The 130175-nt window shown below is 39.4% G+C and overlaps 2 protein-coding genes and 2 long non-coding RNA genes across 12 annotated transcripts; all 4 read left to right on the top strand.

The window, feature by feature from the left end:
* The first annotated feature begins 15451 nt into the window (after positions 1–15451).
* Positions 15452–29750, top strand: LOC134158843 (dipeptidase 2-like). Of its 2 annotated transcripts, XM_062609179.1 has the most exons (12): positions 15452–16108; positions 16250–16389; positions 20479–20620; positions 21957–22083; positions 22551–22680; positions 23012–23153; positions 23999–24068; positions 24549–24725; positions 25317–25404; positions 26042–26117; positions 27857–27992; positions 29185–29750. In XM_062609179.1, the coding sequence occupies exons 3-12, from the start codon at positions 20496–20498 to the stop codon at positions 29374–29376; spliced, it is 1263 nt and encodes a 420-aa protein (XP_062465163.1). In that variant the 5' UTR covers positions 15452–16108; positions 16250–16389; positions 20479–20495; the 3' UTR covers positions 29377–29750. The 2 variants fall into 2 exon arrangements, with proteins under 2 accessions (XP_062465163.1, XP_062465162.1); XM_062609178.1 differs by having other exon boundaries at positions 15452–16389.
* A 7678-nt stretch (positions 29751–37428) lies between these two features.
* Positions 37429–39847, top strand: LOC134158829 (uncharacterized). Its single transcript, XR_009962931.1, has 3 exons — positions 37429–37516; positions 38940–39040; positions 39700–39847. It is a non-coding gene; the product is annotated as an uncharacterized LOC134158829 (long non-coding RNA).
* Positions 39848–41439: 1592 nt separating this feature from the next.
* Positions 41440–93616, top strand: SLC12A4 (solute carrier family 12 member 4). 8 transcript variants are annotated; one of them, XM_062609167.1, is made up of 26 exons: positions 41602–41728; positions 58256–58533; positions 62463–62557; positions 64776–64907; positions 71451–71597; positions 72147–72201; positions 72503–72633; positions 73076–73317; positions 75183–75397; positions 76347–76511; positions 76593–76691; positions 78742–78799; positions 79256–79430; positions 79823–79941; positions 81310–81408; positions 81769–81888; positions 82573–82677; positions 84013–84181; positions 85243–85438; positions 86140–86309; positions 86479–86610; positions 86708–86815; positions 87549–87733; positions 88467–88481; positions 90369–90502; positions 91602–93616. In XM_062609167.1, the coding sequence occupies exons 2-26, from the start codon at positions 58362–58364 to the stop codon at positions 91691–91693; spliced, it is 3330 nt and encodes a 1109-aa protein (XP_062465151.1). In that variant the 5' UTR covers positions 41602–41728; positions 58256–58361; the 3' UTR covers positions 91694–93616. The 8 variants fall into 8 exon arrangements, with proteins under 8 accessions (XP_062465148.1, XP_062465154.1, XP_062465149.1 ...); XM_062609166.1 differs by lacking the exon at positions 41602–41728 and adding an exon at positions 53492–53582; XM_062609168.1 differs by lacking the exon at positions 41602–41728 and adding an exon at positions 56275–56291.
* LOC134158847 (uncharacterized) lies at positions 64914–66117 on the top strand. Its single transcript, XR_009962935.1, has 2 exons — positions 64914–65959; positions 66071–66117. It is a non-coding gene; the product is annotated as an uncharacterized LOC134158847 (long non-coding RNA).
* Positions 93617–130175: the final 36559 nt, after the last annotated feature.

Genomic DNA, 130175 nt, shown 5'->3' with positions numbered 1-130175 from the left:
TAGTTTCTGATGCAAGGGATCTGAGACAGTGCATGCAGAAGTTTGAAAAACGTATGTTTCACCTGCAGAACAAACACAGCTTTGCAGATTGAAAAGACTGCATTACACACTAAATGGAAAATGGGCAGAGGACAGCACATTTCTAGCAGTAAGGGAAGAAAGATCATAGGATTATTTAGATTTGTAAAAAAAAGTTTCAAAGATACCCTAAATTCTTACAGAAGGGATATTACCAGATTTCTTCTCCAGCTTCAGAATCTTGGTGAAATTTTTAATAAAACTTGACTGCTTTAGTTTTATTTTAGGTTTGTTTTGTTTTGTTTTCAGATTTCAATAAGAGTGTTACAACTGGCGCAGTGGGAAGAAAAGTGAATATTCTGGATGGCAAGTGGCAGTGACCAGCTGAATCAAACATCCAGTAAACTAGGCAAAAACTCATCTTGCTTTCACTAGGGAACTCTGATGCTTCAAATGTGACTTCAAATGGAAGGTAGCTGGTGTGGGATTATTGCTGGCTCATCTTACTTGGAGAAAATAATTTCCAGTGGTAATGTACATGCTTTGCTGAAAGCTTACCTGAAACTGTTCTTACTGTGGCATTCAAGAGTAAAAAAAAGAAAAAAAAAGAGGTAATGATTCCTTCTGTTTCCCTCTTTCTACAACTTCTCAACTGCTTTAAATGGCATGGTTTTGACATGAGAAATTTTCTGTCCTTGAGAATTCACAGCTAAAATGCATTTGGAAGGGAACTGACCCTGCCAAGACAAAGTACTTGCCACAAGACACATTAATTACTCCAACCAGGAGGTGAAGATCAAATCACCTTACTGAGTGCAGGAGCACAAATAGCAGGTGAACCTGTAATATGTGATTTGCTGTGAGCATCCACATTATGTGTGGTACTTAAAATTTGTGACATTTCACCTGAAAGCCAGAAGCAATTAATGCACTGTGGATAGAGCAACATGAAATATCTCAGCTTTACAATTTCTGCTTCTTAGATGAAGACAACAAACATTTCCACGTAAATAAGAGGATGTAGGGAAAAGAAAGATTCAATTTCTTTCCAACCCCACATAATGCATTTCTCAAAGGAACTGAAAACTTCATCCCCTAGATACTAAGTTACTTGTCCACCATGCCATAAACCAAGCTGTACACGGTAGTCTTGATTGCGTAGGAGCTATGATGAAGTGCTGCAGTAAGTACAAACATCACAAGGTCAGAAGAAAAAGTAATTGGACTGTTCAAGCTAGGCACTTGCAGGAGGAAACAAGAGGCTCTGAAGTGTGACTTCATTGCTTCAAGAATTTTAGGGTTAAAAAGTAAATATAATGAATAAGTAAATCCTTTTAACATTTGTGAGCTGTAATGTTTGAATTTCTTGGGTAGAGGATTGGAACTGAACCTGTGTATCTCACTCTGGCCATGAAAATGTCAAACATTTTGTGATACAAAAAGATAAAAGCATCTTTTAGGAGGAGTCTGAAATTGTGCTGTACGGGAACTAAACTGGGGTCATAAGGAGCTGATCCCTCTCAGTATGGATCTTGGAGGCCTGGACAGGAATTCGGTAAACAGCTGCCCACTTGGCACAAGTGTGTGTGCACAAGGGAAAGCCTTCAAAGCACAGAAGGAGCTGGGTTAATCAAACAGCTGGCCAAAAGGATACTCTTGCTGCATAGTGATAACTAAAGTCACAATTACATCAGTCATTTGGTCTCTTCTGAAGAGTTTCAACCTGATCTGAAGCAGTTTATTAGGCTGTAAAACACTTTCCTGATGAAAGGGGTTTAAATCGAACATACCTGAGGGAGTCATTTTAATTAATGACAACCTCAAGCATAGTTGCTCTGAGCCCTGTGATGTTGCCATTGAGATGGTACAGACAGGATTTAAAATAGATATAGGTTTATTGATTGATTCTTAATCTATTAGATCACTTTGTCTTATGAAAGATAAAAAAAGTACAATCACAGAACTGTTTGGGTGGGCTATTGGCTGGCTTAATGAACTTCTTTGTGTTGCTGAAGTGTTGACTGAGGTATGAGCTTGTTGAGTATAGTATATAAAGTAATTTTATATGTAACAATGGCAAACCAAAGTATATTCTTAAATGTAAATACAGTCTAAATACTGAAATAGTGACAAACTGAGAAAAAGTGTTTTGTGCATTCCAAGCCCAGGAAGGACAAAGGACAGGAAATTTCAGTAAGTGCACTTCTGAACTGAGAGTGCTAATTATCCCTGATTCTTGGGGCTTGTACCACAGTCACTTTTCAAATTGGCTTCTATTGGCCTGCAGTACTTCCTTGCAAACACATAACCTAAAATACGATAAGCTAAACTCTGGAAATGTACTGGTCTGACAGAACATTATATTTCACTTAAAAATTTGCATGGAACTGATCCAAAGTTAATATTCTTCACTTAAATGATTAGACTGTTAACCTGTTTCCATAGGTTAAATCATTATAGGTAAAATTCTAACTTATTTGTTGACTGTTAAGCAAAGAAATGGCTGACTTAGTAGAAGGTATGTTGAACTAAGAGAAGTCCTTTAGGTTCCAAGTCCTTCAGTGCTATATCTGCATGGCTTTCAGGAGCACACTTCTTTCCAGGAGTGTCAGCTCTTGCAAATTCTAGCTTTTATCCATTTTAATGCGTTGAGAGGGGGAGCTGGCATACACTATCAGTTTATCTTAACATAGATTTATAGAACAGTCTCAGTTTTTTCAAAGAAACTATTTTGGTTTGCTCAGTAACAGAGTGAAGGTATTGCTGAATTATTTTCTATTCTGTATGTTGAAACATCTTCAGATTATTCTCTAGGAATGACCTATGTAGTTGACGTATTTTGCAGGTGTCTTAGCACATAAATTATGCTAAGAATCAGTCTTCATTCCCTGATGGAATGCCATTAAAATAAGAAATATTTATAAAAATCTCTTACGAGGCCTTATAGGAGTTTCAGGCCATGGGGCTGAATATATAGTCTGTGAGCTGACAGCCTGTCTTGCTTTTATGCAATCATAAAAGGTGCAGGCAGTGTATTTCAGAAGAGGAAAACAACTCATTTCCTGAATAATGTGTGCTGTGTGAAAACAGTTAAAAAACCCAAACCCAAACTAAATAAAAAACAACTTCTAATGAATTACTACTTCACTGTATACATCATTTTGCATCACCTAAACCATAGACATATGTGGCTCATTCAAACAGTTGTCTTTAAGAGTGTGTCTGTAGAGGGCTCCAAAGCAAATCAGAGATTTGCCTTTCAGATCCTTGAAGAGCTGTTTTATAATGACTTGTAAAGCCAGTTTCTAAGGTAGAAAATAATGTTGGTAACAAACAAGATGACATTCAATCTGATGCAGATCAAGGGAGCAGAAACATTTTGATCAATCTTTCTCTGAGCAGCCTGCCATATAGTCACCAAAGCAACTGATAATAATATATTTGCCAAGGTCTTTTATCTCCTGAGCTGTTATTTCATATTATATGGTAAGATAAAGTCTTTCTTTCTCATGTCAGAACGTACTGTCTGCTAACAAAGGAAACTTAAATGTATGTTCTGGTAAATGTCCTAAGGCCCTCAATAACTCTCATACACTTCCTTTGCTTTGCTAAAATAGTTTATCTGATACTTAAAAAAAAAAAAAATTATTTTCTGGCTCGGACTATTTTTTGAAAAAAAAACCCAAACCCAAAAACCAAACCAACAAACAAACCCCAACCCCCCCCAAGCTAACCCAAAAAATCCCTATACCAGAATGTCTTTTGCTCCCTGTCTCCTGTGACTTGACTATTCAGTGTTCAAAATGCATTTTTGCCATTTAATTTCGTGCTGTTTTCACCTTATTGCAATTTAACTTCTTCACTAGGACTACGAAGTCAGTTGTGTGAAACTTGCACTGGTGTGTACTGTCGGGTTTAGATTTGGTATGTAGCATATTATCTAGGTTAGGGAAGGTTGTAATACGCCTTAGATGATTCAGACTTCTGTGATCAGATACTCAGTGAAGTTGCATGGAAGAGTGGTTTTAGTTAAGCTCCATATTGTTATATACAAACAAAAATTGAAAACTATTGGTGAATAATATAAATAACCTGCATCCTTCCCTCTACATTGCTGTAGGTAATATAAAGGGTAATTCATCAAAATCCGTTTTAACTTAACATATTTGAAATCTTCCAAGTCCCACAGTGTATGACCCAATAATCCAAGATCTGATTCTTTCATTTAACTGTCTTTGAGTTTATCTATGTTAATTGTACATACATAGACTCATAGAATAAAATAGTTAGGGTTGGAAAGGACCTTAAGATCATCTAGTTCCAACCCCCCTGCCATGGGCAGGGACACCTCCCACAGGCAGGGATACCTCCCACTAAACCATACATGAATGGAACTTCTGAGTACATTTTGCTGTGAGCTCCAGTGAGAATCTTCAAAGAGCACTACTGGCAGAAATATATTCGGTCTGAATAACTAACTAGGAAGACTGAAGTAGAGCTGTTCAGCTATCTTTGATTTGTTACTCTTAAAACTTTTAGTGAAACCTTTTTGTGAAACCTTTTCCTTTTGTTAAAGAATCAGTAACAATACTTCCCAGTTACTGGAGAATATGTTCAAAATATCCACAGAAATCTTTTCCATGTGACAAATTAGACTAAGAAATAAAATTTCACTTCACTGACAGCTTTTTCAGCCTTAGCTAGATGCTTGGTCTACAGTCTGAGTCCCAAGAGCTCCTTTCTTGAAGCAATGGCAATTTGAGAACTGTGAGAATTCAAAGTACAGACAGAAACTTTACTCTGTGTAATAGGTGTCACAGTTGCACATGTGAATAAAAGCAGCAGAAGAAAGTCTGCAAACAAACTTTGGATACAATGGTTTTGGCTGTTCAAATGGAGTTGGGTTACTTTCATTATAAATTCTAGGAAAGGCAAAAGTAATTTATAGGGTATATATAACTGGCAATAGCTACCATGCATCTACCTTTCCAGTAAGGAGGACATGTTGTTTAACAAAATTTGTTATCAATTTATGACCAAGTAACAAATTATGATTGTGGGTCTAATAAGAATTATATTGGAATAAAGCTCAGAAAGAGAAGACTGTTGGGCATAAAGTAGTGGCAGGTATATACAAAACTAGGACAAGAAGATGCCAAAATCATAACAAACTTCAAACCAGGATGCTTGTTGATATTTGCTGATTAGAGAATAAGGAACATGTCCTGGCTTGTGTTCTAAGATTCAAGACAACACATATTCCTGTGTACTGCTGTAGTTTTGTGCACAGCTCTTTTATGAACTGAGTGTGGTCAAATGAGTAATGTCTCACATTTTGGTCTTTCTTACCCAAAAGAACAAGATGTCTTGATCTGGGTCTTCATATGTGATACATGTGTAAACACACTGTCGTGGTTTAAACCCAGCCAGACAGCTTGTTCACTCACTCCCAGTGAGTGGTGCTGGGCTGAGAGCAATCGAGGCCCCCCCCCGCCCCCCCCACACCGGGGCTCTCCCCTTCCCCACTCCCGGAGGAACGGGGAGGAGGATTGAGAGAGTGCAACTCCCACGGGTTGAGACAAGAACAGTCCAGCAACCAATGTACACAAATCACCACCGCTACCACCAACGACAACAACAATAAGAGAAAATAACAAGGGAAGAGAATACGATACCACCGGCCAAGAAAACGAGTTCCACCCGAAAGACCCTGTCCTTCCGGGTAACTCCCAGTCACCCCCCACCCCGGGCATGACGTGCTGTGGTATGGAATACCTCCTTGGCTAGCCTGGGTCAGGCGTCCTGTCTCTGCTTCCTCCCGGCTTCCCCTCCTCCCTGGCAGAGCATGAGCCTCACAAAGTCCTTGGTCAGGGTAAACATCACTTAGCAACAACTGGGAACATCGGTATCACCAGCACTGTTCCCAGGCTGGAAGTTAAAACAGAGCCCTGCACCATCTACCACAAAGGAGAAACATGACTGCTACTGCTGAACCCAGGACACACATATATAACTCTGTGCAAAGGGTAATCAAAACCCAGTGCAGAGTTTGAAGAGACCTACTTGTGTTGCGAAAGCCAGAAGTAGAACGTCACTAGAGAGGTGCTGCTGCCCTTGTTAAATGCCAGGCTTGCTGGTGAAGAAAGGTGAGAAGTTACTACATCTTCTCTGTAGTTTATGAGCTTAGTCCATACTGATTTGAAAAACTGATCATTCAATGGCCGCATGAAGTTCACAAACCTAATTTTCCTCTGAGTTTATCAATTAGACTTTACCTAGCTGTTTAGGTAAGATCACTTGTGTGATCCATCTCCTAATACTACTCTTTCTGTAACAACATACACTGCCAACTGGCCATCTCTGAGGCATAACAAAATTCTGCAGTAATTCTCCTGAATAAGTCCTCATCTCTTGCTGTGCAAATAGCCTTTTTAGTCATTTCAGACTGTATCACAAAATGCTGCTTATTACAAAAGGACAGACGTAAGTGTATATGCTGCACTTCAATATCATCTTAGCAAAAGGTTTCCATGGTAATTTTTCTCTCAGAGCTACATGGGAGCTATCTTTCCAACAGAACCGCAGCAATTTTCTACCTACTGCCTTATACAGATTACTGCCTAATCCCTCAATTAAAGAAACCTGTTCTTAAGCAACACAATATACTATATAGATGCTAAAGTGCCTCAGAAACAATGGAACCTAAGATGGTAAATTTTCTGGTCTAACAAAGATATCCCAAGACAAAGGTAATTGGAAGGCTTTTAACCACACTTCTGTAAGAAAAACCCCCAAAACCACATAATTTATTTGCCCACAGCTCTGGATGTTTAAGAGCACATGCTTCACGTCATATTCTGGGGCAGCTAACTTAAAATACTTGCATTATATTTTTGATTTTTTTGATTTGATTTAATAATTTCTCTGAAAGCCTCTGACAGGCTTTGACCAATTTTACGTAGTTTCCAGTTTGTTCAGTGCAGTTTGGACAAGAGGCACAATTAGTCAATTTCTTTCTATGCTACCTTTAGGTTCATAATACTTCTGAGGTATGAAAGTAACCTCTGCTTGTATGTGTGCTCAGTAGAGTTGGTTGCAGATACATAGCAAGGTCATTTCATAAGCCTTTAGGAAATGCTAACAAAGTGACAAATAGACAACTGATTATTTAGCAACTTAGTATAAGAGCATGAACGTATTTCAGTGTAAATACAGTAGCAGTCTACCATATAATACATGTCTGCTGTATTTATAGCTATGTTGCGGTATAGGAAAGTATAATAGTCAATATTAGACCTTCTGTAACCCTACTCATACTTAGTTCATTGTTCTTGCGTTTAGGCACTGGGGCCACTTCAACAAGCTTGGATTAGTAAAAATCCCTGGGCCATTGCAGAGGCTTGAAACAGGCCCTGTGCAGGAGAGGAGGAAGTGAAACACATCTGCTTTCACCATCTGTAAGAGCTGAAAAACAGGCATGAGATTAAGAATATTGGTAAGGAGTCACCTCCTAAAAATATAAACAATGGCTTATTACCTTTTTTTTTTTTTCCCTACTGATATTTTTCTTGCATTGACCCTGAGTCTTGTCAAGAAAGATGTATATGAGAACTCTTCAATGGCTCTCCAAAGTCTGAGCTCCTTCTGGTAAATCCTTGCCTTAACAGACCCCAAATCATTTGAGGGCAGTTCTTGCTTTTCCAATTCATATGTGTGATCACAGACTGGGAGACAGCATGTGAGATGTGGGAGGAAGAAGAGAGAAGCAGGCAGGGCAGGAGGGCTGATGCTTGAACTTACACATTCTCACTGACTACCAGAAAGGTAAGTTGGAGCTGACTTGGAGTGGTTTGCTTTGGTGTGGGTGGGATGGAGAGAAGAAGCAGTGGGACAGAGTATGCTTCCTCCCAAGAAGTGTGGGCAAGTGGAGGTGGATTCTCTTAATGAGAATCTTCCTCCAAATGGTTAGTTCTAGTTTTTACTCTGAGTAGGTGTGTGTATAAATGCAAAAGCTATTGTTTCATTTGGAATATTAACTACAGGATTGGCACTTGGAAAGATTTTTATAAAACTTAGGCTACTTCAATATATTTTGTTAAACTGAAACAAAACCCCAACCCAACCCCAAGTTTCTTGATTTACTGTCCTGCTCACCAACATATTCCAGAATAACTGACTTGGCTTCCCCATGGAATTGAATTTTACATTGACGTAAAAAACCAAATGTGTGGTGTGTGCTTAAATGTTAAATAGAGAACAGAACACTAAAATTAAAATCAATCTTAGAATCTTCCAATATCTTTGAGTGTGCTAACAAGCTTGCTGTTAAAGGTGCTGGGATCTTCTGCTCACAATGGTTTTCTGGTGGAAATGCCTGTTTCTCAAAATGGAAAGATTTTGCTGGAAATAGCTGGCTAGCTGCTTAGAACAAAAGGGGAGGGAGAAGGGCAATATCCTCAGCTGTAACTAAACATGGAATTTGTCAGAAACTAAATATAATTAATCTTGTTAAAAAGAAGAGTTATAATCTATAAATAACACTATGTACAATTTCAATGACGTTTATGGAGTAGTATCTTTGGGATTTTATTACTTCTTGAGCACAGTTTATAATAATCAGAATTTACCAGTACAAACAATAAGAGCTCTAAAGCAAAGTTATGCAGGAAGAAAGTCTAAAGTCAGTGGAAGACAGAATACTTGAAACTTTTCTCATAAAATTCCATGTTAAAAAAATAAGTAAAATCCAAAAGCTACCATCATCTCTGCCACCATAATCTGGCTGTTATGTGACAATAGATTTGAGGCATTCTGTGGAGACAGTGTTAAGCACCAGTGAACACTATAACCCGAAGGTCATACTTAGTAACCTGGTACCTTTCTTGCTGCTGATAGCATAGTGTGAGTGATTTCAGTGCATGAAACACTCCCTCCTGATATATATGATCTCCCATTTCACCAAAATAATCCTGAGAGTAAACACAAGTTTAAATATATTAAAAATAAAGTCAGTAAAAATGCAGATATTACATAGGCCAAGGCATAGAAATGTAATTTGCAATGCTGCATTCATGAATGTTGGCCATTCAAGATTCACGGTACATTTGTTATACCAGTGGAGCTGTCTGCTGTGAGCACAGGGGTAAAACATCTCTCAAAACAGTGTAGCTGCTATGCTTTAGGGCATGAGCTCCATTGAAGGAAGAAAAACAAGGAATAAGGAGGCCTCAGGAATCGATCATGGATTATCTGGGTATCACCTGCAGATCAGAGACAATGATGACTTTCAGGCACCCCCTAAAACTCAAAGCAAAGTCTTTCAAATGCAAGTAAAAAAAACTCTGTTATTAGGTGGAAGAAATGAAGATGACTAAATAGACTTACTCTAAATTAGGTTCTCTCATCGATGCCAAAAGGATTGGCTCTTCTCAGAAGCCTGTGCCAAGCAGAAAACATATTTAGTGGAGTTTGGTGTCCTGCATGGCCGTGGGTACCTAATGTAGCATGGGCAGCTGCTGCCTTAAATAGGTATTAATTGCTTTGCTCTTGCTGAAAAACTGAAGTGGGAAGCGGTGGAAATAAAGCTTTGAGAATTCTGGAAATTAGTGCTTATATAGCAATTAATCCAGGGTAGGAAAACAATTTTGCTAAGTACTTCTTTTATTTCTGGAAGCCTTTTTAGTTAAAATCCCCAAACTGAGTAGGCAAAAACTTCTTTTCCTGTCCACAAGGCTTTTGTGAGCTTTTCTATTGCTTTTTAAAAAATATTTTTCTTTTTATTTCCTTATTATGGGGAAAACAAACAAACCCACCAAAAAAAAAAGACCCAAACCCAAAACCAAACTTCAACCAAAAAAGAAAGCAAATCCCAAACCAACCAACCAATCAAAACCCAAACAAACAAACAAAACCCCTCCCATCTGAAGCAAGCTACTTTGCATCCTGGCTCACAGAAATGGTTGATAGTCCTGACAATTAGCAATGTGTCATTAGAGTATGGATTAGATAGGATTTTAATTGTGAAGCTCCTGCCCCCTTGTGTCAAGGACTTTGACTTTTCTTGAATTAAAAGAATTAAACTGGATACCTAATACCTTTGTAGAACAAATGTATGGCTAAACAAACAGAAAACAGGGAGACCAAATGATTTGTTTGGTTTGCTTCATTATTTGGGCATTATAACTTGTAAATAGTACTAGTATTTTAAAATAAGCATAATTTAAATGAATAGATAAGCTTGTTGCAACTCTTCTTTCTGCAGCTGCTTCCTCTCTCTTTCTTTCCAGCTATTACAGAAACTAATTCTGTGGAAGTAGAGTATTGAGCCAGGAGAAACCACAACTTCGGTATTTGTATAAAAAGCTGTTGAAAAAAGTCATTGATGGTGTCACTGTAGTACTCATTTGTGTTCCTGCTGGAGGGTATCTGTTCTCATTATGGCACTATTTGTTTTCAACTGTAGGAAACACTCAGCTGTATCTTCCTTCTCAGTGACTACAAAGCTTTTGTGACATCTTGATGTGCTTTGTGAAATGTTTTCTCTGTTTAGAGAATGGGAAAATAAAAACAGCCTCTGTGAAGACTAACATGTATCTTTGTACTCTGATTTCTTTTGCGTTTGGTAATTGGTGTCAACTGATGTGGTTATGTGTACATATCCTGAAAACATATGGCATCATCTGAACTGTTTTCATGGATTCTGGTCAAATAAGGGTTGTGAACCCGGCAGCTTCAGCCACCCAGAAGACATGTGAAAAAGAAAGTTTTGCTGATTTGGTTTGTGATCTCTTTGATTTTTCAAGCTTAGATTAGTTTTTCTCACAAAGACTTATCTGAGAAATATTTTGCAACCATGCTGATTTAAACAGATAAAAACAATTAACAAACCTCCCATCTCCCCCCCCCCCCCCCCCCCCCCGAAAGTGTGAACTCACTCCATTTTAGGACCTAAAACTAATACTGAGGTAAGTAGAAGAAACAGATAAAATTTAATTTGCAATAGTTAAATAGCCTGTATTGCTATTTTTGTGCAAACAGAAATCTTGATACATGGGATTTTCTCTACCTAACATGTAAGAGTTTCTAATTAAAGTACTGATAGCTGAACCCAAGAAATGACAAACTGACAACCGTGGTGCTGCAGTTTTTATGTGGAAGATAGCAAGTTTGGATACCTCATATGCAGCATTTATAATACTGTGCCAATGTGGTTTGTCCCTAAGCCATTTCACTCTATGTGGTTTTAAAGCTGATTCTCACACAAAACACACAAAACTACATCCATGCCAAATGCTGGAGTGCTAGTAGGTAGGGTAAATGAGGTGTGTAGTAGGTAGAGGTGTATATGAAGTAGAGGTATATCTGAGGGGTATATAAGGTAGAGTGTATTTGTTTCTCCATGAATTTAAGGAGAAACCAAATTGCAGTTAGAAAAGGCTGCCACAGTAAGCATCTGCATTTATAAAGCCCTACTTTTCCAGCTGTAAAATCCACAATTTAGTCTTTGCTGGTAGTAAAAACACTAGAGCTTTGAATGTGTAAGTATTGAAATTAGTGAGGCTGCTCTGTGGCTGAAACAAGCCTTCCTATTGGAAAAATATTTCCAACATATAATATTAGCCTTCTATGTTGTGACAGCAGCTGGTGCTGCAGTTATTTTATAGCTTCTCAGCTTGCTCCAAAATACATCTGAGGTGAATATAGCATGATACAAAAATAGGGATAGCTATTATCGGGGAGAGAACTGTGTAGCATCATTTTGGACAACTAAGATAGCTCTTGGGATATTTATTTAGAGAACAGTCCTACCAGATGGACTCTGCAGGAAGGGCCTACATCACAAATGACACATTATAAGAATTATTATAAACAAGCAGCTGCTAAGACTCATCCAGGGCTATTGGAATAAAAAAGATAGAAGAAACCAGATTGTGAACCAAAGGAGGAATTTGTCTTATAGGAGCTTTAAAAAAAATCAGTTACATTCCGAATCTGCAAAGAGGTGAGCTGTTAAAAATACAAACAGGAGCTTAGTGGCTTAGCAAAACCTGTTCTTGAGCAAGGATTTGATCAGCTCATTTTCCTGGAGGAATGTGGAAACACAGAGTTTTAGGTAGAAATGAGATCAGAGATAAAACTTAACTTTGCAAAGGAAAAAAATAAATAGGAAAAATAAATTGCAAGTGGTGATGGTTATGCAATGGTTACTTACTTTGGAAGAAGGGGATGAGAATTTGGAAACTTGAAAATCAACAAGGAAGCATGAGCTAGAACTAGATCACAAGTGGGAAAATTAATCTGAGCTATTATTTGGTGGTTTAAATTAAATTTGGGAGATAGTTTCCTGTCATAGGCATAAATATGGACCTAGCTTGGATAAGCTTCAGATTAGGTAGAAGAGATTTTCTAAAGAAAATACCTTCTCTTGATATTAAATTTGTGATACTAAATTTGTATTATTTATGGATCTTTAGTCACTTGAGTTGATAGTTGTAAGTGAAGGTTACTAACTTAGTGATGTGCAGCACAATTAAAAGTGGTATGGGGTCTGCTGTTTAAGTTTTCCAGATAGTGGGAACTAGATGATTGATGACAAGCTTATGTTCCTGTTAAGATACAACTCATGCAATGTGCCTGTGGAGTTCTGATTGTGAGGCTAGATTATTTCTCCGCAATGGAATCATAAATAAAACATGATGCCCTTTTGATTTTCTGTAGATAAGCAAACCTTATTTCTTGTGAGACTGCAGGATCATGTTTATGTATGGATTTCTTTGTTTCCAAACCGTCAGCTCCCACAAAGTGTGTGAAAAGTCCCAGCAGGTTCAGAGGCATAAGGGTATTTGAAAGGGTCACCTGTACTTACTGAGCATCTTGTCCTTTACAAATATCATACAATGAACTATAAACCCTGATTAAAATCCACCAGATGTGGTAAGAAGGAGTAGATATTTATTGGTTTAGGTATGGTTGATGTGGTAAAAATGAGGTCAGCAGTAAGTTGCATACCTGTATCTGTGCCTGTAAGAACAAATCTAAGAGACTTCTCAGAGCAGGTCAGCAAGAGTATGACAGGCAACCATCACAGATTGCAGTGAGGGAGACTGCAGTTGAATATAAGGGTAGTGGTGGGGGAAATCACCATGTCAATAAGCAAGCAGTGGAACAGAAGCCTGGAGAGGTTAGATAGTCTGTTTTCCTTGAAGACATCAAAAGCTGCACTGAGCAAGAGCCTGAGCAAAATGATCTAACTTTGATGTTGCCTTAGCTGGGATTAGGTGGCTGGACTAGATGACATTCCACCAGAAATACCTGCCCCCACCCCCGGAAATTATTCTGTGGTGAGTGGCACCTATTTCTAAACAACATCCTCAGAACAGTGTTTAACATCCCATATGTCAGTGAGCGGATGCACAATGGATTGCACAAACAGCCTGCCGCAAGAGGGAGGAAGTGCTGGGTTCGAGCACACAAGTCTGTGGTTCCCTGTGTGGGCTGAGCCAAAACTTTCTCAGACTTTGTATCTCTGAAAGGGGCACTCTCCAAATGCCTGTTGAGTGTAGAAGCCTGTAACATGTGAACTAGACAACTAGAGGATGTTTCTTGGTTGCCACTCTGATGCGAGGAGGCCCTGGTGCCAAGCTTAGCTGTTGCATCCAACGCAGTGGAATGTGGATTTTGACTGCAGCACTTTCCTAAGAAGGTAACCTGCTCCAAGGAGCCTTTAGATAAACAAGAAAAAGCTATAAATGTCACGTCAACTTTACTTTTCAACTCTGCTCATCAGTCATCATGGAAAAAGCTGTGTGGGTTTTGTATTTTAAATGGTGTTTAAATAGGGGTGCCTAATATGCCGTGTTCTTTATTTTGTGTGGTTTGCAATATTCCAGTCTTCAAGAATTGATTTCTGAATGATGATACACTTAAGAGTCTTTTTTTACCTAAACACTTTTACCTAAGTTTCAAAGGCAAATGAGTCTAACTGTCAAACTATAAAGAATATTTTGCATGAAACTTTTAAAGTACTTTTATATAACAAATCTATAGGGAACTCTTGTAGCTACCAGGAATAGAATTTTGTAAAAATCTTCCCAAAAATCACTATAGACTTCATATTGATAGAAAAATAATAAATATTTGGACCAAAATTTATAATGTGCAGCAGTTTTTATACCATCAGAACAGTGTTATTTTGTTACTTTCTTATTAAGTATTTTGAACTGACAAATGATGTGGATTTCTGGAATAGTAGTTATACTGCACAATGCCACAATCTTAGTGTTCCCTTTAAAGTGAGTTTATCAGAGTCTGGCAGAGTTCTGCAGGTACAGGTTGCACATCTAATCTGTATTTTTGGTTTGAGGAATTTGAAACCTGCAGAAACTAGTCTGTGTTGCCAGCTTGCAAGAATTCTGCTGCTTGGGCGATTTTTTGGCTTTTCGTTTTTGACATTTTGCATGCTGAGCAGCCATGACCAAATTTGGCATTTTCTAGATTGGAGATACAAGGATTTTTTTCACTGTGGTAACAAAGTCTATGGTAAGAAGGGAAGTTTGTATTTCTGCTTCCACATTTGAAAGAAATCTCTACAGTTGCATGAAGTAGAAAAATCCCCAACTTCTGGTTGATGTCTGTCCTTTACAGTTCTGTAGAAGTGCTGTTTCACTGAAGTTTTGGGATCGTAAATGCACATATGTTTCTGATGCATGTTTATAAAAGCAAAACTTATTCTCCAAGACTGCATTCCCATCTGAGGAAGGATTTCAAGGATCACTGTGTTTCCAGGAATTGCTGTTCCTTGGAATCTTTCATGTGCATGCCATGACCAGAAGAAAACAAAGTGCTCTCTTTCAGATTGGAAAAACATGGTCAGCACAAAGAAGGAAAAGGGGAAAAAAAAAAAAAGGCAGGCTATGGTGTGTTTTGAAAATAATCTCTTTTTAGAACTGCTCATGACCATCTCTACTGAGCGTTCTTAGTTGAGTATGCTGCTCAACACAGCTCTGAGGGAGAGGCAAGTAAACTCCTCTGTGGCACAAGTAGTTAAGTAGGCCTTCTTTTGCTGAAGTGAAGTTTGTTACCTCCTGTAACAGCAACTTCCTGTAAGAGCAGTATTTCCACAGGCTGCATGCATTTTGGTAAAACTTGGCTGTTAATACTCAGAATCAAGACATTTCCAGAATAATAGGAGTATTTTGAAACCAGGCAAAACCCTGCCAAAATGAATGAGTTTGTCAGGGGTAGGTGCTGGAGGGGGCACAGCTTGCACTGACCCTGGCATGCAGAAAAGCACATGTTAAACAAGGGACAGGACCTTGGGGCGGCGGGCTCAAATGGGGTGGCTGGGAGGAAAAGCATTCCTTTCATATAATCTGCTGTCTACAGCTTTGAAACCTGTTGTGGTCCATATAGTAGAGAGTATATTTGCAGAAGCCAGCTGACTCCCTGCATCAAACACTCCTGGCCAGCCCTTTGCTGAGGTCAGCACTCTTAAGCTTGACACAGTTCTGTCTGATAAAATATGATCTGCTACAGTGCTATAGAAGTAGCGGTCAGGCTGTTCTGGTTTGTTCTCCTTTTGTGAAATTATGCCATAAAGTGTATCTATCTTGAAGTTAAAAGACTTTTGATAAGTTTTCTAAGAAAATAGTCCTCATCATTAGCAATTAGATTAAAAAAAAAAAAAAATGTGTAGCATTAGCAGATCCTGTTTACTTCAAACTTCCCAGATTCAGCAATTTGAATTTGTCAGAAACTCTAAAAATATGTGGACAGGAAAAACCATGGTGAAGTAAAGGATGAGAACCAACAGAAAAAAAGATCAGTAGTTGTTCTTTTCTTAAGGGAAGTTCTGAGAAATATTTCTGAAGTTAAAACGTAATTTTTATGTGTTATAATAGCATTTGTTATGGAATTGTTTTAAAGGAGAAACAATGAATCTCCTATACAAAGAAGTTGCAAGAAATCTTCCTCACTGAGGTTATCCTGCATCTGAAAAACTTGCAGTCTACATGCATGGTGGATAGCATATGGAATATCCAAGGATGCATCAAAACTCAAGGCTGAAAGCTAAGAATGACTTTATATAAAAGTACTGTAATTGCCTTTACTGAGTTCCCCTTTCCCAGGGAGTTTGAGACAAGCTATCCTACTTGTTGCTTTCTCTTTCCTAGAGATCCTGAAATGTCTTCCCACCATTACTGTGTTTATTCCTTTTTAGTCCTGTTTTAAGCTATAAATTTAACAGGAGGTTTCTAAGCAGAGGAAAATAAACCTGGCATGATTCAGGGCTGGTGATGGTGGAAGGAATTTCAAGCAAGATTTGAGACAGATTTGAAAGACTATTTCGTTGACAAGATGACTTTCAAAGGGGTCGGTATCTTTTCTGAAAAACATACTTCATAGTACGATGCATGTGTTCTGCTCCTAAAATATACTTAATATTTATGTGTTACTAACTATGCTTATTACTTAAGGACTAGGTCAGCAAGGAAAACTTTACTTAGGGTCCTGGTCACCTTGTGTTGTCGATGCTATGGCAATTAAGCTATGATGTGCGGTAGTTAATTCAGAGCTACACGAGGAATATCTGCATGAGATCTCAGCATAACTGGACTGTGTGAGGGAGTGAACCTTCTTAGCTTTTCAGGATATGTTGCTAACATGAGCTGTGAGCTCTGATTTATTGCACTTTATGTGTTTGATTTGGCACAATAATTCAACAAATTTGAGTATGCCATGAAGTGTTTTAATAAAGAATAAGAAGGAAGATAAGGACTTCAGATGAGATGAAAGGAATGCCATTCCTAACTGAGATTTGCTGCACTTGAATAACAGCAGTTTACTGGACCTTCTGCACTGAGGTCTGGCCTGCATGCTGGAAAGGAGAAGAGGGGCCAGGAAGCTTGCCCATACTTCCGAAGATGGTAAATGACAGAAGCATGCAGAAAAGCTTTTTTTTACTGTAAAAGTTTCCATTAAAATGTGTCTATTTTAAAACAGCAAACTGTTGCATCCTTATATGGCACATATGACCATTCCGTTTCATTATAGCTCTGTCCTTCCTGATGTGGGAACACTCAATGTAGTATACACAGCATTTATGTTTTATTGGTAGCAACTTCCTGCTGTTAAGATCTTGAAGAACATAAACCAATGGTAGAAGCTAGCTAGTGTGAATTAAAGCTTTCTTTCTGTAGTGTGTGTCTGCAAAGACTCACTCTGTGCCCATTTAGCTTTCCAGGGACTGTCATTTTTTATTTTGGGCTGTGGGCTCATGGCTTTTCTAAGCTTGATGCCCTAAAATTGCGGTGTGTGCAGGGGTATGATGGGGATGAAAAGCAGTTATGCTCTCAATAAGAGAGGTAGATATGAAGGTAGATACGTAAAAGATATTTTGGCTCTGAAGTGTAAAGTGAAAAATACGATTGACTTCACTCTTTATCTCTTCCATGCTGTGTGTCTGAATGTTGCAACCCTGTGTTGTGTAGCTGGAACAGAGCTGAAAGGAAGAAGTGGGACTAATGGTGTGCTTTGCTTTACGTACCCCAGGGCAGGGAGTGAGGAGTTTCACAAGAGAAATAACAGGCCTTTGGGCCTGGTTTACTTTATATTCCCACTGCATAGTGTCTTCCAGTTCTCTGCATGAGGTTAATTGAAATAAATCAACAGTAAGCAAACTGCTGCAGATTTAAATGCATGTAGATTCCAATAGGATTCTGATTATCTTTTCCTTTTGGAATGTGCCCTCTTGCATAAAAGAATTTTATTGAGAACAAGTAACAGAAGGAAATAAAATACCAGGTCATTGTAGCACACAGGGCTCATATTTCGAACATGGATGTTGCTGTACCTAATTATAATGTTTAAGCCGACATATCTGCGACCTGCCTTATTTTCTTCCCCAAATACATAATCTATAAATATTCAGTTTCTTTGAGTTAAAGTAATAGCAGAGGTCAATTTGCTCAGCATTGGCACATCTCTGTTGTTTCCAGTGATCATTCAAGTATTTTTCTGTTAAAGGTAGCATTACAAACAAACTGATAGAAAATGACCCTGAAAATAAATTTTTCCTTGTATACAAGTATAAAGCTGTGGCAATGGACACAAGCAGAAAAATTTCCCTGGCAATCAGTCAAAAAGGTTCTCTTGATTATTGTGCAGATATGAGAGGAATAAGACCTTCTGTTAGCTATGGTACAAACCCTATACAAATTAGTGCCACAAGGGAGTCAGCTGTGCTCTGGTGAAGGACAATCTGAGAGTATCATCCCAGTCTTGGGAAGTCTTGTCCTTATTCCAAGGTCAGGGGAAGTGGGTGGGTCTGGAGGAAACCCTTCCCATGAGAAAACTCAGATGCATAGACTTCTGATGTAAATAGATTCCCAAGGGAATTGTCCTAAGGGCTGAGCCAAAAATCCTTAAGTTTTGTACACATGAGAAGAAACTTTCAGTCAGTCATTTCTGTTATGTTTATTCATGAATGAGAACACAGACTGCCAACCATCCTTGAAGGACAAATCTATTTCTAGAGTACTTTATGTCGGATTAGATCTCTCTACTTCACAAATACTCTCTATGCTATTGCTTACATTATGTTTTCCTTGTAGGAAACATTAAGGGGTGAGGCTTATTAATTTTCCTTTGGTAGTGTCACAGCTCCCCTGGTATCATATTTATATTGGATCTCCATCTGTGCCTGCATACTACTGTGTTTATGCAGCTCTCCTAGAGCTTCTTTCTGAGACCATTTCTGGGCTGATTTTAAGCCTGCTTCTCCATCTACGCTGCCTTTTGTATAAGCTTGTCTGTTCCCACTGTTCAAAATTACTTCCTGCCAGATGGTCCCACAATTTAATGCATTCCCAAATCTTGCAAAACAGAAAAGGCCTGAGCCAGTTTCTCAAAAGACAGACCTTAGGAATTTTTGTCCAAGTTAAAGGATTTTGTTGGAATAGCAGTTTGCACCTTTCTAAACCCAAGTTGGGAGGTAATTTCTTAAGGAAAAAACCAAACAAAAAAAACCAAAAACTCAAAAAAACCCTTCACCCAACTTTTACTTTATTTTGGTTTAGAGATAAAATGCATGCAAAATGGATTAATTTTTATTTTAAAACATCTTAATTGAACAGCTTAATTAAACTCATACTGGTGCATTAAATAGTCCTTTACAAACTCATTTACATTTTATCAGGCATCTGCAGGGCAAATAAGCCACTTAACTTTTCCTTTGATTTACACCCTGCATATTGCAGGTGATAAGAAAATGATTTAATATATAGGCTGGAAATACAAGAATTTTAATAATATGGTTTTCACTTTGTTGCTTTCCAATATCCTGATTACAGGCCTACTCTTATTTTGGCTTTGGTTATTCTAATAAAAATGTTCTTGTAAGGGGCAGAAAGAACTGTGTTTAGAACAGGGTGCCATCAATAGGCAATCTGCTCAGCGTGACTTGAATTTGCTTCCAATACCATTACCCATGGATCTCCCCTGAGGTATCTCTCACTTCATAAATGAATATGTGGCTTTATATCAGGAAACCATTTCCTGGGTTTATGTATACCTGCTGCTGTTTTAGAAAATCAGCTTAAAGACAAGAGAAGGCAAGCGTGCAGACAAGGTGAATTTGCCTTGTAATTTTACAACATTTTGGCTATTTGCTATTTGTTTTTACCTCTGAAGAGAATGATTACATAAACCCAACTTCCTTTATTAGTAAAAACAAACTTTTGTGTTGCCAGAAGAAAGTTTATGTTTATAAACCTTACTGACTGAATTTACAAAAGAGCAGGGGCTGCTTGCCTTACTCTCCAAGTCTGTCGTGCCCATTTCCTCATGGAAATAAAGTGACCCTTTCAAGTCTGGCACACACCGTCCTTCCTAAGGTGTGAAAAAGTGTTGGATTTCAATAGCTTTCCTCTGAAAATACTCTGACATGCAGTGTGTTTTAACAATACAATTTACTCAGAAGCAGCTGATTTTTGGAATTTCTCAAAAACGGTTTCAAAGTTCATTTCAGTGTGAGGTTTCCCACATAATGAGAATAAAATGGCTAATGAGAAAACTATCGTGTTACCCTGTTTTGGGAGCTGCTTTTTGGGAGGTGTGAATCCGTGGTCTGCCTGGCTCACTCACCCTGCCAGGTCTGACTGAGGAGTTAGTTCCCTTCAGCAGTCAGCTGGTGGCAGCAGCAGAATTTAAAGGGCGTTCACATGTGCAAAATCACAATAGCCAGAGACCTTAAAATCTTTGGGAGAAGGTAGCTGATTTACGGTTTCTGCTGCTACCTTCCCTTCTGTGTACTATTCTCCTTTTTTTCTTTCTTTCTTTCCTCCTGCCAAATTCACCTGAGCCTTACCAGAAGGAGAGGCATTAAGCCTACAGCCTCCACAGACTGGAAATTTTCCTGTTTCATTTTCCTTAGAGAATAATGGTGTTATCTCTTCGCTTTAGCAAACTGGAAAACGGAAATGAAGAGAAATACAACAAAGCTGCTGTGGCTCTTGATGTTCTTGGATATTGTGCTATTCAGCTACGAGAAATCACTGCGAGAGAAAACTATTGAGCTGATGCAAGATGCACGTTTGATCGATGGGTATATAAAATACATTAAATTAAACCCTCTGTGAATCTGACAAGTGAGAAGGGAATGTGAGCATGTGTTTGCAACAGTAGAGACATAGGCTGTTACTAGCACCTATAGAGCAGTCAGTTACTGTTGCAGTGATTTATCAGGAAGGAATATTGGTTCAGATGGTACTTACTTATAGGATCAGGTTGTGCTAAATGCATTTGTGATGTTCTGATCAGGTGTTGTGGTTTAACCCCAGCCAGCAACTGAGCCCTCCACAGCCACTTGCTCACTCCCCCATGGCGGGATGGGGGAGAGAATCAGAAGGGTGTAGGTGAAAAAATGTGTTGGTTGAGATAAAAACAATTTCATAGGTAAAGCAAAAGCCATATGCACAAGCAAAGTGAAAAAAGGAATTCATTCACCATTTGTCATGGTCAGGCAGGTTTTCAGCCATCTCCAGGAAAGAAAGGCTCCATCACGCAGAACAGTTACTTGGGAAGAAAAATGCCATCATGTACCCCCTTCCTCCTCCTTTCCCAGATTTGTATGCTGAACATGACATCATATGGTAGGAATATCCTTTGGGTCAGCTGAGGTCAGCTGTCCTGGCTGTGTCCCCTCCCAGGCTGTTTTGCACCCCCAGCCTAATCTCTGGTGGAGGAGGGTAAGGAGCAGAAAAGGCATTGACTCTGTGTAAGCACTGCTTGGCAATTCCGAAACATTCCTCAATTATCAGTGTTGTGTTTTCAGCAGAAATCAAAAATATAGCCCCATATCAATCACTATGAAGAAAATTAGCTCTATCCTAGAACATCCTGTTTCACCACTTAGTTATTATTTCCCTTTAACGGAATGTCCTTGTCTCCTTCCCGTAATTTAATGGCGCCTTTCAGTAGCAACCATTTCTGTACAAAGCTAGAAAGCAGGCATTATACTTTAAGAGGGTACTCTTAAAACCTGAAAGAGTGATGTCTGTGGTAACTGTATTTTGACCTGGGAACACAAATGCTCATTCTTCTGACAAAGGCAGCACTGATTATTCTGCCACAGGTACTTATTTCCAAGAAGCATGGTGGCTGATTTAAATTCTTCCACTCCTTCAGCAATGATAGGGAGAAAAGTAGGTACAGAAACACAATAGCTATGAAAATGGAAGAAGCGAAATAAAATTACTAGCTGTCCTAATTAAGAAATAAAGCTTGTTTGCAAAAGAAAGGAGACTTTTAAGCATATATTACTGCAAGGATTATTGCAAATGGATGGTCTAAGGGACTATGAAGAGTGGAAGAAATTACATTTGTATTAGAAAGGGGAACAAGTTATTTCTATTGCAAGCCCTGTTTGTTTTCAATTCTAGCCACAATGACTTGGTACTGCGGCTGAGAATATTTTACCAAAACAGACTCAGTACAGTCAACCTAAGAGAACTCAACAAGACCCACACAAACCTTGCAAAACTTCAAGCTGGTTTTGTGGGAGCTCAGGTATGTACTGCCATGGTTGTGAATTTGAGAACATATTTTTACATTTACCTCCTTCTCAATCACAAACATACTCTGGGCCTTGGGTTTTACCTGTTTCTATTGAAAAAGAGAGAATTACGAAAATGAAAAGCCACAGACAGTTTTCCACAATATCTGTGTTTCAGAAGTTTGTGTTTTATAATCTGGGTACCCTTACCCAAAACAGTGGTCTTTGTTTAGTGATAAGCAAATTAAACTTGTGTGTGTACTGTGGAGCAGCTGAGTATGTCAGGAGGCTTTAATCATGTCTGGAGCAGATGCTCTTGCCTTATATCCTAACTTCTTTTGGGGGAAAAATTGTAGTGGCAACTCCCTTGTAAACTGTAGGAAATTATTCTGGTCTGTGCTCATGAGCTGCACTATTAGCAATTGAAATCTTCCAAGTTGAAACACAAGTTATCTTGTTTATTTGTCAATGTCTCTTTCAGTTTTGGTCAGTGTATGTTCTTTGCAGCGCTCAGAACAAGGATGCTGTGCGTCTGACCTTAGAGCAAATTGATGTTGTCAAGAGGATGTGTAATAGCTACGAAGAGCTTGAACTTGTGACAACTTCCCAAGGTTACACTCTTTCTTATACCAGAAATGTTTTAAATGGGGTTGTAGGAGTTACGTGCAAAACACACAGCTGCATGCAGGCAAGTTATCCTGCATTAAAGAGTAACTTTACCTTTGTTTTTTTCCATTGAACCACAATAACTGACTGTGCACAGCTGTAGCCCACTGCAGTTGTAAGAAAATCTGACATATAAACATGCAGTAGTATAAGCTCCTGTTCTATGCAATGTCGATATTAGTGCTTGCAATTTACAATATCAACTGTCACTTGGTGCTGCTTGTTTCTTATCTGTTACGAAATTACTTTTGAATTATCTTCTTTTGTTGTTTCCAGGTATCTCTGACAGTAGAAGGATTGCGTGTTTGATTGGAATAGAAGGTGGTCACTCCATTGACAGCAGTCTGGCAACACTGAGGATGTATTATGACCTTGGTGTCCGTTACATGTCTTTAACACATTCCTGCAATACACCTTGGTAACTATTGTCATGTTTTTGTGTGCACATCTAATGCAAAGTGGTGGCATTTTTCAAGGTGCGGAAAAGGTGTATACAGACACAGAGTTCACCTGTGAAAGACTCTGAACCAAATCAAGGATGATAGGGCTTGGGGTAAATTACTTGCCATTCGTCAAGTGGGAGATTGAAGGATCCGTTATGTAGTGCTTGTTATGCTGATAATTTGGGAACTTTTAACCCTTGTTAACGGCACAAAGATGGTAAATGTGCTATCTCCTTTGCTTTATTAGGAAAGCTACCTAGGGCAAAAAAAAAGGAAAAAAAAGTACTAAAAATGCATAAGATATAGGTAAGAGGTCAGCAGCCTTCAACACTGTCCTCTCTGGCCAGCTCAAAAGTGCAGGTCCCATGTGCAACATCAGGGATGGGTACTTAGTTCTGTATCAGAATATTAGCACCTACTCCTTGCTGGATTGGCAAAATTTATTCTTGTACTGACTCAGAGAAAGGAGAATTATGTGCAGAGAGGGCTGAAAAGCAGGTTTTCTGGCTGGCAGGTCAGTGACATTTCAGTTTATCTTTGCTCCCTGATGCTTGTTTAATCAGAAAAATTTTTACAAGCATCTCTTTGCTTGTCTTGCATTGCTTCACAAACGTGCAACAGTTCTGAACATAAAGGCATGATGTCCAGAAAACAAAACCAGTTGTGAACAAGACAGCTATTATGTAGCTCATTATCCCTACATATGGCTATGGGACATGGTAATGATTTTTATTGTGTGTATCATAAGAATTTTCAGTTGCTGATATTGAGGTCTCCAGAATAATACGATATTTCTCTTTCCTCACTCCCACCTTCCAAGGTCTGAATCATCATCTAAAGGAATGCACAACTTTTACCCCAATGTTAACGGTCTGACTGCATTTGGCCAAGTAAGGATCTCTTTCAAAAATGTTAATCTAAGCAATCTCTCATGCAGCTATGAACTTCTGGCCTTATTTTTTTTAAAGTAACTTCTTAATTACTGGAAGTTTTTGATAGTTAGGGGTTGCTCAGGGTTCAGTCAAACCAAATTCCCTAGATGTTCTTTAGGGTAAAAGAAGTGCTATATTTAAATTTAACATTTTTTTAAATACAGATCAGATGTATGAATATGTGGAAGTAGTGGGGTATGAATAACAGTTGAAATGACTTACAGATTGACTGAGTTTTCTAAATTTTGAGCGGTGGTTGTGTGCTAGTTAATTGTGAGTGAATAAACTACTGTTCAATTCATAGGTAAACAGAAATCCATACAGGCACAGAGTATTTATGACTAGCTGACAGCTCCAGTATTTATTTATCTGTTTATATATATCAGCTAAACTGTTTCCTTTAAGGAAATTTAATACTGACACTCTTGTCTGTTTTAGGAAGTGGTAAAGGAGATGAATCGTCTGGGTATGCTGGTAGATTTATCTCATACTTCAGATATGACAGCTAAAGCTGCACTGAGTATCTCAAAAGCACCAGTAATTTTTAGCCATTCCTCAGCATTTTCTGTTTGTAATCACTCAAGAAATGTTCCTGATGATATCCTCCAGAAAGTGGTAAGCAGTATGGTGGGGGTTTTTTGGTTGGTTGGGTTGGGTTTGTGTGTGTGTGTGTAGTGTAGTTTTTGTTTTGTTTTGGGAAAGTGTTTGGATTTGTTGATTTGGGGATTTATTTACTTTGTTTGTTTTAGTGGTCTGAGGCAAACTTGCACATTCAAGTCATGGTGCTTACTTTTCACTTTCTTGTATCTGAATTGGATTTACAAGCAAAAACCTAAGCAGCAAATTACATGTTTGCTTCTTGAGACATTTTATTTGGGTTGTGTATTTTCTTTGGCTACAAAAAATGAAGTGTTTACAAATACTTTGAGTTCCTGGTTGAGTTTGTTTGACATGGTCTGGACTTCTGCTGATTCAGACTACATGCGAATATAATGAATCCAGGGTAAAGGACAGAGAGCAAAGCCTTGTGTTGCCATCTGAGCTTTGATTTTTACAGAGTGTTATTTTGCTTACGGATGGATGGATGGATGGATGGATGGATGGATGGATGGATGGATGGGTGGGTGGGTGGATGGAGAAGTCTCTACATGAGATTTGCAGGAAACACAAGTTTCCATTCACTACCTGTCTCTTCGTATCTTTCAGAAAAGGAACAAGGGAATTATCATGGTGACTTTCAATGCAGATGTACTGGCCTGTGGCAGAAAAGCTGTTAATGTTTCTATCCTTGCAGGTTTGAAGTTAATATACTGAAGTTTTTGTGGGTGGCTTCTATGAATTTCCTGGTGTCTGTGTCATTTTTGAGACAGCGTAAATTTTAGTGCCTGTTTATTCCCTTCCACACCTTACCCCAGCTCTAGGTAATTTTGAAGCTAATATTCATTAAACAGTAACAAGAGGTACAAAGTGTGTAGCTGGAGGACATGATGCTCCCAAATGGAGCCAAGAACCATTAACCCCAAAGAAGCTGTTGTCTTCTTAGGTCTGAAACCTTTGTAATTAGGAGTGGAAAACATAGGTATGTCACGGGTAATGAAAAATCTGTTTGTATATGTGGGTTGTTGGAAAATAATGTGCTGTGATGATCATGTCTTTTTCCTCATTTGTATCTATCTCATCAGTGTAGCTTTTATTTTTGAAGATTGCTACTTGATGTCCATAATAGCAGATAACATCTAGTTAAGCAATAGTAAAATACATCAACTGCATTATTAAATTTTAGTTTGTGTTATCAGGATGTCTTTTGGCTTTTTATTAACATGATTTGGTTAAGAACCCATGATTCAGGAGAAAAGTCATCTAGTGCCAATATGTCTGAACTACTTCTTGCTGGATGCTTAGATATTGTTGTCTTTGACGTTTTGTTTCAGATCATTTTGACCACATAAAGAAAATTGCAGGTTCAGAATCGATAGGAATTGGTGGTGACTATGATGGAGTAGAACGGTTAGTAAAATTGCACATATATTGATATCTGCTCCTTAAATTAGGAAGGTTTTAAGTCCTTTTAGGGAAAAAAGAAGGTACACTAAGAGATCATAGAATAGTTTGGGTTGGAAGAGACCTTAAAGATCATCTAGGTCCAACCCTCTGACATAGACAGGGACAGCATGCTCAAAGGCCCGTCCAGCCTGGCCTTGAAGAGTTACAGCAAGTTGTCTTATGAGGAGCACTAAACCAACTTTTATGAAAACAAGGCACAACAATTGAATTGTAGAACTGTATGAAGCAGTGCTACAAATGTGGAAACAGATTCCAATACTCTCTGAACTCTGCAATTGTGAGTTCTAGGCAGTGGTTTACACATACAAAAACAGCAAGAGAGTGATTTCCTCTGGGAAGCCAAAGATTATTAACAGAATGCCTCAAGCTTTACATGGTTGATAGGTTAGCCTAAGAAGATGATGCACCACTCTTCCCTCCACTATTACTTTCTAGTGGGGAAAGCCCAACATGTGAATTGATTCCTGCTTTTGAGGCTTGAAAAGTGTTTGAGACAAGCAGAGCACGGTGGACAGCTTACAACATAACCTCTCCTACTTGCTCTTGAGCTAGTGTTGTTACAGCACAGGAAATAAATGCAGATTAGGTGGCATTTGCTGGCCTATTTTTGCCTTTTATCTTTCTGTTGAATCTTCTTTCCCCTGCCCCCTCCCTGAGGTCAGACACACTTTGGTATGAAATTCACAATCAGACTCACATCTGTAAAGCAGGATCACAAAAACTGTGTCAGCTCACATGAGTCTTAGCTAATCATAACTCTGAAATTATAATCTCCAAAATAAAGCCACAGTTTGCAACGAAAAGACACATTTTATTGCATGCATTTTTGCAGAGACAGACCATCACTTTGATTGGTCCTAGGTCCTGGTAGAAAGTAATGGCACAGATTTCTTGAGATATGCTTATCACCACGTCTCCACAGAAAAGAAAAATAACAGAAAATGTTAGTTATCTCAAAACAAAGTCAAAGATTCATGGAAATACAATTTAAAAACATCTTTTAAATGCAGGTTTTGCAGCTTCTAATTCCTTTTTTTATTTTGATAAGAATTAGCACAAGACAGAGGTCAATTTTGCTTACTGTAATTTCTTCAGTAGAGAATTCTAAACAGCTTTTGTTTCACTGCCTAAACTGCTCAATTCAAAACAATGTTATTATTCTAATTATATGTTCTTTGGGAAAATGACTGTAAACAAAAGAGTACATAGGATTGCCTGCAACTCCTTAGTTCATCATGTGTTAGGAGGTTCTCTCTTGGTCTCAGTTGCATGAGTGGATTGTACCAACTCCATCTGTGATGCAGCTGTTTCTTACTCTAAAGGCCAGATAAAGAATGGGTTACTGCATACATGAATTTGGTTTTGTGTTTTGCACTTTTTTGTTTTAATATGCTCCATACTATTGTTTTACCTATACACAAGTGCATCTTAATTCCAGAATACCCAGTTGTGTTCTGTTTAAGTGATCATCTGTGAAGAAAAAGCCTTTAATTGTGTCCCAGCCCTGATTCTGTTTGTCAGTTGAATTCTTAATTATTTCTTTAACTTCTCAGAGGAAGCACTGGCTCTAAAGTGAGCTCACTCCAAATAGAAATACGTGAAAAAGACTAATTAAAAGTATTTTTCTGCATGTTTTTCAATGATATGTGCGCTGAATGTTCTTGTGTGACTCTTGCCAACAGTTTCCCTGAGGGATTGGAAGACGTTTCTAAATACCCTTCTTTGATTGAGGAACTTCTTAGAAGAGGATGGAATGAAACTGAACTGAAAGGGGTCTTAAGGGAGAACTTCCTCCGTGTCTTCAGAGAAGTGGAAAATGTAAGATTAAAACCAAAACTGAATCTTGATTCTTACTAAAAGGGAGAGAGAACCTTGCTGCTCACTCCACCCCACCATGAGAGAGCTATGAGGGAACGTAAGCACTTAATGCAATAACTACAAATGCTGGGAAAGAACCCGAGATGGCAAGAGAGTGTTAGCAGAATAAAGGAAAGTGACAGTGGACAAAGCTCTTTAGAACTTTTTCTCCATGTGGTAATCTGATAAGTACACATCACTGACTTCTCAATAGAATCACTTCATGGTTTGGAGGAACTGTAGACATACCAGCATCACAGTCTGGCTGTGTTTGCTGGTGCAGTAAGGAATGCTGTCTCTTGCAAATCAATTTAATTCCTGTCATGGGATCTTGCTGCTATCCAAAAGGCTTCTGCCATGGCCAGATCACTAACAAGCATAAACATAACAACTAGATCACAAGCTTTATGTGTAAATGTTAAATGCTAATCCAGAAGGGAGAGGGAGGAGCAAAGGGAGAGACTGTATGAGAGTAAGGACCCCCTAAATGGTAACTGTTTCAAAAGCATCTGCTGAAACTCACAAACTGCTTGTCTCCTACTGTTTTTATTTATAAGCAAGTAGATATTATACACAAAACCTTATATACAACATATATTTCACAGTGATACTTGTTCCAGTAAAAAAATGCCTTGGGGGCATGTTATATGAACAGAAATCAGGGAATTCTGTACCGTTGCAGTTAATCTGCCAAAATATCTAGCTGATGCCGAGTTGCACGTGTGGCAGTCCGACATTATGAGGAGGCTGGAATTCATCACACCTAGCCAATCTGTGAGATTAATTTTTTTTCCTTCTAAATTAGAGATGTTTGAAGCTCTCTTTTGAGACTGAGCAGGCTTCAGGGAAGAAAAATGATGAGTTTGTTTGCTTAAGGTTTTCCAGCTAATGCATTCATATGTGGATGGAGCAAAGACAAAGAACAACCACATCTGTAACTCTTGCCTGTAATGTGTCTGTACTGAATTCTGGGAAGTGTTTCATAAGAATGCAAACATCAGAATAATTATGTTGATTTCCTCACATTCGGATGTGGTTTTGCAATACCGTTCAAGTTGATTCACTTGAAACAGCATTGAATTTGCTAGCTGCATAATGCTTTTTCCTATTGTGTCAGTCTGGCTTTCAGGGGCAATCTTTTGAACTTTTCTAGGTGCGGAACCGTAGCAGGCTAATGGATGTAGGTGAAAGTGAAACTCCACAAGAAGTACAAAACTCCTGTCGCCTAGACCTACATAATCATCAGCCTCAGGAAGTCAGGTCCTTTGGATTTTCTTCTGTGGCACAACCTTTGAGTCTGACATTTGTAGCTATATCACATTTAATACTGTATTATGAATTGTGAGACTTATGGACCCTTGAGAGAGGTATATGTAGTAATTTGGAATGCAACTAGTTATCTTTTGGGGATTTTGTTAATGTAAAGCTATGCTAAATTTTTTACTATCATTTCTTTAAATTTGCCTGCATACTTGAAAGTTTTTAAATGCTGTCGCAAAAGTATTTGGATTTTAAAGTGATAACTTCTATGTCATCCTGGCTAAACCAGGACTAACATTGTTAATGGAAAGTATTCACATCTAATGAATAAATACTCTAACACACGCTGGATTCCAGAGTCAGTAGTTCCGCACAAGAACTAGAGAGCATGATTGACAGTGTGCTGAGATGTTTTCAGATATTGCTTATTAAATCATACACCTTTCATCATCAGTTAAAGGCTTAGTCAGAAAAGACCACCCTCTGGTATATGTAGAAGAGTGGGGGTTTTGGGAGGCAGGTTTGTTTTTTTGTTTGTTTGTTTGTTTTTTTATTGTTGTGTTTTTGTTTTTGTTTGTTTGTTTGTTTGGTTTTGTTTTTTAAAATGACAAGATGGATAACATAGAATCATAGAATCATAGAATGATTTGGGTTGGAAAGGACCTTAAAATCATCTAGTTCCAGCCCCCCTGCCATGACACCTCACTCTAGACCATGTTGCCCAAGGCTCTGTCCAGCCTGGCCTTGAACGCTGCCAGGGATGGAGCATTTACCAGTTTGTTGGGCAACCTGTTCCAGTGCCTCACCACCCTTACAGAAAAGAACTTCTTCCTTGTATCTAACTTGAACTTTCTCTGTTTAAGTTTGGACCCATTATCCCTTGTCCTATTGCTACAGTCCCTGATGAAGGGTCCCTCTCCAGCATCCCTATAGACCCCCTTCAGATACTGGAAGGCTGCTATGAGGTCTCCATGCAGCCTTCTCTTCTCTGGGCTGAACAGCCCCAACTTTCTCAGCCTGTCTTCATAGGGGAGGTGCTCCAGTCCCCTGATCATCCTCGTGGCCCTCCTCTGGACTTGTTCCAACAGCTCCATGCCCTTCTTATGTTGAGGACACCAGAACTGCACACCGGGCTCCACATGGGGTCTCACAAGAGCAGAGCAGAGCAGAAGGGCAGGATCACCTCCTTCGACCTGCTGGTCACACTTCTTTTGATGCAGCCCAATATACAGTTAGTTTCTGAGCTGTGAGCACACACTAAATATGGCTATTTCAATTCAGATTTCATGCCTTCCACTAGCTTTAGGGATCCATCCTGCAGTATTAAAGTTGTTTTTGAACACTGACAGGGATACAGGGCAAGTGGAGAGTTACTGAAGGGTGCAGGCAGGCCTCTTGCTTTCAGGTACGGATGACCAGGCAATGTTGTAGATACTTTTCTATAACTTGGAAATTGCTGTTTGCTGCATATTCGTAGAGCTGGGAGCAAGAATAAGCCAGGAAAAAGCAGGAATTCTAGCTAGTCAGAAAGTGAGATCTTGTTCTGATATTTTCATTGCACTCTGAAAAGTATAAAGTGAGTATTTAAATAAAATTTTTGTTAGAATGTTTTGCAACTTTGTGGAAATCTTCACATTTAAACAATTATCCTTATTAATATCACGTTTTATTATTTTTATTCTAGCTGGCTGAAATCAGATCATTGTCCAAGGATTCATAGACATGAGATTAGAAAGAAATCTTTTTATTAGAAATCTGCCATTTTGGCCTTTGTAACACATTTTTACATATGCAAAGTGTGTGAGGTTAGAAGCTACAGTTATACAGAAGAGCATATATTGTGATGGGCCTATTCTTGGTAGGCTAATATGGCTCAAAACTGGAAGGTTAATCAAACATCCCGAGATTCATGACTTAATTATAAGGTGGCATCACTACCTCTTTATAGGGTCACTTCCCAGTGCTTGCTGGTTAATGCCTTCTCATGATGCTGTTAATTGTGATTTTTATCCTATGGTATGTGTTTTATTTACTGATATGACATCTACAGAATTTATCTGTAGTATAAAAATAAAATCTGTGACTGGTCTAAGGACACCATCTGTAAATACATGAAGTATTTAACAACTGAAAGACAAAGCTGAGGATGAATAGAAACAATAAGTCAGTTATTTTCTAGGGTCACTTGAGACTGTTCTTGCCATCCGCTTCTGCACTCCATGTACAAGTAGGGTTTCTGGAAGAAGACTGTTCTTTTATTACTTCAAAATGAAGCTTCATTAATTCTTCTCATAAGGTGGTGTCTCTGATAAGTATATTCTGAATATACTACTGCCACTTACTAAATTCTTTACAAATCAAGTTGAATAATCTGGTTGCATACAAGCCAAGTTTTTGAGAACAGTTTCTCAATAAATACTGATTCTGGTTATGCATCTACAATGGGGAAGTACTGCACTGACTCAGAAGTCTTGCCTTCCCGATACTGATTGACTGGCATCAGAACTTGTTATTCTGGTAAAATGATGAATATAATAGGGCAGATATTTGCTTCCTGTCAGTAGTTCAGCTAATAGGTTCATAAGTCATTGGAAAACTGCCATCTGTAGTCTCTTTTCACAGAATTAGCACTGAAATAGTAACTGGATAATACTTTGATATAACTGATTTCACCATACTACAGATATTTGTAGCTTATTTACTTGTTTTATCTATATTTTTTGACTGCTTTGCACAATGAATAATTTGTAACCTCACAGCAAAACATATACATGGAATTTAAATAAAATATTGTTTAAAATTGTGTATAGATACTGATGTAATATCACAAAACAATGTGCATGTTCAGAACTCCAGAAAAAAATGGAAGAACCATACAACTCTGCTGCAGAAGGAAGGCCAGTCTATCATAAGGGCTCTGGGTCAGCTTTTCACAGGGAAGATAGCCTCTCCCATAAGAGGCAGGATAAAGTCAGGTTAAGTTTAACCCTAGAACATCCTGGATGTAGGCAGTCAGCCTCATCTTCACTCAGATACCACCATCTAACCTGTAAAGAAGCCTGAGCAAGTACCTGTGGAAGGGGGTCATGGGTGACTCAGCCACATCAGTGAGCTCATGATACCTGTGGTAAATCACTTGCTCAAACTAGTCAAGTCATAGAGAACAAGCCTTATGGTTGCCTGCACCAAGCTGGGATAACATCTATTTCACAGCATTTCTCACAGATGTGTGATGATCTAGAAGTCCCCTTTCCATTACTGGCTACAGTGTTAATTCGGAATGCTTCAAATAAGCTGCTTATGTGAAACTAACATCAGAGTGCAAAATCAAACAAGGAATGGAATCTTATGCATGGTGCAATGATTATGCACATGATACCTATGTTATCTAATAGATGCAGTTTATTTTTCTTAAATTATCAAAATCACATACATCTAAACATGGTATAAAGACATCTCATTAGAATTCTATTTCAGAAGTAAAATGTCAGATATGGCTGTGACTACTGTCAGGAAAACTACACTGACCTTACAGTCCGAATGCTAGTGTCTCCAGTTCTACTGACAGCAGTTTGTAGAAGCAGTTACAACACTACACTTCTAACAGCTCAAGCGTAAAGTGATTGAACTCTGATTTCTGCCTCCCAATGGAGAGGATGCTTCATCTTGCAATTGAATGCCTTTGCCCTGCACCAATTAATAACAGAAATTTGCACTAGTAATTTGAAATGCATGTTAGCTCAACTGACAAGAGTCTATTATGGCTAGTGGTGTTAGTGAAGTGTCAGATATAACAGAGATACCAAATTTGTAGCAAGCTTTGTTGGCTCCCAAATGGAAGAATGCAACTCATTATTTATCTCTTCCAAATACTGAGTTGTGCTAACATAAATTCTGAAAAGTTTTTACTCTTTCTGTAAATATCAATACTGATGTACTATTAAGCACTTTAGGCTGACTTTCTAAGATGCAAACTTCAAGGCATCTTTAACAATCTGAGGCTCATGCTTTCACGTGTGATAGGAACAGCCAAGAAACTACAAATATAATTTTGATGTAGCCTATTGATTTGATTCTAAAAGGTTGATGCCATTGCCCTTCCCTCATGCTAACCTTTTTCAAATTAATGAGCTGTACCATCCTCAGAAATAACTTCAGTTTGCAGCTCTCTCATCTGAATAAGTCATGATGCTAGAACCCAAGCCTAAAATGCCTGTTGCTGGTCTAACATATACAGCTGATCTGTTATGTAAAATGTGAGTAGTCCAGTTCATGTATTGAGCTACTCAGTATGTGACTTGTCTGGGCCATGGAAGGAGTCTTACATGATTTACATTGGATATGGACTACTGAAATTTGCCGGTGTTCAACATCTGCATTTCTTTTTGCATATTGTTGAGCTACTCAAGCAATATGCGAGTATATGTCTATGTTTCAAGGTCAATAAACACCATGTATTAAATTTAACCACCTAAATGTTTATTAACTTCTGTCTGATCTTGAGCATATAGTTCAGTGGACATCTGCACCACACAATCAACACTGAAAAGCCAGGTTATCAGTGCATCTCTATCACCTTCTGGAGTACGGTGCAGTGCCAAAGCAGTTCATACCACTGTTAACTTCAGCTGCTGCAGTCCTACCCTCCTTTGCTGTGGGGGTGCAGATCTGGCCAAAACCTAATTGTTCTCCTCCCTGAAGTGATAGGTTTCCTGATCATGTCAGTGATTGGGTTAACCACATTCAGTGCTAGTTGAGGGGAGGACTGGAAAAGCCAAGTGAGGCTGCAGCAACTTGGGTTTCTTCCACTTCCCATTGAAAGCAGCACCTCCTCTGTTTGCTCTTCTTTGGATTGATACATATGGAAATTATTAAATTGCTTCATATTCTGAAAATGTAACACATCTAAATTATAAAAATATTAATTAACCAGAAGATTCTTCCCACCAACAGTGGTTTTCATTTGCTCTTAAGATTTGCTGAATTTAATTCACAGACCCAAAGCAGTATGTCAGTGGTTTTGCTGAACTGTTTTCAGAACAGACTGTGATGCTTCCCAAGCCTTCTTGGGTTGTTTTTGAAGGTTTGATTCAGTGTTTCAAAGACTTTTTTTTTCTTTTTTTTCTTTTTTTGTCTTGATATTTTACCTATAAACTTTACATCTATATAGTACAACTTGAGATGGTGGTGGGTGTTTGGTGCTTCTGTAATTTTCCTTTTTTAATCTTTTGAAACCAGAGAAATTTAAAAGCTTTTTCAAGCTTTCATATTTGTTTAGAAGTTCATTATATAATTTCTGTCACAGGAAAAACAAAATTTGTGGCAATGGGAAGCATTTTTGTCCCATTTCTGTATTTCACAGATGGCCAGGATTTGGTGACCGAGTTAGAACCTCTCAGTCACTTGGTCCAGTATTTACCAGATGAGCTGTTCATAGCCTATTTTGTGTGTGTGTGGGAGGGTGGTGGTGTTGTTTTTTTTGTTGTTTGGGTTTTTTTTCTTGCTAAGCCATGAAGGACCCTCATTCCCTAAGGCTGTGACCTCAGAAAGATTAAAATTGGCTTAGCTGCTTCTGTCATGAGGCAAGAAATGTGAGGGGAAACTAAATAAACAAAGTTCAGCATTTACCTTACATCACAAAACTGCTGCTGCTTCTAACCAAGGCTCTAGCCTTAACCATCTGAACTCAAATGAGTGGGCACTTAAGTTTGTTGTTTCTATTGCTTCTCCCCAGACTGTTTTAAAACTTCACTAGGGTGATTCTTTCCCCTACAGAATGGGGATTTTCTCTGAAGCCCCTTCTCAGCACCTGGTTTCACTGTTTTCATAAAGTATTTCTTTTGCCAATTCTGCAATGTAAGAAAAGCACAGAGCCCAGGAAGCAAGAACTCAAGCTCCCCCGAGGGCTGTTGCTGAGAAACAAAGATTAAAATAGCTAAGATTAAAACTGAAGCTAACACATGTTTTGTCAGACAAACCAAAAGAAGGTCCCTTCAGTCTGGATTATAAACATTTGGAAAAAAGTTCAGTAGAGCTTTGAAAAGTCCATTTGGATTAATTTTCCTGTGTGCTCTCCTGTAGTTAAAACTCGGCATCTAAAGAATCTTGTCTAGGCCTGTGCTCAGTTTCTTCCTTGAGCCCTTTCCTAAAAACAGACCACAACAAACAACTGAGTGGCATTTTTTCAGCATATTAACTGTAAATTAAGACTAAACTGTAATGCTTAACAAGTTAGTGGAGAAAACTCTGTTCTAGTTCTTATTTGAATTTACAGAATCTGATTGAGAGTGTGTGGGAAATGTCTAAGACTTAGTAACTTGTCAGTTTCTAAAGATGAAACTAAGGTATCTTTGTAGAAATAGCTATTCCACATATTAAATATAGTTTTGAGTAATTTTAGAAGTGAGACAGACATTTGAGGTAAATTAATTTCGAAGATAAATTGCACCATAGCGTCCTCTTGTGGTCCTTTAACGTCTAAGCTGTCACGTTTTTCACAACAGGAGCAAAATTTGCAGTTGCAGTTAGCATACGAGCTCCTATGTAAGTATAATGTGGCTTTTCCTTGCCTTATTTTATTTCCAGGAAATGGCATATGGGAGATTGCACATCGCATCTCCCACAGGCTCTTATTACTCTGTTCCAAATTCTTTACATGTAGAAGTACGCATTGCGGTCCTCTCCGAAGGACCTCTTTCAGCACTGCTTGTCTTTGTCACCAGTGAAGTAGATCCTGATCATTGTCAGCGAGAAACCTTTACAGCCAGGTTGCCAGTTTCCGGCCTGCTTTGTCCACAAAGCTGGTGTGATCCTCGGATGTGGGAAAGCAGGAATGTGCTGAAAACAGAAGTTCACTACTGCATAATTTCTGCCAAGGCTGACGTCCAGGGAAGCTGTACCATGGCAGCGGCAATTTTTGTTTCATTATTTTTTCCAGAGGTCAGCTCTGAGCTATTTGTCACCCAGGTTCCACTCCAGTGAGAAAAAAATGTTTGAAAACAATAAGTAATATTTACAGATTCACTGCTGTGCCAATCCCAGCTTTTTTCTTTACAGAGTTTTAAATATCTGTATTTATGTTTTTACAAACATGCTGGCTTCAAAACTTGCAAGCATGTTTACTTTTCAGGTATCAGTGCTTTGTGTGTAACTGTATGGGATATAACTGAGCAGGGTTTCAGTTTCCCAGAGGTTTTGTTTTTACTTTCTTAGATCTATGCTGTCTATAAATCTGCAAACCCTACTTCTGTTTTTTTTTTTTTTTTCTGGGACACTACCCTGCTACTAACTTGATAATCCAGGATATCTTGGAAATACTTTTCATGTCATATGGTTTAGAAATGTCTCATGGTTTCAAAGTGTAAGCTCATAGATTGTTCTACTGACACAGAGGAGAGAAGCATTATACTGGTCTGCAGTAATAGCAGAGGTATAATGTAACTGTGCCTAATCAGAATACAAGTATTCCACTCAAGTTTCATGTGTTTTGGATAAACACATTTTGGGTGTTATCTCTTAGGCTTCCAGGGCAGTGTATCCTGTGCATATACCTCTAAGCAAGCCATGTGTTCTGCACGGGGACATAAACATCAGCAAGAGCAGTAACTCGGTAGGTCATTCCACCAATGAGGCATTTCAAAGCTTCCTTTACAAAAAGCTAATTTAAACTTTCTACAAAGCTTTTTGAGGTATCATGTTGTTATGAAAAGTGCCAAACAGTGTTAGGGGCAACACAATTTTACAGAAGAATAGAAAAAAAAATCTGAGAATGATACTTTTTGCTTGGCCTTTCTTTTTCTAGTTAGAAATAATAAACTAGTTTGTCTAAAATTAGCCATCTCCTCACAACATTCAGGAAGGGAAGGTAAGAAAAGCTGTCCTCAAACAGTTTCAGATACTGGGTCATCCTATTCTTAAACAAATGGCAAATAATTTTTTACCAAGCGGTTGAAGCAGTGTTACATTTTGTTGTTTGACTGAGGTTTTATCGTATCTTTCAAGTCTATAAGCAAATAATTACTCAAAAGCTCGTTTATAAGGGCTTTCTGGTGTGTGATTCCTTTTTGAGGGCTGAGGCAGCCTGTTCCCTCTACTATATCCTTAGAAGTGATCCCTAAAGCTGATATTAATTCTATGCTCGCTTTCTCCTAGAATGACTGTAGGAGCATCACATGAGAACTTGTGAATTGCTGTCTGCCAGGGAAGGGATGAAACACCCTGCACATGTACATCAAGTCCATTTCTGAGACAGCTGATGCGGCATGCAGTCACCATCTTGTGCTGGGCTGTAAAAAAAGCCAAGCTGTCTTTGTTTGAATGCTTGAGTGTTGCCCCTCGTAATACGAAGTGTTCAAGCAAACCTGGCCTTGCGTGCCTGCCCTAAGGATTTGAATAAGGCTCTTCAGCAGTTTTATCAAACTGCTCTTCTAGAAGACTTAGAGTTTCTCACACAATCTTTGAGTCACATGGCAGTCGTTTACTGTGAAAGCATACTGACCTTTCAGCTAGAAGTTTATACCCACTTAAGGTAGTTGACAAATACCCAGTGGCTTGTTAATTAAGAACTGAACTGTGTCTTTACTTCCATGATTTGTATGTTACAAACCATTTTAAAAGCAGCTCCTGGCTGCATATCAGACAGATCATAAATTTGCTAATGTTTAGACTGCTGATTTCACTGCTGCTGTTACTGTGCACTACTGACAATTCAGGCCTTTTCTCATCTAGTGATCCTTGATTATGCTAAATTCGTCTTAATGTTTTTCTCAGTGAAACCACAAGACATTTGTTTAGAAGTGCAGTTTTTCTCTGTTGGGGGTGGGGATATGTGGTGTGCAGAGGCAGAGGAAAAAAAAAGACATTAACATTACTCTCTCTGCTCTTTCTTTTGTTTTCACTGACCAGTCTGTACCCATACGAAATCATAATCCCAAATTCCATCTAGCTTTGTAGAAAACAGGTAATTATTTTCATCCCCATTAGACAGTAATGTTGTCTCAGGTAAAATTGTCTCAGGTAAATGCTGTAGTATTGTAGATCATTTCAACCTCATATTCGTATCAAACAACTTCTAAGCTTACAATGGCTGCGCAAAGTAACAATCAGTATTCATACTCGGGAGGTAGGGAACAAACAACAAACAAAAGGCAGTCACCCAGGTTGAAATTTCAGGTCTCTTACAAACCAGTTGCTAAAAAACAAAGTTGATACGGGTAGATAAATTCTTAATCTTTAAATATGGGCTTTCCACAAGTCAGCAAAGAACCACTGTCTTTAGACAAAAGAAATATTTTTGCTTCAATAAACTTGAATAGTTTCCTAGGGCTAAATTCTCTCCTAAGAAATTTGGATATAGTTTCCATTCCAGAGAGGGGAGTTGCTGGTATATGTGCAAGAGCTTAATTTTATTTTTTTTTCCCCTCATGGGGTACAGTTTCATTGCCATTGATTCCATGGTATTAAAACATTTTGTGGTGGCATAGATGCACTTTTTTGGTACCTAAAGACAGACAGCTCCTAGCCAGACCTGCTTTGAAAAGCAAGATGAAAAGGAAGTGCCTAGTTTAATTCTTTTTCCTGAATAAGCATGACTCCAAAAACATTAACTCATGAGATTTCTTTCTTATAATCCCTGTCTCCTTTTTCTAGGACAGTTTACTTAGACCAGACACTTCCACTCAAAAGCTTTACAAAATGGAAAACAGGAAAGATGACAACAGAAGACTAGCTATGAACTAACTTGCTTAAGGGTGAGTTATCATCTCATCCTTTTTCTCTATAAAATTCTTTGTGCCCCATTAATTAATACTGAATTTTCTTGTTTTCTTGGTGAATTCTAGCTCATTTATTATAAATACTAATGAAACATAATTCAAGCAAAGGGAGTTAAACAAATTGCTACTTTTTGGTCAATTGTTACACCTTCCTCCAGGGAAAAAAGTATTGCTGGAGATAAGACAGTGCACTAAAAGATGCATCAGGATGTTTCCAGTCTATCAGAACTAATGCTTCTCAGATTAACAGAAATGCTTTCTAGATTATCAATATTGGCCTAACTTGCCCAAAGAGATTGTTGGTAAAATGTCACAGTGTGACCATATTTACAAATGTGCTCATTTTAGGGTTGGGCGGGGAGGGGGAACAACAACAAAAAAAAACAACCAAAACCCCCACCATGTCCCGCCCTAGATTTTCAAGATACTGTGAGTTTTGAATAGAGGGAAATCTGGCTTTTTATTTATAGCCTCCAAAACTGAGGAGGCTGTTACATATGGGCACATGGAGATGACTGCTGTTTAACAGAGCAGGGAAACAAAAGTAAAATGTAAGTTAGAGGAAAGCACAGGAGTCTAAATCTTTCCACCTGTCTGAGCATTACTAAGAGGTGTAATTCCTTTGGTTTCCCTAGAGGTGGTCTACCAGCAAGTTTGTGTTAAGTGAACCGAGAGACCTGTACCACCCTTTGGCAGCAGCCACTTCACAGCATGGATCCTTCTTGTTTATTTCAAACCACAACTAATTGAAAGTAGACTTACTACTCAGTTCTTGTGAACAAAGTATTCTCCCTCTTGTTTGTTTCTCTTCCGCTCATTACACATTTATCCTTCTCCCAGTGACCTGGGGGCTGCTGTGTCAAAAATGCAGGACTAAGTTCAGAAAGTGTCTGGTGTTACCCTTTTCCTCTGGTTCAAGTTTTATGTTCTCCCATAGCCTCCTACGCAACTGAACGTCAAACTTAGACCAGTACTAGATTGACTTGTCACTGTACACAGATTTCTTAAGGAGTATTCCAGTAAAAAAATCTACAGAAGTAGTTTGATATTTAATGGCAGAATGCACAAACTCTTCACTAGAGCTTTTTTCTGATGATTATGTAATGCATTGAAAAGGGATCCTTCTACTTCCAAGACCAGCTTTCAAACAGAGACAATAAACAGCATTATCAACCATTAATTCATTTTTAAACTCCATGTGAAGACTACCGTATATGAAACAAAGGACGTAGATGAAACAAAGATACCCATTGCTGGCATCCGCTTTTTCAAATGTGGAAGAAAAACTGAATTTTGCTCCCTCGGGGCCAAGATGTTGAGAGGCCCTCCTGACACCCAGGCACTCTCTCCACTGCATCCTTAGTGGGACAGAAAAATGATGCAGCAGGCCTGAGCAGCAGGCCACAGTTCATCTGCCCGGGCAGTCTGCTGCCCTAGCAACTGTTTGCTTTGCATATAGCTGGAAATATGCTTGGCTCCAGCCTGCATCCAAATGGCTTCAGCGCAGGATTTTGCCCCCACTCCCTCCACACCTTTTCTGCAGCTGGGTTCCTCAGGCTTGCCTTGTTTGACGCGTTACTTCTGACGGTTTCATGCAGGCAGAGAAGACAGCGAGCAGCAGAGAAGACAGCGAGCAGCAAAGAACCCGCCCCCGCTGCCGCCACAGGCACAGGAAGCGGGGACCGCTGCCGCATCTGAAGTTAACTTGCGTAAACACACACGCGCCCTGGGGAGACGGTGTGCCTTCCAGCGGTTGCTGGTCAGCCCAAACCCGGGGTTTAACGGTCTGCTGAGAGTCGCGATTATTTGTAATAGCTGCGCCTCACTCCCTCCCGGCCCCGCGGGAGGGTCCCTCTTGCCCATGTTCTCCTCACACCACCCCTCCAAGGGGTCCGCGACCACACGGCCGCTGACAGGAAGCGCACAGGGTACCCTCCAGCAGCAACCGCCAGCAGAAACGACTTCACCCGACGCTTCTCTCGGCCTCCCTGGGGATTACCCCCACTCAACTCCCAGGGCCACAGCCCTCCCCGCACCTCTCCGGCTCAGCAAATGGCCGGGGAACGGCGAAGGGAAATTTCGCCCCTGAGGCGGCCCGGCAGCGCCGGCAAGGGACTCCGCCCCTCCGCTTCCCGCCCTGCTCCCGCCACCCCCGGGCCCGGCCCCCGTCAGGATGAGTGCGGGAGTAAGGCTCGCCCTTCGCCGCGCCGCCTCCGGCCCCTCCTCCGCGCCCCCGCTGCTGAGCGCCCCCGCACAGAGGAGGGACCCCCCCCCCCGCTTCCCTGTGCCCGGCCCTCGCTGTGGGGCGGTCCCGGTCCCGGCCTGCCCGCCCGCCGGCCCTGGGGGCGGCCGCCGCTGGAGCGCCACGACGCCGCGGCGCTCGGAGGGGAATGGGTGGAGTTGAGGAGCGCGGTTTCCTGAGAGGAAGTGACCACACGGGGCAGGAATGCGCCGCCGGCTCCTCGACGCATCCAGCCTGCCTCGCTGCGGTGCCGCGGGGAGCCTTCGCCGCCCCGCCAGCCATGCCGCACTTCACCGTGGTGCCGGTGGAGGACAAGCACCGCACCGAATACGACAGCGTAGAAGGGCTCAGCTGGGTGGACTACCGGGAGCCGGCCGCGACTCCCGCCCCTGGGGACTCCTACGACACTGTCAGCTCTGACGGTGAGCGAGCACAGCCGGGGCTGGGGGAGGCGGTATGGGCCGCTCTCGGGGAGGAGAGCCCGGGACGAGCCCGGCTGCTCCGCTCCGCTCCCGCCGGCCGCGGCACACAAAGGCAGGGGCTCTTGTAGCGGCTCTCGGGGACCGTAACTGCCAGCGCTGTCGGCCTGGGCCGAGCGGTGGCGGCGCAGCCCTCGGGATGCAGAGGAGCTGAATCGGGCCCGCTCGGGACGCGCCCTGGGATTCCCTCCGCCCCGCAGCACTTGATGATACCTCGGGGTGCGGCGGGGCCCGGGGGGGGGCGGGCGTTATCATTGCTCCTACAAACTGCAGCCTGTGGAGCTGATAAGAGAGTGGGAAGATACGCTCTAATAGTTTCAGTGCTGCGCTACAAGAATAAACCGGTGATAGAGAATTCGGTTAAATTAGACGAATCGCAGGTGGCTGCTTTTCTTTCATATGTTATCTTAAAAACCGCCTGCCTAACTAGGGCTCTCCCTCAGACCGGGCCCTCTAATTTTACAGCATGCCTGTTGTGTCTGTGTGGCTTTCACAACCGCTCCTGCTAGGCAGAGTTGCTTTTTGTTAGCGGTTAATTTATTCCAACTACAGAAGAGGATCACGTAAGTAGAAGGGGATTGGGATGGTGAGAAGTGCATTCTTTAATCAGGCAGCTAATATCAGTGCTCAAACTGTCTTGGTGTTTTGCTGTGTCTTTTAAGTATAAATCAATTTAAATACAGCAACTGTTTCTAGAGAGAAAATGAAGGACACACAGGTTTGGAAAGTGGAGTAGTTCTGGTAAAGGGTTGTTTTAGCTCTCCATGGGGATCTGTTTCTCTTTTCTGCCTTGGTTGTGTCTAGTTCTATAAGCTTTAGGAAGAGGATCTTCCCATAGGCTCAGTTGATGAATCTGGGTTGCCCTCTGTGAATCATGTGTGACTCTAGGCAACAAAAGAAGCAGCAGTAAATACCTGACCTGTTCTTCCTTGCCTGTGCAGTCAAACTTTTCTGACTGCAAATAATCCCTGCACAGTAATCCCTGAAGGGTGCCTGCACTGCTCAGGCCTGCCTTAAGGAAGACAGCAGTGTTATTTTTCTGAGTAATACTCAACTGTCATGAGATCAAGATCCAGTTCCTGTCTTCCCATCCTGTTCAGTTTTCTGTGAATCTGTGCTTCGATCTCCAATATACCATTTCCCCTACACACACAAACTTCCTTTGCATAGTTTTCAAAGGAATTTTAGATTTCATATACCAAACAGCTTACATAAGCCTAATGCTCATTATGCCAATTCGTTTCAGTTCTAGCATGGGCATTTTGGAATGATGAGAGGTAGATGCTTTTCCCAGTTGGTCTGTTATCACAGACAGTTTGAGGTTCTGGGCCTGAAGTCTGTGCAGGGCCTTGATTTTAGAAATGGTTCTACTCTCAGGTTACTTAACACATAGTTCATGTGTATGAAAGTAACCAGGTGTTTTTCACCCATCTCAGCAGATTGGAGACCTTGTGGAGTACTTTTCCATTAACTAGCTTAACTAGCCCGAGCATGGTGGATCAAGGAAAATCCACTCAACCTGCCTGTTGCTTGGGTATCAGACTCCTTGCAGGCTGTGTGCGAACAACACTCTTCAGGATACTCAGCTCCCAGTCACAGTCTGTCAGTAGCTGGCAAGCTGTGGTGTCTTAAGTACTACTGAATAGCACAGAACCCTGCTGCTGGAAGTTAACTTAGTCTCTTTATTTTAGAACTGATAAATATCTAGTAACTTCTCAATATATGGTAGTTCTGTTTCTGTTTGAACTATAACTGCCTTCTATTTTTTTATTTACTTTCACAGTAATTAAGTAGTGTTTCATATCCTCAGGGTGTACCTATAAAGGTATGGTATCTTGCCTACCTGTACTGACAAGCATGTTCTTCCACATGACCCTTTTCTGCCTCTTCCTAGGTTTCTTGGGATTTATGGCTCCGCAGAGGGGAATCAGAACTCCAATGTGTTAAACCTTTTGGGTTTTGGTGCTTTTTTCTACATCCTATGCAGAGTACCATAACCTCTCATGCTGGGGAACATTGATAATATGACATGGTGGAGATGGAAGCTTCTTCTGAAAACAGTATCTGGCAGCTGTTTAACACTGGCTGGAGCCTGCAGACTGGAGGGAAGGAAGTGACCCTCCAGAGCCTTCTGTGGCAGCAGATTACGGGGCTCACGGAGGGATTTGTTGGTGTTGGTGATGCCCCTGGTTGCAGATAACATGAGCTTTGTTTGACTTGAGTGCACAGTTCTAGAGTTCTAGGCTGTGGCCCTATCAAAGTACATACAATTCTTATTAGCAATACATGAATGCGCACAGAGCTGCCTGAGCAGTGCCATTGTCCAGGCTTTCTGTTCGATTGAGTGGTGCTGCCATAGTCAGGATAAGGAACTGGTTGCAGTTGTTCTGGTCAATCTTCTCCAGGGAAGATTTTATTTTATCAGCTTGCCATTCAGAATCTTATTTAAAGACTTCTTCAGTTAAACTGATTTGGTTGGAGATGGGTTAAAGTGACTCAGTAATGGCCTTTAGAGTATGGTCTATCATGCTAGTGTAACTATTTGTAGCTGCTCTGTAAAAGTGTACATAGTAGTGGCTTTGTTGTCCAGTGCTCCTTGCACAATCTCTTAGACAGTTGCTTATGATTCTGACAGATTCTTATTTCACTGACCTTTTCTCTCCAGACTTTGTCATAGCCTGTTTTTTTAATGTTTTCTTCTCAATTTTGCTTTATTTAGGATGTCAGATGTCAAGTGATATGGTGTCATATAAACACTACAGGCATGAAACCATTCTGCAATAGAATTTGGCAACCATTTCCATAAAATATTAGTCAGTGTGCAATAATTTAGCCTTCCCAGATAGCTCCAGTGCTTGCTTGTGAAAAAAATCAGCCTTTATTTTCTAAACAGGTTCCACTGACTGCCACTGCTTGTAATAGATTTTGACATCTTCTATTTAGAAAAAGAAGTACAAAGAATTATCCTGTGATCCTATGATAAACATGTGAGCCCTGCTTTGTGGATTGGCAGGGATGAGAAATGTGAATTTGGCATCCCTTCAGTCTTTGCAATAATGCCAGCATGTTAGGTTGGGTACACAGGGTAAGGACAGTGGGGCCTGAATAGAGCTTAAAAAACCCAAGCTTTGCTTTAGTAGGAATCTCAGCTCCACAGTGATGGTGCACTCTGTTAACCAAAGTATGGCAATGTCATGTGTCCTGTGGGAAGTTATGTATCTTCCTTTGACTGTTGTTTGTAGAAATGAGACTCTAATCAGCTTGGTGTCACTAACCAGCTTTGGCCACCAGCCACTGTTGGTTTTTGCCAAGGAATTGCTCTGTTTGTGTTCCAGTTGTCATATGGCTTCCTTTCAGCCCAGAGTTTTCTAACTAGACATGAAGACCTTTTCCTCATGCTTAATAGTTTGTGTCAGCACCTTCAGAACCCTTGTGCACCAACAGATTATGCTGGTCATTTAAAGTAAGCTATTTAGGAGAAGATGTGATGGCATCTGGTGTGATGGCAGTGTACATTTACTTTAATCATCTTCCTGGTTCACTGCTTTTTAATTTGTGGTAACTTAGCAGTAGAGGTTTTAAGTCTTTCGCAAGGCTTGAAATAAAGGTCACGTAAAATATGTCTGATGATATGTTCAATGGGGATACATAAATAATTCAAAAATTCATTTTTAAAGCACTTCATTCTTACATGTAGGTGTTTTGGCAAAGTCCAGAGATAAAACAAAATTAGTTATATATTTAAATTAGGTACTTCAGCTAAATAGGGGTGACAGAAACATGTGTGCAGATAATATTTTAGACTCTCTTAAATTTAAGAACTTCTAGCAGCAGTGTGGGTAAATGATTCTGTTGCAGTAGTCATAGCAGGATATTTTTGCATAACATCTGTAGCATCTACATCTTTTAGCATTTTTCATGTTGCCTCAAAACTGCAGAAAGAAGTCCTGGAGGAGTGAGCCTGGGGAGCATTTGAGACAGAAGAGACTGAATTGTCTGGGAGGAAAGAAAGTAACCTGAGAATAGAAACCAACTGATACTAGTGAACTGTCTTTTCTGGTGATTTGTTTGTTATTGTTTTGCTGAAAATGGTGTGGAGACTGCATCTTCTTCAATTTAGTTGCGTTTTGAATGAGGAAAGAGCTTTTTTTTTTTTTTTACCCTGTTCTGTTAAGCTTGGCATCTCTGTAAAGTTTAATTTGTAGATTTGGAGATGTTAAAGGTATCCTGTTAGTACTAAATATGTCAATATTTGTTCCTGTTCCATAAAGAATACTGTGAGATACTTGTAGGATACACAGCAGTGGTTATAGCTCAAAATGAAAGGGGCCTCAACAGAAGGGATATCCTTGTGAAGTCCTGTATTTTTTATTTTTTTTCCCTGTTTGTGCACTTGGCAATTAGTACAGCACTGACAGCAGTGCTAAACTCGAGAATGCTTTTTCTGTAATACAGGTGCATAGATAAGTGCACCCTAGCTGCAGATAAGGAGAGGTAAGAGTCTGGTATGTGAAAAATGAGAGTGGAGAAGTGCTTTGTGACATGTTTGTGATGCTTGAGAAGAGATGATGCATACTTTATAGCCTGTAAGCAAAGTAATTTCTCTAAGAAGGTCATTTTGGTGGAGCCCATGGTGGATACCTCGTTTCTTTTTAGCAGCATGCAGTGTTACAAGGTTTAATCCTTCTATTAAAATTCTTGTCTAGGAAAATAAATAAGTTCATGTTACTGCATAACCTGTTACTTTTGCTAAGCTTGTCTCTCATACCTCTTCTAATTTGTGCAGTGATTAAGACAGAGCTGGAGAGGCTGCAGCTGTCTGATACCAAGATAGTGGTGCCAACTGCTGGCCGCCAAGAGACTCGACTAAATACAGAACACAGGCCTTTTTGTGTGTTCTGTGGTAATTCAGTTATTTGGGAGAGCTCTGGGAAGGAGCTTTGTGATACGTGTAAGTGATCTGAAAGCAACTCCTGTAACTATGTATTTGTGGGTTTTTATTTTGCAAAAAACCTAAGATAAGGTGAAAAACACCCAACCAAACAACCCTCTGCTGGTGTTCTGTAGCTGTTGATTTTTTTGTGGTTTCAGAGAGCATCGGTATAGAAGGCTCAGGTATTGCACATGAGAAGAAGGGGATTTTCCATCTAGTTCTACCTGTAAATGCTCGTTCATTTTGCTAAGTGCACATTTCAAACTTTTGTTGAGACTAAGTTTGGGTTTTTTTTTGCATGCTGAAGTTTTATCTTTTAGTCAATCTCTGCATTTTTCCTAAAGAAATTAAAATAAATTCTGGGGCTTCTTATACTGTGTTTGAAATGTATATGCCTCTCACATATAAAATTGTGTGTTATTCAATATCCCTTTACAAATTTCTTAAGTGTTTCACTTCCTTAAAGAAAATAATGGCATTTCCTTTCTTTTCCCCACTGCAACAAAAGTCAAAGAATACATTTTGGATGCTCTTCAATGTAAAGTTTAAATTTGGCTTTTGCTCTGAAGTCCTCTGTAGAATGGAGATTAAGGTACTTTGGAGCCTTATTGACTAGGAAATTGTCCTGGGTTCAGCAGTAGCAGTCATGTTTCTCCTTTGTGGTAGCTGATACAGTGCTGTGTTTTGAATGATGCTGCTGGTAGCTTATCTCTAGACCTGTTTTAGGCTAATAGAATGTGTAGGAAAACTAAGGTACAGGTATTAGCTACCACAAAGGAGAAACATGACTGCTACTGCCAACCATAATAAATGCAGTTCACTGAAGTTAAAGTACAACAGCCACCTTGAGGAACATCAAAGTTAGGGATCACTGCTTTCTTCTTAAGTGCATGTAACAGACTGAGGAGGGACACCCAGTACTACAGGAAGATAAAAGCTGTGTATGGTGAGTTTCCCCTTCCAAGACCAAGTTATGGATTTATACTAATTCTTGACTGTGATGTAACAAAGGATTTGTTGTGCAGACTGATTTATATTGCAGAAAAATTGCTATTGCCACCAATATATGGGAGCAAGAGTTATTTGATCAAAAAGTTGTGTCTTCAGCCTGTGGTTCAGGTTTTTTTTTTTTTAATATTTTGATCTGAACTATGAAGAAAAGCATAATTTTAAAACATGGTATAAAGCCTATTGGAATTACATTTTAGGAGTGGTTCATTGTCTTCAGTAACCTTTGAATCAGAAATTTTTAATCTCGTAGTTGTACTGACTTTTATTCTCTCAGATAAGAGAGTTCAGTATTTTTTATTTAGTAAGACCTCTGTAATTATTAGTTTTCAATAGGTGTCTGTTTAAATGATGCCAAGTTATCCATTAGCAATGAGTGGTGCTGTTCTTCTTTCAGTTGAGCTTCTTTGGGTGATTCCTTTCAGTATACTTGGATTTTGTCATGCATAGAGAACTGTGCATCTTTCACAGTGGCTGCTGTAGTAAATGCCAAGCAAACAATACCTTCTTGTTAAGCAAGCAAAATAACAAAATAGCATATATAAAAAAGAAAAATTAGTTTTCTAGCAAAATCAAATACTTGACAAATATTTAATATCTTCTGTTGCCAACTATAAAAAGTCTATGTGACCAAGAAAAATACAGCTCTTATAATGTATGTAGGGTTAAAGTTCTCTGGATTTTGGATATGATAGAATTTTGTATATTGCTGTGTGATAGACGTCCCCTTCTGCCAGCCTTTGCACACCTACCCAGGGATTATTTTGTAAGCTCTCTACTGCCTATTTGTCCTCATGGCTCTTATTTCAGGCATTGTTTTCTGAGTCAAACTTCTGAACCATAAAAAGAAGTTACTGGAGTTAAAGGAGTAGTATTTTTCCCTCACAGGTCATGTGATAGGACTGTAGATTTTGTGGTAGGTATTTGGTTTGGCCTAGAAAAGAAGACAAGAAGACTGTTTTTTACTTACCAGCAGTGTTAAATTCGTGTCTGAGCAACAGAGGTATAGGTTAGAATGGTTCTGTTTGTTTTTTTTTTTTTGTGGTTTGTTCATTTTTGTTTTTTTTTTTTTAACACTTTCATTGCTATTAAAGGAACTTGCTTTTTTTTTTTTTAACTCATCTTTTGATCTTCGTTCTACTATGTAGGACACAGTGATGCAGTTCGATGTGCAGAATAAAGCGCTAATTGCCCAGGAAGAGCTTGGGCTCAATTAGCTTATGGATGACTGTGGAAGGTTGATAACTTGGATGTATTGCCAAGTTAGCTATGCTTTGCTGGCTGGAGGCAGCCTAAGACCTGTTGTAAATTAAATGGCATTTGTTGAGAAGAAGATGAGAAGCCAGTGCCAGGCTGGGGTGGGCAGCTGGGGGACAGCGGCAAAGGAAGAAATTGCTGGTACTGGTGAGGGGATGGTCATCTTTCCACCCTTTTATTAGTGGTCACAGTGCTCTGACAGGCAACCGGAAAGCATATTTGCAAGGCTTAGCAGCATTTCCAAAGGTATTCAGATTCTGTGTTTGCTTCATGTCCCCTGGAAGCTTCAAGGTCCATCCCCTTGAATCCAGAATGCTGAATTTGCCTCCTTCTTCCTGTTCCACCTAAGTGACCTACATTGTTCTAGAAGCCCAACTCTTCCATTGATTGGCATGTAGTCTATAAGATTACTAGGATGTAATCCATCAGTTACTTTGAAAATGAGAATCAAAGCCGTAAGCTGGTGTTGGAAGCTGGTTTTCAGGGAACTGTAGCAGAGACTGTATAACAAGATCCTGGGAGAGGGGAGATGACGCAGAGCTGTGTTTAGGCAGAGGCATGCTGTACTATGTATAGGTTCAAGCTAATTATGCCTGAACAAACTGTATGTGTGGGTTTTTTTCTACAGTCTAATTGCCAGCCTTGATTTTCATCTCTTACCAGTAGCCAGCAATTTCTTGAGTTTCTCATTTGAGGGATTCAGAACACTGTTCAATAATTACAGATACCTCCTGATCATGAAATAGGTTAGTCATCCAAACTTTTGCCTCTCACTTATATGTCAAAGGGGAAAAAAGGATTTTTATGGTGTGCCATTAGAAGCTGCCCATTTGCTGAGTAGTAAAGTAGCAAGTTAGTTAAAGTAACTCCTAAGGGGGCAAACTTGTTTAAGCTTTCACTTGCATACTTTAAATTGCTGATTGCTGCAGGAAAACATGATTTTAATGCCCTGGAGTATAATTACTTTTCCTGAAATTATCTGTAGCAATACTACTTTGTGTTATGACCCTGTCTCTGCTTGCAAGCTGAGCAGCCCTGAACTTAGTTACTGTGTGCAGAGTCCACCTCTGGATTTCCCTGTGGGAGGTCAGACCTGAGTCAGGACTTTGAGTAATTCAAGAAAACGCTGTAGCTGCTGCTGTCTCTGATGGTGACAGCACATTACAGTTTCTTGTATGCTTTCTACCTTTGCATTCAGGAGCTTTGCATTCCTCATCCCCTTCTATGTAATACAACTGACATAATTTTTGCTGCTACTTGCTATTGTATATATTTGTCTCCAGAACTGATGCAAAGGGCAGAGTTAGAAGTTCTTTAGTGATTGCAGATCTGATTTAAGAACCTACTACTCTTGAGTATTTTCATCTGTCTTCTGCTAAGGTTTTCACTGTCCCGTCTGTGATTTTACAATATGAAGTGTTCAGCAGAAATACCACTTTTCTGTCTCTCCTCCAGGAGGATCCCTTCTTCCTTGGTTCGTATTGATAGGACAAGGGGGAATGGCTTTAAGTTGAAAGAGGGGAGATTTAGATTAGATATTAGGAATAAATTCTTCCCTTTGAGGCCCTGGCACAGGTTGCCCAGAGAAGCTGTGGCTGCCCCATCCCTGGCAGTGCTCAAGAGCAGATTGATCAGGGCTTAGAGCAACCTGGTCTAGTGGAATACGTCCCTGCTCATGGCAGAGGGTTGGAACTGGATGAGCTTTAAGGTCCCTTCCAACCCAAACCAGTTTATGTTTCTATGTTATTTGTGTTCTGCACCCTGTGCTGAGGCATAATCTCCAGGGCACATCTGGTTTTAGAGCATCGCAAGCCAACCCTTGCCAAGTATATCCAAACTCAGTTCCCACATGGATGTAACATATCTTGGCTGCTTTGCCTAAGCAAATACAAGCCATTCACTTTTTGGTGTTCCAGAGAATGTGATGGAAATGTCAGGGGTTTATTTCAGGGATATTGCAGAAGGTCCCTGAAATTAACATGAAGGCAGGTATAGCTGAGCCATGTTTGATAAATCCCAACACTGAGTAACCAGACAGTGGGATGATTATCTGCAATGTGTCAAGATGTCTTCTAGCAAACATGCAGGGAGCTTTAAAGCTGTAACTCAAGGCAACACACAGAGAATAATTTTATTGCAATATTTTTCCTTTGCCCTTTTAAGAGACTCTATTCTGGCCTTTGTAGTAGAAGCGTGTGTTAAGCAGGAGTAAACTCATTATTATATGTCACTGAGTTTCTTCTGACTTACATTCTGTTTCATAGGCTTGATTTAATTCCTAACTGGTGGAGCAGAAGACAAATGATCTAATGTTGCCCATTGCTCCTTGAAGAATTTCTGTAAGCTAATGTGCTGTACTAATTTTGCTCTCATGCTCTTGCAAACTGCTGAAGTTTTTTCAAAATGATGATAAAAGCTACTGTGGCTTCTGCAGATATCTGACTCTTCTGATCTGTGCTGTGTGTTTCACAGAGTTAAATATTTTGTGCTGTTTTCAAGAGCTCTTTATAAATGTGTGTTTGAATACATGTATTTTACAAGTAGTGTGGTTTGTTGCTTATTTTGTGCAATGTCAGAGTGCTCTCCACCATCTCAAATGTTCAGTGAGATGGACTGACTTCCTTTACTTGGAGAAGTCTCATGCTGAGACTTGTACTTTCTTTAAGTGTTATGACCAAAGTTACAGTGACTTTTGGCTGTTTGGGCACTTCACACTGAAAGGTCAGTTCTTCATCCTTGGAGCACACGCAAGCATAGCTCTTTTTTGTCTTTCTCATTTTATTTTCTTCCCCCTTTTCCATTAGTTCAAAAAAAATCTCACACACTTTGTTTTCACATGGATCAAAATACTTCTCAAATGTAAGAAAAATCTGATATTCAGCACTTTCTGTACAAGTTAACTGAAAACTGAGAAAGCATTCAGGGCTTCACAGTAAGCTGTAACTGATTACCAGTGTCTTTCTACTGTCCAGGAATGGATAGTAGATGTCCGTTAATGTCCATTGTATAGTATGTAATGCATAGAATGTACATACATTGACATTTTCAAAGTAATTAAACCTCTGCTGGTTTTTTTTTTTTTCTTCTCTGTAATTTTCTCTATGTTTGGAGATATTTAGCACCCTGGCTCGTATGTCCTCTATTTCCACTTGTTCCCTGTAGGAAGCGGTTTGAGCTGGTAGTAATACTGACTTAATGGTCATAGTTCCCATCTGCTTGTTCTCACGTCATGGTTTGAACATGTAGAATTGTTTCTTTAGCATGTGTTGAGTTGGAGAAGGGACCAGAAGTGTCTCAAATTGTGGTATGCGTTGTGGGTTTTTTTTTGAGTTTGGAATTTTTGTTGCTGTTCTCTCATTTTAATTATTGTGCAGCCATGGTCAGCTGACCAGGTAGAGAGATGAAAACAATGTTCAGTATTTGGTACTTGGGGAAAAGATGAATGAATGCTGCACGGAATCTGCATGCTGGCCTCACAGGTGTATCTTGCTGTCTCAGAGCAAGTGAGAACATTTTACAGCAAGGTAAGAGACCTTTCCTGAGGCAGAGAAAATGCTGGAATATATTTTGATACAGAGTGTGCTGTATCTGAGGTGCTTTCATGCATGTGAAAGGACAGAGTTTCAGGGAGGATAGTCGTGAGAAATGATTTGCAGGCGTTCCACATGAAAGAACCTCTGAAGTGGATTATGATGAAGTACAAAAGTTGTTTTCATAGTGCTTTTTTTCAGCTGGCAGTGACAAGTTGTATTATGGAAGATCCTAAGTGATGTGCGTTCCTAAATCGAATTTCTCCAAAGTGACTTGGCATCTTTAATTACATAGACATTCTTGATCATGGCACCTACTGTATGATATAGGTAAATCCTAATATGGTGTCTGCTGGTATGCAGAGGAGTTCCTTATGATTGAGCAGAGTGGAGGAGTGTCTGGTAATTATGAACTGCTTAAAATCTGTAAGTTAGTATTTACTTATGTAAATTTTATAAACCCCCATTTCATCATGCTGATACTTTTTTTTCAGTGATCTTTTATATGATTCATCCATTAACAGATAATCATATCAGTATTGAAGATGGAAAGAAATACATCACCGTTTTCACTTGAAAGCTGAAATGCCTGGAAGGCTAAAGGCACAGAGCCATATTTTTCATGGCATTAGCAGGTTTAAAACACTCAGCAAGCAGCAGATTTGTGACACGCACTTTTTTGAATAAATGTGCAAAGAGCTGGCAGTGTGCCTCGTAAGTGTGGCTGGGTTTGAATTTCACAAATAACATTTTCAGTGAGATCCTCACATTTGTGTATTTTCTTCATGTTGAGAGTCCATTGATGATTATGATGCCAAGATTATAGCAGTCTTGGCTTAGCTTTCTGTAAGAAACCCTTTTGCTTCCTGGAAGAGATCAGTCCCATTCATTATTGAAGACAGTTTATCAGAGGACGTAAAAAAAGTTCTTTTGGGAAGACGGTGTTATTAAACTTGTCCAATTCTCAGGACTTCACAGAGAAGGCATTTGCTAGAGCATGTGCTAAGAGCAGAAAGAAGAATAATGGTAAACCAAATTACTGAAAATGGCAAAGAGCTGTTGCTAAAGGGTAAGTACTTCGTGTTGATATTAATACCTGCAAAGGATTATAGTGTTTTGAATCAGGGTGTCTCATCTGAAGAATAGAATCATTGTGCTTCCTGAAATACAGTATTGGTAAATTGCTAAATCCTTTGAGTTGTGTAGTGTCAGTCAACTTAATTGGTAAAGCTGTTCTCTAATCTACTTCTGTGAAGTACAGTAGAAGTCTGATAGTATCTTCATACTTGTTTATGTAGGGATAAATCTTAAATGCTTAACTGTACACTTTATTCCATACTCTGGTGCAGCAACTGTTGCATAGGCTGTTGTCTGGGAAAGTTTTGGCTGGGTTTTTTCCATGCAGAGCACAAACAAATGCGGTCTTTAGAACTCAGAAGAGCTCTTTCAGAGGAATTAATATATGCCAACTACGCAGCTTTTTAATTTACTTTTCGGTAAAACTGTGCCTTGCATCACTTTTGTAGATACCAAAGCTGTTGGTGATGATAAATATTTACATGGTACTGCAGTGTAGTGTGTAGTGAATTTTAAGAAGCACTCCTTTACTTGTTGGATAAAATTCAGTAAATGCAAAATATTAATGACAGTGTCAACAGTGAAGTAAATAATGCTATGTGTTAGTTTTAAAATATTATTATATCATTTACATTGTATTTAAGAATATAATGTGACTGAACACATTACCCATGAATGTCTATAGTTTGGCCTTTAAGCTGCAGTTTCTGATGGAAGCAGGTGTCTGGGTCTGGCATGTGTGAGTTTGGTGTAATCCTTGGTGTAATTAATAGCTTGAGCCTGTGCTTAAAGTACTGAGGATCTCTTTGCTGCCTAAAAGCTATGAAGGTAAAGAGCTGTTCTTTCATTGTGCCATTCTTTCCTTTCATACAGGCTTATTGTTGCATGAGTTGTTATCTGGTGCGGCTTTGGCCTTTATTTTCATAAAATACTGGGTCAGCCTGGAATTCACAGCTCATGCTTTCTGCCACCTTCAGTAAAAAAAACTTGGTAGCCTACGGTCTTAAGTGGATGGGCAATAACAGATTTTAGTTAGTAATTCCATTACTACTTCCTAGTTTGTAGTGTGGATGAGCTTTAGCTAAGTAGGTACAGTGCTATTTATTTCCTGCTTCTCCTATTTCTGATGTAAACATAATACTCCTAACAAGAAACAAAACAAAGCAAAATAACACCAAAAAAAACCCAAATTCCAAAAACCCCTAACACATAAAGCACTGCAACACCAAGAACTTTGTAAAGTTTTCAAAATATTTTAGAACTGATGTTCACACAGCTTGGAATGTCACTATCGATCTTTTGCTACTGCAAAATAACAAAATTCTCATTTTTGGTTCTGAAAAATCTGAAAGTTAAATCTTAAATCGTGATTTTCTGGTTTTGCATGAGAAGTATTTTGGATAATATTAACTAGCCTAGTAGCTAAAGTGAAAATAAGTATTCTTCATTATCAGCTGCCTGTTCTGTTGCCATGAGTGAGTTTGTAGTCAGAATTTTTATTTTACAAATGCTTCTTGTTTCTGGCTAGCTGTGTGTTGTCCATGGAGAAAAAACAATTTCTAATAGGTGGTGGTGGTGGTGGTGGTTGTTGTTATTATTTCTGCTTTGGACTGTTACTGCCATTGGATTAGGATTTTTTTCTATGCAGTTAGAAGTGAGTAATTTAACAAAAGAGGCAATACTCTATTTCTGTTTGTGAAATTTATAGTTAATATAAATTAATATAGTAATAAATTTACTAATTTGTTGTAGTCTCCCAAATGAACCAAAAAGGAGGTTTCAATAACAGTTTTGAGAGTGAGTAAGAGCCCAGCGACATGTGAGGAAACACATAAATAAAATATACAAGCAGATTTAGGATGTATCTGAATCAAATTGACATCTATGTATGTCTGTATGTCTTAGGTTATCTTAATATGTCAGTCTTTTGATATACTCTAGCAATACCCTTGAATGCTGCTGAAATGTGAAGGTATTTGTGATCTCGAGCTATTAGCAAAGGCCAAGAAACTTGTTTTCTGTTCTTCAGTAATCTCAATTTTGCAAATCTTTTCTGCTGGTAGATAATAAGAAGAATGCTGTCTGAGCATAGAACTTAGGACAACCTTTCGGAGGGAACCAAGCTTTATCTTGCAATGCAAGTGCTTGGCAAAGTAGTATCATGGTTAACATCTGGAAAGTGCTTTCTCAAGAACTGTGTCAAAAGTTTCTTTTGTAGAAACAAACCAAAATCCTAGATTGTAATAAAACTTTTTCAATATTAAAACTTTATTCTTAAAGCTGTGAACAGATTTTTTAAAAAATAATGTTGTGACGTATAAAATTGCCTGATTATGCAAGGAAGAAATGTTCTTCCTGCCTATTTTGGGTGTATTCATTTGCTCCTAGGTCTTGTGAGAACAGTTAAGTATAGTAAACCTGGTTTGGTTTTGTAGTCAAAACATCAAACTGAATTCTGGCTTAATTAGCAGTTTTGTGGAAACTTGCAGAAGATCTTGGCACATGAACATCTAGAAAAGCAGAAATAAATTGGAACAGAACTAACATGCGTTCCAAAGTGGGATAAATTTTGCATACCTTAAGCTATCTCTTTTTATTTACATTAGGCTCTCTTTAGAGGTTATTTGCAGCATGCCAAGATTATGTACTGGAAAGGTACTCCAGGGATTAGCTAATTGAGTCATCTCTTTCTGGGGAAAAAGTAAGCCTATATTATTAGTTGTATATAACTGTCTGCTGTTTAGATAGGTGCAATTAGGTTAAAGGAAGCCCGCACCAACTGCTTGGGTGTCAACTCTAATTTATAATCTTAGATTCCAGTGTTACTTGTAGATGAAATAATAGAAATACAAGTGATTTCCACCCCCTCTCCCCCCCGTCAAAGAGGATGAAGTTTGAATAATGTTCCCTGTACATGAAAATGGCTTAGTTTGTGTCCCTGTGCAGTCTATTACATCACTTCTGTTTTTTTTTTTTTTATATACTGTTGTATGCACAAAGGTGTCTGTACCTGCTTTGGAATATTTTTTTTTTTTAAGCCTCACTGCAGCTCAATTAACATTACTCTCTTTTTCACTTTTTCTATGTTGGCTAGACTAAAGCTAGGCAGACTGTCCATCCGTGCCTTCAGCATGACTTGTCAGATAGAGCTGCCATAAGAACTAGGTGAGTTAATCATGGCCAGATAGAAAGATCTGAAGTTGGTTTAAGATGTACTGATTTCTACTTATTTAACTGAACATAATGAAGTAGGGGAGTCGTTTTTTTCTTTAAAGGAGTTCATAAACCGACAGTAGAGAAGGATAAAACCTTGGTAGTTGAGTCATGCAACCATTTCTGCCACCTGCTCACAAGGATGATTGTTCTTTTAGTAGTCTGAGTAGACTTTATCACTGTGAAGCTTCTTGGTCTTTGTGTTAGTCTGACTGTGCCTAATTGTTGAACTTTCATTTATTCTCACTAATCTTTCTTTTAGTTAATTTCATGTGGGTTTTGTCTGTAATTCTCTCTAAATTCTGGTTTACATCCCTCAGTTGCTGAATAAAACGCAATGGCTTATGTGAAAGACTCGCATTTGGCATGCTCAAGCACTGAAACTGTCTCTTGCTGGTCTAATTGCCTTCCAGAGGAAAACAGTGACATAAACACTGTCCTCTGTGTTCTCGATATTTTATTTTATTTTTAAATAAAGACAATATAAGTCTTTTGGAGAAGAACAAAGTAAAACCACTCAGTAAAATACCTGCTACAGTTATCACAGTATCACAGTATGCTAGAGATTGGAAGGGACCTCAAAAGATCATGTAGTCCAATCCCCCTGCCGGAGCACGAACACCTAGATAATGTTACACAGGAATGTGTCCAGGCGAGTTTTGAATGCCTCCAGGGAAGGAGACTCCACAACCTCCCTGGGCAGCCTGTTCCAGTGTTCTGTCACCCTCACTGAGAAGGAGTTTCTTCTCAAGTTTAAGTGGAACCTCTTGTGTTCCAGTTTGCACCCATTACCCCTTGTCCTATCATTGTTTGCCACTGAGTAGAGCCTGGCTCCATCCTCGTGACACTCCCCCTTTATATATTTATAGACACTAATAAGGTCACCCCTCAGTCTCCTCTTCTCTAAACTATAGAGACCCAGCTCCCTCAGTCTTTCCTCATAAGGGAGATGTTATGCCTCAGTGTTTTCTCGTGGCAATGAGACAGAAGCTTGGACATCCATTTATTGATTATTTTTTTTTATTTTTTTTTTGTTCTCTCCTGAACATGTGTGTTTGCATGTGTAGCAGTATGCACATTTAGGACTTGTAGGTTTTATTCCATGATTCATCTTTGATGTCTTATGGAAGTCAGGTGATGTACACAAGATGAATCTTGTTCTAGGTTCAGACCTGTGTCTGTACCCAAGTAAGGGAGCTCTAAAAAGTTCAGGGACCTAGGGTGGAGATGTTTAGATAAACTGTGTAATTGTAGTGGTGGTTGCAAATAGAATTACTTGGTTTGGAAGAGAACAGTAGCATTTGGAAATAAAATGTCTAAATTATTGAAAGATAATGAAGAGTGAAAAGCAATGAAACAAGTGAAGAGGAAATATTCACGGACTTGAAATATAGTTTGCCTGTCTCAAAAATTGATATTAATTAGGGACTAAGGCAAATAAATTTGTTGCAGAAGATACAGATCCCTCTTTAAGAAATGTTCCTTCCAAAGCAATCTTGCATAATGAAAACTAACATCACATAGCTACTGTCCAGGACCAAAGACTTGATAACTGAAAATGAGGAAAACTGCACTCATAGCACAGGATGGTGCTTGCCCAGGAGACTTCATGCTTCAGAATGTAAGCTGTCCTCGTGTGATGCTGGGGCAAGAATTCCCCCGAGTAGCTTTCCGAGGTCACCTCCACTCTCTTCCAAAACTGATGGAGAAAGCAAGCTCTTCCCATGCAAGTAAGTCTCTTTGAAGCTGCTGGTATTGCTCATTGGCAGATGGAATGTACTAAGTAAATTTTTTATTGCAGTGCATATGACATACTGTGCTCCAGTCCCTTCTATTTTGTCAAAGTACATTTGTGATTCTTGTTGAGGGAATAGTTATCTGCCATAGGTTTTACTCATGAAATTGGAAACAGAATATGGAAAAAGAGGAAATGATATTAATACTTTGTGATTTAGGGCATGTCTGGAAAGTACAGATTGCACCAAGCATGCAGATGTGGTGAGAGTGATTTTGACTGTCATTCAGTTAGCTGTATTTAACTTAGCAGTGTAGCACTGTTCTTTAATCAGCACACATCTCTGTAGCACCCAGTTCTACATATTGGTGAAATTAGAATAGGATGTCATTGTAAAGAACTTGAATATAAACCTATACTTCTTTGCTTCCTGTTGAAAGTGTTCACTGTTAGAGAGGGGTTTAATGTGGTACTTAATCGGATCAGTAAAATCATGCAGTTTGAAAGTTCACTTTTGTTTTTGCATTGTTCGCAGTAATCCATAATCTGTATATATTTCCAGGATAATGGAGCTAGTGCTGTGAATGGGATAGAAAGCCAGTTGTATTTCTCTGTCATGTGACCTTTTCTGTCGAGAAAAATGTGCCTTAGCAATTGCAAAAACAATACTCTTATTTCCAGCCACTAGTTCTACTGATTATTCTATTGCAGTTTGCTTTATTTGAACTTCCTGTGTGCAGGAAGATGTATAAAGCAAGCAATCAAGGAATCAGATTCAGAGGCAAAGTCTAATGGTAAGGAACTGGGTGATGCTTGAAAATGCAAATGAAGAATGAGAGGAGCTGGGATCTCTTTTTGAGAGAGTGAACTTCTGAAGAAACCAATTGTGAAAAACTTGCTGGTGGTAAAAATGAAGATGCATCCAAAAAAATAATGCCAGTTAACTTGAAGATGCATCTTAAGTCACTGGACTTTGTCAGGCTCAGAGAGAACGTGTAGAGTAATCTTTCTTAACTGAGGGGAGGTTATAATGATGACGGTAATGAGATGCCTGGCATTTTGAAGGACCAAAACAATTGTCATCTTATATAAAGTCTAAGATCAAACATATGCATTATCTTGACAACAGTGAGGTTTTTATACATAAAAAGGCAGAGAGTTTTTGTAAGCATTACAGGTAAGAGAACATCCATTATACTTTTTTGTGACAGTAGTAAGCTGCATCTCTGTGGTAAGGCTGCTGATGAGAGAGCAAGGAAAACTAAAAGCAAAGAACTGATCTAAAAATCATGCAGTGATTAAAAAAAAAAAGTTTAATTTTTCAAAAACCCAATTACCAAAGCTAGTATATAGGGAATGAGAAACTAAAACCAAGTTACTCCTGGCCTTGTTGTGTTTACTGTGAGGATGAGAAGATACAGCACAGACCAAAGCTTTGAAGAATCACGTAGACAGTATTGCTGTTGATGCCATCATTTGCCCTGGTGTCCTGTTTAATGAGTAACACCTATATGGCAAATAACTCCATTTCCTCAGCAAAAATCACAAATATATTTCAACCACAATAGGACAGAACAGGCTGCAGCACAGCTTACAATATGTACTGGAACAAAATTGATCTTGTATAGGCCTTCTGCCAATATAGATGTAACAAATATAGTAAGCAATTAGGTTTGGCTGCTTTTTAGTAAATATTTGCTTTGCTGAAGTTGATAAACATATTTTAATGCTGTGTTGCTAAGCTTACTGATATTTTTGTAGTAGCACAAAAACCCTACTATGTGCAGCAATATGAACATCTCTTACATGTAGGTCTTATATGTAACAGGGCAGCTGCTAAGTAATGTTTGTGTGTTAGTTGTCAGAGCTGTGAGAAAAGCAATAGGCAGTGAAACACAGCAGTCTGCTATTTATAGGTATTTTTGGTCAGCTAAGTGTTTACTTCCAGAAGCCTAAAAAGACCTCTGTTGTTTATGAATATTGATTTTTCTAAGTTCTGTTCAAAGCACCTCTTGGCAGTTTCCAGCAAATTGTGTTTCTTTCCATGCACCCTTTCCCCTCAGTAGGAACAGCACTGAACTTTGTCATATTTTTTTTGCTTATAGCAGTTGTTTTTGTAACTGTGGTATATGCTGATCCCTGTGTGTACAGTGATGTTTGCCTGCTAGCTTCATTTTTAAAGTTGATTCAGATTTCAAAATGCAGAGATACTTTAACTTCAATTATATTATAATTTAGTGTAGCCTTGTTGAACTGATTACCTTAATCATGAAAATATGTACCTTAAAATTGAGCTGTTTAGTCTCTTGCTTTTTATGTATTCACTGTACAATACTGTGTTAACTTGACATTTTAATTTGAAATAATAATTTTCTTCCTTTCATTTTTGATTTCTGTAGTAGTTACTTTTTTTTTTTGTAAGTAGAAAAAAAGTATTCCTTGGATTGATCCTTTGTCAAAGAGATACTCTTGGAGATGTCTTTAGTTTGTATTGGCTGAAAGAGCAGGGAGTGAAGAGTTACAAGCAAGTGAAAGGACTTTTTTTTTGTTTGTCAAGCAGGGTAATGGGAGCCAGAGGTTTGAGAACTTCTGAATACTAGAATCAATTTAATATATTACCCCCCTGCTCTGAGCTCATTTTATACTATAGTGCCCTTTTTTTTAAAGTTAGTATTTTTTAAAAAAGCTCTACTGATAATAGAATCATCATACAATGATCTGGGATGTAAGAGACCTTAAAGCTCATCCAGTTCCAACTCCCTGCCATGTCAAGGACACCTTCCACTAGACCAGGTTGCTCCAAGCCCCATCCAACCTGGCTCTGAACACTGCCAGGGATGGGACAGCCACAGCTTCTCTGGGCAATCTGTGCTGGGGCCTCACCACCCTCAGAGGGAAGGATTTCTTCCTAAATTTTAATCTAAATCTCCCCTCTGTCAGCTTAAAGCCATTCACCCTTGTCCTGTCGCTACATTCTCTGCATTCTCTTCTAAAAAGTCCCTCTTCTGATATTTGGGTGGTCCCTTTAGGTATTGGAATACTGTTAAAGGGTCTTTCTGGAGCCTTCTCTTTTGCAGGGTGAACAAGCCCAGCTCTCTCAGCCTGTCTCCATAGCAGAGGAGCTCCAGCCTTTGGAGCATCTTCATGGTCCCCTCTGTACTTGCTCTACTGATCTTCCATGATATGTTTTTTTTTTTTGTTTTTTTTTCAAATGTTCATTGCATAACTGGATGCTTTACTTTTACTGTACCTGATATTAGGCTTTTAACTTAAAAGCATAAGAGGAGTCTGAAGAATGCACAGTCTAAATGTTCAAAATACAGTAAGGGTAAAGGCATCATGAAGTGAGCATGTTTGATATCTAGCATTGTTGGGCATAGTAAGAAAACAAGCACCACCAACAAAAAAAAAACACCAACAAACAAAAACAACAACAATAAAAGGAGGTGCTTTGGTGTATTGTAATAACAGAATATGTATAGCCTTTGATTTGTTTAGTCTTACTAAATCTACCTAATCTGTTTGAATGTAGTGCTCAAACGTTGCTACTTAGCATTAAAATGCTACTTAGCATTAGCAATTTTTTCTGAGTACACAAGAACTGTCCTATTACTTATTACTAATCTGTATAAGAAATAGTTATTAGATGGAACATTAGAGAATAAATGCACAGATAATGGTGTAGCTGTTGTAAATTTTACTTTGAAGTGATTTTTTTATTCTATTTTAATGAAAATGGAGGAGTAGAAATAAAAATAACTCTACCTTGAGAGTAACACCCCTGATACTGATAACGTTGCATAACTTCAGATAGTAAAAAGAAACAGATTCAATTGACCAAATAAATTTATTCCCTGTGGGTTTTGTCAAGTTACAGTCTGTCTTTCTGTGCTTATCGAAACCTGATTCTTTTTTAATTTGCAGGTCATGGCAACCATAAAGAAAACAGTCCTTTCCTGAACAGTTCAGAAGCTGGCAAGGGAGGTGATTACTATGACAGAAATCTGGCCTTGTTTGAGGTATCTTCAAACTGTCTTTTATGCTTCCATTGTGATTTGTGATCTTCCAAGATGGGAGGGATTGAGCCCATTAAGTGCATTGCAAAGTTCCAGGCAGTGGGTTGGTTCCGAGCTCTCACTGCATGACCAGTCTTAAAGCCATTGGTGTATTTAGGGATATCTCTACAAAGGAGCAAAACATAATGGTACCAGAGGTGACCTGAATAATTCAAGTATTGAAGCTGTGGCACTGTGGGCTAATGATAGTGGAAAATGAACATGGGCTGATTTGTTGTGCTAAGAAGGACTGTGTTATCCTGTAAATTCAGGCAGTCAAATTAGCCTGGGTAGCCTGTATTACTACCACAGAACGTCAGTAACCTGGATTTCTCCCCCATGTGCTTTTCTGTGGGTGCATTTCTGTTGTCCAAGGTACCAGTGGGCAGAGATACCCTGTGTGATGAAAAAGCTCAGATACTATCACCACTCGGGACTGTGAGGGAAGTGAGGAAGACCAGACTGTTATGTGGGAAGCCAGTTGAAGCCACACCAAGTACAGCAGAATCCTCTTCCGCTTCCTCACCTCACTTGTACTGCATAACATACAGATATATTACGGTTGCTAAAAAATGTTTCCAGAAGCTCTGGTGCTGGGGAGTGCTGCAGAGTCTTTGTATGGCTCTGCAGCAGCTTTCCAGCTGGGTGTTTGAGTTACAGTTTCACAGCAATACTGGCAACATGGAACCCTAGAATGGTTTTGGGTTAATGCTCATCCAGTTCCAACTCCCTGCCATGGGAAGGATACCTTCCAATAGACCAGGTTGCTTGAAGCCCCATTCAGCCTGGCCTTGAACACTGCCAGGGATGGAATGTGTTTCCCACTATGGGAACTCAGTTTGGAGCAGCCAGAACTGGCTCTGCACCCTGCTAGGTTAACACCTGCTTGTTCAGCTGCTTGGCATAGAGCCTGGACAAGTGTAAACCTACCTGCTGCAAGATAGGCACTCACTGTGGAAAGGCTACAGTCATGCTTGATGGAAGGGTGCTTAAGCTAAAAGACTTGGAAGCATGCTCTCAGGCCTCCTCCCTCCAAGGCATGGTAAATCGGTGACCAGGATAACCTCACTTTTAGATCATGCAGAGTGGCCACTTGCGGCATGGCTGCTATTATTTACATACCTGCATTTTTCAGAAGCAGTAATGCAGTACCACACCGGGTCTGCAAGGCTCCTCATGTGCTACTGCAGAGAGGGAAGAACATCCCAAAGGCCATGCTGCTCAACTGAACAGGATGTGTCACCTCTTTCTGGAAGGAGTTACAGTCAGGTTTTTAAAGATGTGAACTGCAGATCAGAGCAGGGGAAACAGTCAGAAAAGGGATGCCTGGCTTATGGCATCTGCTTAGCCATTTGGGGTCAGTTTCAGTTGGGTGCATAGCGTGTAACTCTGCTGATCCTACTGGCAACTTTGTGGTAATACAGGAAAATATGATAACACTCCAGACAGTGAAATCTTTCTTAATATTTTTTTTCATTTCCTGTGTAGAAAGTTGTTTCTCTTTACCATGCGTTACTTACTGTGCAGTTAGATGCATAAGACAATTTAGTTTCACAGAGAAAGAGGGAGAGAATGATTTTGTTCTTATTTTTTTCCCCCCTTTTTCTTTTTCCTCTTGACCTTAGTTTCAGAAAGAGAAGTTGGGTGGGATAAATGTAAAGATATGAGGCCTCTCTGTGTCTTTTGGGATTTTTACCTAGATCCACATGAGTTAGATGACATAGTTTGAATAATGTACTAAAATAATCAGAGTGCATGCATGCCTACAATGACTGGAGTTTAATCACTAAATCTGTAATTTGTTAGGCAACTTGACGCTTTAAAAAGTATATCTGTTGATACAAGCTGACATGAGGGACACAGGCAAGGTACATGTTAACTTTCTTACAGTCCCAAGGCTCAGACTTCTTTGTTGCTGTAATTCATGCTTTTCAGCAGCTAAGGAGAAGGATGCGTTCAGTGCAGACCCGCGGGCATAGCCTTTTCTCATGAGAGTTGCACTCCTTTCAGGAAATTAAATCCTTTCATCAGTGGTTCCAGCACAATGAAATATTTTGTTACTCCCTATATAATTTATTGGTGTATTCCCTGGCAGCCTCAGGCATGCCAGGAAGGCGTGACCCGAGCCACCCTTCATAAATGCTGTGAATTGCAGAAGTTGACTAGTTGCCTTCTTCCACAGGAAGAACTTGATATACGACCAAAAGTGTCATCTCTGCTTGGCAAGTTGGTCAACTACACAAATCTTACCCAAGGTGTTAAGGAACATGAAGAAGCAGAAAGTACTGATGGCTCGAAGAAGAAAGTGTCAAAAGTAAGTAAAAAATCTCTGCCTGGCCAGCTGATAAATGGGATAATTCCCTACGTATTTTTTGAGGAGCTGGGATCCTTTCTGTTTTATCTTATCCTCTGTCAGAAGCCATGATGCCATTGCAAAGAAATAACTTAGAATTCTGTAGGTAACCAGATGTTAAAAAAGAATTGGGGCAGATGTCGTGCTTAAGCACTATGCACTACAGTGCAGTTAGGTACACTTGTTACGGATTAAGATAAGGAGGATAGGCTTTTAGCGGTGAATAGAATAAACAAAACAACCCTCCCAGCTTTTTCCTAGTGCTGTTTTACCTGCCCAGCAGCATCTTACACATCTCTCCAAGCCTGGTAGGTATGACACAGGACTTGCAGGAGACAACAACCTTCTAGAGCAGTGGCTGGAGCTCAGACTGGACACCCTGGGGCAGCTCAAGAGTCGTTCTGGTGTTAGGCACTTAGGCAGTGGAATTCTGCCACAAAGGATCAGCATTTAGATGGTTAGGCCATTTGGGCTGGCCTTGTAATAACTAGGTATAAAGTGGGGTTTGGCTGTTGGTAGTTAGATTTCTATCAGGAGGGCTGTTCGAACTGCTGCTCTTAGTGATCTGGCAGTCCAGCAGGTTGTTTCAGTTAGTGCTAAATCCTCAAGTGGTGTGGTTGCATTTTATGACACTTGCAGGCCTGTCAGTCTGCTTGCAAATTTTGTCAAGTCTTCCAAAAAGCTAAGATAGCACTTGAATTCTACAGATTTTATAGTACTGCCCTGTTAAAAGTTTGAGCCATTTCAGAAAGAGATGGTAGTGATAATGTTGAAAACCAGCACGTTGTTCTCAGAGAATGCATGTTGCCTCATGCAGAACACCAGGTTCCAGCTCCCTTACTCACACTCCAGTTGCTTACTCTGTAAGGCTTTACGCTGGGGTTAAGAAAGTTGTTTAGTCAACACTGAAGCTTAAAAGTCAATTTTATCTAAGACCACGGGCCCTAAAGTGCTGTAATAGTGTGGTTAATATGACATCATTGCAAGGCTGAGTGAAGGTCATCTGCGTGTATGTCCTGGGTTCCACAGTAGCAGTCATGTTTTTCCTTAGCAGAGGGCATGCCCAGTTCTGGGTGGCAATCTCCCAGAGCAGAAGTACTGCGTTCGCGCTCTCCCCTGCCAAGCTGCTGCATTCTGGTGCTATAAGCTTACATTAAGAAAGTAACTTAAACCTTTTAATTGTGAATTTCTTTTGTGTGGCACTTGGTGTTACACTAATTGTTGAGTCTATCCAGAGTTTCTACCTTTGAAATGTCAGCTGCATCTCTGTTTTAGCAAATTTTTGGTGAAGTAATGATAAGCATCAGCTGCTAATATGGTGTTATTGCATAATCTAAAATAATTTTCAAAATTACTATCAAGAGCAGATTGATTATTACCTAACGAAGATAGAATGGAGTGTGATACAATATGTGTACTGTCTTTACTATTTTGAGGAAGTTCTGACTGCATTTGCTGTTTGTTTCCTTATTAATTGCATGACCAGAATACCAGGATAAGATGCAGTCTAATCTGAAAGCTAGTCACTTACTTCCCTCTTGGAAAAAGAAAAGGGAGAATTTGGTGATGGATCTATAGTGTAAAGTTGGTTAAAGCAAATGCATTTTATCTTTGTAAGGTAGAATGGGGCAAAAAACAGGAAACTGAAAAGTTGTTTTAAAACCCTGGTAGAGTAACATGTAAGATTTGGTGTTAATATTTTTACATTTAGGAATGATTTATGTTAACACTTGCATATTCTCAAACTGTTTACTGCCATAAAAAAGGACTGTTGTCCTTGTTAAAGCTATACTTCTATGGCAAAACAGAGTTTGGGCTTAATACCTGGATTGTTCTGAACTATGCTTTCCCACGTTCCAAAAATGTGTGTTTGCAGATTCTCAGATGTTTTTTGTATCATGGGTTGAGTAACCATTCCAAAAGTGACAATGTCATCCTGTGTTAATATCTCAGTGTTTTCTGTGTAAACACTGCAGTTTCCTTAAGCGGCTCCTTGCCTAGCATGTCTGTCTCTGAGATAAATAGCGTCAGCTGTAATACTATGACTATGGTCTGCATTTCTTCTCTCTCTCTTGCTATGAGCTATATGAAATTTTTTTAATGAAATAGGAAAAATTTTCCCTTTTTCATATTGAAATATGAAACATCTTGTAGAATATAAGAAGATGGAATATTAACTTTGCTAATAATTATAACCATTAAACCAAGAAATTCAAAAGCAGTAGCTGTACAGTGCTATGGATTGAAAGTATCCAGAAACTGTGCAAATGGGATTCTTCCTCACATTTGTTTTTAGCCATCTTTGAAGTATAAATCTATGTCCTGCTGATACCTTATCCTTCCCATTTAAGCATTATTAGTTACAGAAGCATGAATATCCACCCCAGCCCCGTAAGAACAGAACCTTCTAAGTGCCAGCATTGTTAACTGATTTGTTGCTGAATGTTGTCTTGGGTACACTCAGCAAGTACATAACCAGCCAGAGTGACAAAGTGTGAAGAAGTAAGCTGTCTCTCCTGATGTTTTTCTCATTGGAATTGGCATCTCATAGCGAGAACTGGAGCAAGGGGGTGAGCAGACTCTAGATCTGGTATTCAAAAACTGAATGAAGAAAGCAGTACTTCAGTAAGTGAATATGTCATTCTCGCTCTGAGCAGGTAAGACAGGTCTCTCTGAATACCTTTCTGTGACATAGCACACTCCTGCCTGCTGAATCACATCCATTCATATGATAGACACCCCCCCCCCCCCCCCGAACCAACAAAAAAAAAAACACAGACACAAAAAAGAGACAAGGCAACTGTGTGCACATAAAGTGTCTGAATCTCTGAGGGACAGGTATCAAAAAAGAGATCCCTCTCCCAAAGTTCAACCTTAGTTTAAAGCTTAAAGGTCTGGAGAATGGTGTGCTTCAGCTTGTGGAGTTTGCTGTTTTCAGCACCTGCTTCCTACAGTGACTATACCAAAAGAGACCTGAATATTTACACAGGATCTGGAATATCCATTACATTACTATCCCCCTTCTAATCTCTTGGAATAATGGCTGCAGAGTTTGTGGAAGATTCAAGGGAAGGTCAGGACATTTTCAGTGCAAGATGGCTGAATATGAACATACTACCCTGTTTCAGCATTCCCATTAAATATTTTTTGTTACTCTATTAGATACACATCAGATAAAATCAACACTGCTCCAAAAGAGTAGAAATTGGGTTGCTTTTTATCTTTTCTAAATACAATATTGTATTAAAGCACTTAATAGTTGCAGTACACTATAAAAAAATCCCCTTCATCCCCTTCTCATCTCATGATGAAAAATAAGATTAACTCACTATTTCATTTCTGTGCTGCTGTCTGTCCCCATGCCACAGAACACCCGTAAGAGCTGTCATTACCGATCAATGTCGTCAAGCCCTGCAGCCAAATGCTTTGATAACCCATCATGCTGGCACAATGGAAATAGTGTCCTTCAGACTCAGATCAATATTTGTATCAATTTTGTGTCTGCAGCTGGCTAGAGTGAATGGAAACATGATCTGCATCACTGAAACGGTTTTCGAGATTTTTCTGCCCTTCCTGGTTGATCTACCAGTGTTCTTCAAAATGTTTGTTTATTGTTTATTTCCTTTTTGCTGTATGGGGTGGTGTTCTTTTTTTTTTTTCATTTGGTGGCTGTTTGGTGAAGATAATACCCTTTTTATTTCAGGTTGCATTCTATTGAGACTTCAGCACTAGTTTAGTATTGTTTCCTGATTCTAAGATGCTATAAAAGGGTCAAGTCACTGCAGATTACTAGTGTTAAATATTTCTGTGAACAAGCTGCTTCAAGTGCTATCTGTGGATCATGATTCTTTTATACCAGTGTTTTTGACAACACAGGGTAAGAAAATCCAGACTAAACTTATGCCTGAGGTACATTTAGTAATACCGTGGTTTGAGTTTTGTCTGTGGGCAGACCCTTGTGTGTGACTATACAACTAATGGACCATTTGTCTTCCTCTGTGGCTGAAGCTAGCTTGTAACTTGATAGCATAAGAGGCCACTTAAGAGTGAAGGGAAGAAGATGATGAAGAGTAGAGCAGAGCTTCAGGGACCAGGTAGGGCAGAAGAAAGGGAAGAGCTGAGCTGAGGTAAATCCTTACACAAAGGAAACAGGAGCTGGGTGGTGTGTAAAAGACAGGCTGAACACTCACCTGCTTTAACAGTGTTTGTAAGACTGTGTATAGGATATACAATAAGTGTGCTCCACTTGCTTGTCCTGCGTAGGCACAATAGGTGGGGCTTCTTTTCTTTTTCCAGATGCCAGTTTTGACAAACTGTTAGGAACTTCTTTTCCTCTGAGATACCCCCACCTCTGATGAATTCACTTGCTGCAGGGTTCAGAGATGTTGGTTGTGAGGGAGAGTGACTGATGGATGAATAGTCAGATAGATGATAAAACTATGTGGAATGTGTCTTTGAGAGGCAAAGAGTACATTAAGGTGACAATGGGAAGCCCTTGTGCAAGGCAAAATCTGCCTAGTGCCTTGCAACTTCATTTAGGCCTCAGTGAATGTTTATGCAGCTGTGAATCAGATGAAGGTGTTTGAATCAAAAGTACCTGAACCTCCCCTTCTTGAGGAGATGGGTCCACTATAATGAATGCCCTGAGAAGATCCTCCTCCACTGTACCACTGGAGCAACTCATTTAAAAATTCTTACCCTGAGCAGGGTACTCCTGTACAAGTGTCATTTCTATTTGTATCAGAAGACAATTCCTTTTGTCCTTACACATAATCTCAGCAAAACTGGTCAGGTTAGTTCTGTAGGATGGCGATTTTTGTACAAATGGCTGGTAACATTTTGGGGATTATTTCTTTGTAGTGTGGCATTGCAGGAGCAGAGTAATGGCTCTGGTCCCGTGCTGGTAGAACTCACAGGGCAAGTCTGTTGCAAAACATTACGATGTGCTTCTGTTGTGCACTGCAGCAGGTTCACCCAAGTCAAACTGTCTCTGGGGAAAGCCTGGTTGATTAGATTTAGCTGTAGCCAAACGGGAGATTCAAAACTGATTTCAAAACACTCGGTCATCAATTCCTGGCTTTTCTAACACAGAACTGTTCAGATCGTGTTCTTGGGCACAGTGCTCCTCCATCTCTGGCAAAGCAGATTTCTAATGCAGATGAGGAGATTTCAAGTTGTAACATGTAGTTCCAAGTTGAAGCACTACATTCCTAGGTTGCTTATTTTAATCTGGTGATCTTGCAACCATTTGATGCTTCTACGATTTTGTTTTGTATAATGAAATATACTCTTGACATACCTAAGGTAACTAATTTTTTTCCATAGTGAAGACAAGGCAAGAAGAATGTTTTTTGACAGCCATTTAAAGAATAATATGCTTGTCTTAAGCACTATTGCTTTTGATTCATGACTAATTTCTCTGTAAGGGTGCGTGTGACCTGTTTAGTTTTGCATTTAGTTCATGCTATATGAAGTCAAATTTGAACAAGTGTTGTCACCTGCCTTTAATACCCTTCTTATTTGGATGATTTTTCATGGGTTTCTTTAAATGCTGTCTATCGGTAATAATAGGGTTTGGAATTCAGGTTTATTTATAGAAAGAAGTATGAAGAGGGATGAGCCTTTGAGAAGTTACACTATTCCCCCTGTGTTTCAGTGTTCTGTATAATTTTAAATGCAAAACAAGGCCTCAAAGAGCAGCAGCAATGAAATGTCTTGGCAGGAAGCCACAGAGGTTTCAGTCCCTGAAACTCTGCTAGTGCTAGGTGTGCCAGTGCACATGGAATACTTTTGTATTCCATGAAATAAAACCCATATCAGTGGCATTTTGATATCATTGTTTTGGATCTGACTGTCTTCTGACAGTAACTATTTGGGCAAAAGAGAATTCTACAAGATACTGTGTTGAATGCCAGTCACATGCAGTTCCTGTGAAGTCACACAACTAACTTGTATTTTCTCAGTCACTGTCAAAGATAATTCAGAGTTTGATACTAACATTAAACATGAGAAAGGTTGGAATCATTAGTTTTGCATGAAATATATGAAATGGAAGCAAATACATTATGTACGTCTCCAGATTGCTTCCAAATCTTTTCTAGTTGTAACATCACAAAAGTATGTTTTCCGTGGAACTAATCTGTAAACTCTGGGGATTAGGGTAAAATCTGTTTTACTTGTGTCTGGAGCACTCAGCAGGTTTCATACTAGAAACTCGGTGATTCTACAGTAAATACATGTATGTTCTGTTGTTAGTAATTTGTATTATATGCTGAGTAGAATTACTTCAAGTGTGAAGATATGTTAGGGTCAGCATTTGTTCAGGAATTTGTGGTTTTGGAGTTTGCTTCATGTTTTGTGTCCAGGGCAGTAGCACATATGTGGGTCTACCTCATGTTTTCCAGATTTCTACCACTTGAAAAAGCAGAAGTTGTAGGTTTTTTTTTTTTGTTATTATGCTTTAAATAATTGCAGTTAATAAATGGCAATGAACTTGTTTTTCAGTCACCCAGCATGGGCACCCTGATGGGGGTGTATTTACCATGCATGCAGAATATCTTCGGGGTTATTCTCTTCCTTCGGCTGACCTGGATGGTGGGAATGGCTGGAGTTCTTCAGTCCTTCCTGATAGTATTACTTTGCTGCTGTTGTGTGAGTATATAGGTAAAATAATGCATGTGATGTAACGTCTGTGAAACTATTGAGAAATTTGGAGAGGCTACGTTGTAGATATATGTGTAAAGAAAAACCAGAATTATGCTAGACACTTAACACTATGTTTGTAGCTATGTGTTTCCCCTAGTATATCTGCACTGACAAACTGTGTCTAGTGCAGGTGCAATCTCAAAGCTAGTGTTTGTTCAGCAGACAGCTGTTTTCTGCGCCTGTCCCAGGTTATGGCTGCCTGCTGTGCTGGAATCTCAGATATGCATATGGAGGGACACGTGTACTCTTTTGTCTTCCTGTGTCTGCAGACACATTACTTGACCTGATAAAGCAGTGGTCATCTCAGGCAAAAATCTCAACAGCTTGATGATTAAATTCCTGCTGCCCTTATTTGCTTTCATATAATGACCTGTCAAGGCAGAATAGATAGAAATATTATATCCTATGTGAAGTGGCAGCTTTAATCTATCAAGAAATCAGTTGGTTTTAAAAATGTTGTTGACACAATTGCTTCCTTTTCCTTGTTTTCCCCAGACTATGCTGACTACCATATCAATGAGTGCTATTGCCACAAATGGTGTTGTTCCAGGTAAGTATAGTTAGCAAACCTCTCATTTGTGTTTAAAAAATAAGAAGTTCCTATAAGCTGTTAGTATGGTTTTATTTCAGAGAAATTTGCTAAAGCCAGGATAAAAAGCCTGAATTCGTATCTAGTATTTCTTCTTCTTATCAATAAAGCTAAAGATTTGATAAGAGAAAGATATTTGAATTGACCCCCACGTCCCTAAAGCAAATACACAGTGTATGATTTTGTTGTATTCTTGTGAATATTTTACAATTTATAGCAATAAATCAATGATAATTTTACTCTCACTTTTCTTGTTCCATAGCTGGTGGCTCCTACTTCATGATATCTAGGTCATTGGGCCCAGAGTTTGGTGGAGCTGTAGGGCTGTGCTTTTATCTGGGAACAACCTTTGCAGGAGCCATGTATATCCTTGGTGCCATTGAGATCTTGTTGGTGAGTAGTACTGGAGTAGTCCTGCTTTTAAGAAAAATAGTATATAGGAAATGCCCCAGTATTCTTGTCCCATGTTTGTATACACATTTCTGGGCAGAGACCAGAAGATCTCTGGTTTCTTGGTGTCTAATTCTGTACTGCTACTGCTTCCCTTTGGATGCTGCGTGTTCTGTGAGTATCCAGAATGGAAGCTCTTCTGCAAATATAGATGGAAGTAGGAATGAATCAGACACATGCGCATCACTGATAAAGTTGGCTCAGTTGTACAGTGGAAATAGAATGGGCCATTATCCCTTGACTTTTCCTATAAACTGAAGGTTTCTGGTGAAGAGCATGTTGCAAATAGGGAAGTGATTTACATTTACAGTATAAGTACAAGATCACTACAGTAATATAGAGGTCTGTTCCCATGTTCCTTCAGCTTGCTTTCTTCTTCTTTCAGACATACATTGTACCACAAGCAGCAATTTTTCATCCATCCGGTGCCCATGATGCATCCAGTGCTATGCTGAACAACATGAGGGTGTATGGCACTGTATTCCTCATCCTGATGGCAGTGGTGGTCTTTGTGGGTGTGAAATATGTAAACAAGTTTGCTTCCCTTTTCTTGGCCTGTGTAGTAATATCTATACTGTCCATTTATGCTGGAGCTATCAAGTCCATCTTTGATCCACCTGCATTTCCGTGAGTAGTATTTCTGGATGGGGGTATAAATCTGTGGGGTTCAGTGGAAGTTACTTCAAACTTGTGCCTCATACCTTTTTTGTGAATTACTTCTGATTTTTTTTAGCTGTATATATTGACAGTGGTCATCTTCTTCATGCAGAGCTCATGGAGTAGATGTTTTGTAGGCTAAAATGAATGCATGATTACATTCTTTAACTGTTTTGGTAGAAAGAAGTCTCATTCTCTGCTTCCTGTGAAGACTAATCCAGTACCTTAGCCTATGGCTGTTAAGTTACATTTTAGCAAGAATTTTGCATGGTTATTTGTGGCAGGCAGTAGGAAGCAGTTTGGCAGGTCTGTTTTCTGCAGGCCAGTCAGACATGATGTGCTGCCTTTGTGGTTGGAAACTGTGGTGGTGTGATGCGGCTGCTTGCTGAGAAATAGGGTATCTCTTAGGGAGGTGTGATGGTGGGCCCATGCTGAGGCTCCAGCAAAACTTCATCTTCGTCTGGAAGCAGATCATTCTGCTGTGTGAGCAGTCCTGCTCTGAACACAACACGTACTTCTAGGCATTTTGGCAGTTAAACATGTAATACGATTTCTTAAACTCAGAGCGGTAATGTGGATACATGTGTTTTACCAGAAATGCAAACCGTATTTCCTGATACTGCTGACAAGAGATGGATGGAATGGAAATAGAGGAGTTGAGTCTGTGTAATTATTCACATTTTAAAATGTTGTGACCCTATAAGTATTTGCAACCCTGAAGGGCTCCCTTTAGGTATTATGGGCCTGTTGATTATAATGTTTTACAACATTGGCAGGTTTACAGCAATAAAAATAAAACGATGTCTCTACCTCCCCCTTATTATCTCTTGGATTGTTCTTGAATGTCCTCCCTATCTTCCTTTGTTGGGCTATATTTCTTTTTTTTTCTGGAGAAACTAGCACAACTTCTAGTTACTCACTGAAGTAACCAGACGTTGTACTTATTTTTAATACTGGAGGGGAAAGTTCTTTGAAGTTACAGTTCACAGTCCTGCAAACCCTACAGAAATGGCTCCATCTCTTCCATTTTCCTGGCTTTATTGATTGATAAGATCTGTGAAACAATTAAACTTACTAAAATGAAAGAAAGAATTATTTGTTGTTTTTTTTTTCTGGTGGGTGTTTCCTGGCACCAGGAAGAGAAGTTGAATGAACTTTGAGTGGTAGCAAGCTGTTAAGTTACATCACCCAAGCTGTTAGGTTTTATCACCATGTCTTGTGGAACCATCTTTGGAGAACTGGATTAAAATTTTTCAGTGCTGGAACAAACTATGTTTGTGGTGAGGTAAAGCACAACCGGCGCTGGAGGATTTTAGGAATTATGAGCAATATCTTCCAACAAGAAGAACCTTTGCTTATTGTGATTGAAATGCACATTCTTACATCTGAAGCTAAAATGTCAGGTCATTTAAATGTTACTCTACAGAAACCAGGCAAATGTGATTTCTAATGTCTTTAGATTTTCTATATATCTAGGAATTTGAATCCTACTATTCACAGCTTTTCCACTCCAGTAGTTCTGTTTAACGGGGGGGAGGGAAAGTGACCTAATCTTTCCCTTTCATTGTTAAAAGTAAATTTACCAAATTCAATAAATCACTGATGTAGCTTTTTATACCTCTTCCAAAATAGTTGGGTAAGTGGCTTTATACTTCTGACCCTTAAAGGAAACAGTTACACAGTCTTTGTTCTGCTACCACCATCTTTTTGAAGCTGCTGTACTTAGCAGACTAGAGCCACTTGAGTTTCCACAGTATGAACAAAGAATTATGTGAAGGGTGGATTTCATTTTCCTGGTACATGTAGTAACACTGGTTTCCGTGCTTTCCTTCCAGTATTTGCATGCTGGGCAACAGGACATTGTCAAGAGACCAGTTTGACATTTGTGCCAAAACCATAGTGAAGGATAACATTACTGTGGCCTCTAAGCTTTGGGAGCTGTTCTGCCATAGCACAAATTTAACCACGGAGAACTGTGATGAATATTTCCTAATGAACAATGTATCAGAGATAACAGGAATTCCAGGAGCTGCTAGTGGCATTTTGAAAGGTATGATAGAGTGTTTCTTTACCCTCTTAAGGAGGAGGCATGCTGAGTAGTTGAAATGGGTTGAACTCTCTTCCCTGCTGTTTAAGTAAGAGATTGAAGAAATGTGATTACAGTGAAGAAAATTATCTTCGATAAAGAAAACCAGTCTTATTATCTTTAAAAAGAGTACATGGCACTTTTGTCCAGATACAGTACTTGTCTGCTGTGAAATTGATTAAATTTGCCTTCTAAATCTCATAATTTCAGCAGAAAGTCAGCTGTGATTATGAGCTAGACAAACATGTAAGTTGGTAAAGGTTTTCCGAACTCTATGTAGCTGTGACTCTCAATTTTAGACAGGTTAAGATTATGTCCTGAAAGATGAGAGTACTTCTACACCAGTAATGTAATTCCTGCTGCTGAATTTATCATTTGAACGTGTTCATTATTGACATGAACTTCAGAGAACTGTTGCTTTGTGCAGGTGCTGAATGCCTAAGGTTCCCCTTTTCACAGGAACTACTAGTCTAGTTTCTAAAGTGGACTTGGTGAATTTTCAAAGGCCAACCGTGTAATTCTGTAATTCTTCCACTGTCTAAAGAGCAAATCTGTTTATATCTAGAAGGCTGGTCACTATTGCTTTGGATTCTCTGATCTGTGGTGGGTATGGTTCATTAAAAATATTCAGTGTATTTCTTGGGATTAAAATAGGTATGAAGCTAAAAGAATGTTACATCTAGTAATATTAAAGGATCAAAAGTGCTTACGCTTTTCTAGGGTATTCATACATATTTATTGGTTTGTTACAGATTCCCTTGAAAGCATGCAAAATAAATTTTCTTTGACATATCTTTTCTTTGTGTTGATCACTGAATTGCATTTGTAATGCTCAGTTGTAGACCATTATAATCAGAACAGGTTTGAACTGAACCATGCTTTTCTTTTCTGCGGTGTGGTGATAACACTGAAGACAACTTATGGAGCAATTATTTGGAGAAAGGAGAGATACTGGAGAAAGCGCATCACCCGTCTGTGGATGTGGCAGGCCAGAAGAGCAACCTCCATCTCTATGTGCTTTCAGACATAGCTACTTCATTCATGGTGCTAGTTGGCATCTTCTTCCCTTCAGTGACTGGTGAGAATGCTTGGGATGAGAGGGCATCACAGGGCTGTGAGCTTTCTTTTCCATGATCTTATGTTCAAAACGTATTTTCAGGTATCATGGCTGGTTCAAACAGGTCAGGGGACCTCAAAGATGCACAGAAATCCATTCCTGTTGGAACAATTCTTGCTATTGTCACCACATCACTAGTCTGTATCCTTTTAAAATTAGAGTCCTGCCATGCTGTGAGTGACTCAGGTGAATGACTGTGTATCCCATTTGTGAACTGTCTTCAGGTGGCTAAATTATCAGATTGGACACTGGGGAGAAAAAAACAACAGTCCTTCAGCTGAAAGCATTAGAATTATGATCCTGCTGTTTTCCATTCCCACAGTTTGCATTGGGGTAATTGTTTTCTTCTTTTTGCCTTTGTATTGCTTTTCTTTGCTATGCAGTGATCTATGGCTTTCCAGGCTGGTGGAATACAGGTATGTATTTTGTTAGGATGCAGTGGACCATTAAGATGAGGAATGTAAGAGATCATTAATTTCAGATCATTTAAAAACAAACAGAAGCCTTTCAGTTTCAGTGATGTTAAGGAGTATAGGCTTTCTTGAATATTATAGGGCAAGATAAACTGGAGTTAAGAGATTAGACTAGATGTTTCCCAAGTGGGTTGTGGGGGGAGGGTCAGGAGGTTTGTGAATTTCTGTATTTATTTTGAAGTTGGTGAAACAAGATAATCTTAGATCAGTTTATAAGACTGTATTATCTCTCCCTGCCTCAATTTTTAACACATTGATCTGATTTAATGTTAGTCCATGATTCTTAGATACATCCCGGCTGGCATGCCTGGGGGTGTTACAAGTGGTCTGCCCAGTAGTGAGCTCCATGAAGCAGTGAATGACTCATTGTTTCCTGCCTGTTGCCACTGAGGCTAGAACACCTAATCTGCAGAATATGAAGATGTTCTTCATACCAGATTTCTAAGTGCTGAGCATGTGTGCGGAGGAACAGCCTTTGTCGCACTTGAAGTTCAGGGTTTAGGACTGCAGAAGCTTTGCTCAGGAAAGACTATCTTAATATCTTCTCTCCTGCTAGAGAAAAGATGAAGCCAATGTCTTTCAGTTTCATGTAGCTGTTGGTGTCATGGTAAACCAGATATAATTTATCATATTACAATTTATTAACGTAAGAGAATAAAAAAAGGGGGGGGGGGGCACAAAAGGCAGTTAATATGAGCAAGGACTTCAGAACTTCTTTGTATGAGCTTTCTGAATAAATCCCACCCAAAGGACAACTCACCAAGATGGGAGTCCTGAAAATTCTGCTGTTTCAAACCTGGTTTTCATAAGAACTTAACACACTGTAACTCAGGATCCCAGCTTGCTTGTTCCAGCTTCTTTGTAGCACAGCCTTTTCCTGATGCTCCTTTGGGAGCTGACCTTATACCAGGAAGTCTGCATTTCCCATGAATGTAATCAGTATTAAGACAGGTCACAGATGAAACCCCCAGCTTTATGATTGAAATGCTTGTAGTTCAAAACTTCTTTCTTGGTAACTCTGTATGTAGGTGTTAATGCGCCACCCAGTGGAAGGCTTGCATGATAACTTTTAGGTGTGATCAGTGTTTACCTTTGTATTAGCTTTTATATTTTACAATTGCTTTTCAGGGGTAGAGTTTACAAATTAACCATTCATGTAAACTTAAACTGCAAGATGAAAAGCTTTAGTATGATGCCAGATCCAAAACCTGAGGTATTGTGTACTCAGCAGTACAGCAGTATTCAGCAGCAATGCAGATTAATAACAAACACAATATTCAAAGACTGTTGGTGATGTGAATGCCATCAGAGACCACAAAATGAGAAAGTGCAAGGTAGTGGTTTTCTGTGTGTTCAAAATCTCTTCAAACACAGGAGAAGGATGGAGAAAACAAAGACACTTTAATAAGTTTCTGTTTTATATTAACAGATTAAATTGATGTTTACATATCAAAATATTTCTTCTGGAGTTATCTTTTTTATCCTAACATATATCACTATTTTAAAAAAAAAATGAAATTTAGAATAACAACTTTATCACTTTAACTTTAGAAGGTATATATGAGCAGCGGGACAATTTACTCACCACCTTTATGTTCTACTAAAGGAGATGCTGCAGTGCAAATGCACATTTTGAACTTTCCACAATACTTCCTATGGTTGCATTTATCTGCCATGTCTAAATAAATCCTACTTCCTTAACACAATCTCTACTCAAGACTTCAGTTGTGTATTATTGTTTGGAGCCTGCATAGAAGGAGTAGTCCTGAGAGATAAGTAAGTTTTACTGCTTTTCTGCTCTCCTTTCTTCTTTTTTTTGCAGAGAAGGTGTGTTCTTCCCCATTTTAGGCCCCTCCCACTTCTAGGTGCCTTCTAAACCATATTTCCCTGTAAATTGTAAACAGTGTTTTGGGAATCTGCTTGTATTTGATTTGATATTTTCTAACATGGCTCCTTCAGATTTTCTATCCTATGTCTTAATTCCTGCATTTTCTTAAGTGAAAGTGGGAAATTATGTGATCAGAGTTTTATGACACCATAAAAAAAAAAAGTTTTCAGATTGTTGAAATCAAACTGCAGATGCTTCCTACCTGTGTATCAAAAGTAACTCCTATTGTTTACTACTTTCTATATTTCCTAATTAAGAATATATGTAATATTTAAATGACATCTTAAAAGAGACCCCAGAAAATGAATGCAAGTGTCAAAATGTCTTGCTGTTTCTCTCTGCAGGTATGGTGATGCGGTGAACAGGAACCTGGTGGTGGGCACCCTTTCGTGGCCCTCACCATGGGTGATTGTGATAGGATCCTTCTTCTCTACCTGTGGAGCAGGTTTGCAGAGCCTCACTGGAGCTCCTCGGCTGCTGCAAGCCATAGCAAAGGACAACATCATTCCTTTCCTCTGGGTTTGTACAGCTTAAAAACCACTGCCACGGCCAGAGTCATCCTGTAGCTAGTAACTAACCAGCTATTTGACTTCATGCTCTTGGAAGTCAGATTTATTTTCCCTAGTTTGCCCAGCACTGAAGTGAAGGCCAATATTTTTTGGTTTTATACTTTTTTTTATTTTTGTTAAGAACTAGGAATGTTTTTAAAGGAGTTTGAATAGACATATATAGTAATTTTATGAATAAAATTAGCATCTAATTCAGTGAAGCACAGAATAATGTGACTTGCTGCTCTAGAATCAGAAGTATGTGGGAAAATTACTATTGTTTTCTAAAATGTAATTTTCTTTTTTTTCATTATAACCATATGGAGTACTTGGAAGATACATTTAATGTTTCTGTTTCTTCAGGTTTTTGGTCACGGAAAAGCAAATGGTGAACCGACATGGGCTCTTTTGTTAACAGCACTGATTGCAGAGCTAGGAATCCTTATTGCTTCACTTGACATGGTGGCTCCAATTCTCTCAATGTAAGAAAAAGGCAGGTTGCTACTTAAGGGGGCAAGAGTGGTACTCTTGAGTTTTGCTAATTTGATTGTCCTTCAGAACTGTATTCTGGAACGTGAGTTCCACTTTTATTATTTCTGTGAATTCTCTGACTTCAGGCTTTACATATAAATCTACTTGTTTCTGCTCTGGAGTATTCTGTGAATAAACACGTTTTCGTATAATGTTATTTTGTTAGTGAAAATGTAATTTTTATAACGGAACAAAAATAGCACTGATGTTGTGGATAGATCTAACTTGTTTTAACTACTGTATACTGATAATTCAGGCTAGTAAAAATCAGAGAGATAGGCACACATAACAGGGCAGCTGCATTTTGACGGTAAATCGTTCATATGACATGGACAGTGGGATTGAGTGTGCCCTCAGCAAGTTTGCCAATGACACCAAGCTGTGGTTCGGTTGATACGCTGGAGGGAAGGAATGCCATCCAGAGGGACCATGACACGCTTGTGAGGTGGGCTGATGCCAGCCTCATGAAGTTTAACCATGCCAAGTGCAAGGCCCTACACCTGGGTGGGAGCAATCCCAGGCACAGCTACAGGTTGGGCAGAGAAGAGATTCAGAGCAGCCCTGTGGAGAAGGATTTGGGGGTGTTGGTTGATGAGAAAATGAACATGAGCCAGCTTCAGTGTGCGCTCACAGCCCAGAAAGCCAACTGAATCCTGGGCTGCATCAAAAGGAGCGTGACCAGCAGGTCGAAGGAGGTGATCCTGCCCCTTTACTCCGCTCTTGTGAGACCTCACTTGGAGTATTGTGTGCAGTTCTGGTGTCCTCAACATAAGAAGGACATGGAACTGTTGGAACAAGTCCAAGGGAGGGCCACGAGGATGATCAGGGGACTGAAGCACCTCTGGTATGAAGATAGGCTGAGAAAGTTGGGGCTGTTCAGCCTGGAGAAGAGAAGGCTGTGTGGAGACCTCATAGCAGCCTTCCAGTATCTGAAGGGGGCCTATAGGTATGCTGGGGAGGGACTCTTCATTATGGACTGTAGTGACAAGACAAGGGGTAACGGGTTGAAACTTAAACAGGGGAAGTTTAGATTGAATATAAGGAGTAAATTCTTTCCTGTTAGGGTGGTGAGGCACTGGAAAGGGTTCCCCAGGGAGGTTGTGAATGCTCCATCCCTGGCAGTGTTCAAGGCCAGGTTGGACGAGGCCTTGGGTGACTTGGTTTAGTGTGAGGTGTCCCTGCCCATGGCAGGGGGGTTGGAACTAGATGATCTTAAGGTCCTTTCCAACCCTAACTATTCTATGATTCTATATGATTATTATATGTGGCAGAATCTGTAAATGTGTGCTAAAAGGTTTTGCCATTTTTTGCTCCTGCAGGTTTTTCTTGATGTGTTACCTCTTTGTTAATCTAGCATGTGCAGTACAAACACTTCTTCGAACTCCAAACTGGCGGCCTCGATTTAAATACTACCACTGGTAAGCAAAAGGTTGGCCCAGCACCCTGAACGCCTAGTCTGTAGGCTGCAGTGGAGGTTTCAGAAGAACTCTCTCCATGAGGGTTGTGGGCATCTTTTATTGTTTTAGATATCAGCTCTAGAAAAGAGTAGTTGTACTCTAGATTTATTTGTAGTAGAGCAGACCAAGGTATTTAATGGCATAAGAGTTTAATTTCAACAAGACACTTAAAACTATTGGGGACTGGGGAGATTCATTGGAAGCTTTACTTCTACTGCTGATTCAGAACAGACAATTTAAAATAAAAAGCAAGGGAATAATTGACTTGTTTTTAAGCTTTTCTACACTACATCTTATTGGCATCTTTGTCTTTTGTTTTAGGGCACTCTCATTTTTAGGCATGAGTATTTGCCTAGCACTGATGTTCATTTCATCTTGGTATTACGCTTTGGTAGCTATGCTTATTGCAGGCATGATATACAAGTACATTGAATACCAAGGGTAAGTATTGACTGGATAGAAAAGGGCAAGAAGGAGACTGGGCCAATTTTTTAATGAATTATCTCTGGCTTTCACATTTGGAGAAAGATTTCTCCAGAGATACAGCTTTCAGGGTTTTGTTTTGTTTTTATTGTTTTACTGTGTCAGCTAAATAAAAGCCCTTAAAGAAGTTTGGTGACACTTGAGAGTCACAGGAAGCAGAAGCTTGGTTGGGATCTGTCCTTCTGCTGTCTGTCACATGTAAATCAGGCCCTGAACAGCTGAAGGCAGCCGTCTTACTCCAGTTGATCTGGTGCAAAGGTCTGTCTACAACAGTCCTAGAAAAGCTGAATCTGCAGATTATGTTGCCTGAGGTGGTTAATATCTGATGGACTCGGGCTCTAGTGTATGGCTATGTAATGTAACCTTAGCAGTCAGGTATTGACATGCCTGAAGTTTATATGGGCTTGGGAAGCCTTCTCTGTAGTGGAGTGTTGCTTATGAATGAAGCACATTTGACTTAAAGATTTGGATTTTCTCATGTGGTATGTTATATCACGGACATGCATGTACAAATGATAAATACATGTGTGATGCATGCCTTTGATCTTATTACAAGGTAATGATTTCTCTGTAGTATGACTGTAATTGTGCAGTTAACCATACATGAAACTGTATGTTGGCTAAACTGTGTGTTCTTCCCAGGGCAGAGAAGGAATGGGGTGATGGGATTCGGGGTCTTTCACTCAGCGCAGCAAGATACGCCTTACTCAGACTAGAGGAGGGCCCTCCACACACAAAGAACTGGAGGTACTCATTTTGGTTTAATAACATCTGCTGTCATGATTATCTACTTACACTTTGGGAATTAAACTGGACTCCAGCCAAGATGCTTTTGGTCTGTGTGAATTAATTGAAATGCTCAGAATATTTAAGAACAAAAAGTTGAGCCTGTGGTTGGCTACTCTGTCACTGCCCAGGCTCAGTTGTGCAGCCCCTGCATTGTCAGAGCTTTTGTTTCTTTAATCGGACTCTGAACTAGTTAGATCAGAAGTGGAACTTGGGGAAACTGTGAAGGGCTCAGGATACAGAGGTCCAGATGCCCATAGTAATTCACACTGCGAACACAGAGAAGTCGCTGCTATAAGTCTAGGATTAAAAAACAGAACAGTGGTCAATATTTTTCCCTGTGGCTTTGTGTGTAGATCAGATGGGAAAGCACCTTCCTCTTGGTTATGCATCATACAACTCTTAGGCTCTGAGCAAAAGACTAGGAATCTACCAAAGAAAGTTTTACAAATATTTTTATAGTTGCTCAACCTTAGCTTAAGACAGACAATAACTTAATTGATGTGTGGCAGCACTTTAACGAGAGAAGGCAAGTGGGTTCTATATTTAGATGAAAATACTCATGTTTCCCAATTGCTTGGCACAAGGGTCCAGATAGCTGTGGAAGGACAGGCCTGCAATGTATGCTCCAGTAGTACTTAAAAGAGCCTTGAAAATCAGCCACTTAAATAAAACACTAATGTAAGCCTCTGAAGTACATGAATGAGTTTTATGACTGTCAAAACAATGCAGCAAGAGAATTCCCTTGATGCTCCTGATCTGCTTTGAATCAAGAGAAATAAAATATTAAATAAAACTCCTGTAGTGTGTGATATACAGGAAGAATGTGCTGTTTCAGAGTTAATATTGAAGCACAGTTAAAGGGGTGAAGAAGAGAAGGCTGCGTGGAGACCTCATAGCAGCCTTCCAGTATCTGAAGGGGGGCTATAGGGATGCTGGGGATTGACTATTTATTAGCGACTAAGGAGAAGGGGTAATGGGTTGAAACTTAAACAGGGCATGTTTAGATTGGATATAAGGAGGAAATTCTTTCCTGTTAGGGTGGTGGGGCACTGGAAGGGATTGCCCAGGGAGGTTGTGAATGCTCCATCCCTGACGGTGTTCAAGGCTAGGTTGGACAAAGCCTTGGGTGGGAGGTGTCCCTGCCCATGACGGGGGTTGGAACTAGATGATCTTAAGGTTCTTTCCAACCTTAACTATTCTGTGATTCTGTGAGAGAGGCAGTTGTTTTAGAAGTGTGGTTTTTTTTTTAAAAGCCTTAGTGAAAAATAAGCTCCCTTTTTTTATTGTCTCCAGGCCTCAGCTGCTGGTGCTTCTGAAACTTGATGAAGATTTGCATGTAAAATACCCTAGATTGTTAACATTTGCATCCCAGCTGAAAGCTGGTAAAGGTTTGACTATCATAGGGTCAGTGATCCAAGGGAATTTCTTGGAAACTTATGGAGAAGCTCAGGCTGCTGAACAGGTCAGTGTCTTAAATTCTTAAAGTACAAAGGGGTGAGTGGGCAGATAACTTAAAGGTTTCCATGTAATCATACATGGAAAAAAGTGTATTGCAGGCAATACAGGACTAGTGGAGTAGTGCAACGGCAGCTCAGGAATGAGCTAGCAAACATGCTTTGGCTGCTGGTTGTGACTTTGGGGATATAAATGATCAATTTTTGCAACTTGTGTAAACAGCCTTACTGCGTAAAACTTTATTCATTGATAAGAAATACTGAGTGTGGAAGTTTAGGTATGCTGATCAGTGGGGGGAGGGGGACTGGTTAGGTTTCTGAACATACCAAGAAACATTTCAGTAACTGTCAGTAATTACACACTTAGCAAATGTGCTGTGTCTCTTCCAGCATGGTAATAAATGTCTTAAAGAAAGCATCAAAGGGTGGGCCTGAAAATACATTAATAAACAGTTTAATATTCCTTGCTGTGCAAATGTGATATCATAGCCCTGTTTACATAGTATCAGCACATCACTGTTTTCTTCCCTAGAGGCTTTTTATCAGGAAAACTGTTATAAGGGGAAAACTAATTCATAAGCCTATCTGTTGACCAAGTTATTTTAGTTTTTAAACTAAAGGGTGTGGTATTCCTGATAGGTTTGGTGCTTGTATTTGTAAATTGAATATAATAACACAGCATGTGACATAGGAATCTGAACCTGGAAATCCAAATGAAGTTAGTTAACCTTTGGTTTAAAAGGTGAGTGTTTTAGGATTAGAAAATGGAAAGTGAGATAGTAACACAGATATCACTAACTACTACTATGAATGAGAGAATAAAGAAACGCTTAATCTGTTAGAAATAATTATGTTTGGAAGGGAGCTGTGTGTGTTTTAAGCAAGTATTATACGCAATTAGTGAGTATTTTCTCTTCTGTTTTGTTAAGGAAAGCACTTGAGCAGAACTTTGCTTTGAAATGTGGTTTACCTGTGGATCTGTGAACCAGGAATTTACACTGTAATCACATGATAGAGGAACACAAAGTGTTCCTTTTGGTTGTGAAGTTTTTCCTTGTCTGTCTTTCAGACTATTAAGAATATGATGGACATTGAGAAGGTGAAAGGTTTTTGTCAGGTGGTTGTAGCAAATAAAGTTCGGGAAGGAATTGCCCACTTGATCCAGTCCTGTGGACTAGGTGGCATGAAACATAACACTGTCGTTTTGGGATGGCCATATGGCTGGAGACAAAGTGAAGATCCAAGGTCATGGAAGACATTTATAGGTGAGCACTGCAGGTTCGTGTGATCTAATAGTGTGAAGAGAGATGTTTATTACACACCTGACACACAAAGAGGGTTTTAACAGAATCCTTGTGAAATTGGTGGTTTTTTTTGGGTGGGTTTGGGTTTGTTTTTTTTTCAGTATTGATTGTGGAGTAGATAATTTCTCACAAAACTGTTCTGTTTGGAATACTACTTCTTGGATGTAAAAGATTCATGAAAGATCCTCAAAGATTAATCTAGCAGCTAAAATTCATCTGTCTAATGAATGGTTAAAAAGTTAAAGACTTGAGAGATGCTGTTTTAATGTCAAACTATAATTTCAGGTAATCCATCTTTTCACTGGTCCTAGCTTGCCCATCTCTCTTCACTACTGAAGCCAATGCTTTCCTTGCCTGTACCTCTCTTCTTCCCCTGTGGTCCTATTCCTTAACGCAGATTAGAACAGAGCAGATGCTTTGTCCTCATCCTTAGCTTTGGAGATTGCTGCTTTTCTTTCAAACATGAAACAGGGCTTGGTTCCTGTAAGTCTGCTTTCTCTGGGCTTTGTCCTTCGGTCTGACCTGTCTCTCTAAGCCTTGCTGTACATGCTCTGACTTTTAAGGTTTGCTGACATTTACTTAGTAACTGGTTTGTTTGTTTAGGACCATAGATCACTGTTGCAGAATTTAAAGTGACTGTCTGTGCTTCCTCTGTTGGGCAGGTACTGTTCGCTGCACGACTGCAGCTCATCTGGCTCTGTTAGTTCCCAAAAATGTGTCTTTCTACCCCAGCAACCACGAACGTTACAATGAAGGCAACATTGATGTGTGGTGGATTGTGCATGATGGAGGCATGTTGATGTTGCTTCCTTTTCTTCTCAAACAGCACAAAGTAAGGAGCTAGCCAAAGAATGTCACCCAACTGTTTCTCCGAGTGTTAAAAAAACAAAGTCCAGTGCTAGAGACTGTATTGATAAATGAGAGTGGATGTATTGGTAAGTGTCTGTCTCTTAGAGCAAAATACTGGTTCAAATACTAAAGAGTTTGTGTTCCCTCACCAGGTTTGGAGAAAATGCAAAATGAGGATTTTTACTGTAGCTCAGATGGATGATAACAGCATCCAGATGAAGAAGGACTTGGCTACTTTCCTCTATCAACTGCGAATAGAGGCAGAGGTAGAGGTGGTAGAAATGGTAAGGAATTTTAGCCTGGTTTTCCCTTAATGATGCAAATGGTGGTACTTGGTTCTGACTTGATTACAAGCACAGTCTTTTTTTCTTATTTCTACAGCACAATAGTGATATCTCAGCATATACTTATGAGAGAACTCTTATGATGGAGCAGAGATCTCAGATGCTGAGGCAAATGAGGCTGACAAAAACAGAGAGGGAGAGGGAGGTATGTCATTTGTAGTTAATTGCTATGGACTGCTGAGGTATATGACACAAAGTGTCTTCCTAGTAGTGTTTTATATAGCTGCTGCTTAATTTTAACTCCTATGTGCTAAAGATGTAAGGAAATACTCTTACTGTAGCTTTTTTTTTTTCTCCTTGAATTGCTCACAGTCGTTGAATAGTCTGGCTGTACTTGAAAAACTGCAATAGAAATTATTTGTTTGTGGACAAAACAATGGTAGCATATACACTACAGAAAGAATATGTGTTCCCTTTTGCAATGTATATGACAGTTGATGACTTGAGGATGCAAGTCTCAACCGCTTCTTGACCCTGTTGCTTTATATGGGATGTCTGGGGTTCGTCTCAATATATAGCATATCCTGTTTTCCTATGGAAGATTTTATTCCAGTTTGGACTGACAGGACACATAGCGATGACAGGTGCAGGTGATCTCGTTTCTGCATGTGTTTGTGCAACTTTTTTGTTGTAGGTCTTGAGTCAAACTTGTCCATTGTTTCAGACCATGTCATGATGTGAGCTAGACTGTTTCTCTTTCTTGTATAGCTACAGGCCTCTGTTAGTCACAATTCTGCATGGCTCATATCCATCAAAACTGCTCAAAGTCAGTTTGGTGTGCAAGATTGCCAGCTAGGGCGGATGCCTGGTATCAGAACCAGGGAATGTAAAATAAAGTTTATGCTCTGAGTTTATGCTGTCATTCGTGTGCCCCCTAGGCTCAGCTGGTAAAGGACAGACATTCAGTGGCGCGTCTGGAAAGCCTCTACTCAGATGAAGAAGATGAGACAGAGCCACTTCCTGAAAACATTCAGATGACCTGGACAAAAGAGAAATGTGATGCTGAGAAGCGGAACCGAGGCAGTGCTGTGGGAAGCTTTAGAGATCTCATCAGCATTAAGCCGTGAGTCTTGTCTAAGTCAACAGCTTGCACCTCCTGAAACGCCTGCTGTGCTGTGCTTTAACTATGTTTGTCTCCCAGTCCTTGGTTTAGACTTGCACAATAAACATTCCGACCCAACTACTGAAGACAGCAGTTAGCCTCTCTGAGAAGTCTCTAACCAATTAAATGTGTCACACATCCCTCAATATTTTGCTTGGTATATTCAAATTCTATTGTAACTTTCCTCCTGTCTCCCACATACCTCAACAAACCACACATTCTAGTACCAGACTACTGATTTCACTGATCTGATCAGAATTAAAAAATAAGACTGATAATTTCGGTATCTAATGCATAGTGCAGGTGTTTAACAGAGCAGGGAAGCAGCTGTGAAGATGGTGATGAATGACTATGAACAGGGTATGTATGTGGCACAACCCTCCAAGACAGACTTGCTGTTGAAGGAGTACTGACATGTAACAACAGCTGTAGCTGTGTATGTCCAGTGGCGAGCTGGAAGGAAAGGTGTGTTTTGGCTTTGCATAAAAAGGTGTGAATCTCCTTGACCTCTTCAGTGTACCACATCTTACATGAAGAGTTCACACAGTCAGTTTTGCAATCTCAGCAAAGTTCCAGATTTTTCTTCCTAATAAATCAGTGAGAATTCAAATCTGTTTTAGGCTGAATCATACTGTAGAAATTCTGCTGAATTTGGTGTTAACTACCTGTACTTTTTCCTCTTCCATGCTTTCAGAGAGTGGGAAAACTTGTAAGTTTGTTATTTAACTTAGAAATACATTAAGATGGTTGAGAGGGAAGACTTCATTTTCTCAACTAAACGAAGGAAAACTATATGTAATTATGGAAGGAAAGAAAAGGAGTTAGAGCTGAGCAGTCTTAGCAGTGTTTTTAAAGAGAGCAGGGTTAGCCACTTAAGCCAAATATCATAAATAGCACATAACTACAGAAGCTGTCCTGACAGGAACTAAGTCAGGATACAAAACAGTTGCAAATCTGAACCTGTTTTATTACGCAGAGTAGGATATAAGAAGTGGGAAACATTACTCATTTAGAGAAGCTCTTGTTTCACAGTATTGCCATGATGTTATTTCTGACAGTTTCTGGGCACTAAGAAAACCCTTTTATATAGTCTACACTTTCAAATCACTAGGGGCGTCGGAGATACCAATTATAAATGTCACTTTAGGAAATCCCAAACCTTTAGTTTTCAATTCCTTTTCCAAAACTATATGTAGTTAATGACAGCGGATTGCTTTTGGTGCTGGTTTCTTCCTCGCTTCCTGTAAACATAATCTGCCCTCTGTGTTGTCCCTTGCTTTCTGAAGCTGATGTGAAGACAGAGGATGTCCTTGCCCTAAATTAAATAAGAACATGAAATAATGGAGAGGCAATTAACAGTGGGTAAACTGTGCTGCTAGTGTTATTCTTACCATTGCATCTTCTGTTTTCTGTCAGTATAAATATTTGTTTGCAAACCTAAATGTTCAGAAGAGTAGCTAAAATCTTTCATAAAGCTGAATTAACAAAAACTATAGATTTGTATTTGATTAGTTTCTACTAATACTTGTTTTTAATATGTTAAAATGAAGAAAAAAAACCCAAACAAACAAGTACATTCTCCCTTTGAATCTATTTCTGTATAGTTTTTCCTTTTACCTTACCAAAATAACGGTTGATTTCCTGGGGGAAGGAAACATTCCCTGGCTCAAAATCCCTGAAAGCTACTTTCCACTTCTGTTCCTGCATGAATGGGTGTTATTTTGTGTTAATATCTTCTGAATAAATCCTGTTGCCTCTCCTAGCCTGGATTCTTAAGGAGCAGAGGCTTTTGAGGTCATGCTGCACCTATTCCCTTCTCTCCTATAACTTTTGAACCAAGTGGCTACTCAAATTTGAAAGAGTGATTGAGATTTTAAAGCTACTCGCATCTCAGTGTTTGTTGTAAATAGCCAGGCAGAGAGGTTGATTAGTGTCCAGCTGGAGGAAAGGTTAAAACCATTACTAGACACCAAGAGGGCCCTATCAGGAGGCATACACCCAGCTCTTTGTAGGTTGTGTTCAATTCCATGGATCTGTAGGAAATCAAGCTTTCTCTGGAGTTGTCAACTGCTGTTCAACACAAAAAAACTAGCGCACATGTGGGAAGTGTGGGCTGAGCACAGTGGTGCTGGTCTGCTTGGTCCCGATGGATCTCTGAGTTTTTCGGTACTGAGTCCAGAGAAGTGCATGGTCTGTGCTGCTGGGGGAGCAGAGGGATCTGGGGAGGGATGCCTGAAGGGAAGGCTCTGCAGTCACAAGTGTCCATGGTCAAAGAGCATGTCCCTGTGTGCAAATGTGTTTTAACTTCTTACACAAGACTTACATCACCTTTGTAAGTCATGCTTCTTGAAGGGCAATGTAACTTTGTAAACTGGAGACTTGATCCAGAGACCTTAAAATCCGTGGACCAGCTGTACCTGAAGAATGTTGTAAAACCTCTTTTGTACAGTCATCATTAAATTTGAAAATATTTAATGTGTGTCAATATGTAATGGGGTATTTAGGAGGTTGTAGGTATGCTTGTAGGGGCCTCTTTAATATTTCTGTTTTCAGAGGCACATTTCTAACAGTAAGTCTGAATTTGCTTCTTCTACAGGAACCAGTCTAATGTCCGAAGAATGCACACGGCAGTGAAGCTGAATGAAGTTATTGTAAATAGATCCCATGATGCCAGACTTGTTCTTCTCAACATGCCTGGTCCTCCAAAGAATACTGATGGTGACGAAAACTGTATCCTTTCAGGCAAGGCCTGGGCCACAGCAAGGATCTTTCTTTGAATTCATTTTACCACAAATGCTGTCAAGCTGCAATGTGTGACAAAGTATCCGTTCAGCGAAGGGTACTGGCTTCTTGGCACTGTTACATAGTAATTGCTAAAGTAAAAGTTGCCACTGGTTGCTCTGGAAGCCTCATAGGTTTAAATTCATTCTCGTCTATACTCTTAACTTGATTTATTTATCAAGTTAAATCTGTTTAATTTAGTTTTCAGTAGTGGGTGTAGCAGATGTCTAAGGTGCATCACTCTGGGCAAAGTGATATCTGAATCCAAGTGAACAGAAGTCCTGAAGGACAGGGCTCATTGCAGGCACATCTCATGCATCAGAATTCAGGAGCTTAGCTCCAAGTGCAATGCTCTGATAAGATTAAAATTCAAACCTAGAGTGTTTCGGCACATAGAGGGATACTTGCACTGTGCCCTGAGAGCTGAGGGTTGTGATCTAGTGAGCTGGCCAGCATTGCAGTTCTCTGTCCACAGCTGTTCTTCAGTCTTGGTTTGCACTGTTAAATTATGAAGGCTTTCACTGGCCTGTGCCAAAAACGTATGTCATGAATCACAGGCTAAGTGATTGGTTTCTCCTAAACCTAGGTAGAAGTAATAATGCTCTTTCACAACAGTGTGCTGGCTAAAGTAAGGATAAAAATATTCCTTTTAGCATAAGGGAGGTTTAGCATAAGGGAGCTGGTATAGTGCAGGAGGGATTTCTACCTTAAGATTATGGGTGAGGATGTTTATTGCTTCACCCTTCCTTGTGGAGGCTGAGCCACTGTGACTGAAGAATGCTCCATGGAATGTGGCTGGGAGGGGGTGTGGCTGTGTAATGTGGTGCACCAGCATTGCTGCTGGGTGCAGTTTTGGGCGGTGGCAAGTTCATTTTGGAGCTATTTGAAACTGGCTTTGTGCAACAAGAGGCAGCCCCTGGTCTTGTCTCCCAGAGGATGCCCCTGCAGCCTACCTGCTCCCAAGACCTTCCACAGAAACCCAAGACAGACTAACCACCATGTATTTTGGGTTTTGATATTCTTGTTGTCCTTGACTTCCCTGAAACAGACATGGAGTTCCTTGAAGTCTTGACCGAGGGTCTAGAGAGAGTACTGCTTGTGAGAGGCGGTGGCCGAGAAGTCATCACAATTTACTCCTGATTTAGTAGAAGCTTCTAACGTTGGTCTACATTTACCATCTTGGTGGTAACGGACATTCCAGTTTAAAATGGAGAAGAAAAAAAAGGTCTTTTTGCCTAAGTTTCTCCTCATCCAGTCCTGTCCATTGTCTTTCCATTTACAACATACATATCTTTGGGGATTGCAGTCGTCTTGTTATACCATCCAATTAGCAATCTAAGTTAATTGTGAAGCTGCCACATTATTAAGTTTCTGCTTTGGTACTCCAGCATTTGTGCATGTAGTTTTAACACTAAAACCTATTTTTATTTTTAATCAGCACTGCTAAGTGCAGTATTTTTAGTAACTGTATGTAAAGTTAGGACTTGAAAGCCAGTTACTGTAAAAAGATTTTAAAAGCTTTTTATATTAGGTTCGGGAGCTAGAATTACATTACATAGCACTAGTTTCTGCTGAAGTCCAGCTATAAAGCATTTTCTAAGAGCACAGTAAATTGTAAGAGGGGATTGAAAAAGCTTTGTTTTTCTGGGTTTATTTCCAGAACTAAACTCTCAGTATTGGATAAGAATTTATACTTTTATTACATTTATTCATAGAGATTTAAATAAATTATGTTGATATAGTTGGAATTATGTATGTAGCTTGCTACAAACTGTTGCTTCTGAGACTTGAGGTTCTGTGAGGCCAGAGCCCTATTTATTTTTGTATTTATTTGTCAGAAATATTGGATAAGCAGATGCAGACTGTTTAGGATAGCAGAGATCTTACAATAAATTTTGAATTGGCAGTGGATTGAAGGACCAGTCCTGTGCACTTCTTCCATGCTTTGAATTTCTTGCAGACCATCCATCAAAGTACATTGAGCATGCTGGAGTCCCATGTGTAGAGCCAGGTGCTTTGCTGCACGCACAGCAGTGGGATTGTGCTTGCACTTGCACAAGCTCCGGGGACCTGCAGTTTCATTGTTTGTTTTATGCCCTTAGATGAAAAAGAAGGAAAGAAGACCTGTATTAACTAATAAGTCTTCAGAAAGTTTCAAGCCCATTAAGTTGTACTTTATGTATGGAACATTGGTATTTTTTCAATAAAATATTGCATACACTTTGACCCATCCTCCATTCTGCGTACTGTGCCAGCTCCCTGGGAGAACACTGCCTGTTCTTCCTTGTGCTGTGGCACTGCGCTGATCTGCCTGCAGTGAGTCCTCTGGGTGAGGGGAGGGTGCTGGGTCGCTGTTGGTGTTCACCAAATGGTGCAGTGACTGCACAGTGGAGGCACCAGTTTAGGCTTCCGAGCAGACTGGTGCTGTGCCCAACTGTGGGAAGGCTCCTGGCTCTGGAGTTACTGCCATATGCCAGCTGGAAGTCTGTGCCTGTAGACTATGAAACACTTGCAAGCTGGAACCCCTCAAGATCTTGGGCTGTCTGCAAAAGCTATAATCTCATACAAGGGGCAGGGGTGAGCTAAGCTCCATGGGATGTGTTAATAGCAAGGAAAGAAAGGCAGGGATTGACACATTTCTCTGACCTGTGTGCTCTTGTTAGTTGGTGTGTACTAGTTGTGTCAATCTTGTGGTAGTACTCTTAGTTGTTTCCCTGATAAAAGCATGAGTGATTTGTCTATGAGACAGAAATCTGGGAAACTATCCAGGCATCTTTCTTGAATAACATAATAAAAAAAATGCTTTTTATCAGTTTTGTAGTTAAAGCCTAAGCTTGTTCTCTTTGAAACAGGACATTCCTGATGGGAGTGAAATGGCATTAGTGCCTGCAGGACCCTGTAAGACACCAGACAGAAAACAACTCTAGGGTGCGCTCTTGGCTGTGTATTTTGCATTACATTTTTGTAACACGGGCTTTGCTTTTTTGGTTTTGAAACCCAGAATTCTTTTCACTCACACTTTAAAACCAATAAAAAGAATAAAGCTTGTTTATTTGTAAGTAATGTGCTATTTGTAGAGAAATCATTTTCACACCTTCAGAGGACTGAGTAGTAGTACACAAGTGTACAGCAATCATGATAGTTAACACGTATTTGCAACCATTCATCTACAGGAGTAATAAAATTTATAAAAACTTTTATTCCTCAGACTTTTGTAGGTATGACTCTGTGATATTAACTTTCTTTTACCCAGTGTAAACCTCTAATCCACACATGCTGAGAGATGCATAGTTATTCTTTAGGAAATGTTATACATAAGGTTGACCTAACCCCACCTCACAAAAGCATTTCAGTGCCATCAATTACTTGACCCAAGTAACCTGTTAGTGTTTTTATTGTGTTTTAGACATCTAACAAATTGATTATCCTTACATACCTTAGATTACGGTTTCAAAGGTGATTCTATGCAGTGTGGATTAAAAAAAACAAGCCCTACTTCAGTACTGTGTGGACCCTAAGGGTTTAATAGTCTCCAGTTATGTAAGACCATCTCTCTATATAGAAGGTTTAGAATAAGTTCCTCTGAGACTTCACTTGCAGCAATGTGTGGAGTATAGGGGTGCATGTCCGTAAAAACTGGAAGGAGCATGGGAAGGGTTGTGTAAGAGCAAAATCAATGGAAAAAGTAATTTCTAGTTGAGTCAACTTTTGTGAGATTACCTAAATGGTGACCTCCAATTCGTGTCCCTATGCCAGAACTTTTTTTGGTAAGGAGATTAAACCATCTCAATTAAAACACAATACAAAGTTGATTGATACCCATCTTTGTATATGGGTATGGATAATTCCACTTGAAACTTCCACTGTATTGTTTTAATAATTAGTTATTAGAAAAACCCTACGGTAGCACAAAGATGTCACTTTGCTTTATCTTTCACCTCCAGAAAACCTGCAAGCAAAGAGCTAGTTTACTCTGAGTAAACGTTCGCGGTACCGAGATGGCTGCCTTAGCCACGGAGCAACACGAGAGGGCATCAGGCTGCCTCTGTGGGGTCCCCATGCTTGAGGAAACCCCGCCGCAGTTACCAGCTTATTTGGGAATACATGTTGAGTGGTAATTTTTCACGCTATTAATCAAAACAGGACTTCTTTGAATTCTAGATGCACTGATAGGAAATGAAACGTGATAAAACATTTCCATTTAAACAATACATCCTCCTCCCCTGTCCTCATTTCTCATTTTCTCATCTGCGTCATCCATAATAATGTTTGCTTCTTCAGTAGTTCTCTTGGGAAGGGAAAAACTGCCTCATGCTGTGCTCTGGAGGTCAAATGTTCTCATTCCATTCTGGAGCTGTTATTCCCCTGCACAGTCATTGGCCCTGGTTTGCAGGCAGATGCTGCAAGTACAAAGCACTTTCCCAGAGGGAGAGGTACCCCATCACTCTGGATCTGCTGTGTCAACCAGCACTGCTCAGAGCACTGGTGCAGGGCAGCAGGTGATGGGGGTTTGACAAACAGTACCCATCATCATCACACTATTCTAAGCTCAGCCAGCTCTTCGAATGCCAGTGCATTCAAAGTTGTCCCTGCCAGTGGACAACTGACTAAATGGAGTCTGTGGTTGGCATTGTCTGTCCAAAATTCTCCACTCCTAAAATAGTGCAGGAAGGCTTCCTGCTGTTGGGAGAAGTGTCATGAGGGCACGTCTCTTCCTCTAGCTGGGAAAGACACACACCAGCATGGCAGACACTGCTTCCTCCTGGCAGGCCTGATGTTCATAGCTCCTGTCAGCTCCCAGAGCAAGCCTGTCCAGTGCCTCGAGAAGTGCTAGGCAGCCACTGCATTGACTATTTGTGATGGGCTAAATCTGTGCTGGGAAATGGGTGAAAAGCTGGGCAAACAGGACGATTTCAAAAGTAAAGGGGTAGCTGGGTAGTCCTGTGTGGTACTAGGAGGTGTCCCTGACCTGCCCCTGCACAGAGCTTTGGCTGAGGTTCTCTTACACTTACCAGCACCTCTTGAGGGACTCCCAAGACAACTGCCAGTACCTGACATCATGAGGTCTGGGGCTTTCCAGCTTGCAGTGATTTCTGCTATTCCCTGGCAATGCCAGTTTCAAAGACATCACTATTAAATCAGAAATGTGGCGAGATGTGTCCATGGCCCACAGATAGCACTGCTAATAGGTTAGTAACAAAGCTAGAGACTTCAGGCAGAGGTCTTAGACTTTTAAAGGTCTGTGTTGGATAAGAGGGCTGGTGATTCTATGACACAAAAAGAAATACAAATGGGACTGTATACTGCATACTGCATAAATCTTGTTCGTTATTAAATAAGTAAAAAATTGATTTAGCTGACCAAAGAAAGCATTTTTACAGAATTGCTAAAAGAGGAGAATACCAGTGGGTTCACTAATCTAAGCAAAGGCAGCTGGGATCCATGACTGGATATTCTGGGTTAGCTCCAACAGGGAGATGAAAGCAGCAAGTTACCATTTTGATGCATAACTCTCCAATGCTTGGGTATTATTCAACTGTTTTCTTCCAACCCAACCCCAACACTGAAGTTTCAAAAAGTGTTATCTTTGTAAAACCCTTCTCTTCAGCAAACTGAAACAAGAGCTGAGGTGAGCTTCTCTCAACAGTTGCTGTTTCCCATGTGACTTAACACAGGAGTGTCTGAATCTAATGCACAGGCTGTGATTTACACTGAGCGGTTATGTATGACGTTGTCTGTGGTGTTGTTAATGCTAAAGATGTGTGGGCCCTCTAACAACTTAGTCCTCTTGTTGACACACAGTGTCAATGAGAGGCCAGCAGGACATACGAATGGAAAAATAGTTTGTAGAAACAGAAAAAGGAATGAAGAACTCAAAGTCAAGAAGCGTATGAACTGATCTATATTGTGAGCTGTTTGCAGGAATTCATTTCTGATTGTGTCTTACAGCTGTTAGGCTGTTACTATTTCTACTTGCCTGCTTTATATTGCCAAATAAATAGGATTTTCATGTAATATATCTGAAACAATTTCCTAAGTGTAATAATTTCATTCTGCTTTTAAATTTAGAGCTAATAAGGTTAAATACCTTGATTTGCTTTCTCTTAGATCAAAAAAAACCCCACACAGTTAATAAGTTAATAGGGAATCAATTGCTGAGGCTTAAAAAACAAACAAACAAAAGAAACCAACCAACCAGAAAAACAAAAGAAAAAAGAGATAAGAAATTCACTACAGAAACCTTAGAGATTCAAATGGAATATGTAAATAGTCCCCATCTAAATAAGCTGCCTACAGTTAGGACTGAATGTATTTTTAGTTGGCTCCTTTCATGTCCTTTACCAAGGTCCACACAATCTGTTCTCACAATATAACCCTTTGTGGTTATCTGCTCTTTTCTCTTTTAAGGACAAGTACAATTAGCTTCCCCAGGGGCCAGCTGTGCTAGGGGTGAAGCATGGTCCTGCTTATTGTTTGTGAACTTTAATTTAACACAACTCTGGTCTTGTCAGAGTGGCTTCAGCTCTGTTTTTTGTAAAAGTGGAAAGTGGTTGGTTGGTCTCTGTTCATTGCCATTTTCAACAGTTTGCTTGAGTTTATAGAGATATTCCTCACCTCCCAAGAGCTCATTGAAGTGGTCAGCCAGGCCAGCCAACTGAAATGAGCATACTGACAATAAAAAGCAGATGAGCTTCACGCCAGCGAGTCTCTTAGGTGTGTTCAGTTCAACTCCCATGCCTTGTTTTTGGTGCACTAAAGCTAAAGCTGTGAAAGATTCTGCTGCGAGCAAAGCGTAGCAGTTACATTGTCCCCAGGGTGGCTCACAGTTTCTACGATGTATTTCTTTCAGATTTGGGAGCCCGCTCCTTTAAACAGGCAGGATTTACCGCGTGTCTGGGGACAAAATACCCCATCTACTTTTTCCTTTCTGCTGACTGTTCTGTCAGTAAGTAATGGAAACTGGCGTTAAGTCCATGTCATGTGGTAAACTGTGTGTGTTTCACCTCAGCTTCTGTACACCCAGGCTGTACATCTGGAGAATGCACACTGAGGGTGCAAAACACTGCCTGGGAAGTCAGCGTGGCTCCATCCTAATACAGCTAAATCCGATTCTGATGTTTGCATCTTCTGCTGTCTCGTGTACAGAATTCCTTCTGGCTTCCTGCTCAGACTGCACCTGGGGTACAATGGCAGCCCAGAATGACTTTCTACCTTTGGAGAAAGTAAGTTACTCTTTCTGTAACAGTTAAAGATCTTTCACTCTGAAGGCCTCCGAAGCCTCCTTGACCCCTGCAGATGTAAACTAGTACAGAAAATGATATTAGCCTCCCATCTAAACCACATGCTAATTTTTAATATGCATAAATAAATGCTGTTGTTGAAAACTGCGTAAGACAGATCAAGTTAGTTGAAATGTGTCTCATGGCTGTAAAGATTAGCACTTATTGGAAAGGTGGTTTGGGGAGGATAAGTATGCAAGATGAAAATGCCAAGTCATAAGTTTTAGACCACAGATTAGGACATTAGACCGCTTCTGAGGTGACAGATTTATATTTCCACACTTTTCCCTTCCCTTTAGCTTTCCTCTAATACCAGAAGTGATACTCATTTTCCTGAAAACCTCATTTTGCATGAAGTTAGAACAAAAATGACAGTAGAAGAGGCAGAGATACTCTTTAATATTATTTCTGACTTACACAGGAGTAGCAAATCAAATAAAACTTACTGGGAGACTGAAGTTAGAGGTCGTTTTATTTCTGTGTTAATTCACCTCTGCCAGCGAAGGCTACAAGGAAAACAAATCCTGTTAGAATTCACAGTGCTGGTTTAATAGGACATTTGTGATTATGCCAAGAGTTTACTCTAACAGGAGCATTTGTGGAGTGGCCTTTTTCATACCGCATTTTAGTGCTGTGTGGTTACAAAATGAATGAATTTTGTGCATTTTTTAGCTGGATTTTATAGCTAATACAGCAGTGTGCCAACATTTATCAATTACATTTAGTGTCTCAATCTAGTTAAAGAGAGTCAGCTCTCAGTGCAGAGTCTGTGAGGAGGAAAAAGCCACTCCTATAATCTCTTCAAAGTCTAACACGATTAAGAGACTGACCCTTCTCACACCAGGCTCAAGTATCAAAATCTAATTAGAATCTTATTACTAACCATATGTCCACAATCACATCCTGGGTACTACAACTTGCCTGTCAGTATTTTTAAGAAAACTCAATAATGTCTTTAAATTGGGCATGCGGCGGCAAATTTTCTTAGAAGCAGAGAAATCAATTTAGGGAAAAAAAAAATAAATTAGAAGTCGATAGTCCTAGCGATAATATGGTTACAGAAAAAAGTACATATTTTAGCAAAGTTGACCTCCTCTTGATGCTAATGTTTCTTTTTCTTTGAGGTGTATCTCATGGATACCAGAATTGAACAAGAAATCGATCTCAGCTTTGTAACTGAAGAATTAAACATGCTTCAACCCCAGATGTACAGGTCATTTTGTATACTAGCATCATCAAAGAACCCGTCAGCCAAAGTCAAACACTCATAAAGTGATTCCAAACCTGCTGCATTAGAGTGCCAAGCCTGCTAGAGCTTGTCTTTTCATTTGTAAGAGAGGAAATCAGCGAGACATGGACAGTTAATTGCTGCTCTGGAGAAGTTCATCCAGAACAGCTTCTTTGTTTAGCCTTCTGCTTTCTTATGCCCTTCAAATATGAACTATTGCAGCAGTTTTTTATGTGGCTAGAATTAAATAGCAAGGGTTGCAAATGCACTCAGAAAGGCTCCTTCCCAGCTCTTTTATCATGATGGAGTATGGAAAATCCCTCTTTCTCCCCCATGAGTGCATCATAATTACCTGAGAGCTGTACTCCTGTCCTGCAATGCAGGAAAAGATATGTGGAGACAAATGATTTATAGGTAGAGCTTATAGTATTTTTGGTTGGCCTGCATAAAAGATGTGTCAGACAAATAGCTAGCTGGTTGTTATGGCTTAAAGAAGCAGTTCTTCTGCTGGGAATACACATCAGTTGTAAATAAGCTAGGTCATAGGCATATGATGGCTGTCACAGAGCTGTGAGCAATCAGCAGTTGTGCCTCCTGCTGTCACCGCTTCTGCTCACAGCTGTACTTAAATCCCAAAACCATCTGGGTATCCTTAGCATAGACTTCCTTTTGAAATATTTTCTCAGGCTCCTTTAAGTATATATATATATATATATCTTTTTTAGATGGACAGCTGCAGGAAAGTGGTAAGTATGATTAAGTATACCTAGATTGTTTTCTCCAATTAAATCAATAGGAAAAAAATAATCTTATAGCTGAACAGTAAGGACAATGAATTGGGAGTGGAGCTGGAACAGCTCAAACAAGCAGGATTCTGTCTTTATACTTGGAAGATGGTAATTTACCCCTGCCAAAATACATGTTTATGATATATTTAGTGTGAGGACCATAATCAGAGCTGGCTGACACACGATTTTCACTTTATGTAAAAAACTTTTATTTATAAAAAACATCTCCCAGATGGAGACAAAATAAAAAATAAGACCTTTTTTATGATAAAACTTTATGATTAACAAGCTGGAATGAAGTAAATTTGACAGCATCCCAGTCTGAATTGTGTTACACTGAACCTGATATGTACATAGTACACACATAAGTTGTCAGAGAACAACACAGATCTTCGCCAGAAGATTTTATGAGGAGGTTTGTTCCACAAAAATCATCCCTTTGACAGCCATTGTATCAGAAGAAATGATTTTACTGATATCCTTCCTTCAAAAAAGATGTCAGACTCTTACTGGAGCTCTACAAAGTACAGCACTGTTTCTGGAATGCTGGTACCCACATGACTGATGGCACCAATCTACTCCTGTTGCAGTAAAGAGTTTAACTCTCCCCATTCAGACAGGGACAACTGCAACCAACAGGGACAACTGCAACCAACTGCATTTCTTTCATGAAAACTGCAAAGAAAATACATAGATGTGAAATGATCAGTGTTAAAGGTGTCCTGTGAGGTGGTAGTAAGTCTGATTTGGGAAGGATGTACTGCTGACAAGCTATATGGTTGAAAAAATTAAGTTGTGAGACAAGTGCTGTAATCTGATTGAAATTAAAGATATTGAATCTAAAAGAGCAAAAAGAAAGATGAAGGAGGCAAACTCTGTCTTCCCCTTTATCCAGCCAGCCTATCTTTTAGTAAATTCTCTTAGCCCAGTTACTGGACGGCAGTCAGAATGTGGCTAGTAGGAGTGTGCTCCTACCTGTTGAGAACAACTGTCAGTTATGGTGGATGCTTACAATGACCAGAATTAAAGGTTGTGTAGGGTGGGGAGGTCAAAGGAAGGCTTTACTTCTATATAGTTTTTGTACAGTGTTGTCTCATTAAATCTGTGTAGGGTAAAGAATGTTTATCCAACCAGGGGATGAGCTATAAGTTTCTGTGCTAATCACAAGCCTGTTGTGAACTTGGGTTTATAAACTAATATCCATCATCTACAGAGAATAGATGATACAGCTGTTGACTGTATTAAGAAATGAAGGTTTAAGTTAGATGTTCTAAAATTAGACATATTTTTGATAGAGAAGGAGACAGCACTAACAAACTCTGGTTTTGCTTTACTACTAAGTTGGCTCCAGGACTCTTGTGGCTTTTTGTTTTGGGTGGCCATATTACAGTTCCCAGATCTTCCTGAATCTCAGTTTAGACAGGAAATTGAAGTTTTCAGATTCAGAAGGGGCAGGATCTGCTCAAGGATACTGCCAGCAATGAAAACAAGGTAGTGTTGCTTCCTAAACAATACAGAACTCAATAGACCTGTGAGCTGACGTGTCCCAGAGATCTCATCCTGAATACCAGCTGGTAATACTTCTTTAACGATGTCCATACGGATTCTTTTTTTTTTTTTTTTTTTTTTTTTACTTTTTCACTTGTAGCAAAGACTGGATCTTGCAGTGAATAATAAACTATTATACCTCATTTGACAGCCTCATTAATGTGGGATTTCCCTCAGCTGCAGGAGCAAAGAATGTATGAGGAAGTTGTGAAAAGTCAAGTAACTTTTATAAGGCCAATAGGGTTTTTGCAATAGGGCTTTGTAGTGAAGAAAGAAACTAAGTGTGAGGCAAGTAAGGAGGACTCTGTTATGAGAGTAACAAAAGGGTGAAATCTGACATGCAGTAAAGAGCATTCTCAAACTTCGTGTCAGCTGTTGTGACTTTTGTTCATGCTTAGCCCATCTGTGATACACAGTTGATAGTACTATTACCTATCCAAGACACGGTTACGTTAACTTTAGTACTAATAAGGTTATTTAAGAAAAGGTAAGAGAAATTGGTGCTCTGGTCCCCTGCCATTAGGAACTTTCTACCACAAAGAATAATGGATAATTCTGGGAGGAATGCTAGCAGGACAAACTCCAGAACAGTCGCTGAAGCCTGAAGAGAACATTGTGGAATAGGACCTTACAGTCAGTACATATGTATGATTGCACTGATAATTTGTTTTGTTCTATTTTTTTCACTACTAGCCAAAGACCCTATTTCTTCTCCTCACAGGAGTCTTTGCATTCTACCTGGAAGCTCTCTCAGTGCATGCACAGAAATAGTCAGAGATACAGTTTCTGATAGCTTAGACTTGCAATGACCATGACCTTCTTCAGCCAGGGAATGCACTGTGAATATCCTCAGTTCTCAGAACAGGAAAGATAAAATAACTGGTTGATGTATTGAATTTAGGGCAGCATATTGGCTTGCCCAAAAGTTAGAAAGCTGTAAATTATGATAGGACTGAACTAAATTGAATTATTCTGTGAATATGGGAATATAGGATGCATTCCTTTTAACCTGAGTTCTGCATTTGAAACAGCTGGGAGGTTTTTTGCCTAGCTAATACGAGATGAGATCTAGTTCAAGAACTCTTTTCAAGCCTTCTAATTTCTAACCTAGATTTATTGCCAGTTTATAGCCACTTGGTCTCATATAAAACTGCCCTTTAGCTTAAGTAACTTTTCACCCTCACTAGGACTTTTGTTCTTGGTACTATTTATAAATGACAGCAGAGTCCCATTGTTTAGGTTTAATTCAGCTATTTTTCCTAGTCTGGCAAGGTCTGTAGAGGAGAGTTTATGGTCTGTACTGGCTTAAAAAAAAGAAAAAAAAAAAAAATAAAAATGGGAATACCAACTTCACTGAGCTCCTAATGACAATTCATTAGATTTACCTGTGTTTGGTAATGCCATCTGACATAACACTGCAGTATGGAAAAGCAGTGGGCAATATTCATCTGACCATGTTGCTTGTGAGCTTTCTCAGTATCATACATTTTCCATTTTTCCTGCTATTCTATCTTGGACTTAGTCCTTGTTGCTGCTATTTTCTTGGGACTCCTGAATGAGGTCTGATGACCAGTGAGGGGATTGAAAAGAATTTCAAGACAAAGCTTTTGGAATTTCATGTTCCTCCTGATTCTCAGAATTTATAGGAACAATGAAGGTGTGTATTGCTAAGAATAAGCAGAGAACTAGAAGGAGGTAAATGAAGACAGCAACCCTTTACCACCTCATGGAATAGAAGAGTTCAGACTTAGCTTTGAGTCAGCAGGTCAGCCTGCTGAAAGGGCAGAGGGATAAATGTTTCCTCATTGTAACGAGTTAGAACACTTCACCTTTGTCATTCTCACAAGGGATAATGTAGTATGAATGGCAATGGAGAAACTGCTACATCATAGGCCATTACTTAAGTCCAGTTTTCTACAAATGCAAGGTAACAACGTACACTCTCAGTGCACTTTGTCGCACAGCAATTGTGGTACTAGGAATGTGGTGTATCTTCCTCAAAGAAGAGTGGAGACTCTGTGATGACAATATTTCCTGGACTTTTCAGAAGTCAGGGCTGTATGCAGTGTAGCATATCCTTTGTGTAGCATTATCCTTCCCCTTCCAAAGATGCATGTTTCTTCCTGCTCCTCTGAAGTAAAATGGAAAAGTCCTGGCACTACACAGGCCTTCTTAAAGTACAGAGCCTGCTAGTTACCTTTCTGCCTAACTGATAGAATTGGAGAGCAGTCTGCCCTAACTGCTAAGAGTGTCTTTAGCTGACAGCTGTTGCTTACAGATGTGCTACCTCTTTTATCTAGCTCACTTTCATGACATCTTGTGTGACTGGGATCAAAAGGAAGAGCTGCTGAGTTAAAGATTTAATTTACATATCAACTCTGCAGGGAAACTAATGTAGGCCAGGAAATTGCTTCTTTTGTTTCCTACATCAGGCCCTATCATTTGATAATGTAGTAACCAGCAGTCCTTTGCTTGACTAACTTCCAAGCATTTATTTCATAATCTATTCCCATGTTAGACCGTGTGCAACACTAAGGAAGTAAAAGGTGGCAACTTCTGGCTAAATGCTTAAGTTCTAGCTTGTCTTAAAAAACCCTACTATAACAACAAACAAGCCTCAATTTCTTTTCCAAGAGTAAGCAAACTGTATAAACAGTCTTGTTTTTCCCTTTTGCCTGTGATTAGAAGAAAACAGTAACTGCTTTAACTTAATTCCTTCAGCTTAAAAGCACAGGGCGAAATCCACTTCAAAAGTAGAAGACTCAAGCTTTTCAGCGTGCTGCATAGTGTGCACGAACAGGAGAAATTGCAGAATGTATCTGCTATAACTTGGTGTTATTTTCTCTTACAATATCTTATTCTCTATCCATGCTGTGGTGAGCTAAAAGACACAGTAGATTTCATCAACTGAATGTAAATTCTAAGGGGCTCCAGTGTAACAACTACACTTACTGTAGGAAACTTTCCAGCAATTGGAAGACTTGACAATATCAAGATTAATAGAAATGGTAAGCCATGTACTCTTGAATGGGGGTGCTTGAGTACAGACCATGCCCAAAGTACTCACCTTGTTTATGCTCCTTCCTGCATCAACAAAACATTTCATGCTGTGAAAACAAATCTGTTTCATAGTTTGAGAATGGAGCAACAAGTTGTCAAACTGGAAGCTACCGTCAGAAAGTAACCTCAGCAAATGAGTCTTTCTTCTGCTTGAGTTTGCTCATAGCTTGCTTGAGCAAGTGATACTTCAGTATATATACCCTTGTGACACTGTTAAAAGTGCTTTCCTTCTATGGATGTTAAATGATGCTCTTAGAGCACTGAACTAGGGCTGTGTTCTTTACTCAGTTCAAATGGTCTCTATGTAGCTGCAGCTCTGATGGCTGCAGACTTTCTCCAAAACCTTGTCTGAAGAATAACCATACCAGGAGGTACCTTTTGTAGAAATAAATATAACCTTAATTTCTCTTGCAGTCTGTGATCTTTTAGCACAAAATATACTTTGAGACTAGACACAAACAAAAAGCAAGTGCAAAGATTCTAATGGTTTACATAAAAAGATATAGCAGGTAATTTCACGATGTGCTGCCCTTACTGCTTATAAGTTATGATATAAATAAAAAATATTTTCCTGAAAAATGGTATCAATAGCATTTTCCACCATGAAACTAGTCCAGAAGTCTGGTTTGTAAGGGGAAGCAGTAATTTTAATTTTGCTGATAACAGTTGTGCTAATGTTACTGATGAATTTGCAGTAGTAAGTGGCTATTTCTCATCTTCCCTCAATTCCCTCTGAATGCTACAGTTGATACCTAGGCAGGCCTGTAGGTATTAAAAGAAAGTGTGGAGGGGACCCCTTCTGCCTTTCAGTTTTCTTTTGCACTGATAAATCTCATCTGCTGTAGATATGTTACCTGTGAACCTAGCTCCCTGCTGAACAAAGCACTTGATCTCTGTGGCTGCCTGGGAGGTCGATAGCAGGGGAGAGAGAAGCTGTTGGGATACCTCACCCAGCGCCTCTGGCCAGCAGTGCCTCAGGGTGAAGGGGAGAGAATACCCACAAAAGGTGTGAAACCTCATTGTTTACTTTGTACAGAAGAGACCACTTGGAGAAGAACCAAAAACTACACTCTGAACTTCAAAAGATGGTAAATCAATTGCAGCTTCAGGTTATGAGGTGTGACCATAGGTGAAATGCTATGTCATGCTCGAGAAAATATAATTGATACGTGACTGATGCATCATGGAGTTCCCATTTTTTTTCCTTATTTAACATGTATAACTGCAGCTACATCAGATACAGGTTTTAATTGAAATCCGCAGCTGTCTTGTATGGGGCAGTTAAGTTGCCAAATCTTGTCTGTGGTGGTGCTGCTTGTCTGTTTCATTGAAACACTCTTTAAATACTGAGCAGAACATGGCAGATGCACTGGTGCAATAGAAAGGCTTGAGAAACAGTCTGAGATGGTAGCTGAGCCAAACATTTTGTCTGCCTACTTGTTTTAATCTATTCTGGAACAAGCACTGTGAGGGGTTAGTTTCAAATGATGGCAAGCACAAAGATTTGATGCCATAATAGGAGATATTTTATATTTTATTATTAACAAAAAGCAGACTTGTGCATGCAGTGGCATTTTTGATAGCTGGAGCTCTGAAGAAGAGCATCAGATAATATAATTCAAATAATATGTCCAAATCCAGGGCCTAGGTTATTTTGGGATCTGTGAAAGTAGAGATGGCTTATTACTGAAAGGCAGAATCTAAAAGGTAGCTCTAGGTAAGGACCTGTTAATGTATTTGGTCATAAACTATAACTGGAATTTCCCACACTGAGCTTATCATAAAGGTAAGATTAAAACATATACTAGCATGAAACACCTACAACTGATACTGCAGAAACAAAAGTCTTTAGGTGGTATCGATGGATGGATGTATGGTAATGGTTTATTGTTTTGCTTTGTTTTGTTTTAATATTTACTGCTTGCAATTATAAGCTCTTCTTGGATAGTCTGCCTTGTTTTACTAGTATAACAGCACTAAGCTATCAGGCATGTTGTTTATTACAACACGGTAGCTTTTCTAAAATAATTCTGTTGGAGTTTTTCTGGCATTTAAGCAGTTCTGCTGAAGTAGCTAGTTGTCTATGAAGTTGTTGGCTAGTAAGTCTTTTTGAGTTTGTTTTTAAGCATTTTTAAGTCTTGAAAAAATTAGGTATGGAGTTAATGGTGTTAGAAGTCTCAGCTCTTATTTTCTAGATGATTTGAGTTGGTTTCAAATCTGGATATAAAAGCTTTTAAGTATGACATTGTCATTCTCCCAGTATTACAGCTTATAGACAAAAACAGTTGTAATGCCTTTGCTTATCTACAAAATCTTCTATGAGGGGACAAAAGTATAAGACAGAGTGAAGCAATGTACATTTGTCATGCTTTTAGTGAATGTAAATGTTAGCAAGGAAAGAGACTGTCAGAGCATGCCAAACACAACAGATAATTGTTTTCTGTCCCAATGTAAGCATCTGTTCCTAAATAAGACTAGCAAGAGTACCACCTTTCTGATAATGGGCAGTTACACTCACCCAAATTGTTAAGACAATATCAACAGACCACTGCTTCCTGCTATTTCTCAGATGTACTCTTGGTTGTGTGATATTGTAGTGTTACATGATGAGACAAGTAATAAAGTGCTGGTTTTACTGCCACACTGTTCACAGAGCTCTGTGACAGCAAAGCAGTAGTACCTTAGTTTTTGAAGAAATAGAATCCTCTAGAAAGAACAAGGTGTGACTGTGATGCAGAACCATTATATGTGGTCCAAGAACTTGAGAACTGAGACTCCACCAGGCTTAGTTCCTCAGCTGAAGACATTTCATGCTGGTTTATGAGTAGTTGATGAGTATTTAGTAAACAGAAAATTCAACAACCAAAAGTGAAAACATTAAAGTTGTGATACCAGTTATGATAATTCATGGATGAATGATTCGAGCTTGCACAGGTGCCATGTTGAGCTGCAGTCTGCTCCTTCATTTGATGGTTTGCTGGTGACTCTTCCTGTTCTCTTTAGCTGGGAAGAGTGGGATAAGCTGCATTCTCCTCTGGAGTTGTTTTTGTGTGGTGTAGTTGGACTGAAGCCTGGGTGAGGAGATAGGACATAAAGGGCAGTTAGAAGAAACTATAGGGGAAAGCCGGATGTGTGGGAGACAGTGGGACTTCCTGTGTTGATTTTCCTGCTCGCTGAGCAGGGGTGAAGATGAGGCTCAAGGCCTCCTACTGAAAGAATCTCTTGAGGAAGGCATTTTCTGCTCAGATTGAAAACTTGTTTCACTTGGTGCCCCGTGTGTTCTGTTTGTTGACAACACACAAGCTTGTCAGTATGCCTTTCTATTGAACTAGTATCAGTGTTTGTAACTTTAACCATATTAGCATAGTTAAGAGTCAACTTTCATGTGCCATTTATTATGGCACAAAAATTAATGGTAGCCGCATTTCAAGTATTAAGTTATGTGGCTTCACAAGCAAGCTGTGTGCCGTGGGAAGCTTGTATTAGGTAATTATACTGTGCTATCCTTGGTGCTTTAAGGTCATTTCCAGAGTGACCAGATTAATCAGAAGTATCACAGAAGCATCTTGTAGTGGCTTGGATTAATTTTTGTAAATTCCTGTTGTGTTGATGTGGTAACTTCAATAGTTTAGAAAACTAGCTTGTGAAATTCTGCCATGCCCCCACTGCCACACAGGCTGCAAATTCCCACCCAGCCATTTCACCATGGCTGTAGTTTTCCATTGAGGTTATTTTTCTGGGAACACCCTTGAAGCCAGATCATAAAAGTCATCAGAGTTAAACAAAAATGAAATTTCTGAAGGGCTGCAATCTGTGGAGGATGCGTGAGACAATGACCTGCAAGCCTGCTTTACAGAAACAACAAATCCTGGAGTGTGGCCTAGATTTCCCACTGTGAACTGACAGAGATGCTTACAGTATAGTTTTCTCATTTGTTCTAAGGCACTCAATGAAGTTATCCTTATTATGACTGCCCTATGTAAGAGGGGCATAGCTGCAAGCCTCAAAAGGGTGTTACTTGTGTTCTCTATGTAAGCAAACAAGTATTTTAACTCCCAGTCTGTGGAACTCGATGCAGTGAGGTCTAGAAGTTTGTTTGGTTTAGAGGTAAGTGTTCCTCTGAATTGCAGTGTGCTCGGGGGCATGTAAATTAGATAGGTACGATAAAATACAAACCCTAGTCCAGCAAAAAGAGACTAATAGATGATAGAGGTTTGTGGGAAGAAACAAGTCCCGTAACTGCCTTTGTGAATCCTCCTGTGATACTTGCCATTGGTCAGACTGCTTGGGTACCTTGAATTGGGAGTGCTGCCATGTTCTACAGGGAGGCTTTTCAAATAGTATTATTAGCTTTCTTTTTGTCTGTGACCATTTCAGGCTACTATGCATTGGTCTACTAGACTACTCACTGTGTCTGCCACTCTGTCAACATTTCAGTTGAAAGCCAGTTTGTTTTCTATGGGAAGGAATGCATCTCCCACTTCATCTGCTCTGTCTCCTTAAGTGGTACCAGTATTTTTTGTTGGCAGTACTAAATGACCTAATACTGATCGTGATCTGGCTAAGGAGATAATAGTTCTTTAAACATCTCCCAGAAGTTAAATTCTTTTCTAAGTTTTTTTTTTAAATGTTTGTTTCAAGTACATATTTGGACACATAGAAAAGACAGTTACTTAGAAATGACATAACTAAAAACAAGAAATTGGGCAATTATGTACTCTCAACAGGAGTGTATTTCACTACTAAACAAAATCAAATGTTTTTTCAAATAGCTGATGGACTTCGGCTGCAGAGTGAACTGTAGCTGCTATGGAAAATTCCAGGAAAAGGTGTAAAATGATGAGTGAAAAATGTCAGGGGTGGTATTTGTTTAATGTGATTTCATTCATACGTTTATATCCAAAAACGTCTCTTTAGACCATGTGGGAGTTGTACTGTTGAGTCATGTTAGCCTTTTCCTTTTTCACATTTACTCCATTTTGTTTGTACTTCCCAAAGCTATTTTATTTTTCTGATTTTATTTTACCCTGCTGGTTTGTTCTTTCTTGGCTTTATTTTTAATTAGTTAAACATAAGTGGCCTTTGACATAGCAAAGATTATGAAAACAGTGGGACACTGGTTACTGCTTTGAAGGAGTAAGGCAAATATTTTGTGTGTTTGTTCTCCTTTGTCTGTTACCTCTCTCCTGGGGTTATATTGTCAGTGAGTGAAATAAAAGAACCACTTGAAGGGGGAGAAGGGAGTTGATTTAGAATCTTGCTTAGTTTTCCCTGCATTATGACTAGAGACCCCAATAAATCTTAGTTCTGCAAAGCTGTGAATGCATGGTGAGAGCCTCAAGTTTACAGCATAAAGCGTTATGGCAGACCAGACCTGGCAGGCAGATGAAATTTTAAGCATGTAGATTAACAGCCAAACATTTGGAGCCAGCATCTAATCATGTTTAGGATCTCTTGAAAATCTGTCCTCCTGTAATGGAAGCTTCTATATGGAAGATAGCCTACTGGAAATCTCTCCTTTTTTAGTCATCTCAGGGTCATAGAGGGAGACAGTGACATGAGGTTTGAAAGAGCTTCCCAGCTCTGCTGCCAGTCCAGCACTGTAAGCTTAAGAATATACCATTTCACTCACTTTAGACACGTCATATCCAGTACCAGCTGTGGTCAGACTGTGCATGTTTGGTCTCCCTTTGAGATTTGTGTCATATTGCATTTGAAACATCAGGATTTAATGATAACCAGAGGTGGCAGCAATTGAGATGGCTGATTGTGTTGTAAATGGGTAATACAGCTCCCTGAATAACAAACACATGCATACTGTTCCCTTGCTTGATTTAAACCAAAAGTTGTTGCTGAGGCTCTGCTACTTAAGTAAGGCTTACACTTTGTCAAAAGGAACATGTAAAATAGCCACAGAATCCTGTGTCTGTACATTTCTCTATAATGGGAACCAGTTAGCCTTAAAGAGGTTCAAGGGTGTTTTCTTAGAAAGTTATTAAAAGATAGAAGGTTGATACTTGCGTTGCCTTCTTAGAGAAAGCTGTTTGGGAATTAACCATTGTTAGTTGCCACAGGGGAGAAGTAACAAGATCCTTGTGACTTGCATAAAGGGATCTTTCCAGGTTGCCAGAGAGGTTGCAGCTGGCAACACTCAAGGCCAGGTTGGATGTGGCTCTGAGCAATCCGGGCTAGTGGAAAGTGTCCTTGTTCATTGCAGGGCAGGATGGAGTGGTAGTCATGCTGGTGGAACTAGAAGACCTTTAAAGGTCCTTTCCAACCCAAACCATTCTATGATCTTTTGAATTCTGATTGCTGAAACTGAATAGGTCTGTTTCAGGTGACCACAGAAAGACTAGTTATCTTTATCCCAGCAGTAGATCTCAGGTCTGAGAGGTAATACAATTAAATGATAATTGATGGCCTTCCACAGTTTGAATATAATACAGCATGATTTGCAAAAGACTGGAAATGAGCATGTGTCCCAGAAAATAAGGGGATTCACACCTGTATGTGTGAAAGTGTACAGGAAATGTACAGCAGATTTAAGTGGTTTTCATTCATGGCCATCATTAAATACTAATCTGTTTTGTACTCAATCATGGTAGTCATACATGTTGGTGTATGACTAACATGTCATACATTTGAAGTCCCAGAGAGCAGCACCCTACTCTCTGGGGCTTCAAAAATCAAGATTGGGATGGGATTTCTACTTTCCAGAAGGCCTTCAAGTGTCAATGAACCAATAAATCCTCAGTTTCCTGCAGCTAGTCAGCAGCTTGAATTTGAAAAACAGCAGTCTGTTGCCTTCCTGCTCTAGGTAAAAGCTAAGTGGTGGTAGTGAAGCACTCCATGTTCAGCTCCATGGAAATACTTGTATTCATATAAAACATTGTCCATGAAAGAAGGCTGATAACAGAAACTCTGATTCAACTGTAACAGAGGCACTACAAAGTTTCCCTGATTGCAGGAGCAGAGTTCTTAAGAAATGTCAACCTTTCAGCTGTTTAAATAGTCTTAGAATATAAAGCTCCATACTTTGAAGATTACAGAAATAACAAAGGAAATACAGTCAGTAGGAAATGATGCTATTTTTTTTTTTTTTTAGCATTGACCAAATACAATCACTGACACTCTCTTTAATGTATTCTAAGGCACATGACAATGCAGGCTATGAAGACTGTAAACAAGGATTCAGAGATAATGAGCTTCTTTACCAGCTCTGTTTATTCCAGAGCCTTCATCTGATTCACATACCTGGGTTTCAGTAGTTGAGCAGATGAGTACTTTGCTTGTTTTACAGCTAGTAGCAGGAGAAAAGTTCCAGTTCATCTTATTGAACTGACAGAGAAGGCCCCCGTTTAAGTCTCTGTATGGAAATGTGATTAGTTCTTGCCCTAAATATGTACCGGTTAAGAGAGAAAAGGTGTGTGAAGCTCAGGGGAATGAAGGGCAAGAAGCCTGTTCCCAAGAACAATGCTTATCATCCAGACTTGACAAACACAAAGAAGAGACACAGGTAAGGAGTTTTAGTACAGAAGCGAAGAATGTATGCTACGTGTAACTGTGATCCAAGCTTCAAAATCTGGTATTTCTGCTCAATAGTTTTTTGAGTCCTGGAGTAGGTTAATTCTGAAATGATCAGGAGCATCATTCATTTTCAATCTAAATGTGGGCCTGGAAACATGGGGTTTCAGCATTGGAAAAGGATAATTTAAAATAGTATAGTAACAGTTCTGTGCCTTTGGTGTCTGTACTTTCTTTGCATGATGGTTGACATAGGTGGATATTGGTAAGAAAGTTGGAATCCCTTTTTGAATAACTCAGTGAGATGTGTAAATGATCATATTTCTTCTGTACTGAGGGAAGCAGGTTTGTATGGTTATCTAGTTTTGGATGCACAAATATGTAGCTCATTGGAATTAAAGGAGGCAAATGTACCATGTGCATTTTTAACAGTCCATTCTAATGTTTTTGCCTATTGTTACCAGGAAACCCTTCTGCAGTTGCATGTAAAACACAATCTGGCCGTTGCTTGTTTTAAGCCGTACTATTTTCTTCATTATTCACCAGCTTAGTTTTGTTATAATCTGAGTTTAAAGGTGATTGAAATGTCATCTTTGTCGACAGAAGCAAATACTGATTAATGTCTAGAGGTTTGAATTAAGCATTACAGAAATTAAGGTAAAGATAGAGGCGGCGGCCTCTATAGCAGACTATAGCATTTACCTGTAACTGAATCACACAAGAAGGCATTGCTTTCAAGATGATCTTCGAGCTACTCCTCTACTGAATTTAGTCACTCCTGGAAATGAAATTTCTGACATTGTTTGTTACAGTGCAGAAATGGGGGAATCTAAGAAGTGAACCTGATGCCGAGGATTAATGTGAAACAAGAAAATCTTCCAGTGCTGGGCATCACATTCTGACTTCTGGAAGATTTATTTTCATTTGTGCAGGAAGTCCTATTTTCAAGGAGTGCTTTTAAGCATATAGCTCCCATGTACCTCATTGACAAATACATGCCTTGTTCTATTCTTCCGTAAGAAGGAATTGAGCAAGGACTGCTGCCTAGAAGCAGGGTTGGGAGAGAGAAAAAGCTTTAATGCAGTCAGCTGTCACTGAGTTTTGTGAGACTGCAGATCTGTGGTAAGGGCTCTTCTGAACTCTTGGAAAACTATATTACCTTCACCTTTTTTTTTTCCTATTCTTATTTTCAAGATACTTAAAAATCACTGCTTTTGGCTAATGTTACGGGTAGTTGGAGCTGTCTACTCCTTGGAGGCATATGGACCTCCATCTATTCCATGGAACATACTCAGGGAAAGCTGCTTGTGCAGAACATTTCTGAGTACTGAAGCCTGCATGACTATAAGAAGTAATTTGTGTAGCATTTCCAAGAGCTGTGTGTTGGCATTTTCCAAATCACTTACTTTAGACTAGTGCAGTTTTCAAGCATGGTCAGTTTCTCTCACTGAAATGAAGTGAAGGAAAACAGAAGATGAGTTTAGAATTAGTCTCTTTGGAACTATCATTGCACCATGGAGTTGATGGTGGTGAGACTACTGCCAGTTTGGGATTAGTCACGTACAGTTGTAATTCTGCACTTCAGAAATCATACGCTCTAGACAGAAAAGGAAGAAAAGTGGTGATACTGTAAGAAAAGCTACTACAAGGATTTTTCCTTGTGGCAGCCTATATTCTGGCTATGATAAAAGGGAAAATGAAATAATCCATATTTGGGACATTTATGCTTGAATTAAAATCTATGTTATGTTGTCTTGAATGAATGGATGGAAATTAAAAAGAAACTCCACAAACATGAACTTTCAAAAAAAATGGACAGTGCCTTTTAAATGATAAAAGGCTTCGGCTGTAGTGGTGGAAATATAAAACAGTTGACATTTAAAATGTCAATAATTTCAGCATTTACCACGGAGTTCTGACATTTTAATAGTGACCATTGGAGCTTTTACAAGTTTGAAATGCCTCAAATCCTACAAAATTTTTGGCAATCTGGTCATCTTTGTAAAGTGGTATCCTCTTTTGGAACTACAGCTATTGGGGAAACAAAGCTCTTAATTTTGATGGTTACGTTCAGTGAAATAGGGTCATCTGTACAAAGATGCACACTGATTTCCTACTGCTTACATTTCCATTTCACTTTAGGCAGTGAGAAAAATTCAGCAAGAGGTAATATTTTCTTTCTTCATTTCCCCCTGAAAATGTGACGTGTATTAAAATCTTTCTTTGGTAGGCAAAAAGTAGCAGCCATGGAAGATCTTATTCTTCCCTGGCTTTTACAAATCCCTTCCCTTTCTGTGTATTAGTTTTCAAAGTTTAAGAAGTTAAGTGATAATGATCTTTTTCTAAAAAAACATATTGAAGTTAGTGTTAGGAAGAAACTAATCTTCAAGGCATTTGTAGGGACAGTAGAGGCTTCTTAAATGCTTTTAGATGATGAAAACTGTGGTTTCCTTATTGAGAACTTAATCTATACTCAGTTATTCAGTGTTTTATGACCATTAATGAAGGGCTTACATTGAAAGTTTTTCTTATTATAGTATTGAATATTAATGATACTGAACTAACATTTCTCTCAGGAAGATACTGGGAAAACCAACACACCTAAACAAATAATTCAGTACCATTCTTGCTTCCACTGCATATGCTTGTTTCACATATACTTCTAACACAGTTTCTGAAATATCTTTGTATCTTATGGGCACCAAAGTGCCCATTTTAGCCTAACAAAGTAAAATGCCTGGTGTGAGGATCCATTCCACAAAGTTTCACACCTATACCATGTGCACAGTAAAAGGAATCTCCATCCCCAGTTTCATATGGGAGAGTGAAGCAAAGTTCAAGGGAATGCCTTTTTGCTGAAGAAAACTGCTTCATAGCTTGCCAAAGTATAATTATCTACATGAAACTTTGCTGAGTTGAAGCTTTTTCTGTAGAATGAGGAATTCCTGTGAGTGTATAGTATATTTCGGTTCTTGCTATTCTTGGCTTTCTTCATAAAAGAAACACCATTGCTGCTAGTTATAAAAACATTTTGTGTGACCTTATATCATGGTATTGAACTGTAACCAGGTTGCCTGCCAGGTTTGAATTCAAATATTTAGCATTACCCTGAACAAAAGCTGATAATGGCAGCTCTGACGGTTTTTTAAAAATATGTATTTGGTTAAAGTTCATTGATGTAGAAATAGTCTAAAACCCTCCAAGTATTAGATTCCTCTGTAACGTCCAAAACTCTATGTTGAGTGTTTTTTGTTGTTTTTTTTCTTTAAATGAGATTTTTAATGAGATTTTACTTACTTTGTTATAATTAAGATTTTTTTTTTTAAGAGCCTGCTAAGGCTTCAGGAGTCCTGGCTGTGACGCTACTAAACTAACTGCTGCGCTTCCTTTAAGTAGAATGTGTGGTGGAGATTTTAAGCTTCTGTACCTCCAGAGACAACTCAAAGATTCTTTAACTGTGCTCAAATGGTGGGTTTATATTGGGTCTTGCAATATTTAAGTCTTCAGAAAGAAATCCCCATGATATGCAAGCTGAGATTTTTTTTCCCTTTGAGGGAAGACCTATTTAAGCCATCACTTAATTCCATGAACAGAATTATTTATATTCTATGGCATATTAGTTCATTGCATATCTTAAATATTGCACCAGCAACTTGAATTGAAAGGTGTGTGAATGATGGAAAAAAACATGATGTTTCAATTGTACTGCCAAATGATGTTAGTAAATGAAGGGCATAGTTGGTGGTCTGTTTTCCTACTCAGACTCAACAGAAGAACTTATAACCAAAATGCCTAACCAGTCACTTGATTGAAGAAAATCTAAATTTATTCAGCACAATGGAAGAGTCCTTCAGTCTCCTCTCTTATGCTCCTCCCGCATACAGGAGCTGCTAAGGGAAATGAAAGAAGCATACTTTGGAAGACTGTTATTTTGTGCAATACCACCCATTTGTTTAGAGGTGTCTTTGTAAGAGTCTGTTAGGAAGATCTATGTGAGTGATACATGGGAATGGAAAATGACTCTGATTTGGTCATCAGAAGGTGAGACAGCTTTCTGTGAGTGGAATCAGTGGAAGTGATCAGAAGGAAATCTTGATATACAAACTGTAATTCCTTCAAAAGAGAAAGGAAGCTGGGTTTGTACCTTCCCTGCCCTTCCTTACAACAATAACCACTATGGCCTCTGTCTCTGAAATAATCTGAAAAATCTACAGAGGTCCCAATGTTCTGGAGCCATGTTGTAGTTCCAGTTCTGTTTGAAATTATGCATATCTGGCCATAGGATCCCTGAAGTGAAAGCTATGTAACTTTGTGTCTTTTTCTGGCAAACTCTATCTCTTTCTTAAAGCTTAAAAGAGTGTAGCATGCCTTTCTGCACAGCCCCAGGGAGAAGGAGCTGTCAGAGACATGAACGAGGGGCAGTCTCTGTGTGTAGAATGTCATGGGAGGAAGGTCATTCAGGCCTCTTGCACAAAGAAAGAACTGTAACTGAAGCTCTGCTTTATACTGTTTCTCCCTTGATGCAACTATCCCTCACCTTTCCAAATTGGAAGCCAATGAACTGTGCTGCACTGTAGACTAGAGTGCCCTACAGTTATAAGGGGAACAGATATATCTGGAGATGACTAACTTCTGTGGAACACACTTTTGCATTTGATTAATTGTGCCATGTCAGTGGCCTTGCAATGCTGCTGGAGACGCTGTGGTGCCTGCAGGTTTTCCCAGCAGCTTTAATCTCTTTGTGTCACAGAAAGATTAATGCTGCGAGACACATGACATCAGGGTACAAGCTGACCTCATATGCCCTGTGATGACTTTTGGAATTGGTAGATAAGGTTGTTCTCTCTTGTTTATAATGGGCTATTATCTTACTGCAGGATCCCGCAAATAGTGCAGTGACTTCTCAGTAATGTACAGGGGCAAAAAAGTTGCCCTTTTATGGTCATTTCTTAGATGTGATAGGGTTTTCAGGAAGGATTTAATGTTGGAAGATTATTGTCACTTCTGCAGTGGATCACGGGCAGGTTTATTTTCTTTGTCTTTGGTTATAAAATCTAGAAGGAGAAAAAACTCAAAGCAAAGTTCCTTATGACATTAGCACCTACATGACCTACTAATGACAAGGAAAAGGGAGTGTCAGCCTATTCCTCCAGCCAGAAAGAAGTGCATACAGCAACTATAATGGATTCTTCTTACTCATATTTTCAGAAAGCCTGATCCGGACCAAACTCTTCAGAGCCAGAGCCAAAGCTCTGTAGTTTTGGATTTTCACCCTTGACTAGAAGGCAAGGAAGAAGCGGCTTCATCTTTGGAAGGCCCTCTGGGTAAACTAATGAAGTCCTTCTGTATCTATCAATAGTTTTGCCTGCTTCCTTCTGTTTCCTTTTGAGAGGGTGCTTTTAGAGATGGTTAAGTGGATTCTTTAAGAATAAGTACTCTGAAAAGGATATGTTTTCTGGGAGCTTTATTTACTGTTCTTCAATACAAATACATAGCCTGCCTTTTGTTTTTTAGAGCATGAATGGGAAGAGTTTGGAGAACTAGTCTCGAATCTTACCATGTTTTAAACAGTACTACAATGGCTTTCTCCAGTAAAAGTATTTACAGTCAGTAAATGACAGTATCAGTAAATGACAGTATCAATTACTCTTTTGCTGTTGTTGTTGTTGTTGTTTTCCAGAAGGTGAAAAATCCAGTTGTGACTCTAATTGGTATGTAGGATAGAGCAAGTTCTGCTTATAAAGCCTCATAAAAACTGAGGAAAGTTTGACTATCAGGGACTGAGGGTTAAAAAATGATTTTCATTTTTGTCTTGTTTAAACCTGTATCTTTTTGCATTATTCATTATTTTGACTTCAGTTTGAATAAAATCAGCTTGAATAGCAATGTTTTAGCTTAGTTTTATGTGCATTTTTATAACTATCATCTTCCTTTGGTACAAAAATGCTTATATTCATAATAAAAGGAGGATGTAAGAACAACTAAGGCTTTTTCATTCAATAAAATATTACAAAAGATTTGAAGGATATGGATTCTTGTCTGTCTTTAAATGTCATGTGTCTTTGCAAATCTCGTGACATCACTTGATTAGGTTTTGTTTGTCTTTGTGGAGATAATGTCTTAAGTTGTTTGCAGAACTAAATAATGTATTTGTGTGACTCATGCTGTGGCTGCTTTTCCTGATAGCAACAGTGTATGAAAAATTGTCTAATATATTAAATACATATTTAGTTGTGAAGAATTCAAAATGCTGCAGTCGGGGGCAATTTCTGTCACAAAATTTCGGAAATCTAAAACCTTTCCTTGTTTGCTGATGTCCTTTCACAGCTGTCTTCTGCAAAGTATGCCAGCAGTTGTCTGGCGTTTGTCTTAATGCTATTTGCCCTGGTTGTGAATGGATGTGTAGCAAAGCAAAGGGAGTGGACAATGACTTAGCAATCCAGCCTTTGGTTCTCCCTTGTTTTTGAGACTCAGCTGTCCTGGGCCTTTCTAGTAGTGGAGGGGAAAAAAACAAGTGAGATGAGGTGGATCATAGCTGTTAGTTTAGTTCCCACTCTCCCATTTCATCTATTGTGGCTGTTGTTTCCTCACCTGTGTAAATGACCAGTGTCCTACCCCCATGATGTAAATGGTTTTATTAGCTGAGTGAACAGGCAGCAAAGTTGTGACCTGTCCTGGTAGTAAATACAACTTTGTTTTGAAGTTGCATGTTCTTTCTGTAATCATTTTATCTGGAGTCCTGCAGGAATCTAATATTTCTGCATTGGCTGAAATGTACCTGTTTGTCCAATAGCTGTAAAATAGACCAAACTGGAAACTTTCCTACTTGACTGAGCTCTTGACTTGTATGTGAGTGCATGCCTGACTTAAATAAGAGGATCTTAACTGGACTAAGTCAAACTAAATTGAATTTTTGAGGTGATGGTAAAATGCCTTACTAGTGCTTCTGACATTTGCTTCTCACTTACATTATGAGGAGGGGCTGAGTTTTCCTTTGAGCAGAATGATCTTGGTCTAGGCTCATTTTCCTGAAGATGCCATGTTTCCAGCCTAATAAAGATGTCAGTAATGCTGGGCAAAGGGAGGCTTCTGACTAAGCCACAAGGAGAAAGGCCTTGAGCCCTGGGCAACATGGTTTAGGGTAAGACATCCCTGCTCATGGTAGGGGATTGGAACTAGATGATCTTAAGGTCCTTTCCAACCCAAACCATCCTATGATTCTATGACAATAGTCTTACATGTGAACCAATATGTATGTGATCAGCAGTGTTGGCAAAGAGAAGGCATAGTGAAGAATTGGAAGCTGGAAGTTAAAGCTTTAAGAGACTCTGTGTGTCATATATGTGTATATACATACAATTATCCGCTGAATTGCAAGGGGCATTTAAAGTCAGTTTGTTATAAAATTTATTTGAGTTTTGGCAACCGTAATTTTTTCAGCAGCTTTGATAATGGAGCTTGTCAGGATATATTCTGAGGTCTCTCATTTAGGCAAGGACAGTTGTTAACTACAGTTTAAGTTAAGGCATAGCCTGCTATTGACCCAGTCCTCCTGCTCAGCTCCTCACTAGCACATAAGCTTTATCAGGAACTGAGAGCCTCAGTGTAACTGAGAGGCAAATTCATCTGCAAGGTAGCTCCACAGAAGTCAGTGGATTAAAGCAGTCCACAGGAATGTTCAGCACCAAATTAATTTCTATGTAGCTTGTAAGTTTTATTAAAGATGTAGATTAATGGGGCTTAGTTTTTAAATCTCATGGTCTAGCATCTTCTTGTCTTCTCAGCCCTGTTGACTTCAGCAGGAGCTGCCATTCCGGTCAATAGTAAATAAGTAGTGTGTCTCTATGGCAACTTTCAAGAAAAGAATGATTTATTTGTACACACACACATTTTTTACCTCACTTATAACTGAAGGGGTATGTCTGAATCACTCCAAACATAAAGATTTATAGTTCTAGCTTCTAAGTAAATCAAACTCTACCCTGTTTCAGGCCCACCAAAGGAAAATACTAAGTAGAAGAGGATACTATAATGTGCTTGCTGTAGAAATGTTAGATCTGAATGGGGTGATGTACACTGATCCTTTACTGAACATTATAAGTTCAGAGGCTTCAAGCTGTGTGTAGTCTGCTCCTTTTTAATATCTGGAATTTGAGGAGCAATTCTCAAGCTGAACCAATCACAGATGGAATTTGTAAAGATCAGCCCTTCTGGCTTTCTAAAAGTATTAGCTGTTAGTCATAATTACTATTTTTCATTGTTGTTAAAGTGTGTAAAGTTTGTTCCATGTGAGAAATAGATGGTATACAATTGAATTACTTCTAAGTTTTTCCTGGAGTGCAAAATGCATATTTCATACCTATCTATATATCTGCATTTTATTAAATTACAGCCATGTTAAGCCTGCTTTTTAATGTATTCCACTGCACCCTAGTGAGTCTGATTTTTGTATAAGTTGATGAGGCCTAAAACTGCTTTAGGTTTTACTTATATAATTCTGGATGCAACTACTCTTTTCCATGGTTGAGCTGAAGGTAGAAGTAGGCTCTGTAAGTTGAATAGACTTGCAATGGGGGAAAAATTGGCAAACTTACTGTAAATTAATCTATTTGCAAATATGTGGAAAATGCCAATGTTTATCAACTTTCATTGTATGGGAGAGTAAAACATTATCCAAGCAGAAGGCTGCAACTGAAATTCATCAAGAATAGCAGCTAATAGTGCATTAAGCAGAAAAACTGAGAAATTGTATTAAATTCACTGTCTTTCTTTGCAGGGTTCATAGAGCTCCTATGAATAAGCTTATTTCTATGAGGGGAATTAAATACCACAGCATTCATTTTATAGGGGGAAGAATAAGGCATGGCAGGATTACCTAACCCTATGCCATGAGTGTGAATGTATCTTCAGGTAATATTATGGACCTTGGTGATGTGCATTTAAAATTGCATAATAAATTATTCCACATTAGCCAAAAAAAAAAAAAAAATTGTGCTGTTAGGTATTTGTGCTTTATCTAACACTAATTTTTGATACGGGTGGGATATGCTAGAAAGAAGTGCTTCCTGAAGCTAAAAGTACTTAGTTGTTATTGCTAAAGAGCTCTTCTCTATCTCTAGATATTGCTGTCTAAAGAGTTTTTGTAATAAAAGGGCCCAGTAGGTCACGTCAGGCTTGTTAATTATCATTACTGCTAAAAGTTCTTTGGTGTTATTTTTATGAAAGCCAAGCAGCGCTGCAAAAAAGCTGTGGAGCCCTATGGTGCTAAGAAACCCTGGTAATGAGTCAGCCTTAAATAATTTGTAACAGACAACAATTGCTCTGTTTTCCAAATATGTGAAAACTATTAGCAGTTGCTATGCTAGTTCAATTGGCATTTAATTGTATCATATTTGTCTGTGAGCCAGAAAATATATAGAGCAGGTTTTGTTTATTGTCACGTTATGCACCAAAAACACATGCACATCAAGTTGCTCCAAGGATAAATACCAGCTTCTTCAGCAATGATTTCTCATTTGGTAACCCAACTCTGTGGTGGAACTGCAACTTGTTAAAAATTTTGGTGCATAGAAAATGACATGTAACCTGGCTTACTTATAGTTGACAGGACATGGTAAAAAGAATGTATGAGTTAAAGTAAAGTTGAGTATTATGTTACTTTTGCCATGTGGGTATGTTTCTCAGGCATCTGTGGCATGGAGTATTGTGAGAGGCAGAAGTCATGATGCAAACAAGATACACACATGTATCTTCCACATGAGTATAAAACAATATGTATGTGTTGTGAGACTAGTTTTAATAGCAGTCCTGAAGTTCCTGCCTTCATTCCTGGTCTAACCATGTCAGTTATACCCCACAAGAGCTTGTGATGCTGACTGATTTCAAAGGCAGGATTACTGCTAGTGCTCTTTTTGGGGCTGTAAAACCATTCTGCAGCTCAACACAGCCCTTGGTAGTTTGGTTGTCTCCATGCCTGCATAGAAGTTCTATTTCTTCAGAAGGCAGTGGTCATTTTGTTTTACAGGTTATAGCTTTTCTTGTGCTTCAGATTTGCTTGCCAGGTCAGAGGCTGGAAATTCTTTGCCCACGTGTAGCAGGAATACAGTTTCTTTTTGTGTTTCTAAACCCTTTAAACATTTTAATCTTGTGACTTGGAACAATTAATAGTGTTTTGGTAATTAATTTTGATAGATATTTGACAAGTGCTATTTAGAGGGATTGTATTGCATAGCCCATAGCAAACCTTATTCCTAAACGGCTGAAGCTTTTTCTTAGAGAATACAGTCTCATATTTCTAAGATGGGGGAAGAAAAGCTTTCTTCTAGAATTCTAATAATTCTGTTCCAGATTAAAAAGAAGAAAAAGTAATAAAAAATAATTCCAGCAACAACTAATGAAAACATTTCATCTGCTCATTACCATGATTATATGTCAGTAACCTGATGACTCTGCAATTCTGGACACATTTTTCTGGGAGATTATATATGCTTTTTCTTTGCTTTGAGTGAGATCATGAGAGGAGTCCATTTGTTTTGTCAGAGAAAAGGGCAGTGCCATGTCACTTTCAGAAAAGAGTAAGATAGGGTGTGATTCATTAGAAATACTTGTAAAACTTTTTCAGATATTCATCTACCAAGGCCTGTAGTGTAGTTGTCAAAAGCGTGGAATAAACTTCAGAAGCTGCTTGACTACCTCAACTGACAAGCTAACCCTGCAAGCTTGGTAACTATTTTAAAATAGTACAGAATTCAAGGTACAGCCGTATTTAGCATGAAATTATAGGAGTAGGTCTAGCTTCAGGTTAAACGGGGAGAAATTAATTTGCTGTGTTCTTGAATGATGCGTTTTTCCCATATTTATGCATTTTTTAATTTATAAGATTTAAACAAAAGAGCTGATCTAAACAGAAAAAAGCCTCCAGTAATGTAGAGTTAATAGAAAAGCATAATCATCGTGAACTGTTGGAAGCTCTGTTCATTCATCTGCTTTATATATTAGGCTTTATATATTAGGCCTAATCAAGCTGTTAGTGGCTCACGAAACAACCCCGCAACCCTCCTTTTACTGTTCAAAATTCTTTCTCATTATGTTTTTCTGCATATTTCTTTTTTAATTCTTCAAAATGGTTAATTCAAATGTATGATTATTTATCTGTATCACTTAGCGAGTACTTGTGTTCTCAGTCTGTCCAAATCTACAAACAGTGCTTGTCTACACCTCCATTTTTTTTCAAGAGACTTGATGTTAGGGAAAGTAAAATTTGATAGGTAAGTTAGGATGCTATTCCATATAATACGTGAACCTATCCTAGTCCAAGTGAGACTTGTAATTAGAGGGTCTAGTTGATGAAGAGCAAAGACAAAGAGTCCAGAAAGCAATTCAGCTTGTTAAAGAGCTGAATCTTTAATGTTGTCTGGTTATGTCTTTTTCTACTGACTGCAGAGGACATGTAAATGTGTACATCTTAGAATTTAAATTCAGAAGAGGACTGTGCTTTTAATACGCTTCCTATTTGTGTCTCCACAGGTTTTGGCTTGCATGGAGCTGCGTAGGAGCAGTCTTCAGGGTGCCCTCCCTTCTGTGGTGGTGTACGCAGAAGGCTGTGATCACACTGTAATGTCTGATATCTGCCTTCTGCTATGACTTTAACAGAAGAAGGCAGTGTGGTCATCTAAGCTTGTAACTGCACTTTTACCAAGGTGGAGAGTTTTGTGATCCTAAATTGTTCTGTAGGAGTTTAAGAGATGCTATTGGCAGAGTGATAATTAGCCCCTCAGGAGCTTCTTCCAGTCTTTGTGTAAAAAACCTGTAACGTTTGCGTAAGTTTGGCAGCTCAGAATTTCATGTCAAATTCCAATGGATATTTGTGCAAGATGTTCACCTGTATGTCCTCTGCCCTACATTTTAGCTGTCTTTGTGAACATTTCAAAGGAGATGATTGGGTTTTTGGAGAATGACCAAGCCTGAGAGTTTTCTGCAGAACTTCAGACTGCCTTTTGCTAGACAGAAATGGGTATGTTCATGCAGTTGAATCTGGTTGTATTTCTGGGTTCATATTTTATGAAAGTATTACTGTTGTGGAAATTTTTGGAAATAATGAAATCCCCCTCCCCAGGGATTATGATAAATATGATCAGTGGATTTGAGTTTATGGTTTTTATAGCCAGGTCTAGTATATGAATTTTCCCTTGGAGTAAACATGCATCAATCTAGTTGCCACTGGTTGGGCACACAAAACACATAAACAAGAAATAAGGAGTAATCTATAACCCTGCATACTTGAATCGTAATACGGACAGGATTGGAATGAAGTGTTTTAAGATTTGGAGAAAGATGGAACAGCAGCTGAGAGTATTTTTTTTTTTTCCCGTGGAAGTCCTCTCATACAGAAGCTTTCTATAAATCAGCCCATTGCATTTCTTGACATTATGCTATTGTCATATTTTGTATGTCGCATGAATATGTAAAAACGACATCAGTGATAATTATATATAGAAAATAGCACACTGAGGAACTTTAGCTTCAGGAATTAGTTTGTTTTCTTGGATATTTTTTAACTACCTTAAGTTTGGGATGGTATTTAACATTCTGTGTCTATAAGCCATGGAAAGGACTTTTATGGAGGCTTGTATGAGAATGAAAACAGTGTGCTTGCACGTATTTTTCTTTCTGGAAGATGTTTAACAGGTTTTGAATAGCGCTTGAAGGCATTCAAATAAGATCAGATGCAAAGTTTTGAGAAAGGTAGCTTTTAGATCAGGAACCAGACAGATAAATGTTTTGTGAATTAGATTAGAGTTGAAGTTGTCTGAATGAGTTTAATACCAGACAGCTAGCCAAAAGTTTTTTCCTCTTGAATTGGATTAAACCATTGTAGTCACAGCAATTATGCTGTGCTGACTTTTATTATTTAAATAAATTTTGACGAGTTTTGTAAGTTTAACGTTTTGCAACATCAGATAGCAGCAGGAGCTTGGAAGGAAACCAACAGGCTAAAGAACTGTAGAAAAGCCAGATTTTCTCAAGCATACATATTTTCTCAAACATAATATACTCATTATTGAAGATGGAATATAATAAAACTGCAGAACATCTTTCAAACCTCTCTAATAATTCTAAGGGATATTTCTGTCATTTTCAGTGTTTAGTTTGCATCAGATATCCTTTAATGCTGTGCTGGAAATGAAACCTTTGAAATTAAGAAATACTGGGTGGTAATAGCTGATCATAGAATCATAAAATGGTTAAGATTGGAAAGGACCTTAAGCTCATCTAGTTCCAACCCCCTGCCACGGGCAGGGATACCTTGCACTAAACTGTATCACCCAAGGCTCCACCCAACCTAGCTTTGAACACCATCAGGGATGGAGAGTTCACAGCTTCCTTGGGCAACCCATTCTAGTGCCTCACTACCCTCATAGTAAAAAACTTCCTTATATCCAGTCTAAACTTCCCTGTTTAAGTTTTAACCCGTTACCCCTTGTCCTATCACTACAGTCCATAATGAAGAGTCCCTCCCCAGCACCCTTACAAGCCCCCTTCAGATACTGGAAGGCTGCTATGAGGTCTCCACACAGCCTTCTCTTCTCCAGGCTAAACAGCCCCAACTTTCTCAGCCTATCTTTATACCAGAGGTGCTTCAGTCCCCTGATCATCCTCGTGGCCCTCCTCTGGACTTGTTCCAACAGTTCCATGTCCTTCTTATGTTGAGGACACCAGAACTGCACACAGGGCTCCACGTGGGGTTTCACAAGACAGAGCAGAGGGGCAGGATCACCTCCTTCGACCTGCTGGTCACGCTCCTTTTGATGCAGCCCAGGATTCAGTTGGGTTTCTGGGCTGTGAGCGCACACTGAAGACTGCTCATGTTCATTTTCTCATCAACCAACACCCTCAAGTCCTTCTCTTCAGGGCTGCTCTGAATCTCTTCTCTGCCCAACCTGTAGCTGTGCCTGGGATTGCTCCCACCCGAGTACAGGACCTTGCACTTGGCATGGTTAAGCTTCATGAGGTTGGCATCAGCCCACCTCACAAGTGTGTTGAGGTCCCTCTGGATGGCATTCCTTCCCTCCAGGGTATCAACCAAGCTACAGAGCTTGGTGTCATCAGCAAACTTGCTGAGGGCACACTCAATCCCACTGTCCATGTCAGTGACAAAGATGTTGAAAAGGATCAACACCAACCCCTGAAGGACACCACTCTTTACTGGTCTCCATTTGGACATTGAACTGTTGACCACAACTCTCTGCATGAGGCCATCCAGCCAATTCTTTACCCACTCAGTGGTGCGTCCATCAGATTTATGTCTCTCTAGTTTAGAGGCAAGGATGTAATGTGGGACAGTGTTGAATGCTTTGCACAAGCGCCCTCTGTAATGCCTAAAAAGGTGTTTCAAGGGCTATTAATGCAAAACCCCTAGAAGAGATGGCTAGGTATCTTTGAGGTTTCATCACACATGGGACTCCTATGTCTAGGAAAAAAAACCCAAAATATAAAACAAACACCGAACCCCCTAAAACAAACTACAGAACAGAGCCTGACCTGACTCTTTCTGGCCTGAACTTGCGTGCTATCCTCATTTGCATTGTGAGGAATGTCAGAGCCAATATCACTCCAACAGCGCTCTGCATTGAAGGGGTGAATGGGAGCAGAAATGATTGATCATTATTCTTTTTTGTTGCTTAATTGTATCTTACCTTTGTACACAGTGACTTTTCTGTCTATCTCTTTCTTGATGACAACAGCCTCATACACTTAAAGGGTAATGTCATTTGGGCTTCAGAAAACACTGAAAAGTCAGTGGAAGATGTGAACTACTGAACTGGCATATTGCAAGGATGGAAGCAACATGATGGGTATAAAACAGCTCATTCTGTTGGATAACAAAGAATATGCTACATGCCTAGGAGGGACATTAATACTTTGAAGTAAAATGGATTTAAAAACAAAGAACAAAATAGTTCAAGGGAATCAGGGTCAGTTCAGTGGGTGCCTTCAATTATTTTCTCTGTAACATGCTTAACAAAAAACAAAAGTGCAAAATAGTGATTTAAAGCTAGAGTTTGAAATTCCTAGGCTGCTTAAGAGTTTCAGACTACAGCAAAATGGATGTGGGCTTCTGGCCTTTCTAGGTAGGTGTGCTGGCACTCAGTCAGCACGCAAGCTTCTATTGCTGTGCTTTTGGACAACTAGGAATTGAAAAGCAGTTTGCTCTTTTCTGAAAAAGGGAAATTAAAGTTCTTACACAGTCAATTCTCTGCCTTACTTACAATCCCAATGGAAATGGGGCCATTGAAGACCACTGGAACACTGAAGCCAAATATAGTAATTACATAATAAATAAAATCAGCTCTTTATAACATTCAGACTTCATAGTTTTCAAATGCAGACTCCTACCTATGTTTTCTTAGCTTATGGAATGTTTTACAGAAGACTTCATGCTTCATTCTGTTTCAGAGGGGGGGCAGGCTACCTTTCTCTTGTATGACTGCTCTATTACTTGTCCTATATCAAATGAGCTACAAATGATTTAAATAGTATAGCTGACTTGATTCCTTTTGAGTAAAGAGGATTAAGAAGCCCCTACACAGGTTGCTCAGCTGGCAGACCTTAGGTGAGAGGAGGGGCAAGATAGTGGCCTGTAGCATGGTGCACTGCATCTGGGGGACAGTATTAGTGTCTGCTAGCAGAGCTGATGCTAGTCAGTGTCTGCCATTTGTCCAGCCTTACTCCATCAGTGCTGTATGTTTGTTACTCTTGGTAACTGTTTCTCACTACGTAGCTCTATGATGCCTTTGTCCCCTTCAGAATTTTCATTACTGATGATGAAAGCTTAGTGACAGCAGAATTAAAAATTGGCTGTAAAGTTAAATCAATATGCTCTTTACAATCTAGCTTAATTAACTTCAAGGTTTGAAAACAGAAGCTTAAGGGAAGCTGTCAGTGATCTCTTAGCAGAACATGGAAGACTGAACGCTGTTCAGCTGTCAGGACCAAAGTTGTAATGAAGACAGTAGGTGGCAGAAAAATCTATCAGTTCTAGGAACAAAGAACAGGACAAGATCCATTATCTTCAGTCAATGTCTGTTTCACTTCAGGTTCAAAAATTCTGATCTGTGGCTCTTGTTAATATGTGTTCTGGGAAGAAGTCAGGAAATAGTTTTGACACATCTGTATTTGGTTGCAAGCAAATCACCCATATTTACTTGAAGCCTTGATTCAAGATAAACTTTCCTTCTCTGGGAGTGAGGAATTGGCCTTAGTTAGGTATATATTGCACTTATTTCATCCCTTATATTGCACTTCGTCCCTTATATTGCACTTGGAGATAGAACATAAGCTTTCTATATAGTTAGGCCCCCTGCACTCAGAATGTGCTGTCACTGTCTGCATGTGAGATAGCAGTAACGGTGAGTGAGCCTTGCTCTGTTATGGGCTGGATTAGTCACAAACTTTATTCAGGAGGAAGCTCTGTCTGGTGGCTCTTGTGCTTACCAAACTGTAGTAACTTTGCCAAAACTGTAGTCTTATTTCCATCTCTCTTGTCTACTCTCAGGGTGAAATGATTGCATAAGCTTTTTGTTGAGCTCCTTAGTTAACTATTGATTTGGAAGTAATTAATGATCACAATGATATCCCTGGATGTTTTTCTGTACACTTGCATATACATGTGTATGTGTTGCATTGGACCATTGGTCTTGGAAGACTTTGTCAGTAGCTTGTGCTTTATCTTACTGACTCGAAACATCTTTTGCAAAATGCATATTTTGTTGTAAATTTTTTCATCTATCAAAGAAGAAAGTTATTATTTGTATGAAAAAAACACTGATTTTTCAGACAGAAAGAAGTATTCTTAAACTCTACCACATTTATACCTAGGCATTCCCTACTAGAACTTTTTGTGGCAAACGATGAAAAGTAAAATACCCAGAGTTATGGTCAAGCTTAGAAGGATGTATAAGATAGTTTTCTTAATTGGATAATTTTATTAATTTCAGTGTGTTCATATTTTTAAGGTGGCCTATTGTTCATAAGCAACAGTTTCTCAGCTGGAATCACTAATGAGAAAAGATAGATCCTTTGGAATAAAAGAGAATGTTGTTGGCATATACATTAATGTGCAGAGTAGGTGTGATTTAATAGGTAAATTATATTAAGTATGGTCAGCAGCAGTCAGGCAGCTTTGCCTGTGGAGGTGGGCTGCTTCAGATCAGTTAAAGGCTGTGCCGACGTGTGATTTTTCTTATTTTTATTATCAAAACTTGCTTGATGTTCCTATTATTTCAACAGGCTTATTATGTTGTCATGGTTTAACCCCAGCTGGCAACTAAGTATGACACAGCCAATCATTCACATCCCCCTTCCTCTCCTACTGGTGGGATGGGGAGGAGAATCAGAAAAAGGCAAAACAGCCAGGTTGAAATAAACACAGTTTAATACTTGAAATACAATAAAATGGAATAATAATAAAAGGAAAAATAGAGAGAGGAATAAACTCCAGGACTGCAAGAAACCCAAGTGATGCACAGAACAGTTGCTCCTTACCCACTGACCAATGCTCGCACCGTCCCCAAACAGTGGCCTGCCCCTTCCTTCCACATCCCCCAGTTTCTGTACTGAATTAAGTGTGAGTAATCCATACTCGATTACTCCTTTGGCTAGTTTGGGTCAGATGTCCTGTCTCGGTTGTCTCCTGGCTTCTTGTGCCCCTCCTCACTAGCAGAGCATAAGAGACTGAAAAGTCCTCGATTTAGAGTAAGCATTACTGACCCACAACTAAAGCATCAGTGTGTTATCAGCATTATTCTCACACTAAATCCAAAGCACAGCACTGCACCAGCTACTAAGAGGAAAATGAACTCTATCCCAGCTGAAACCCGGACACATACGTCATAACAGGATGTGGGTTAACACTGATTAAGGTTTTAATGCTGCTGCCTGTCATTGTGATTAATGACAGGTAGCAGCATGGCTTGCGGTATTTCCAAAATTGTCTCTTCTGGCTAGAATGTAAGAAGTAGTTTAGTGGGACATCCAGTGTTCTTCCATCAAACGGGAAGGGAGAATTTTGACAGTAGTAGCACTGGGGTGTGTTGCTCCTGCTTTTCTAATATGCTTAGTAATATTGTAAAAAATTATAGTACATGACTTATCTGTAAAGTATGTACTGTATGGAATACCATATTTCAGTGACC

This window comes from Pezoporus occidentalis, unplaced genomic scaffold, assembly GCF_034315485.1.
Source record: "Pezoporus occidentalis ecotype Australia unplaced genomic scaffold, CSIRO_AGI_Poc_V1 ctg135, whole genome shotgun sequence".
NCBI classification, from domain to species: domain Eukaryota; kingdom Metazoa; phylum Chordata; class Aves; order Psittaciformes; family Psittacidae; genus Pezoporus; species Pezoporus occidentalis.
This window is presented reverse-complemented; position numbering and strand designations above follow the sequence as displayed.

What these genes read in the sequence shown, in the direction of transcription:
- LOC134158843 (XM_062609179.1), top strand. Translation starts at nt 20,496, where the DNA reads ATGAAGAGAAATACAACAAAGCTGCTGTGGCTCTTGATGTTCTTGGAT. An exon ending in CTGGTTTTGTGGGAGCTCAG is followed by an intron (nt 22,084 to 22,550) that starts GTATGTACTGCC and finishes TGTCTCTTTCAG; the next exon opens with TTTTGGTCAGTGTATGTTCT. An exon ending in TAATGTTTCTATCCTTGCAG is followed by an intron (nt 25,405 to 26,041) that starts GTTTGAAGTTAA and finishes GTTTTGTTTCAG; the next exon opens with ATCATTTTGACCACATAAAG.
- SLC12A4 (XM_062609164.1), top strand. Translation starts at nt 41,455, where the DNA reads ATGGGTGGAGTTGAGGAGCGCGGTTTCCTGAGAGGAAGTGACCACACG. An exon ending in TGTCACCACATCACTAGTCT is followed by an intron (nt 76,692 to 78,741) that starts GTATCCTTTTAA and finishes TCTCTACTCAAG; the next exon opens with ACTTCAGTTGTGTATTATTG. An exon ending in GTCATGGAAGACATTTATAG is followed by an intron (nt 85,439 to 86,139) that starts GTGAGCACTGCA and finishes TCTGTTGGGCAG; the next exon opens with GTACTGTTCGCTGCACGACT.